Source organism: Hyla sarda, chromosome 5, assembly GCF_029499605.1.
Source record: "Hyla sarda isolate aHylSar1 chromosome 5, aHylSar1.hap1, whole genome shotgun sequence".
Classification (NCBI taxonomy): Eukaryota; Metazoa; Chordata; class Amphibia; order Anura; family Hylidae; genus Hyla; species Hyla sarda.
In genome coordinates this window covers 160,847,544-160,991,722 of record NC_079193.1, presented here as the reverse complement: position 1 = coordinate 160,991,722, position 144,179 = coordinate 160,847,544, and positions in this window count along the sequence as shown.

Sequence of the window (144,179 nt, the reverse complement as noted above, 5' to 3'; positions counted from 1 at the left end):
ATTATTTTTGAGAAGAAAGTCTTTGGGTGGTCCACCTTATAGAGTCTTCTGAAATGTTGGATATGCGCTTATGTTTACACAAAGTTGTAAATTAAAAAAAAAATGTATACAATTTTGTTGATTTTGGGGCAGATTGTGAAGCCCTGTGTGTACTGGTGCATCAGCAAACTCCAGGCTTTGTTCTTCAGGCAATAAATGGGTTCCTGATGCCGCAGAGGTGGGGCCTGGGTCTGGGAATGCAAAATTTTTGAATTGCGGGTGCTACAAAAAAAGATGGACACACCCTAATCCGTTCAGTGGAGCGCGCCTGCGGCCCCAGACATCTGAGGGCATAACACACCTGTTATTGCTCGATCTCAGGAGAAGGGGGTTCATCATCGGGAGAAGAGAGTTGCAGGTTGCCCTTGAGTCAGCAAGGCGGTAGCACGGTTGGCAGTCAGCGTGGTGTGGCAGTAGTGGAAATTCTGGAGCCAAACGTGCCCGGGGAGACCACCTGCTTCGCGGCAGCTTACCTTTTCGGGATTTAGCGGGTTACCAGCACCGGTCGATGAAAGATAGAGACACGCTAATCCATTCAGTGGAGCGCGCCTGCGGCCCCGGAAATCAGAGGGCATAACACACCTGGTATTGCTTGATCTTGCAATTGATCGTGCAAAGGTAGGGGGTTATTAAAGCCTCTTGGGTACTGCTGAGGCCTACTCTTGACTGCTCCTGGTGCAATGTATGGGGTAATTAAACACTCTTGGGTAGTGTTTTTTTTTTTATTTACTGATAATTTTATCAGTAATAAAATTGAATTTTCCAGAATGCTAATCGTTACACAACGGAACGCTTGTTGAGTGTGATTTTTTAATGAAAAAAAATAAAAATACGGACAGGGATTAACTCTGCTTCATCATTTTGGGCGAAAAAAGTCCTTTGGTGATCTGATCTTTTGGAGACAGATGCACTTGCACACATATTGAATTTGTTTTTGTAAAAAAATGTCAAACATTGTGTGGTTTATTATTTTTGAGAAGAATGTCTTTGGGTGGTCCACCGTCCTACATTATAGAGTCTAGTGAACTGTTGGATATGTGCTTGTTCTTACACAAAGGTATTTCTTTAAAAAATTTCTAAAATGTTGTTGTTTTTTGGAGGGGATTGTGAAGCCCATGTGTGCACTGGTGCATCAGCCAACTCCAGGCTGTGTCCTTCAGGCAATATATGGGTTGCTGATGCCGCAGAGGTGGGGCCTGGGTCTTGAAATTTAAAATTTTTGGATAGCGGGTGCTACCAATGAGAAATCTTTGACAAAAATGTCATATATTGTGTTGTTTTTTTTTTTTGGGGGGGGGGGGATTGTGAAGCCCTGGTGTGTTGTGCATCAACCAACTCCAGGCTGTGTCATGCAGGCAATATATGGGTTACTGATGCCACAGGGGTGGGGCCTGGTTTTGGAAAATTCAAATTTTTGGATAGCGGGTGCTACCAATGAGAAATCTTTGACAAACATTTCTCATTGTGTTGATTTTGGAGGGGGGATTGTGAAGCCCTGGTGTGTACTGGTGCATCAGCCAACTCCAGTCTGTGTCCTACAGGCAATATATGGGTTACTGATGCCGCAGAGGTGGGGCCTGGGTCTGGAAATTTCTAACTTTTGGATAGCGGGTGCTACCAATGAGAAATCTTTGTCAAAAGTTTCATATATCGTGTTGTTTTTTTGGGGGGGGATTGTGAAGCCCTAGTGTGTAGTGTACTAGTGCATCAGCCAACTCCACACTGTGCCATTCAGCCACTAAATGGTCTCCTCTTGCCACGCTATGTCCACGCTATGTCATTCTGTCACTATATGGTCTCCTGACACTGATGCCACCACCAGGCTCTGTCATTGTGCTGCTGTGCGGCAGTGATTCTTAGAGCGATGCCGGTAATCTGCTTGCTATTCTGAATAACAGTATTATTTTACTACCCCAGCACACTCCATATGCGTTTTAGGACACAGCAAAGTGTTCTATACCCCTATAGAGGCTGTATGTAGGCTAGAAATAGCCTTTTTTAACATCAATTCTCCGCAAATAAATTCAGATCGAAACAAACTTTTCAGGAAATTTCGGCGAATCGGCTGAATCGAATTTTTGAAAAGTTCGCTCATCTCTATTTGTTACCTGTGGCGTTTGGACTTCCTCTGACAGCGCTCCTTCGAGTCTGAAAGTCCTGCCGTCCCTCTGTTTTGCGGGGGTTGCTGCGTCTGTGTGCATACTACGGGCGTTCGTATGGTGGCGGCGTTCTGCTGCCTAGATCCGTGCGAGCCTTGCTTTTACTTAGCAGTTGCCGTGTATAGCGCGCGTGCGCTCATCTCTCTCTAACTTCCCTGCTCGGGGGGTGGGGCTTGCGATCATTGCATTTCAAATTTCTCTTTATAGAAATAGTTTTCTATATTTTTTCTTACCATTGTGAATTTTATTAATTTAGTATGTTAACCATAATTACTGTTATCTGTTTTATTGTTTTTTCTTGGAAATCCTCACTAATTTCCTGGGGGTGGGATTTAACCTCCTGTTTAAGGCAGTCTTTTTTTGCCTTGCTGTACCTTTTCTCTGCATTGCCTTGCTAATTAAGCCTGTGCCTCTCTGCTTCATGGTGTGTCTCAATTCCCTTCCCCCCATCCTTCCTTCAAATTTTTTTTTTATTTATTAGTACAAATTTTTTTCTTAGATGTCTTCCGGAGAGATTCCAGTGGGGCTCCACGCAAGTCTTTGAAAAAAACTTGGCATCTCTCTTGTAGGAGGTGCCATATTCCTCTTCCTGATGACAACGACTTTACCACCTGCGGAGCATGTTGCCCACCACCTCCTCTGCCTTCCTCGGGTGAACCCAGTATTAGGGACATGTATGTCTGGGTCAAAGATTTTGTCACGGGATCCATTAAGGATCTTAAGGATTCTCTTAGTACTCCTAAGAAGCGCTCACACTATAGTCATCCGTCCCCTGCTCCTATGGAGGTGGATGGTCGTGATGAGAAAGATTCCTGTTCCCGTCACTCTAAAGATGAAGAGGTGGTGGATGTCTCCAGATATTATTTTCCTCAGGAAAAATCCCAGAAGTTGATTAGATTTGTGCAGGCTTAGAGACAGCCAAGTCCTAAACCTGATGCTCCTTCCACGTCTAAAGCACTTGGAGCCTTTCAGATGGATGACATACTCTCCACTTTAATGTTGGCAGAGTGGGAGAGACCGGAAAAAGCTCTGGTTACTTCTAAGAGATATAAAATGATGTTTCCCATTGAGGAGTCTTAATCCAGACCTTTGAACAATCCACCTAGAGTAGATATGGCTATCGCCAAAATGTCTAAACGCACCATTATTCCTTCAAAAGATCATTCTCTAATCTACGTGATCCTATGGATCGTCGGATGGAAATGGCTTTTAACCCCTTAACGACCACGGACGTAAATGTACGTCTGGTTTGGCGGGACTTCCCACACCAGGATGTACATTTACGTCCTGTGCATGACCGCGAGCATCGGAACGCAGCAGGGAACCCGCCGGTAATGGCCGACATCCGCGATCACGCAGATGTCCGCCATTAACCCCTCAGATGCCGTGATCAATACAGATCACGGCATCTGCGGCAGTGCGGTTCTTTGAATGGATGATCGGATCGCCCGCAGCGCTGCCGTGGCGATCCGATCATCCAGCATGGTGGCCAGAGGTCCCCCTCACCTGGCTCCGGCCGTCTCCCGGGGTCTTCTGCTCTGGTCTGAGATCGAGCAGACCAGAGCAGAAGATCACCAATAATACTGATCAGTGCTGTGTCCTATACATAGCACTAAACAGTATTAGCAATCAAAGGATTGCTATAGATAGTCCCCTATGGGGACATAAAAAGTGTAAAATAAAAGTTGAAAAATGTAAAAATAGAAAGTGAAAAAAAAGTGAAAAATCCCCTCCCCCTATAAAAATGAAAATTGTCTGTTTTTCCCATTTTACCCCCAGAAAGCGTAATTTTCTTAATAAACATATTTGTTATCACCGCGTGCGGAAATGTCTGTACTATCAAAATATAATGTTAATTATCCTGTACGATGAATGGCGTAAACGTAAAAAATTAAAAAAGTCTAAAAATTCAGCTTTTTTTGTCACATTTTATTTAAAAAAATTTATAAAAAAATGATCTAAAAGATTTATATATGCAACTGTGGTATCAATAAAAAGTACAGATGATGGTGCAAAAAATTTGCCCTCATACCACCCTATATATGGAAAAATGAAAACGTTATAGTTGGTCAAAATAGGGCGATTTTAGATTACTGATTTTGTACAAAAATATAAAAGTATCTAGCCATGGGTATCATTTTAATCGTATTGACCCACAGAATAAAGAACATATGTAATTTTTACCATAAAGTGTATAGTGTGAAAACAAACCCTCCAAAATGCGCAAAATTGTGGTTTTCATTTAAATTTCCTCCCTAAAAATTTTTGGGGGGGGGTTCGCCATACATTTTATGGTAAAATGAGAGGTTTTATTACAAAGTACAATTGGTCATGCAAAAAACAAGCCCTTATATGGGTCTGTAGATGGAAATATAAAGGAGTTATGGATTTTGGAAGGTGAGAAGGAAAAAATGAAAACGCAAAAATAAAGGTGAAAATGGGCTTGGTCCTTAAGGGGTTAAGCGAACCTATATTTCTGGCTCTAGTCAGAGCTCTGTAGCCATAGCTTCCAGTAACGTGGCCTTGTCCCTGAGAATGTGGTTGATTAAGAGGATATTAGTTCTGGGGTTGCTAGAGAAGATCTTCTGTCTTCCTTTGGGAAGATCAATTTGGCGGTGGATTTCCTATGTGACGCCTCTTCACAGCAGCTAAAATTTGGCGCTAAAACCATGGCCCTATCTACAGCGGGCAGAAGGCCGCTTTGGCTGTGACCCTGGCCGGCTGACAGCTCTTCTAAATTTCACCTTTGGAACATTGGGGATATTTATCAAAGTTGTCTATGTTCCGCATCAATATAGCCCAAACTAGGGTTAGGCTGGACTATTGTGCGCCTAATTTATCAAAAGGCGCAAGGCTCTTGATAAATTCTGATCACAGACTTCGGGATCTATGCTTTAGTCTATATTTAAACCTGCTCCAACGTCGTTTTTGATAAATTCAGCACCAATGCATTTTCCAATGCATTTCAGTCTAAACTAGACTAGCCTGCTCCAAAGTCGTCTTTGATAAATTCAGCACCAATGCATTTTCCAATGCATTTCAGTCTAAACTAGACTAGCATGCATCATGTTCTAAAAATCCTCTAGAGCAAAATTTGCAGAAAAGTCGCACATATTTAGACTGCGACTTTCTGTGTGACAAATTTAGACAGGAAAGACCTGTCTAAATCCTTTGATAAATATCCCCCATTAAGTATTTACCAGGCAAGCTTTTTGGCCCTGAACTGGACTCTCTTATGGAAGAGCTTTCTGACAGGAAGTGTAAATCCTTACCCTTAACTTTGTGCTCATCTAAAAGATATACTTGGAGGAACTCCCCTCCAAGTAGGAGAAATAGACAAAACCGCTACTCTAGTAGTGGCAGGGGTCTAGGACCTCCAGAAGAGGAAATCAAGCTAAAGGTGCTTCTGAACAGAAGAAGCACAGCTTTTGACGGGGTCGATACTCCAGTCGGCGGCCGCCTATCCTTGTTTTTTCATGCATGACCACAGAGGATAAAGGATCCTTGGGTTCTGCAAATAATAGAGAAAGGTTATTCTCTTCACCTTTTTGTTCTTCCTCAAGAAAAATTTCTTGTGCCCACCATTTTGCAGGAACCAAAGCAGGTTTTGTTAGAAAGCTCGATTCTAGAGCTAATTTCTTTGGCCGCGCTGGAGCCTGTTCCCCTATTAGAAGAAGGCAAGGGTGTATACTCTCCTCTTTTCCTTGTACCCAAGCCTTCAGGGAAACATCGCCTTATAATCGACTTAAGGTATTTGAACTGCCACTTTATAAAAAGAAAGTTCAAGATGGAAACTATAAGATCCTGTACTTTCCAAGGGAGAGTTTATGGCATCGCTAGATCTGAAAGACGCATACTTTGACATCCCTATCCATCCAGAACATCGGAGATTTCTGAGAATTGCAGTGAGAATTCGAATGATTCTCTTTTATCTTCAGTTCAAAGTCCTTCCATTCGGGATCACATCAGCTCCCTTTGTGTTCACCAAAGCAGTATCCTCCATGATGGCGGTTCTCAGATTGTCAGGAATAAGAGAGATCCCATATCTGGACAATGGGCTCTTAATAGCCAGCTCAGAGTCGATACTTCTTGACAATGTCAGAATAACTATAGACTTAGTCCAGAGCTTGGGTTGGTTGGTCAACTGGGAGAAATCAGATTTGACCCCCAACAACAACCAATTAATTTCTAGGCTTCATCATCAACTCAACAGAGATGAAGCTGTACCTCTCTGTGGCCAGGAAGGATTGCATCCTAAGAGGATACCGCTTCCTCAGAACAATTCACAAAGTCTCTCTCAGGACCCTGATGATCTTCCTGGGTCTTCTGTCCTCTGCAGCAGAAGCTGTACCTTGGGCCCTATGGCATCTAAGGCCCCTTCAGTAGGAAATCCTGCGCTTCTGGAACCGGTCACTTTCGGACTTGGACTCTCTCCACATTCTCTCATTCAACACAAGACAATCTCTCCGTTGGTGGGCCTAAATACAAGATGGGATGCCTCTAATCGATCTAACCTGGACAATTGTTACTACAGATGCCTCTGGCTCAGGTTGGGGTGCCCACATGTTGTATGTCACGATTTCCGGGTACTGGAGTATGGAGGAACTGACTCTTTCTTCCAACACCAAAGAGTTGAGAGCCATATTTTATGCTTTGAAGCATTTCAAACCTCTCCTCTTGAGGAAGGCAGTCCGGATCAAGTCGGACAACATGGCCTCGGTGTTCTATATCAACAAACAGGGAGGTACCAGATCCAGTTCACTTCTTCAGGAAGTGGGAAAGATCTTCAACTGGGTGGAATCAAGGATAACCAGATTATCTACTGTCCACATCAGAGGAGTTCAGAACACTTTGGTGGATCGCCTGAGCAGACAGCTCACGGTCCCGCAGATTTTTCAGCAGCTTTGTCACCGCTGGGGACTACCAGAGATCGACTTGATGGCCACCAAATACAACACCAAACTAATTCACTTTTGCTCTCTTTACTCAGAGGATCAGCCGTGGACAGTGGATGCAATGTCTATCCCATGGAACTTCAATCTAGCCTACATCTTTCCACCGACTTCAATGATACCGAGGGTATGAATGAAATTCAAACCGGATCAGATATCGGTAATTCCGTTTTGGCCCAAGAGATCCTGGTTCTTTCAGCTCATGATGATGAGCAAGGGTGTGTTCTGGAAACTACCTCTGAGGCAGAACCTGGTGTCCCAGGGAACTCAGCTCTGCCACAACCTGGCATCTCTCAACCTGATGGCTTGGAGGTTGATAGGTTCATACTAAAAGCCAAGGGCTTCTCAGACTGCAGATTAAATACACTATCTCACTCCAGGAGTGAAGCTACCAATAAATCATATGCTAGAGTCAGAAATATCTTCCTCAGTTGGTGTGCTGCAAAGCAGATTGATGCTACTACTTCTACAACTACTCAAATTTTAGAATTTTTACAGGATGGCTTTGACAAACAGCTATCTCTCAATACTCTTAAAGTACAGATTTCTGCAATGTCTGCCTTTCTAGGACAAAGACTGTTCCAAATTCTTGAAGTCAAGAATTTTGTTAAAGCCATCACCAGGCTACGTCCTAAGATTGTCAAGCCTGTTTCTACATGGGATCTAAGCCTAGTTCTTAAACATCTTTGTTTTCCCCCCTTTGAGCCTCTACAGCAGGGGTGGGCAATTATTTTTCCCATGGGGCCACATGAGAAACTAAAAATATTGTGGAGGGCCGGGTAGTTTTCCCCCCAGATTAGGCAGCATAGTTGTCCCCCAGATTAGGAGCATAGTTGTCCCACAGATCAGGCAGCATAGTTGTCCCCCAGATTAGGCAGCATAGTTGTCCCCCAGATTAGGTGCATAGTTGTCCCCCAGATTAGGCAGCATAATTGTTCCCCAGATTAGGCAGCATAGTTGTCACCCAAATTAGGCAGCATAGTTGTCCCCCAGATAAGGCAGCATAATTGTCCCCCAGATTAGGCAGCATAGTTGTCACCCAGATTAGGCAGCATAGTTGTCCCCCAGATTAGGCAGCATAGTTGTCACCCAAATTAGGCAGCATAGTTGTCCCCCAGATAAAGCAGCATAGTTGTCCCCCAGATTAGGAGCATAGTTGTCCCCCAGATTAGGAGCATAGTTGTCCCCCAGATTAGGAGCATAGTTGTCCCCCAGATTAGGAGCATAGTTGTCCCCCAGATTAGGCAGCATAGTTGTCCCCCAGATTAGGAGCATAGTTGGCCCCCTGATTAGGCAGGATAGTTGTCCCCCAGATTAGGAGCATAGTTGTCCCCCAGATTAGGCAGCATAGTTGTCCCCCAGATTAGGAGCATAGTTGTCCCCCAGATTAGGCAGCATAGTTGTCCCCCTGATTAGGATCATAGTTGTCCCCCAGATTAGGCAGCATAGTTGTCCCCCAGATTAGGAGCATAGTTGTCCCCCAGATTAGACAGCATAGTTGTCCCCCAGATTAGGAGAATAGTTGTCCCCCAGACTAGGCAGCATAGTTGTCCCCCAGATTAGGAGCATAGTTGTCCCCCAGATTAGGAGCATAGTTGTCCCCCAGATTAGGAGCATAGTTGTCCCCCAGATTAGGAGCATAGTTGTCCCCCAGATTAGGCAGCATAGTTGTCCCCCAGATTAGGAGCATAGTTGTCCCCCTGATTAGGCAGGATAATTGTCCCCCAGATTAGGAGCATAGTTGTCCCCCAGATTAGGCAGCATAGTTGTCCCCCAGATTAGGAGCATAGTTGTCCCCCAGATTAGGCAGCATAGTTGTCCCCCAGATTAGGAGCATAGTTGTCCCCCAGATTAGGCAGCATAGTTGCCCCCCAGATTAGGAGCATAGTTGTCCCCCAGACTAGGCAGCATAGTTGTCCCCCAGATTAGGAGCATAGTTGTCCCCCAGATTAGGCAGCATAGTTGTCCCCCAGATTAGGAGCATAGTTGTCCCCCAGATTAGGAGCATAGTTGTCCCCCAGATCAGTATAGTTGTTCCCCAGATTAGGAGCATAGTTTTCCACCATATTAGTATAGTTGTCCCCCAGATTAGGAGCATAGTTGTCCCCCAGATTAGTATAGTTGTCCCCCAGATAAAGCAGCATAGTTGTCCCCCAGATTAGTATAGTTGCCCCCCAGATTAGGCAGCATAATTGTTCCCCAGATTAGGCAGCATAGTTGTCACCCAAATTAGGCAGCATAATTGTCCCCCAGATTAGGCAGCATAGTTGTCACCCAAATTAGGCAGCATAGTTGTCCCCCAGATAAAGCAGCATAGTTGTCCCCCAGATTAGGAGCATAGTTGTCCCCCAGATTAGGAGCATAGTTGTCCCCCAGATTAGGAGCATAGTTGTCCCCCAGATTAGGAGCATAGTTGTCCCCCAGATTAGGCAGCATAGTTGTCCCCCAGATTAGGAGCATAGTTGGCCCCCTGATTAGGCAGGATAGTTGTCCCCCAGATTAGGAGCATAGTTGTCCCCCAGATTAGGCAGCATAGTTGTCCCCCAGATTAGGAGCATAGTTGTCCCCCAGATTAGGCAGCATAGTTGTCCCCCTGATTAGGAGCATAGTTGTCCCCCAGATTAGGCAGCATAGTTGTCCCCCAGATTAGGAGCATAGTTGTCCCCCAGATTAGACAGCATAGTTGTCCCCCAGATTAGGAGAATAGTTGTCCCCCAGACTAGGCAGCATAGTTGTCCCCCAGATTAGGAGCATAGTTGTCCCCCAGATTAGGAGCATAGTTGTCCCCCAGATTAGGAGCATAGTTGTCCCCCAGATTAGGAGCATAGTTGTCCCCCAGATTAGGCAGCATAGTTGTCCCCCAGATTAGGAGCATAGTTGTCCCCCTGATTAGGCAGGATAGTTGTCCCCCAGATTAGGAGCATAGATGTCCCCCAGATTAGGCAGCATAGTTGTCCCCCAGATTAGGAGCATAGTTGTCCCCCAGATTAGGCAGCATAGTTGTCCCCCAGATTAGGAGCATAGTTGTCCCCCAGATTAGGAGCATAGTTGTCCCCCAGATCAGTATAGTTGTCCCCCAGATTAGGAGCATAGTTGTCCCCCAGATCAGTATTGTTGTCCCCCATATTAGGAGCATAGTTGTCCCCAGATTAGGAGCATAGTTTTCCATCTGTTTACCTAGGTACATTCCGAATTCTTCGGCTGGAGAAGAAAACCATCTGAATAATCTGGATCTTGTTAGAGCTCTCCAGATCTATATTAACAGAACCAGTTCCTTTAGAAAAGATGGAAATCTATTCATCCTTTATCATGGCTCAAATAGGGGTATGAAATCTTCCAAGCCCACTATAGCACGTTGTGATTGCATCCAGGATGCTTACCATGTGGTCAATTTGGTGCCTCCAGAGTTTACAGCACACTCAACCAGAGCCTTATCCACTTCTAGAGCTGAGCGAGGCTCAGTACCTTTAGATCATATCTGCCAGAGAGCCTCTTGGAGCACTCCATTAACCTTTTTTAAATATTATAAGTTTGATAATGTATCTTCTGATAATTTCTCTTTTGTCAGATCTGTTATTGATTCTGCTAACATGTAATCCCACCCTTTTGTTATGCGATATAAATCCCCATCATTGTGCTGCTGAGCAGATGACAGGGAAGTTGTCCCCCAGATTAGGAGCATAGTTGTCCCCCAGATTAGGAGCATAGTTGTCCCCCAGATTAGGAGCATAGTTGTCCCCCAGATTAGGAGCATAGTTGTCCCCCAGATTAGGCAGCATAGTTGTCCCCCAGATAAGAAGCATAGTTGTCCCCCTGATTAGGCAGGATAGTTGTCCCCCAGATTAGGAGCATAGTTGTCCCCCAGATTAGGCAGCATAGTTGTCCCCCAGATTAGGAGCATAGTTGTCCCCCAGATTAGGCAGCATAGTTGTCCCCCAGATTAGGAGCATAGTTGTCCCCCAGATTAGGCAGCATAGTTGCCCCCCAGATTAGGAGCACAGTTGTCCCCCAGACTAGGCAGCATAGTTGTCCCCCAGATTAGGAGCATAGTTGTCCCCCAGATTAGGCAGCATAGTTGTCCCCCAGATTAGGAGCATAGTTGTCCCCCAGATTAGGAGCATAGTTGTCCCCCAGATCAGTATAGTTGTCCCCCAGATTAGGAGCATAGTTGTCCCCCAGATCAGTATTGTTGTCCCCCATATTAGGAGCATAGTTGTCCCCAGATTAGGAGCATAGTTTTCCACCAGATTAGTATAGTTGTCCCCCAGATTAGGAGCATAGTTGTCCCCCAGATTAGTATAGTTGTCCCCCAGATAAAGCAGCATAGTTGTCCCCCAGATTAGTATAGTTGCCCCCCAGATAAGGCAGCATAATTGTACCCCAGATTAGTATAGTTGCCCCACAGATAAGGCAGCATAGTTGTACCCCAGATTAGTTGTCCCCCACATTAGACAGCTCCCCCCCCCACACACACACACACTGACATAGACACATATAAACACAGACACATACACAGACACATATAAACACAGACACATACACAGACACATATAATCACACACAGACACATATATACACAGACACTCACCCGCCCTGCGCAGAAGAGGGAGACAGGATACACGGCCTCTCCTCCTCTCCCCTCCCTGCTCTGCCTATGGAGGGTTGTAAGACTGCATGGCAGAGAGAAGGCGGGGGAGAGAGGAGACAGGAGGTGCACGCCCCCTCCCCAGCACTGTACAATCTCTTCCTGTCATCGCACGGAGCTCTCCCTGATACAGGCTGGTGGTGTCAGACCTGGGCATTGTACGGCCCGACAGTCAGCGCGGGCCAGTCAGAGCCAATCAAAGGGCTGTATGTGAACCGCGAGCCGTACAATGCCCAGGTCTGCTCTACAGGATGTGGACTTAATATATCTTTCCATAAAAGTGTCTTTTTTTTTGGCGATTACAACATCAAAAAGGGTTGGGGAGCTCCAGGCCTTTGCTTCATCTGAGCCTTACACTATTTTTTGTCAGATAAAGTATCATTAAGATACTTACCTAATTTTCTCCTAAGGTCCCTTCCTTTGCTAACCATAATCAGTTAATCTGTTTACCTAGGTACATTCCAGATTCTTCGGCTGGAGAAGAAAACCATCTGAATAATCTGGATCTTGATAGAGCTCTCCAGATCTATATTAACAGAACCAGTTCCTTTAGAAAAGATGGAAATCTATTCATCCTTTATCATGGCTCAAATAGGGGTATGAAATCTTCCAAGCCCACTATAGCACGTTGGATATGTGATTGCATCCAGGATGCTTACCATGTGGTCAATTTGGTGCCTCCAGAGTTTACAGCACACTCAACCAGAGCCTTATCCACTTCTAGAGCTGAGCGAGGCTCAGTACCTTTAGATCATATATGCCAGAGAGCCTCTTGGAGCACTCCATTAACCTTTTTTTAAATATTATAAGTTTGATAATGCATCTTCTGATAATTTCTCTTTTGTCAGATCTGTTATTGATTCTGCTAACATGTAATCCCACCCTTTTGTTATGCGATATAAATCCCCATCATTGTGCTGCTGAGCAGATGACAGGGAAGTTAAAATGTAAGTAATTAATTTGTTTTCCCTTAGGCTGTCAGCAGCACAATGTTCCCACCCTTTTTATGTAACTAATTTTCTTGCTACATAGAACTCACAGTGCCTCACTCTGAGGGGTGTTTTATGCCCTGTGGGGCCTGTGTTTTGATTTTATTATTAAAAATTTCTAGGTCCTGCAACTCACAGGGGCGGAGATTCACCCCATCATTGTGCTGCTGAGAGACTAAGGGAAAACAAATGAACTACTTAAATATTAACATATATATATATATATATATATATATATATATATATAGATATATGGTGTCCCAGTACCGCATTCTATACGGTACTTGTTTATTTATGGGTCCCCATAGCCAGAGTCCCTAGGACTTAGGGATCCCTCTTAGCCAGTCTACCCCTAGTCGCCTCTATTCTAGTGTATAAATCTCTAATTTATGCATAGGTTAATGTAAATAGGATAGTTTATGTAAATAAATGGTTAATTACTTGTTTCCATGGCGTCGCAGGGCTTTTGGGTCATGTGATGCGTTCCAAGTCTCACTCTGGATTCCAGACCTCACTTTGGTATTTCTAGCCTCGTTTTGGTTTTATTATGTGTATAGGACCTGTATAGGAAGTCAGATGATCACCCAGAGGCCTGTGTGACAGTGAGTGACGGCTGACCTTTGACCTATCAAATTGGGTTCCGCCCCCTGTCCATATGGGGGACGCGGCAGCCATTTTAGCTCTTTTTGTTTCTGGGTTGCCAAGCGAGCAACATCTCTCTATAGAGCCTGCGCTGCTAAAAGCCGTGAGTTAGGCCCAAGCCTCGCAGCAACGGCCAATCCTTAGCAAATGTAGAGTGTATCAATCCCCAAACACTCTGCGGGACCACCGGACCTAATCTACCCCTAAATCCAGACGGATCCACGCACCAATTACCTTGATTCTATTAACCTGCAAAAGATGCAAGGTCTGCAGCAACTGTCAGTCATTGAAGTCTATAGAAGTGTATTGCAGAGACTGTAACTGTGTTCTGAATGTACCGCAAGTTCAAGAGTAAAGTTTACTTCAGTTCAAGTTTAACTCCAGTGTGGACCTTCAGTCATTACCTGCATATGCCTGTCGTTTCTGGGAAGGACGACGATAGGCCGAAGCTATACCTCAGCAATACCAGCCCTCACTCTGGCATCACGAGTGACAGGGTTAATATTAACTCCTCATATACCGATACCATACCACCACCACCATACACCCCCCAAGGGCTACCACAAAGCCTTTTTGGCGTTGCACGAACAGGATTCGGGTGTGTGCCTACTGTTGCCACTAGTGAAAGTGTACTCCCCCCCCAGAAAGCGAACTTTATTCATGTGTTGCTGTGTACAAGAACGGTGCTTGTGGTGCACCATACAAGGGGGCCAAGAGAAAAGTAAGGGGGAGGCGAAGATTTGTCTACAGTTGAAATGTGTAAACTGCGCAACGAATTCATGCTGTGATCCTCTGGTCCGGTCAGCACAGGCGGAGCCGAACTGCTGCCGGAAAAGTACGTGAAGAAAGCCCGTGCTGCGCCACGCCCCGCCCCTGGGCGTGGACGCCAAGTTGCTGTGTCCCAGCCGAAAGGGAACTCAGAGATGCAGGAGTCGTTTCTGGAGGTACCGGAAGTTGGGGCTGCACCGATAATGTCCTTCCTGCCCAGCGCCATTTTAGAGAAGCCTACTATAAAAGACGCCACACAGAGCAACCTCTCCAGTCTGCAGAGAGACCCGGAGAGTACAGACATGGCGGAGAGCAGCGTTCCACGTGGTCAAGTTGGCAAAATGGCGTCGGAAACACGGAAAGTTGTGGCAGTCGCAGCCCAACTTTTTCAAGAACTTGCTGACCGTCTGCAGCAGTTGTCATTAGACAAAGAGGGGGCCTGTAATCTTCCCCCATTGCCTGATGATGACGACGATTGTTCAGAGACACCTCCAGTGAACAGTGCAGGGACACCTGGAGGTGCGTCACCGGTGGGATTGTTTCCTCGCCGTGGGACCTGGGGCTCATGAGCCGAGATCCCGTCGGAGGAGTCTGCTGTGAGTACCCCGCCAGAGGCGGCCTATTCTTCCTCCTCCAGCCCTGAGGTCATTCCTCGATCAAGCTTGCCAAGTGCTCACCAAAATTACCGCAATGGGTGTTCAGAGATGAGCCGGAGCTGATCGAGTACATGCACAGAGTACTTTAACCGTTACCTGGGAAGACACTCCCACCAATCCCAACTGCAGAAAGGGAAAGGGCCCGTCAAGAAGCCGAGCTGGCTGACTTGATGGAAAATTTAAAGGCCCGATACAAAGAACTCTATCATCCAAAGCACGTACATTTGCCTTATGAAGAAAGAGTGCGGTATCAAGAAAACACCAAAGAAATGGAGGCATTGTACATCCGTAAATGGGATCACCCCTGAGAAGGGGAGGAGCCATTGGAAAGGAGAAGAGCAACTGTGGCCAAGCTTTACAAGGTCAGAGGTTAGGGGACACTCCTTGACTGCCACACTGGGCAGACCATCCTCGTAAACCGGCAAGCAGTGCAAAGGCCATATCTCCATAAGAAGTTCAACACCTTGGAGGTGGGTGAAATTGTGGAGTACACCCTTGTCCAGAGCCTTCGTGGAGAATGGGCTGCAGCAGTCACCAGACCAACAGCCCCAACACAGCTTCCTTTCAAATATTTCCCGTCAAAGGATTGGGAGTCCGATCCCTTCAACTTGAGGCCGAAAAGGTCTGCTCCTAAAGCCTCTACCAGCGTACCCAAGGAGGAGGAGCCTAAAGAGTCAAGTTCATCATTTTCTGTGTTCAGCAAAGAGTCAAGTGCATCATCTTCTATGTACAGCGAAGAACCAAGTTCTTCATCTTCTTCATACCGTCGAGAGTCAAGTTCTGCACAGGGTGAAGAAAACAGGCCAAAGTTGCGGCCACACAAGTCGGTACCTAGACCCTCTCGGAGCAGTGAGAGTTTGTCTAACCCTGGGGTACCCACAGATGTACCAAGGCCCTCTCTGAGCAATGAGAGTTTGCCAGTTCCTAAGGTACCAACGAAAGGGTCATGGGTTGCTCCTAATTTGGAGATGGTGCTCAAGCCCCTATTGCCCCACTGTTATCCTGGCTAGTAAGCCTATAACCCCTTCTCAAGCTGCCTTCCATAACTCCATTCTCACCAATGTGGTGTGGCAAAGCTATGTCAAGTCTGATCCTGCCCCTGATGTTGGCAGATATAGGGGAACCAGGAGAGGCACTACAAGAGTAAAGAAGAACATCTTCTAAAGAGACTCTAAAGTAATGTCTTATTGTTTTTTTTCTCTGTCTAACCATCTTGTCTTACAGTAACCAAGTTCAAGAAAAGTGCCTAGCAGGACTGTGCTAAGTTGTTCCAGTTTAAAGTTCAGCAACGTAACCACTAAGCTTGTGCCTGACTATTAAGTCAAGAGACTCCTAGCCCATAGGAGATTCATCAAGGACTGTACCCGGCTGAGTTGTGGTTACTTTTCAATTGAACTCCTAGTGTAGGTGGACTGCTGATCCTTACACGCCAACTTTTTTTTTTTTTCGTAAATAATTTTTTATTAAGTTTTACAAATTTTTACAAACATTTGCATTAGAAGTGAAACATCGGTCTCATACCTCATAAATACACCGCATATTCAATATAGCTTCACATAGCTATCATCCATTGAAAGCAGTGGGTATCCGTCAAACAGTTTAAACCAAACAAACCTACAGTGGTACTAAATTATGAACGATAGACATCTCATTCATTGATGATCTAAATTTACTCATCCACAGTCATTTACTTTGGATATTAATGGTGTACTCAGTGCCATAATGTTATAAGTCATTAGCAATATATTCTGTGTGTTCTGCATATGTGAACGGTGAATAAACTCCTGAAATCAGAAAGCGTCCATGTGTCCTATATGTCTATACACAAGGGTGAGTTCTTCCAAGCTAACCATCTCTTATTAAACTTAGTATAATTATTTAGTCCCAATGCTAAGATTTTCTCGTACGAATACGTGGTATTGATTTTCGCTATCAGCGATTCCGTAGAGGGAATGACATCTGATCTCCAGTGGCTCACTATGGCCGTTTTTGCTATTATACAAACTATACAATAGAAGTCCCGCTGTTTGCTCCGTATTGATGAGATATTTAAAAACAATAAAGCAGATTGCGGAGACCATGGTATTCCCCTACCAATCACTTCTCTTAATAGATGTACACATGCCGTTCAAAGGGGTTGAACCTTAGGACACGTCCAAAGTACGTGGAAGAGCGTGCTCTTCATGCCACATCCACGCCAGCATTTATCAGACACATCAGAATACATATAAGCTAGCTTATCTGGGGTATGATACCAGCGTAGTGCAGTTTTCAAGGCGGATTCCATGTGGGATGAACATTGAAAGGCCTTATGTAGGAAAGGGCCCTCTCCCATGCACTCATAGAAAAGGACATATGCATTTCCCTCTCCCATACCCTTAAGGGGTACGGTTTACTATCAGCTAACCGTTGTTGCAAGGCATTGTAAAACTGTTTAAGCCCCCTTCTAGGAGAGGACAGGAGGCGGAGAGCTGAGCTGTCTAAATGCTCTGAAGAAAGCTGTATGGTCTGTAGAAAATGTCTAACTTGTAAGAGTTTATAAAAATCTTGTTTAGGTAAATGAGATTTATTAGCTAGATCGTCAAATGACATCAACGAACCCGTTACCAACAGATGTCGTACATGAAAAATACCCTTAGAGGTCCATACAGCTAAATCTATATTTGGTATGTTAGCCTGTATAAAGGATAACGGCAGATCATTTATTATAGCTTTAACTGGACTATTAGAGTGTGAGATAAAGTAGTTCCAGGCAATATAGGAAGCCTTTACTAATGGGTTAATAAGAGAGGGAGGGGTAATATTCCAAAAGGGAGCCAATAACACGTCTTTCAGTGTAAAGGGGAGTACAGAGGCGCTTTCTATAGCTAGCCATGGCAGGGATCGTTCGTTGCACCACCAACTCTTTATCATAGATACCAATGTAGAGATATAGTAAATTGTAGATTAGGGGAGCCTAAGCCCCCGCGATTCGTAGATCTAGAAAAGATGCTAGAGGACAGCCTGGGTTTACGACCCTTCCAAACAAAAGTGGATAGTGCTCTGTGGGCCTTGGAAAAGAAGACAGACGGGAGAAGAATAGGCAAAGTGCGGAAAAGATAGAGAAATTTGGGCAACAGGAACATTTTAAAAGTGGCCACCCTCCCCACCCATGATATCTCTGCTACAGCCATACGCTCTATATCAGATGTTATAGTGACCAGTAATTTCTCGTAGTTCTCACAGTACAGTAACTTGGTGGGGTAAGATAGCTGAACGCCTAAATATTGAATGCTCTTAGAGCACCAATCAAACAAATATCTGGTTTTTAAGGATGACAAGAGGATGGGGGAGACATTTATTGGCAAGGCCTGAGTTTTTGCGTAATTCAAGTGATAGTAAGATAAGTTGTCATAATGTTCAATATTATCCATTACCGCTGCCAGTGATATTTCCGGATCCGCTACAGACAAAATAACATCATCTGCATAGAGTGATATGGTGTGAATGTCCTGTCCTATAGATATACCCAGTATCCTATCATCAAGCCTAATTGATTGTGCCAATGGTTCCATTGATAGTATGTATATCAAGGGCGACAGGGGACATCCTTGCCGGGATCCATTAGTAATGGCGAAAGAATCAGACAATACCCCGTTGGCGAGTATCCTGGCCGTGGGTTGGGAATACAGCGACATGATGGCTGTCATAATGCTGCCTGACAGACCCATCTGAGACAGGGCCGAGAAGGCAAACGACCAGCGGAGCTGGTCGAACGCCTTCTCGGCATCCAAGGCAAGAATTACCGCCATCTCAGAAACAGGTTCCAAATGGTAAAAAATGTTCAAGAGTCTTCTGGTGTTATCTGAGCCCTGCCGCCCAGCAACGAACCCAGCCTGATCCGTGTGTACCAAAGACGGTAGAACTACCGATAAGCGGTTAGCTATTAACTTTGCGAAAATTTTCAGGTCTTGGTTCAATAGCGAGATAGGCCGAAAATTTTTCGGCCTATCAGGGGACTTCCCCGGCTTAGGTAAAGTGGTTATAATTGCTTCCAGGTTTTCCTTTGGAAATTGACCTGACTTCATCGCTGTGCGGCAGAACCCCACCAAGTAAGGCACTAATAAGTCACTGAAAGCCTTATAATATGAAGAGGCAAACCCGTCCTGTCCCGGGGCTTTCCCTATTGGCAATGATTTAGCAATAATCTTAGCTACTTCGGCCTCCGTGATGTCCTGGTTAAGAGTTGTAAGTTGAGTGACAGTAAGCGAGGGAAGTTGAAGCCAGGAAAGATAGGAGTGTATAGAGGAAGTGAGATCAGAGGGAGTCGGGATAGTATCCTTCAGGTTGTACAGATGGGAATAAAAAGCCCTAAAGCCATTCGCTATATCAGAGGAAGTGTATAATTTTTCATTTGTGGTAGGGTGAAGCAAAAAGGGAATTCTAGATTTCGCTTGTCTCTGTTTTAGGCGGTTGGCAAGCAGTTTACCCGCTTTGTTATCCTGAGAATAATATCTAGCCCCCAATTTCCTATGCGACTTTTCATAAGACGCCAAAAGAAGACATTTCAAATCGCGTCTCAAAGCAGATACTTTTTCAAGGTTAAGAGGCGAGGGATACTGTTGGTTAGCTAATTCCGCGCATTTTAATTGGCCAAGGATATAATTTACTTTCTGTTCCCTCTGCTTTTTCAATATAGACCCATATTTGATGCAAGAGCCCCTTATAACGCCTTGTGACAGTTCCATAATAGTATGGAATCCGTCAATGAGAGCTTATTCCTCTGGAAGTAGTCTGTGATGCCCTTCCGTAAACAGTCTGCAAATTGCGGATGAGACCACAGATAGGGGTTGTTGCGCCAAGCATAGGACTTAGGGGAGTATACACTATCTTTTATCTGTAATGTAATGGCCGCATGATACGACCATTTTATAGTAGTAATTTCTGAGTGTAGGGAATGCTCAATAAGGTTTCTATCTACAAGGAAGAGGTCAATTCGAGAGTACGTGTTATGCACTCCTGACAAAAAGGTGAATGACCTATCTGTAGCATGGTGAATCCTCCAAATGTCATAAAGATCTTTAGAAGATAGAAAGGAGGAAAGAGAATTTGCAAGAAAATTAAAAGAAGATGTAGAATCTAGAGAGGGGTCTGAGACAGTGTTGAAGTCCCCACAGAGCACTAAAGAACCCCAGGCCATCCTATCAACCACTCCCATCAATCGGTTCAAAAAGCAAAGTTGTCCCTTATTAGGTGCATACAGAGAGACTAAGATTAATTTGGTGGCATTAATGGTGCAAAGAAGAATCACGTACCTTCCGTGTGGATCAGCCACTACATCATGAATTTTTGATCACGATCATTACTCCTCTAGCCTTGGAGCTGTGATGAGAATGAAAAACATGTGAGAAAGCTGAATGGTGCACACGAAAGGCATCTCTGGAGACAGATGCGTCTCCTGAATACACAATATATCACATTTGAGCAATTGTGCTTCCTTCCATGAGGGGCATTTACTAATCTTTTACTATGTAGTCTGGTTTTTACCCTGTTTTTTTCTACTTCATTTTTGACTATGTGCGACAAATTTACTAAATTGTTGCACGGCATTAATAAATTTGGCACACATAGGCAAAAGTGGGAAATTTACTTCATGTAGTAGAAAAAATAGTCTGTTCCTTTTTCCTGCTGTCTGAATAGGTTTGGCTGCTAGGTTTAATTCTGGATCTTTTGTTTTTGATTTTTTTTTTTCGCTTTTTCACCACATCTAAATAATTCAATAACTAACTTGTAGTCATGGCTCAGAATAGTGGTAAACGGCGTTTAGTGTGTGTGTGTTTATTACATTTTTTTAACACAGTTTTTTTCTCCCCAAATGTACTTACACTTTTTTTTTTGTTACTTCTTCTACAGATCCGTGTATCCTGTGGACTCCTTCGGATTTGGTGGACTACATTGACCAGCGTTTTTCTTTGCTTGATGTTAATAAAATGGTCAACGAGGGCTTGTGGGGGAGTGTTTTTTTGTAATAACATTTTTTTTAAATCTGTTGTGTTTTTTTTTTTTTACTTTACTAGACAGGCTTAGTAGTGGAAGCTGTCTTATAGACGGAGTCCATTACGAAGCCGGGTTTAGCGTTAGCCACAAAAACAGCTAGCGCTAACCCCCAATTATTACCCCAGTACCCAACACCACAGGGGTGCCAGGAAGAGCCAGTACCAACAGGCCCGGAGCGTCAAAAATGGCGCTCTTGGGCCTAGGCGGTAACAGGCTGGCGTTATTTAGGTTGGGGAGGGACAGTAACAATGGTCCTCGGCCACCCTGTTAACGTCAGGCTGTTACTGTTTGGTTGGTATTTGGCTGAGAATAAAAATAGGGGGGACCCTATGTGTTTATTTAAAATATTTAATTATTTATTTTAAAAAAAATGCATAGGGTCCCCCCTATTTTCATTCTCAGCCAAATACCAACCAAACAGTAACAGCCTGACGTTACCAGGAAGGGCGAGGACCATTGTTACTGCTCCAGGCCTGTTGGTACCGGCTCTTCCCGGCACCCCTGTGGCGTTGGGTACCGGGGTAATAATAGGGGGTTAGCGCTAGCTGTTTTTGTGGCTAACGCTAAGCCCAGCTTAGTAATGGACTCCGTCTATGAGACAGCTTCCACTACTAAGCCTGTCTAGTAAAGTAAGGAAAAAACACAACAGGTTTTAAAAAAAATTTATTACAAAAAACACTCCCCCACAAGCCCTCGTTAACCATTTTATTAAAATCAAACAAAGAAAAACGCTGGTCATCGAAGTAGTCCACCGAATCCAAAGGAGTCCACAGGATACACAGATCTGAAATGAGACGGAAAAAAAAAATGGGTTAGTACATTTATTATCACCTGCTCACACATCTCCCGCCCCGCACGACTACAACTGCCAGCATGCCCTTACAGTAAGGACATGCTGGGAGTTGTAGTTGTGTGGTCCAGGAGATGTGTGGGCAAGTGACAAGCTTGTCCCCTGCCCCAAGCTGCAGGACTACAACTCCCAGCATGCCCTTACAGTAAAGTGGGGCGGAGGTCGGGCATAGTGTTTCCCAACCTGGGACTTGTAGTTTTGCAACATCTGGAGGCACACTGGTTGGGAAACACTGTTTTAGGCCAGTGTTTCCCAACAAGGGTGCCTCCAGCTGTTGCAAAACTACAACTCCCAGCATGCCTGGACAGCCAAAGGGTGTCCAGGCATGCTGGGAGTTGTAGTCTTGCAACATCTGGAGGCACCCTGGTTGGGAAGCTTGGGCAACTTACCGGCTTCCGTAGGATCCAGCGCTGCACGACACTGCTGCGCGACAGTGCCACCCGACGATCTCCGTCAGCGATTGTCGCTGGAACATCGGAAGGGTAAGTGAACGTCTTCGCCGGTCCCCTTCAGCTGTTTAGTTTTGCAACAGCTGGAGGACTACAGTTTACAGACCACAAACCAGTGGTCTGCAAACTGTGGCCCTCCAGCTGTTGCAAAACTACAACACCCAGCATGCCCTGACAGCCAAAGCCTTTGGCTCTCAGGGCAGGAGCCCGGGCTGAGATTAGAGTGCAGCCGCCCGGGCTCCTCATACGGCCTCCCCGCTACCCCCCCCCCTTGTCTCCCGCCCGCGCCGCTCAGCTCCTGCTGCTACAAGACTACAACTCCCAGCGTGTCCTCACTGTAAGGGCATGCTGGGACTTGTAGTCTTGCAACAGCAGACAGATGGAAGTTGTGTGGTGCTGGCAGGTGAGAGGGGTGGGATGTAAATCACTGTAGTGTCCCGGTAGCGCAGTGAGGGTAGCGGGGAGAAAGTATGTCGGAGCCCGGGCGGCAGTAGCTTTGCCTGCTCCATGTTGGAGCTGGAGTAAATGTTGTCATTTTTTACGGCTGTTGCGACAGTTTATTGCGCAACTGCGACTGTCTCAGTTAATAAATTCCTGACCACTGCAAGTAAAAACTGAAAACTTGCGTAAATTAAGCGGGAAATAAAATTGACTTTCTAGCTCTTGCTAGAGAAAGTCGCACAAAAAATAGGGTAGGCACAATTGCGACAATTTTGCGCCAAAAATAGTCAGAAAAAAATGACTAAACCCCTTAATAAATGCCCCTCCATAAGTATGTACGTCTATGTGGTGCATTTAAACCGTTCACATTTAGACTTGCAATAGTTATAGCCATATTAATAAGTCAATCCAAGATGCAATATACCATAGCAAATAATGAATATCGGGAAGGTGAGGCGCATCTCCCTGCCATCATGCGCCCGCCATAATGACACAGAGTACTTCTAGTAGATCACCTATGATAGTAGCACCACTGTTTAAATAACATGTAACTATAAAACAGTATACTAAGAACATAAGAAAAAACAAATAGGATAGCTTGCCGAAGCCACAGCCATCCGACAGATTGTGGGGGTTAGAGTCCACACTGTAACCGAGCACCCTGATCACAACACAGGAGCCCGCATTCCAACTGGGTTAGTGGACATCACATCAGACCTCAGGTTGTAGACCAGTCCTTCATGCGAGTTGAAGGCTTGGAAGATTTTGGAAAGTCAGACGGGTATACTGGAGCCAGTCCCCAAGATTTTAACAGGTCTTCCCCTTCCGTTAGGCTGCGCACTACATGTAGAGAGTTCTCATGTCTAATTAGCAGGCGCACTGGGAATCCCCATCTATACATAACCTTTGCATTGCGTAGAATAGTGGTCACCGGGAGTAACGCTCTACGGGCTTGTAGGGTTGCTGCAGAAAGATCTGCATAAACAGCAATTTTTTGATAGGGTGTCGGCAGGCCATCATGGCGGCGAGTATATTCCATAAACCGTTCCTTAATATGGAAAAAATGAATTCTCGCCAGGACATCTCTGGGGATGGAATCGTCCAAGTGTCTAGGTCTAGGGACCCTATGAGCCCTATCTATGGTGAGTTCTTGTGCTGTACAATCAGGCAAGACCAACTGCAAAATTGAATGGACATAGTCCGAAATATTAGCTGGTGCAACCGTTTCTGGAATGCCGTGCAATTTCACATTGTTGCGTCGGCTACAATCTACAAGGTCAGCAACTTTAAGTTTAAGCATTGTAACTTCATCTTCTAGCCCATCTCTTAGATCTATGAGGGCATTATGCGAATCCGCAAATTCCCCAAACTTTTGCTCAATGTGATCAACTCTATTCCCAATGTCCAGCACAGAGGTTTTTATTGGGGCAATTAGCCTATGAATATCCTGCTGGAAAGAGGTACGCAGCAGCAGCAGCATATCTTTAAGAGTGGTGTCAGTAAGAGATTGATTATTTACTGGGATTGAGGCCAGGGGATCTGCAATATCTATTTCCCCATGTGTGTCAGTGTCCCAAGCTCCTACCTCTCTCCTTTCGCCTGTTTCCTCCAATCTAGGACGCTGCTTTGCTGGGCTCTGAGAAGGGGAGCTTGCAGGCAGAGAGGCTGGAGATCCCACCGAAGCCCGCCGCTCACCATTTCCAGCTGCGTCATTCCTGCTGGATTCGGCGCGCGGGGAAGGGCCGCACTCCGTTGCCGCCAGCGGTGGAGATAGGGCAGAGGCATGCAGAGCTGAGTCCGAGGTGGATCTCCGGTTCAACAGCGGGGACCCTCCGGTGCCTTGTGCTTGAGAGCGCGAGGATCGTGCAGCCGTCTGTAAGGTGAGCAGGCCGCCGGCGCCATCTTGCTCCGCCGCTGCTCGCGGCACAAAGTGAAATTTGGCCAGATTACCGACCTTGATAGGCTTTCTTCTCCTCGCGGCATGATGAGGAGGAATTAGAGTATCCTTTCAGAGAGGTCCCAGCGGTATTTCGCTGTTTAATAGTCGCTGTGGCTGGCTGTAACACGGAGCTCTCCTAGTATGCGACCATGCGCTTCGGCTGCCAGGCCACGCCCCTACACGCCAACTTGTATATTGTCTTGGACTCCTAGTGTAGGAGGACTGCTGTTCCTTACACGCCTGCTTCATGTATATACCACCAACTTCATAAGAACTCTTATGACAAATGTTGCACTTATCGGGTGAATGCACCTGAAATATGTTGGAGTGTTGGTAAATGTATAGTAAACTGGTATATGGTTCTGTACACAGAAAGATGTCCCTGTGTCTGTGTACATAAATAGTAAGTAAGGTTTGTACATAGAAAATATAGTCAAATGTCTATGTACAAAAAAATAACTCAGAGTTGTATATGGAAAATATCGACGTACAGCACGTGTACACTCAACACTAAAAAATATGTATAAATTTTTGTACATACAAATGTATCATAAATCAAAGGTGTTTAGTAGTAGTAACTCAATAGGGGACACCTCGGCTCCTCCGAGGGTAGTATTATTGCTGTCGCCCATCGCTAGCACCTGTCTCAACCAAAAAGGATAGGGAGGATTTCCATTCAAATAGTACTTGCACATAGTACCCTAGATTACCCACTTAATGTACTACCTCAAAATTTCCCTAGTACATAAATCAAATAAATATCTCACTTCAGAAAACACTTAAGGGATTGAAGCATATTTATACCCAATTCCTGCCACTGTTAGGTACACTTCTTCTCTTCTTATTCATTGCGTGTGTGAGATGCCCTGCCTGGCCAGTAGATGCTCTTGCTAGTTCAAAAATAAACACATAATTCTTAGAATAACCTGGATAGGTTGTTTTGAAAGTGCTCTAGGGGTAAGTAGCGTGTAGTCGATAGACCCTAGTAGCCACCCTTACTGTGACCTAGCTTCCGGCTAGCCAGTATACCTTTCGTGTACTATCTAACAGGTAACTTAATGTTTGGCATATAGAATGTGTGAGATAATACAAATGTCTAGTCAGCTTGATGCAAAAGGTAAATAGAGCTGTACTAATATCTAGTTAGCCTTATGTATAGAAGTATGTGCTAATGTTCAGTTTAGCCTCATCAAAATGTATAGAGAGCTAATAAAAATGTTTTAGGCAGCTATCTAATTGTCTAGAGAGACCTAATTGCCTAGTAAGCCTCAAAATGTATCATAAGTTTCATAGAGTTGTATAGGAAGCTAGAAATTAAAGGATAGATAGCTTTCGTTAAATGTCTAGATAGCATTCAATTGTCTAGATAGTATTCAAATGTCTAGATAGCATTCAAATGTCTAGATAGCATCAAAATGTGTTTAGTCTACTTAGGATGTATAGCAAATGTACAGATCATCCTGTTCTATAGCATCCTGTTCTAGTCCTAGTCCCTCTGTCTCAGGGGACAGACGTCGAGGCCGACTTATCTTTAGTAAGGGAGTTTGTGGTGTCCCAGTACCGCATTCTATACGGTACTTGTTTGTTTATTTATGGGTCCCCATAGGCAGAGTCCCTAGGACTTAGGGATCCCTCTTAGCCAGTCTACCCGTAGTCGCCTCTATTCTAGTGTATAAATCTCTAATTTATGCATAGGTTAATGTAAATAGGATAGTATATGTAAATAAATGGTTAATTACTTGTTTCCATGGCGTCGCAGCACCTTCGGGTCATGTGATGCATTCCAAGCCTCACTCTGGATGCGTTCCAGGCCCTAATTATCCCTTCTTCCCACTTGGTTCTCTGCCTGTGTTCGATGCTTTATGTCCAGAAATAGTACATATGCTGTTCATCTGAAACTGCCCTCAGTGTCATTTGTAATCCAGACACATTTGTTGTGCTTCCAAAGTTATGCTAACTTTTCTTTATAATGACACCATAAACACTAACACAAATAACTATGGCAGATGTTATTTGACCCTCTCCACTACATGTTCTCTTACCTTGTTTTTATACCTTTGTCAATATTTACTCAGATTTTTTATTTTGTCTGTTCGGCAACTTTTCAGTTTTCTGCTATTGATTTTCAATTTGCTTAAAGTACTTTGCCAAAAGCTTGCTACAAAAATAGTAATCGTAATAAATGATCAAGTACCAAAGAAAATTAAAGTATGCATGTTTAATTCTGCAAGGGAGCGATATGAATGTATCAGCATCTGCAGACACAAGTGGCTTATATAAATTACCCACATTACAAACATAAGCCTTAACATATAGGTACTTTGCCAATTTAAAATGAAAAAAAAATTAAGAATGAAAGATGCTGTTTAAAGGTTTTAAATTATTTTATTTTTTATTTTATTTTTTAATTAGATGTTGTATAGCCTTATAATTAACTATAATTAATTGATAGATTTCAAACATCATCAATCCTAAAACCATGTTGTAATTTATTGTGTACTGAGGTCTACACATCTAGCTATGAAACAAATACAAAACTGCAGCAGAACTCTACAGAAATTCACACATTTAGTAGATTTCTTGGCAGTGTAAGTTCTTTAGTTTTTTAAATGTATACAATTGTTCTGTTAGAGAAATATAATTTGAACCTAGCGAGTACACCAGATTCACTTAACATAATAAGGACACATTTTTGCACAAATATTATGGCCATAAATCCCAGTCTGACTATGGGGCTAGTTACCCAAACTGACACTATGATTCAGTCATTAGACCCTTATTGGGCCAAGTATGAATCCAACCCTGGAGTAAGTTCACAAGCAACAGATCTGCTGTAAAAACTTTAAGCTGTAAAACCATAGGGAAATCTGAAATTGTAAATTTACCTCAAATTGTGCAGATAGTGATGCAGATTTGTTGTGGATTTGCCACTGAGATTTTTTCAGCAGATTCTCAAAAAAAGAAAAAAAAAAAGACAATGGGAGTCATTTATTATGGTCTGCATCTAGTACAGGTCAATAAAAAGATGCTAATTTTTGTGCAAGCTAACTGATTTAAGAAAATGTTTGATACTTTTTTACGACAAGCTTGTCAAGTAAGTGGGACCTGTCACAGAGTTGGCTTGGTTTCGTGAGATCATTTGCAAGTGGTTGAGGGGCCAACCCGGAGGGAGGCCATTTTGGATTTGGTATTCACAAATGGTGATTTGGTATATGATGTTATAGGCGAAAGCTTGGGATCTAGTGATCACCAATCAGTGTGGTTTAATATAAGAACAGTGAAGGAGTCACACCACACAAAAACATAAGTTTTAGATTTTAGAAAAACAGACTTTTCAAAAATGAGATTAGTCATGAATGAGTCCCTATCAGACTGGAACAGATGGAGTCCAGGAGAAATGGGACTACTTAAAAGACGAATTATTGAAGGCAACAGAAAATTGCATTAGACTTGTCAGTAAAAGCAGAAAAAGGAGAAGACCACTGTGGTACTCAGCAGAAGTGGCCAAAATCATAAAAAAAAACAAAAAGCTAGCATTTATTAATTATAAAAAAAACAGAGCAATGAAGAAAGGGAAATCTACAAGATTAGGCAGAAAGATGCCAAGCAAGTTATAAGACTAATGAATAATTTGATGCATGTGTCTGAGTGCATCAGTTTACTTCAGGGAGATCATGTCAAACAAATCTTATTTAATTTTTTGACTGGGTGACTAAAATAATAGATAGCATATCTAGATTTTAGTAAGGCTTTTGACACAGTCCCACATAGAAGACTTATCAATAAACTGCAGTCATTAAGCTTGGACTCCCATATTGTTGAGTGACAGACAACAGAGGGTCTTGTTACCAGTGGGATACCTCAGGGATCTGTACTGGGACCAATTTTGTTTAATATCTTCATTAGTGATATTGCAAAAGGTCTCAATGGTAAGGTATGTCTTTTTTCTGATGATACAAAGATATGTAACAGGGTTGATGTTCCTGGAGGGACCCGCCAAATGGAAAAGGATTTAGGCAAACTAGAAGAATGGTCAGAACTCCGGCAACTGAAATTTAATGTGGATAAGTGCAAGATAAGGCACCTGGGACGTGAAAACCCTCAGGCAGAATATAGAATATTGGACACAGTCCTGACCTTCGTATCTGAGGAAAGGGATTTAGGAGTAATTATTTCAGAAGACTTAAAAGTAGGCAGACAATGTAATAGAAGCAACAGGAAATTCTAGCAGAATGCTTGGATGTATAGGGAGAGGTATAAGCAGTAGAAAGAGAGAAGTGCTCATGCCACTGTACAGAACCCTGGTGAGACCTCACTTGAAGTATTGTGCTCAGTACTGGAGGCCGTATCTCCAGAGGGATATAGATACTCTAGAGAGAGTTTGGAGAAGAGCTAGCAAACTAGTACATGGATTGCAGGATAAAACTTACCAGGAAAGGTTAAAGCATGTATAGCTTGGAAGAAAGAAGAGACAGAGGGGATATGATAGAGACCTTTAAATACATAAAGGGAATCAACACGGTAAAGGAGGAGAGCATATTTAAAAGAAGAAAAACTACCACAAGAAGACATTGGTTTAAATTAGAGGGGCAAAGGTTTAAAAATATTTTTAGAAGTATTACTTCACTGAGAGAGTAGTGGATGCCTGGAATAGCCTTCCTGCAGAAGTGGTAGCCACAAATACAGTGGCGTTTAAACATGCATGGGATAGGCATAAGGCTATCCTTCATATAAGATAGGGCAATGACTAGATGGGCCAAATGGTTCTTATCTGCCGACACATTCTATTTTCTATGTTTCCAAGAAATGGTGGCATGGCCACCTTCACGCTTCAAACATACTACCATTTACACCTGTTAGCAGGTGCAAATTGTAATGGAAATCTATGCTAGCTCTGAGCATGAGACAAACTTATATGTTTACACTGGCAAGGGTTTACTTAAAGGGGTACTCCGGTGAGAATTTTTTTTTTTCATTTCAACTGGTGCCAGACAGTTAAACAGATCTGTAATTTTTTTCTATAAAAAAATCTAAATTCTTACAGTACTTATCAGCTGCTACATGCTCCAGATGAAGTTGTGTAGTTCTTTTCTGTCTGACCACAGACAAAGCAGGAGAGGTTTGTTATGGCGATTTGCTTCTGCTCTGGACAGTTCCTGACAGAGGCGTCAGCAGAGAGCACTGTGGTCAGACAGAAAAGAACAACTAAACTTCCTCTGTAGTATACAGCAGCTGATAAGTACTGGGAGGATTAAGATTTTTTAATGGAAGTAATTTATAAATCTGATTAACTTTCTGGAGCCAGTTGATATAAAGAAAATTGTTTTCCACTGGAGTACCCCTTAATGACCACGGATGTAAATGTACGTCCTGGTTGGCGGGACTTCCCACACCAGGACGTACATTTACATCCTGTGTATGACCGCGAGCATCGGAAGGGTGCTCGCGTCATACACGGCAGGTTCCGGCTGCTAGCAGCAGCCGGGGACCCGCCGGTAATGGCCGACATTCGCGATCGCGCGGAAGTCCGCCATTAACCCCTCCGACGCCGTGATCAATACAGATCACGGCATCTGCGGCATTGTGGTACTTTGATTGGATGATCGGATTGCCCGCAGCGCTGCCGCGGGGATCCGATCATCCAGCACGACAGCCGGAGGTCCCCTTACCTAGCTCCGGCTGTCTCCTGGGGTCTTCTGCTCTGGTCTGCGATCGAGCAGACCAGAGCAGAAGATCACGGATAATACTGAGCAGTGCTGTGTCCTATGCATAGCACTGCCCAGTATTAGCAATCAAACGATTGCTATACATAGTCCCCTATGGGGACATAAAAAGTGTAAAAAAAAAGTTGAAAAATTTGGGTTCGGGAAAAAAACAGACAAAACCATACAAGATGCAAAACAAATGCAACCGGATGCATCGTTTTGCATAGGGTTTTCAATGGAGAGTCAATGCATGCGGTTTTCAATACGGTTCCATTCGGTTTTCAAATTGAAAATTGCAAAGACGTGGTGTGAATGCAGCCTTAGCAAAAGCTAGCAAGGTTTAAACAGCATCATGCAGGATAAGTGCAGACATTAAATATTTTTATTATTTTAAATTGCATTACTGCTACATTTACTGAATTTATAAGTTTGATATTATAATACATATATTTATACACAGGTAAAGTGAATAACATTAATTATCAATTGACAATGACATCTGCTAAGGGGTGAAATATATTAAGCAGCAAGTAACTATTCAGTTTACCTAAAGTTGGAGAAAATATAGGCTAAAGTTTCTTTACCAAGTGACTCTAAAAAGGGTCAAATTGTGATGGGTAGACGATGGCAGGTTTAGTGAAGTGTCCCCTTTATGCAGTGAATCGGTCATGGTAGTTAAAGGGGTACTCCACCCCTAGACATCTTATCCCCTATCCAAAGTATAGGGGATAAGATGTCTGATCGCAGGGGTCCCGCCGCTGAGGACCCCCGCAATATAGCACACAGCACCCACCTGTTACTGCTCCGGAAGCGCTGGAGGGTCTGGCTCCCGACCACGGGGATGGAAGATCGTGACGTCACGACTCTGCCCCTGTGTGATGTCATGCCCCGCCCCCTCAATGCAAGTCTATGGGAGGGGGTGTGACAGCTACTGAAGGCTCTGCCACAACTGGGTTCTCTGCATTATGATTTGGCTAAACTGCACTAGATTTGGGGTAAACTGCGATTGTCGCAGGAGGCATTAGCCACATCATTTAAGGAAAACAGGACATTTTAAAACAACTTTTTGTAAATGATGGTGTGCTACTTGACAGGCATACATTTACAGAAGTTTTCCATGGCCTGAGTGTGATGGTTCCATTTTTGAAGGGTCCTTTTTAACCTCTTCAGGACACAGGGCGTATGGATACGCCCTGCATTCCGAGTCCTTAAGGACCGAGGGCGTATCCATCGTTCAGCAGGCATCGCGGCATATCGGCCAGGGGGGTCATTATGTCCTCCCATGTCGGCGATGGCCGCAGATCGCTGGACAATTCAGCCCAGCGATCTGCAGCGATTCCGGGTCAATCGGGTCTCCAGTGACCCGGAATTACTGGCTCTGACGGCCCCGAACAGCCATAGCCAGCAGGGGTTTACCGGCCGACCAATCAGGGCACCTGCTGCGGGTGTTACTCCCGCAACCCGCTACGCCCCTCTTCCGGAGGACGTGAGCGGGTGCGGGAAGAAGACCCCGGGAGCTGGGGACCCCGATCCCCGGCGTCCCTGTTCGGATCGGGGCCCGAGGAACGGTGGCGGCGGGACTGACCTGAAGCGGCGACTTGGAGCTGAGTGACAGCCTCCTGCTGTTGCTTAGAAACAGCTCCCAGCATGCAAAAAGGGCATGCTGGGAGCTGTAGTTATTCAACAGCAGGAGGCAGACAACCACAACTCCCAGCATTCCCTTATGGGCAATAGCTGGAGGCACATTTTCTATGGAAAAGTGTACCTTCAGCTGTTGTATAACTACAACTCCCAGCTTGCACAAACAGCTAAAGTGCATGCTGGGAGTTGTAGTGGTGCATCTGCTGGTTGCATAACTACAACTCCCAGCATGCCCGTTGGCTGTCGGTGACTGCTGAGAGTTGTAGTTTTGCAACAGCTGAAGGCACACTGGTTATGAAACTCAGAGTTTTTTTTTTTACCTAACTCAGTGTTTCACGACCGGTGTGCCTCCAGCTGTTGCAAACGACAACTCTCAGCAGTCAACGTACACCATGCACCGTACATGCTGGGAGTTGTAGTTTTGCAACAGCTGGAGGCAAACTGGTTGTGAAACACTGAATTAGGTCACAAACTCAGTGATACATAACCAGTGTGCCTACAGCTGTTGCAAAACTAAAACTCTCAGCATGTACAGTCTGTCAGCGCATGCTGGGAGTTGTAGCTTTGCAACAGCTGGATGTCCCCCCCCCCCCAATGTGAACGTACAGGGTACACTCACATGGGCGGAGGTTTACAGTAAGTATCCGGCTGCAAGTTTGAGCTGCGGCAAATTTTCTGCCGCAGCTCAAACTGCCAGCGAGAAACTACTGTGAACCCCCGCCCGTGTGACTGTACCCTAAAAACACTACACTACACTAAAACAAAATAAAATAAAAAGTAAAAACCACTACATATACATGTACCCCGACACAGCCCCCCTCCACAATAAAAATGAAAAACGTCTGGTACGCCACTGTTTCCAAAACGGAGCCTCCAGCTGTTGCAAAACAACTACTCCCAGTATAACCAGACAGCCACTGACTGTCCAGGCATGCAGGGAGTTTTACAACAGCTGGAAGCACCCTGTTTGGGAATCACTGGCGTAGAATACCCCTATGTCCACCCCTATGCAAGTCCCTAATTTAGGCCTCAAATGCGCATGGCGCTCTCACTTTGGAGCCCTGTCGTATTTCAACGCAACAGTTTAGGGTCACATATGGGGTAGCGCCATACTCGGGAGAAATTGTGTTACAATTTTGGGGCTATTTTTTGCTTTTACCCTTTTTAAAATGTAAACTTTTGGGAAAACAAGCATTTTAGGTAAAAATTATTATTTTTTTTACATATGCAAAAGTCGTGAAACACCTGTGGGGTATAATGGTTCACTTAACCCCTTGTTACGTTCCCCGAGGGGTCTAGTTTCCAAAATAGTATGCCATGTGGTTTTTTTTTTTGCTGTCCTGGCACCATAGGGGCTTCCTAAATGCGGCATGCCCCCAGAGCAAAATTTGCTTCCAAAAAGCCAAATGTGACTACTCCTCTTCTGAGACCTGTAGTGCGCCAGCAGAGCACTTTTCACCCCCATATGGGGTGTTTTCTGAATCGGGAGAAATTGGGCTTCAAATTTTGGGGGGTATTTTCTGCTATTACCCTTTTTAAAAATGTAAAATTTTTGGGAAAACAAGCATTTTAGGTAAATTTTTTTTTTTTTTTTTAACATTTGCAAAAGTCATGAAACACCTGTGGGGTATTAAGGATCATTTTATCACATGTTACATTCCGCGAGGGGTCTAGTTTCCAAAATGGTATGCCATGTGTTTTTTTTTTTGCTGTTCTGGCACCATAGGGGCTTCCTAAATGCAACATGCCCCCCAAAAACCATTTCAGAAAAATGTTCTTTCCAAAATCCCCTTGTCGCTCCTTCCCTTCTCAGCCCTCTATTGCGCCCGCCGAACACTTTACATATGAAGTATGTGCTTACTCTAGAGAATTTGGGCTACAAATACAAGTAAAATTTTTCTCCTTTTACCACTTGCAAAAATTCAAAAATTGGGTCTACAAGAACATGTGAGTGTAAAAAATGAAGATTTAGAATTTTCTCCTTCACTTTGCTGCTATTCCTGTGAAACACTTAAAGGGTTAAAACACTGACTGAATGTAATTTTGAATACTTTGGGGGATGTAGTTTTTATAATGGGGTAATTTATGGGGTATTTCTAATATGAAGATCCTTCAAATCCACTTCAAAACTGAACTGGTCCCTGAAAAATATCGAGTTTGAAAATTTTGTGAAAAATTGGAAAATTGCTGCTGAACTTTGAAGCCCTCTGGTGTCTTCCAAAAGTAAAAACACGTAAATTTTATGATGCAAACATAAAGTAGACATATTGTATATGTGAATTAAAAAAAAATTATTCGTAATATACATTTTCCTTACAAGCAGAAAGCTTCAAAATTAGAAAAATGCAAAATTTTCAAATTTTTCATCAAATTTACGGATTTTTCACCAAGAAAGGATGCAAGTTACCACAAAAATTTACTACTATGTTAAAGTAGAATATGTCACGAAAAAACTATCTCGGAATCAGAATGATAACTAAAAGCATTCCAGAGTTATTAATGTTTAAAGTGACAGTGGTCAGATGTGCAAAAAACGCTCTGGTCCTTAAGGCCAAAATGGGCTTGGTCCTTAAGGGGTTAAATTCAGCTGTTAAATTTAAGCTTGAAACATAGTATATACAACTTTTTGCTATGGCTCTAAATTTTATAAAGAGGGCTATGTTGTAACACCCAATGGACAAAGCAAGAACATACAATTAGGAAGCGAGTGGTTTCCCTTGTGCATTCTAACCAGTCTTTGATCTAAGCAAAGTTATGTAGACCTCTCCTATATCACTGTGCTTTTATAGAGGTACTCCACTGGACAGCATTCGGAAGTAAATGCTCCAAATGCTTTTTTCGCACTGCAGGAGTCAGCCACTCCCCTCAAGAGATCACGGCTACACCCCCTCAATGCAAGTCTATGGGAGGGGGCGTCACGGCCTAATGCGTGATGGCGAACATCCGATCACTGGTTAGTGGAGTACACCTTTAACTGATACTTCAGCATTCTCAAGAATGATTAGTTATATTAATTGGTCAAAATTTCAAAATATCCACTTGATGCAAATATAACAATAGTCTGAAATAATGAAATGTTGGTGTTTTAAAACGGCTTGATATTCAGAGCTGTACGCTGTTATACTGCTGTTTTATAAATAATTGTACACATTAACTGAGCATGTGTTCAGATTGAATGAAATGTTAATTCTGCACATTTATCTTGTTTATTAACATTATCAGTTCACTATGCAGGGATTAATGCTGCTTAATGGAAAATGTTACTTTTGCAGAGATTTTCCGCCTGACAATTAAAATGAACTCAGTGGTTTCTAAGCAACAGACTACAAACTGCTGCTTTGGTAGTTCAGGGTGTATTAACAAATGGCAGGTCCTGTTGCTAAGGAGCACATTGGAGAATTTTTAAGATCATGTAGGGAACTTTAGAAAAAAGTCAGTTTCCATTCCTTTCATCAAAACTGCTGTAAGGAATTCTCTCTCTGCATAAAATATTTATTCTTTCCTTCCTAGTAATTACTAATGTATATATATATATATATATATATATATATAAATGTATATATATATATATATATATATATATGTCAGGATTCAGCAGGCTGGAGGTGGATCCTCTGTGTCAGAGAGGGATTGGCGTGGACCGTGCCGGCGGACCGGTTCTAAGTTGCTACTGATATTCACCAGAGCCTGCCGCAAAGCGGGATGGTCTTGCAGCGGCGGTAGCAACCAGGTCGTATCCACCTGCAACGGCTCAACCTCTCTGACTGCTGAGATAGGCGCGGTACAAGGGATTAGGCAAGAGCAAGGTCGGACGTAGCAGAAGGTCAGGGCAGGCGGCAAGGATCGTAGTCAGGGGCAACGGCAAGAGGTCTGGAACACTGGCTTGGGATAAACAAGGAACGCTCTCACTGGCACAATGGCAACAAGATCCGGCAAGGAAGTGAAGGGGAAGTGAGGTAATACAGGGAAGTGCACAGGTGAACACACTAATTAAAACCATGCGCCAATCAGTGGCGCACTGGGCCTTTAAATCGCAGAGAGCCGGCGCGCACGCGCCCTAGGGAGCGGGGCCGCGCGCGCCAGGACAGCACAGACGGGGAACGAGTCTGGTAAGCAGACCGGGATGCACACCGCGAGCGGACGCGTCCCGCATCGCGAATCGCATCCCGGCTAGGGACATTATCGCAGCGCTCCCGGTCAGCGGGTCTGACCAGGGCGCTGCGAACAGGAGAACGCTTTGAGCGCTCCGGGGAGGAGCGGGGACCCGGAGCGCTCGGCGTAACAATATATTTCCTGATCGTCCTACGGCGGCACACCATGGGTTAACTTTCCTTCTAACCCCAGAACAGAAGAGTTAGTAAGCAGTATGCTAATACAGAAACAAGGCAATTAGGCATAATTAGTAATTAGACAACTCCTAGCTAGGGTACAAAAGACTCCACAAAACAGGGAACACTCGTATTTAATTTTCTTCTGAAAGAAGACAGAAGAGCCTACAGATGCAAGGCCCCAAACCCTCCCTGGGGTGAATTAAGGTCGCGTACTGGGGGCTCCCCTAGTTCTCTGACTACCTCCCCCCTCCTCCGGTACCTGCCTCCTTGATGGTGACGAATCGGGCCAGCGCTAGTCGTTCCAGGTCCGTTGACTGCCGGTGGGGGTGAGTCTGTGGTCTCCGGTCAGCCGGTGATTCACAAGTAAGTGCCGCCATGCTCACCTGCTGAAAGATCATGCCGGCATCGCGCAGCGCGTCCCACGTGTCTTCCCTGCTAGGTTTCTATGTGGGACGTGCGCGCGCAGGGAGAACTTCCGGCTGCAGTTGCCGAGATGCTGTCAGTGCGCAGCTCACGGCGGCGGTGCGCACTGCGAATGTGCGGTCTCTACAACGCATAAAAGAGCTACCCTGCCACTGAGAAGTTGCGCTTAACCTAAGCAGCAGACTTCTCAGTTGGCAGAGGTAAGGAGACTCCAAAGCTTTCCCCAAAAAGCTCCCTGAGTGCCCTATACATTGTTCTTAAGTCTAATAAAAGTTTTTTTTTTCTCCCTTAGATGTCCCAATCTAGGAGGAAAAGGTCCAGAAAATCCCGGCATAGGGAATGTACAAAGTGCAAACAGCCCTTACCTGATGAGTGGCAGGATGACATCTGTTCATTATGCGCCACAACCCCGTACACTTCAGCCCCAGTGGATCCCAAAGCCTTTCTGGGATGGTTTAGAACAGAGTTGTTCTCCACCTTTTCCGAAGTTAAGGCGTTTATGGGTGTAAAAAAGCACAAAGCATCTCATAAGGAGCCGTCTCCCTCCTCATCCTCATCATCTGACTCCAATGATTCAAGCAGCTCTGAGCTGATAGAAGTCAAGGAGGTTGAGATTCCAGAAGACCTTTACCTGTTGGACAAGAATAAGGTGCACACACTGATAGCGGCGACCAAAGAGGTCCTTGAGAGCTGTGAGGATGTCTCTCAAAAATTACAGAGAGACCAGCTATATTTTTTTCCTCCGTCTAATGATAGGTTGCTACCATCACACCCCATTATTAAAGACTGGTTTCGGAAAGACTGGTCAAAACCAGAAAAATATACTGATCCTGGTTCAAGACTACGCTCCACCTATAGACTCTCTCCAGCGGCTTATGAAGAGTGGGAAAATCCACCCAAAGCTAGCAGCAGCCCGCTTAACAAAGAAAGCCATCTTTCCATCCGAAGAATCGACCTTACTGTCAGATCCAATGGAGAGAAAGGCAGACCTCCTTTGTAAGAAGTCATATGGATCAGCAGCCGCAGCAGCTAAGGTAGCAGCGTCGTCACTACCAGTCGCTAGAGCCCTACGAATCTGGGTGTCAGATCTGGCCTGGGATATTAAGGATGGGGTGTCCCGAAAAGACCTCCTGAAAAGCTTCCCACTGATCAAGTCTGCAACAGAGTTTCTATGTGATGCCCCGCTGGACGTCATGAAGTTTTCTTCTAGGACCTTAGCATTGTCCAACGCGACAAGAAGAGCCCTGTGGATCAAGAACTGGGGGGGGAGATATATCTTCCAAAAACAGCTTTGTGAAGCTCCCTTTTCACCCTTCCTCCTTATTTGGTCCTCAATTAAATAGGGCATATTAAAGTCCCTGAGAAAAGACAAAGGGAAAATATTTTTCATATGAAGATAAAAGATCTGGTAAATATGGTAATTCAGGTAGAAGGAGTCGGTACTCGAGTCCATACAGGAAAAAGGGGAATTTTCGTCAGACCGGTGCAAGACGTCAGTACCCCAAGAAGCAGGAGTCTGCAGCTTCAAAGAAGAAGCCATTTCTGTGGAAAGACAAGGACCAATGACGCCAGGATACAATTGCACCCAGTGGGAGGCAGACTTCAAGCCTTTGCGAATACCTGGTCCCAAACCTCCTCAAATGCCTGGGTGTCAGATACAGTGGAAAACGGATATACCCTAGAACTTCGGTCAATCCCTCCAGACAAGTTTATGGTGAATCGAGCTTCTCCAATAGTCTCGGATTTAATCCATCAATTTCTTCTCAAAAGAGCATTAGAAGAAGTTCCAGTAGCAGAGCAAGGAAAGGGGTTCTACAAATTCTTTGTGAAGAAGCGGTTCAAAATAGAATCGATAAAGTCGGCGGTCCTAGACATCCAGAAAGGGGACTATATGGCATCACTGGACCTCCAGGATGCATATCTGCATATTCCAGTCCGACCATCTCACCGCAGGTTTCTTCGCATAGCAGTGAAGAGTCAAGGTCACATCAGACACCGTCAAATTACCTGTATTCCCTTCGGGATAACGTCAGCACCCAGAGTCTTCACAAAAGTTGTCGTGGTCCTGGTAGCCCATCTAAGGCTATTGGGCATTCATGTGACACCGTACCTGGACGACTGGCTTATCAAAGCCCGGTCGAAACAACTCCTCATCAGCCATCTTCAAGTAGTGATAGAAGTCCTGAACAACCATGGGTTTCTCATAAACTACAACAAGTCACACTTAATACCTACTCAGAGAATTACCTTTCTGGGATGTATAGTGGACTCCAGCCGGATGAGGTTGTTTTTATCGGAAGAGAGGTCAACCAACATCTTTCAGAATCTCCAAGCTCTGTTAGGTCTCCAGACATGCACAATTCGTCATGCCATGAAGATACTGGGACTCTTGACATCATCAATAGAGGCTGTCTTGTGGGCAAAGTCACACATCAGGAGTCTCCAATTACACATCCTGTCCAGGTGGATCAAGTCTCGATCTTCCCTGGATTCTACTATTCATCTTCCGAGGAGACTCAAGAAAGATCTTCTGTGGTGGCTGAATCCTCTCCGTTTCCTCCAGGGCAGAAGTCTGATATGTTCCAACCGATAGTCCTCACTATGGATGCCTCCGCCTACGGTTGGGGTGCCCATGTCAGAAGCCTGTGGGTGCAAAAAGTCTGGAGAAGGGAAGAAGCAGCGAAATCCTCCAATTTCAAGGAGATGAAAGCAGTCTTCCTTGCACTGAAACGCTTCAGAGACACCCTGAAGAACCACCATGTGCAAGTTCAGACAGACAATCTTCCAGCTGTTTTCTATATAAACAAGCAAGGTGGCACCAGGAGCAGAGAACTTCAGAAGTTATGTGCACGAATGATGAGCTGGGCAGAGAAGAATCTGCTCTCCATCTCAGCGGTCCACATAAGAGGTGTACAGAACTCCAGGGCCGATTGGCTAAGCAGGAAGAAGATCTTGCCGGGAGAATGGGGTCTCAACCCGAAGGTCTTCCGAATGTTGGTGAAGAAATGGAGACTGCCGATGATGAATGTCTTCGCCTCTCATGAGAACAAGAAAATGCTGCAGTTCTGCTCTCTCTCCCCAGCGGGTCACCCCTTCACAGTAGACGGCCTGTCGGTAACTTGGAGGGGGATGTTCATCTATGCCTTCCCTCCCCTTCCGTTAATTCCTCGGGTGCTCAGGAAAATCCTCGACGAGCAAGTCCATGCAATAGTGATCATGCCTTTCTGGCCACGACGGGCATGGTTTCAACTCGCCTGGGAAACATCGAAAGGAGACTTCCTCAAGCTCCCTCCGATAGAAGATCTCCTCCTGCAAGGAGGCCTCCTTCACCCAGGCAGCCTAGACCTGACGGCATGGAATTTGAATGCCTAGGGTTAAAAGAACAAGGCTTTGCCTCCAGTGTGATCGATACATTGATGGCTTCCAGGAAACCGTCTACGGTTAAAATCTATGCAAGAATATGGCACCTCTATTCGGGTTGGTGTTCTAGGAAACAACTGAATCCTTCCGAAACAACCACTCTTTTACTCTTCCTTCAAGAAGGATTTGAAAAAGGCCTGAAGCCCAACACCCTAAAGGTGCAGGTTACAGCGATCAATGCGCATCTGAATGGTCTTTTCTCAAGCTCCAGCATCGTCTCCAGATTCTTCAGGGCTCTGAGGAAATTACGACCACCGTATTGTCACCCATTACCATCTTGGGATTTACCGTTGGTCCTAAAAAGACTGTGTAAAGATCCGTTTGAACCACTACATTCCACATCCCTGAAATGACTTTCCCTGAAAACACTCTTTTTGATTGCAATCACCTCAGCCAGGTGGATTGGCGAACTACAAGCCTTATCATGTAAAGAGCCATACTTGAGAGTCCTACCCAATGCGGTAATCCTCAGAACAATGCCAGGTTTTCTTCCCAAAGTTCCATCAGTCCAAAACCTGAACCAGGAGTTGGTCCTACCAGCATTGTTGGAGAAGGATGGTGAAGATCTACACCTCCTAGATGTGAGAAGAGCGGTTCTGATGTACCTAGAAAGGACCTCTTCGTTTAGATCATCCGAAGCCTTCTTCGTCCTATATCAAGGTGAGAAGAAAGGAAGGAAAGCTAGCAAAGCCTCTGTTACGCCGAGCGCTCCGGGTCCCTGCTCCTCCCCGGAGCGCTCACGGCGTCTCTCTCCCTGCAGCACCCCGGTCAGACCCACTGACCGTGAGCGCTGCACTGACATTGCCGGCGGGGATGCGATTCGCATAGCGGGACGCGCCCGCTCGCGAATCGCATCCCAAGTCACTTACCCGTCCCGGTCCCCGGCTGTCATGTGCTGGCGCACGCGGCTCCGCTCTCTAGGGCGCGCGCGTGCCAGCTCTCTGAGACTTAAAGGGCCAGTGCACCAATGATTGGTGCCTGGCCCAATTAGCTTAATTAGCTTCCACCTGCTCCCTGGCTATATCACCTCACTTCCCCTGCACTCCCTCGCCGGATCTTGTTGCCTTGTGCCAGTGAAAGCGTTTAGTATTGTCCAAGCCTGTGTTACCTGATCTCCTGCTATCCATATTGACTACGAACCTTGCCGCCTGCCCGACCTTCTGCTACGTCTGACCTTGCCTCTGCCTAGTCCTTCTGTCCCACGCCTTCTCAGCAGTCAGCGAGGTTGAGCCGTTGCTAGTGGATACGACCTGGTTGCTACCGCCGCAGCAAGACCATCCCGCTTTGCGGCGGGCTCTGGTGAACACCAGTAGCCCCTTAGAACCGGTCCACCGGCACGGTCCACGTCAATCCCTCGCTGACAAAGTGGATCCACAACCTGTAAGCTGAATCGTGACAGTAGATCCGGCCATGGATTCCGCTGAGGTGCCGCTGCAAGGTCTCGCTGACCTTACCACGGTGGTCGCTCAGCAATCGCAGCAAATTGCCCAAAAAGGACAGCAGCTGTCGCAGTTGACCGCCACGTTACAGCAACTTCTGCCTCTGCTACAGCAGCAACCATCTTCTCCGCCAGCTCCTGCACCTCCTCCGCAGCGAGTGGCCGCTCCTAGCCTCCGCTTGTCCCTGCCGGACAAATTTGATGGGGACTCTAGACTCTGCCGTGGATTTTTGTCTCATTGTTCCCTGCATATGGAGATGTTGTCGGACTTGTTTCCTACAGAACGGTCTAAGGTGGCGTTCGTAGTGAGCCTTCTTTCAGGAAAGGCCTTGTCTTGGGCCACACCGCTCTGGGACCGCAATGATCCTGCCACAGCCACAGTCCAGTCCTTCTTCGCTGAAGTCCGTAGCGTCTTCGAGGAACCAGCCCGAGCTTCTTCTGCCGAGACTGCCCTGCTGAACCTGGTCCAGGGTAATTCTTCAGTAGGCGAGTACGCCATCCGATTTCGTACTCTCGCTTCCGAATTATCTTGGAATAACGAGGCTCTCTGCGCGACCTTTAAAAAAGGCCCATCCAGTAACATCAAGGATGTGCTGGCAGCACGAGAGATTCCTGCCAACCTGCAAAAAACTTATCCATTTGGCCACCTGCATTGACATGCGTTTTTCTGAGAGACATCAGGAGCTCCGCCAGGAAAAAGACTTAGATCTCTGGGCACCTCTCCCACAGGATCCTTTGCAATCTACGCCTGGGCCTTCCGCCGAGGAGGCCATGCAAGTGGATCAGTCTCGCCTGACCCAGGAAGAGAGGAATCGCCGGAGGGAAGAAAATCTTTGTCTGTACTGCGCTAGTACCGAGCATTTCTTGGTGGATTGCCCTATTCGTCCTCCCCGTCTAGGAAACGCACACACGCACCCAGCTCACGTGGGTGTGGCGTCTCTTGGTTCGAAGTCTGCTTCTCCACGTCTCACGGTGCCCGTGCGGATTTCTCCTTCTGCCAACTCCTCCCTCTCAGCCGTGGCCTGCTTGGACTCTGGTGCCTCTGGGAATTTTATTCTGGATTCTTTGGTGAATAAATTCTGCATCCCGGTGACCCGTCTCGTCAAGCCGCTCTACATTTCCGCGGTCAACGGAGTTAGATTGGATTGCACCGTGCGTTACCGCACAAAACCCCTCTTAATGTGCATTGGACCCCATCACGAAATGATTGAATTTTTCATCCTTCCCAACTGCACCTCTGAGGTCCTCCTCGGTCTGCCATGGCTCCAGCTTCATTCTCCCACCCTTGACTGGACCACCGGGGAGATCAAGAACTGGGACTCTGCTTGCCACAAGAAATGCCTCTCCCCCCTCCCAGTTCCGTCAGGCAAGCCTCAGTGCCTCCTCCTACACCTGGTCCCCCCAAGGCTTCTCTGGACTGTGCCTTGCCTCCTCATGGCCCCCGTCCTGGTGAAACCCTGTCCCGTGCCATGCTTCACCCCCTGCCCTCCCTCCCCATTCCCACTCCTGCTGTACTGCCTGCTTTTGAGGAAACCCTACATTCACTCCCGGTGTCCTCGTCCCAGGTAAAGCAGTTGCCGGACAAAAAAAGGGGGAGACCTAAGGGGGGGGGGGGTACTGTTACGCCGAGCGCTCCGGGTCCCTGCTCCTCCCCGGAGCGCTCACGGCGTCTCTCTCCCTGCAGCGCCCCGGTCAGACCCGCTGACCGGGAGCGCTGCACTGACATTGCCGGCGGGGATGCGATTCGCATAGCGGGACGCGCCCGCTCGCGAATCGCATCCCAAGTCACTTACCCGTCCCGGTCCCTGGCTGTCATGTGCTGGCGCGCGCGGCTCCGCTCTCTAGGGCGCGCGCGCGCCAGCTCTCTGAGACTTAAAGGGCTAGTGCACCAATGATTGGTGCCTGGCCCAATTAGCTTAATTAGCTTCCACCTGCTCCCTGGCTATATCACCTCACTTCCCCTGCACTCCCTCCTCCCTCGCCGAATCTTGTTGCCTTGTGCCAGTGAAAGCGTTTAGTGTTGTCCAAGCCTGTGTCACCTGATCTCCTGCTATCCATATTGACTACGAACCTTGCCGCCTGCCCCGACCTTCTGCTACGTCTGACCTTGCCTCTGCCTAGTCCTTCTGTCCCACGCCTTCTCAGCAGTCAGCGAGGTTGAGCCATTGCTAGTGGATACGACCTGGTTGCTACCGCCGCAGCAAGACCATCCCGCTTTGCGGCGGGCTCTGGTGAACACCAGTAGCCACTTAGAACCGGTCCACCGGCACGGTCCACGCCAATCCCTCGCTGACACAGTGGATCCACAACCTGTAAGCCGAATCGTGACAGCCTCCTTGACCAGATGGGTCAGAGACACGATTTGGTGTTGCTATGAGTTTGAAGGGTCAACGTCACCTCTTTGTCTAAGAGCTCACTCAACACGCTCAACGGCAACCTCCTGGGCGGAGAAGTTCCACGTTCCCTTAGACCAAATTTGCCGGGCGGCAACCTGGGCGTCACCGACGACCTTCATGAAGCACTATCGGCTGGACATCTCTGCCTCTGAGGGGTCAGCTTTTGGTACAAGTGTGATTCAAGGAGCTGTTATCTTTTTGTTACCTGGACTGCTTTAAAAGTCCCATGGTGTGCAGCCGTAGGACGATCAGGAAGTAGGAAATTTGTTCCTTACCTGAAATTTCCTTTTCCTGGAGTCCATAGGCGGCACAACTTTATCCCTCCCTAAATAAATTTCTTTATTGCTGCATACTATACGAGTGTTCCCTGTTTTGTGGGGTCTTTTGTACCCTAGCTAGGAGTTGTCTGATTACTAATTATGCCTAATTACCTTGTTTCTGTATTAGCATACTGCTTACTTACTCTTCTGTTCTGGGGTTAGAAGGAAAGTTAACCCATGGTGTGCCGCCTATGGACTCCAGGAAAAGGAAATTTCAGGTAAGGAACAAATTTCCTACATGTATATTGTAAGGAACCATACTCGGGGATAACTCTGGGATCGTCCTGGTCACTGCCAAGGGACCGTTTCCTTGCAATAACTCGGCAGGCAACAGCTCAGGATACAAGTCTGGCACCTTGCCAGCTTCATTTACACAGGTTGCAGGCAAAAACAAACATAAAACAGGAACAAAATAAAATCCTACACCATCTTGTCACTGACTACAACTGTCAGCATGCCCTTTCTAGTAACTGGTGACTTACCCTCATCCAGTTAAAACATAGGACACCTGCAATCTGATTACTCACAATTCACACCGTCACTTGGGCCAGTCCCAGCTCCGGCTGTGTGCTTCCAACAGGGCCCATGTCTCCCCTTTACAGTGGCTTGCTGTTTCCTAGGGAGAGCCCAGATCAGACTGAGACTCTTCCTTTTGAAGACCTACCCACTCTGCTGCCTGATTACTTAGGCCCCAGGTGAAGGATTCTCCAGAGTGACTCAAGGAAATGCACCCTTTCCTTGCCACTTTATCACAATATATACATATATATATATATATATATATATATATATATATATTGTATTTTTTTTTTTTAAACTGTGCTTCTCCACTCTATCGGTAAGAAAATTGTATGTTCACATGGGTTTCCTCAGGGGTAAGACATGAAAAAATGGGGTCAACCCACCATTGTGATGAAGAGATCTCCAGGGTAGGTGGAAAGTAGAATGAAAGCCTGGATTAGATGCACCAGAGCTGCCTCTCAGGGTATAAATAACCCAGACCAAAGGGAAAGAATGGTTCTCCAGCTCTCAGATAAAACTATAATGCTTTTTTTTATACAATTAAAAAAGTAGGACAAAAAAGAAATATAAATTAAAAAAACGCTAATAAAACACCTATGTAATTCAATCTATTAATAGATCTTACGCGTGGCCTATCTAACAAGAATGTAGAGCACAAGTTTATATACCTTAGAAAATGAAAGTATATAGTGGTTAAATGGGTTATCCACCATAAGATTATTTTAGTAGTACCTGTCTGCCAGAACTGGGTATTTCCTGTTGAATTTCAGTCTCTATACTACACATCTCATAGTCCCAAAGTTTGTAAGAATGAGGTCACTTTCCTCCCTCCCACACATCAGCCACACCACCCATTGAAACACACCTGTGATCCCTTCAATGCAATAGATCAGAGTTTTCTAACCAGGGTGCCTACAGCTGTTGCAAAATGAACTCTCTCTCCCATCCAGTGGTCGCTCTTTCCATTGAAGCAGGACAGACTCCCTCTGATCACCTGACTAGTGATGTCAGGTCTCTACGCACTGCAACCTGGGAAATCCCGAGACCTGGGTAATTTTGTATGCTGTTAAAAATAAATATTAGGTGAAAATCACAGAAGAATTGTGAGACCACTGACACACACAGGTACAGACACTATATTATGAACTACAGTGATGCCCATTTATATGGATACACCTTAAGAAAATGGGAATGGTTGGTGATATTAACTTCCTGTTTGTGGCACATTAGTATATGTGAGGGGGGAAACTTTTCAAGATGTGTGGTCGGCCATTTTGAATCCAACTTTTGTTTTTTCAATAGGAAGAGGGTCATGTGACACATCAAACTCATTGGGAATTTCACGAGAAAAACAATGATGTGCTTGGTTTATTCTTTCATGAGTTATTTACAAGTTTCTGACCACTTATAAAATGTGTTCAATGTGCTGCCTATTGTGTTGGATTGTCAATGCAACCCTCTTCTCCCACTCTTCACACACTGATAGCAACACCGCAGGAGAAATGCTAGCACAGGCTTCCAGTATCCGTAGTTTCTGGTGCTGCAGAATGGGCAAAACAAAAATTGGAACAGGACCCTCAGTTTACGCAGAAGATTTTGTTCAGTGATGAGGCAAACTTTTATGTGAATGGTGAAGTCAACAAACAAAACCACCGCTATTGGTCTGACACTAACCCACATTGCATAGATCCCTCCAAGACTGTTAGAACACAAAAATTTATGGTATGGTGTGGTTTATGGGGTACACAGATAGTGGTGCCATTCTTCATCAATGAAAACCTCAAGGCCCCTGGATATGCAAAATTGCTGCATGATGATTTGTTTCCCTCTTTATACACTGAAGCTGGCATGTTCAATTAGTTTTTCCAGCAAGATGGTGCACCACCACATTATGGGTGTCAGGTCCGAGCATTCCTAGATGAACAGTTTCCTGGAAAGTGGATTGATCGTTGTGGGCCAGTTGAATGGCCCCCAAGGTCTCCGGATCTGACCCCGTTAGACTTTTATCTTTGGGGTCATCTGAAGGCAGTTGTCTATTCTGTGAAGATACGAGATGTCCAGCACCTGAAACTACGGATACTGGAAGCCTGTGCTAGCATTTCTCCTGCGATGTTGCTATCAGTGTGTGAAGAGTGGGAGAAGAGGGTTGCATTGACAATCCAACACAATGGGCCGGACATTGAATACATTCTATAAGTGGTCAGAAACTTGTAAATAACTCATGAAAGAATAAAGTTACGTTAAAACCAAGCAAATCATTGTTTTTCTTGTGAAATTCACAATAAGTTTGATGTGTCACATGACCCTCTTCCTATTGAAAAAACTAAAGTTGGATTCAAAATGGCCGACTTCAAAATGGCCGCAATGGTCACCACCCATCTTGAAAAGTTTCCCCCTCACATATACTTATATGCCACAAACAGGAAGTTAATATCACCGACCATTCCCATTTTATTAAGGTGTATCCATATAAATGGCCAACCCTGAACACTAACTATACAGCCCATGTAGCATAGTAACATAGTTCATAAGGTTGAAAAGAGACCAGAGTCCAGCAAGTTCAACCTATAACCCTAATAAGTCCCTATTGAGTTGAGTTGATCCAGAGGAAGGCAAAAAACCCTCATACTAGAGGTAAAATTCCTTCCCGACTCCAAATATGGCAGTCAGAATAAATCCCTGGATCAACCTTCTGTCCCTATAAATCTAGTATACATAACCAGTAATGTTATTACTCTCCAAAAATGCATCCAGCCCCTTTTTGAACTCTATTACAGAGTTCACCATGACCACCTCCTCCGGGAGAGAATTCCACAATCTCACTGCTCTTACAGTAAAGAACCCTCGTCTGTGCTGGTGTAGGAACCTTCTTTCCTCTAGACGTAGAGGATGCCCCCTTGTTATTGATACAGTCCTGGGTATAAATAGATCATTGGAGAGATCTCTGTACTGTCCCCTGATATATTTATACATAGTTATTAGGTCTCCCCTAAGCCTTCGTTTTTCTAAACTAAATAACTCTAATTCTGATAATCTTTCTGGGTACAGTAGTCCTCCCATTCCCCGTATTACTCTGGTTGCCCATCTTTGAACCCTCTCCAGCTCCACTATATCTTTGTTGTACACTGGTGCCCAGTACTGTACACAGTATTCTATGTGTGGTCTGACTTGTAATTTGTACAGCGGTAGAATTATTTCCTTGTCATGGGCATCTATGCCCCTATTGATGCACCCCAAGATTTTATTAGCCTTGGCAACAGCTGCCCGACACTGGTCGCTACAGCTAAATTTACTGTTTACTAAGACTCCTAAGTCCTTTTCCATGTCAGTCGTCCCAAGTGTTCTCCCATTTAATACATAATCCCAGCCCTGATTTTTCTTCCCCATGTGCATTACCTTACATTTATCAGTGTTGAACCTCATCTGCTACTTCCCAGCCCAAACCTCCAACCTATCCAGATCGATTTGTAACAGTGCACTGTCCTCTATAGTGGTACCCCACTAGTAACAGTCACCCAATCAGAATAAGTACCATTAATATCCATCCTCTGTTTCCTATCATTGAGCCAGTTACTTACCCACTTGCACACATTCTCCCCCAGCCCAAACCTTCTCATTTTATGCACCAACCTTTTATGTGGAACCGTATCAAATGCTTTGGAAAAATCCAGATATATGACATCCAATGATTGCCCCTGGTCCAGTCTGCAACTCACCTCCTCATAAAAGCTGATCCGGTTAGTTTGACAGGATCGATCCCTCATAAATCCATGCTGATACGGGGTCATACATTTATTTTTATCAAGATATTCCAAAATAGCATCTCTTAGGAAACCCTCAAACAATTTACATACAACCGAGGTTAAACTAACAGGTCTATAATTCCCAGGGTCACCTTTTGACCCCTTCTTAAATATTGGCACCACATTTGCCATGCGCCAGTCCTGGGGAACAGGCCCTGTCACTATAGGGGAGTTTACCTTATCACACTGTATTTCACCCAGGGGCGGATCCAGAGTCGAGTCTCGGGAGGGGCACTATTAGAGTATTTTGTGTTGGCGGACAGAAAATAAGATTACGGAACTTACAATATTATTAAATGTATCATACAGTCCTAACCTTGTTTAAGACTCTTAGGCCGTGCTCATATGTCAGAATAATAATCCAATATACCAATTGCCACAGAATGGGAAAGTGCTAAAGAAATTTTTACCATTTAAAACTACAGCTCCCAGTATAACCTAAGCAGTGGTAAGGGGATGCTGGGAGTTGTTGTTTCACCCATCATAACTGCAGAACTTACAAGTAACTCCAGCTTTGATAGGTCATAGTGAGGAGAATGCAGAATGATATCAGTGATTACAGATGACCTCTTCTCTATAGTGAGGAGAATACACAATGATATCAGTGATTACAGGTGACGTCTCCTCTATAGTGAGGAGAATACACAGTGATATCAGTGACTACAGGTGACGTCTTATCATTGTGTATTCTCCTCACCATAGAGAAGACGTCACCTGTAATCACTGATATCATTGTGTATTCTCACTATAGAGAAGACGTCACCTGTAATCACTGATATCATTGTGTATTCTCCTCACTATAAAGAAGACGTCACCTGTAGTCACTGATAAATATTATTGTGTATTCTCCTCACTATAGAGAAGACGTCACTGATATCATTGTGTATTCTCATCACTATAGAGAAGACATCACCTGTAGTCACTGATATCATTGTGTATTCTCCTCACTATAGAGAAGACGTCACCTGTAGTCACTGATATCATTGTGTATTCTCCTCACTATAGAGATCAGTGATTACAGGTGACATCTTCTCTAAAGTGAGGAGAATACACAATGATATTAGTGATTACAGGTGACGTCTCCTCTATAGTGAGGAGAATACACAGTGATATGTGACTACAGGTGACGTCTTATCATTGTGTATTCTCCTCACTATAGAGAAGACGTCACCTGTAATCACTGATATCATTGTGAATTCTCACTATAGAGAAGACGTCACCTGTAATCACTGATATCATTGTGTATTCTCCTCACTATAGAGAAGACGTCACCTGTAGTCACTGATATCATTGTGTATTCTCCTCACAATAAAGAAGACGTCACCTGTAGTCACAGATAAATATTATTGTGTATTCTCCTCACTATAGAGAAGACGTCACTGATATCATTGTGTATTCTCCTCACTATAGAGAAGACATCACCTGTAGTCACTGATATCATTGTGTATTCTCCTCACTATAGAGAAGACGTCAACTGTAGTCACTGATATCATTGTGTATTCTCCTCACTATAGAGATCAGTGATTACAGGTGACATCTTCTCTATAGTGAGAAGAATACACAATGATATTAGTGATTACAGGTGACGTCTCCTCTATAGTGAGGAGAATACACAGTGATATCAGTGACTACAGGTGACGTCTTATCATTGTGTATTCTCCTCACTATAGAGAAGACATCACCTGTAATCACTGATATCATTGTGTATTCTCCTCACTATAGAGAAGACATCACCTGTAATCACTGATATCATTGTGTATTCTCCTCACTATAGAGATCAGTGATTACAGGTGACGTCTTCTCTATAGTGAGGAGAATACACAATGATATCAGTGACTACAGGTGACGTCTTCTCTATAGTGAGGAGAATACACAATGATATCAGTGATTACAGGTGACATCTTCTCTATAGTTTTTCCTTATCTAATTCAGCTGGTACATACTGCCAGGATTTGTTCCAGCTAAATCTTCTCTCTGCAGAACTTGATGCCCAGAGGTCTCCTCACTATGTCAGCGCATTCTGATCCTCTATATGAAAACAATCATTATTATAATACTGTATTCTTTGAATATAATACTGGCACACACCCTCTGAATATAATTCTGACACGCTGTACCCCCTAAATATACAGCACACTGTACCCTCTGAATATAATACCGCCATACACTGTACCCTCTGAATATAATACTATCACACACTGTGCCCTCTAAATCTAATACTACCACACAGTGCATTCTCTGAATATAACATGCTGTGCAGCAATACCGTATTGTGGCCCCTAAAAAACCTACCACCCCAGAAATTCCTCATAATATACACTATACTTCTGAAAGGCAAAACACTCTGTGCTTTCACATATAATAATAATGCCCCATTTTGTGCCCCTACATATAATAATTATGACCCGTCCTGTTCCCCCCACATAATAATGCCCTCTGTGCTGTGCCCCTCACATATAATGCTCCTGTCATATGCCCCACACATTTAATGCCCCCTGTGCTGTGCCCTTCACATATAATGCCCCCATTCTTTGCCCCTCACATATAATGCCTCCATAATGCGCCCCTCATATATAAAGCCCCCATCATGCGTCCCGCACATATAATGCCCCCATCATGCGTCCCACACATATAATGCCCCCTGTGCTGTGCCCCTCACATATAATGCCCCCATCATGCGCCCCTCACATAAAATGCCCCCTGTGCTGTGCCCTTCACATATAAAGCCCCATGTCCTGTCCCCTCAGGGGGCATTATATGTGAGGGGCACAGCACAGGGGGCATTATATGTTTGGAGCACATGACAGGAACATTATATGTGAGGGGCACAGCACAGGGGGCATTATATGTGAGGGGCGCATGATGGGGGCATTATATGTGAGGGGCGCATGATGGGGGGCATTATATGTGAAGGGCACAGCACAGGGGGCATTATATATGAGGGGCGCATGATGGGGGCATTATATGTGAGGGGCAAAGAATGGGGGCATTATATGTGAGGGGCACATGACAGGAGCATTATATGTGAGGGGCACAGCACAGAGGGCATTATATGTGAGCGGTGCATGATGGGGGCATTATATATGAGGGGCGCATGATGGGGAATTATATGTGAGGGGCACAGCACAGGGGGCATTATATGTGTGGGACACAGCACAGGGGGCAGGGCAATATATGTGAGGGGCACAGTACAGGGGGCATTATAAGTGTGGGGCACAGAACAGGGGGCATTATATCATATAATGCCCCCCTGTGCTGTGCCCCACACATATAATGCCCCCTGTGCTGTGCCCCACACATATAATTTATATATGTGGCAGAGCACAGGGGGCATTATATGTGAGGGGCACAGCACAGGGGGCATTATATGTGAGGGGCACAGGACAGGGGGCCCCCCTGTCATGTGCTCTTCACATATAATGCCCCCTGTGCTTTGCCCTGCAGACCCTCATTAAATATTCCCTTTTCTCTGACCCCCCCTCCTCCTAACAGTGGCGCATATCCGGTTTCCCTAATCCCCTGGGCCCTGAGCATACCCCTACTTACAGTATGCAGGCCGCGGGGACGGGTCCTCCAGGCGCCGGCGCGATGATGTGACGTCATCGCGCTGGCCTTTAGTGGACCTCGTCCCTGCAGCTCACACGCTGTGTACTCACAGCGTGTGTGTAAGGTTAGTGAATGGCGGAACCGGAGCTTACAGCTTCGGCTCCACCATGCTAGGGAGCGGGGGGGGGGGGGCAGCAATCTCGGGGGTGGGGGGGGGGGGGGCAATTGCCCCGTTGCCCCCCCCCCCCCCTGCATCTGCCACTGATTTCACCTGACATTTAATTTTCCTCAGTGAATACAGTGGAGAAGAATTTGTTTAATATATTAGCTTTTTCCTGATCCCCGTTTATAATTTCTTCCTCATCATTTTTTAAAGGGACAACACTTTCATTTTTTACCTTTTTGTTATTTATAAAGTTAAAAAACAGTTTTGGGGTTAGCTTTACTCTCTTTGGTAATGGTCTTTCTGTCTCTATTTTTGCAGCTTCTATCTGTTTTTTACATATTATACATTTTTCTTTATAGCTTTTTAATGCTTCTTCACTGCTGTCCTGTTTTAGTAATTTAAATGCTTTATTTTTGTCATTTATTGTCCCCTTAACATTTTTATTCATCCACATTGGTTTTCTTTTATTTCTGACCCTTTTATTCCCATAAGGTATATACATCTTACAGTGAAAATTTAAGATATTTTTAAAAGTCTCCCATTTAGTGTCAGTATTGTTCTTTTTGAGGACATTATCCCATTTTATATTGTTAAGGGCTTCGCTGAGTTGATCGAACTTTGCCTTCCTAAAGTTCTTTGTTTTTGTGGCCCTTCGAGAGATTCCCTTATTGAAGAACAAGTTATAATGTATTATATTATGATCACAATTTCCTAGGTGTCCATCTACTTTCACATTAATTATTCTGTCAGGTACGTTGGTTAAAGGGGTATTCCAGGCCAAAACGTTTTTTTTATATATATAAACTGGCTCCGGAAAGTTAAACAGATTTGTAAATTACTTCTATTAAAAAATCTTAATCCTTCCAATAGTTATTAGCTTCTGAAGTTGAGTTGTTGTTTTCTGTCTAACTGCTCTCTGATGACTCACGTCCTGGGAGCTGTGCAGTTCCTATGGGGATATTCTCCCATCATGCACAGCTCCCGGGACGTGACATCATCATTGAGCAGTTAGACAGAAAACTTCAGAAGCCAATAACAATTGGAAGGATTAAGATTTTTTAATAGAAGTAATTTACAAACCTGTTTAACTTTCCGGAGCGAGTTGATATAGATAAAAAAAGGTTTTGGATGGAATACCCCTTTAATATTAAGTCTAGTAGGGCATCCCCTCTGGTAGGGCCCTGCACCATTTGGGACAGATAATTGTCTTTAGTTATAGTTAGAAACCTGTTTCCTTTATCAGATTCACAGGTCTCAGTCTCCCAGTTTATATCAGGATAGTTAAAGGGGTATTCCAGGCAAAAACTTTTTTTTATATATCAACTGGCTCCAGAAAGTTAAACAGATTTGTAAGTTACTTCTATTAAAAAATCTCAATCCTTCCAATAGTTATTAGCTTCTGAAGTTTTCTGTCTAACTGCTCAATGATGATGTCACGTCCCGGGAGCTGTGCATGATGGGAAAATATCCCCATAGGAGCTGCACAGCTCCTGGGATGTCAGTCATCAGAAAGCAGTTAGACAGAAAACAGCAACTCAACTTCAGAAGCTAATAACTATTGGAAGGATTAAGATTTTTTAATAGAAGTAATTTACAAATCTGTAAAAAAAAAAAAAAAAAAAAAGGAAAATGTGTGCAGCTCACAAATCAAAAATCCGAGGATATGGTTGGTTATATGCCGAAACCCCAACGGCCGGGAATATAATAATATATAAAGAATATATAACCAATCCTTCTAGGATTTTACCCCTAAAGGGTACACAATGAATTCCAAATTAATATAGAGATGCTTCAATTAATACAAATTTTATTATACATATATAAAACAATTATATAAAATTACTCAAATCCTGGCACAGATATATTAACGGTGAATAATCCACTGGGCCCTAGTGGTATTAATCGCCTATTTATAAAAAAAAAAAAAGGAAGACTTTATATTCTGGCAACCATAAAATATATGATATAAAATAATATTAGGAGTACCAGTCTGGAAAAAGATAATATGTCCTTCTTTGATGCAGCTGATGCGATACGTCTTTGCAGTAAATATATAAGCAGATGAAATATTAGATAGTGTATCCACTGAATGGTTACTTGTTTCAGTCTTTTTGGCTAATACAGGCTTGGACTTATCTGTATTGAGTACTGCTGATACAATGTATCTCACCCGCTCCTGATGCTCGATGTTAACTCCGTTCACCACACGCCGGCTGCGCTGGCACAGGGCTGTCACTTGTGCAGAGTTTTACTTGTGCAGGGGTGCGTTTAGCACAACATCCCCAGTGGCCTCCGTACTGCTCCTGTGATGGTATTACAGGGCGGGCACAGTGCTGGCGTCCCTCGTGGTGGATGGTAATGGAGAATGATGTGATCTCAGGGCGGGTGGAAGATGGATCTTTCCCAGCAGGTTCGGGTTGGTGGCAAATCACGGTAGAAGTCCGGACCAGACTGCAGCTGCGATGGTTATTGCTTCCAATAAATCGTAAGTCTCTATGCCAGGTTCACACCACCAATGTATTGCAAGGTGCGGTAATTAACCTAGATGCGTTTCAGGGTTCTTTCGCTATATTGCATGACCCTTTCTTCAGTAGGAACTAAAATAGACAATATATTGAAGCTTCTCTTATGGATCACTTATATATGGTGGTTCACATTTGGAGCTAATTCATTAAGAGGTCAGAGATAACATCTGTCCTGGATTACACATCTAAATTACATTCAGTATCCATTGATCCAGTTGAGACTGGGTGATAGCGATTTTATGTCCTAATTCCCATGTATGTATATTATATTAAATTAGAGAGCAATTAAACAGCAGCTTGGATTATATTACTACAAACACAGAAATGCAAATGGTTATGAACCTAAATTTTGCAATTATGGGTTTGCATTATATTCTATAACACCGCGTCTAATTGGATGGAAAAACCTACATATTTACAAAGTAACAATATTATCAGTGAATGCATACTATTTAAGAATAAAGAAATAATAATAGAACATATTCATATAATCTTGTACACGTTTTAATAAAAATAAAAAATGAAAAAATGAAAATGAATAAAATAGATATATATAATGATAATGATAATACTAAAAATAAAAATAAAATAAAACAAAAATAAAAATGAAAATAAAAGTAAATAATAAAAATAAATGAGAAAAATGTATAAAAATAAAAATGAAAATAATAATAAGATGAAATAAAATAAATAAATGAAAGAAATAACATAAAATAAAGAAATAATAAAAATGAAAATAAATATGAATATAAAAAATAAATAAAAAAATGTAGATGTAAAAATAAAAATGGAAATAAAAATAAAAATGAAAATAAAAATACAAAATGTAATATAAAAGATATACTATAAAGTGAATAAAAAATAAGTGAAAAATTATAAAAAATAAAAAAATAGAAAGTAGTAAATATTACTACAAAGTAGCAAAGTGGACATTGTATGCCATATTGGGGATGAAGATAACCTTCTTGATGAGGTGAGAGGGGTTGGGTCGTCTCCAGTGGGCGCCTCCGATTAAACATATAGAGGCGCACAATGGTAGTGAAGCAAACCCCCTCAAAGAAAACCAAATAGTTCTAGACTTGAATTAAGACCATTGGGTTCCAAATAGTTTTATTTTTTTTAATATTCATATTTATTTTCATTTTTATTGTTTCTTTATTTTATGTTATTTATTTAATTTATTTATTGTATTTCATCTTATTATTATTTTTATTTTTATACATTTTTCTCATTTATTTTTATTATTTACTTTTATTTTCATTTTCATTTTTATTTTCGTTTTATTTTTATTTTATTTTTAGTATTATCATTATCATTATATATATCTATTTAATTCATTTTCATTTTTCATTTTTTATTTTTATTAAAACGTGTACAAGATTATATGAATATGTTCTATTATTATTTCTTTATTTTTAAATAGTATGCATTCACTGATAATATTGTTACTTTGTAAATATGTAGGTTTTTGCATCCAATTAGATGGATGCGGTGTTATAGAATATTATGCAAACCCATAATTGCAAAATTTAGGTTCATAACCATTTGCATTTCTGTGTTTGTAGTAATATAATCCAAGCTGCTGTTTAACTGCTCTCTAATTTAATATAATATAATATACATGTGAATTAGGACATAAAATCGCTATCACCCAGTCTGAACTGGATCAATGGATACTGGATATAATTTAGATGTGTAATCCAGGACAGATATTATCTCTGACCTCTTAATGAATTAGCTCCAAATGTGAACCACCATATATAAGTGATCCATACGAGAAGCTTCAATATATTGTCTATTTTAGTTCCTACTGAAGAAAGGGTCATGCAATATAGCGAAAGAACCCTGAAACGCGTCTAGGTTAATTACCGCACCTTGCAATACATTGGCGGTGGGAACCTGGCATAGAGACTTACAATTTATTGGAAGCAATAACCATCGCAGCTGCAGTCTGGTCCGGACTTCTACCGTGATTTGCCACCAACCTGAACCTGCTGGGAAAGATCCATCTTCCACCCGCCCTGAGATCACATCATTCTCCATTACCATCCACCACGAGGGACGCCAGCACTGTGCCCGCCCTGTAATACCATCACAGGAGCAGTACGGAGGCCACTGGGGATGTTGTGCCAAACGCACCCCTGCACAAGTAAAACTCTGCACAAGTGACAGCCCTGTGCCAGCGCAGTCGGCGTGTGGTGAACGGAGTTAACATCGAGCGTCAGGAGTGGGTGAGATACATTGTACCAGCAGTACTCAATACAGATAAGTCCAAGCCTCTATTAGCCAAAAAGACTGAAATAAGTGACCATTCAGTGGATACACTATCTAATATATCATCTGCTTATATATTTACTGCAAAGACTTATCGCATCAGCTGCATCAAAGAAGGACATATTATCTTTTTCCAGACTGGTACTCCTAATATTATTTTACATTATATATTTTATGGTTGCCAGAATATAAAGTCTTCCTTTTTTTTTTTTTTATAATTAGGTGATTAATACCACTAGGGCCCAGTGGATTATTCACCGTTAATATATCTGTGCCAGGATTAGGGTAATATTATATAATTGTTTTATATATGTATAATAAAATTTATATTAATTGAAGCATCTCTATATTAATTTGGAATTCATTGTGTACCCTTTAGGGGTAAAATCCTAGAAGGATTGGTTATATATTCTTTATAATATACAAATCTGTTTAACTTTCCGGAGCCAGTTGATATATAAAAAAAAGTTTTGGCCTGGAATACCCCTTTAAAGTCCCCCATTGTTATCACATAATTTTGATTTGCTGCCTTGTTTATTTGCCTCAATAATTGATCTTCTGGCTCTTCCATTATGGTTGGTGGCTTGTAGCAAACTCCAAACTCCACATTATCGTTTCCCAAATATCCTCCAGCAATGCGACCTTCAAATTGGACTTTACATAAAGACAGACTCCTCCTCCTTTCCGTTTTGTCCGATCCTTCCTGAATAGACTATAACCCTGTATGTTGACCGCCCAGTCACAGCTATCGTCCAACCAAGTCTCTGCTATACCGACTATGTCATAATTCTCCTCAGAAATTTTCAACTCCAGTTCGTCAGTTTTATTAGACAGACTTCTGGCATTAGTCAACATGCACTTCAATGGTGTATGTTTTTTTCCTATGATGCCTATCCCTCTTAACTATTCTAACTCCTCCCTCCGCTCCACCCCCCACAATACAGTAAAAGATGTATGGAACAAGTAACAACTTAAAAGGGTACTCCGCCCCTAGACATCTTATCCCCTATCCAAAGGATAGGGGATAAGATAATAACCAAAAAAGAGGGGCACAAAATACTGACCTATGGTCCAACCTTGTCTCTGGCATACAGAGAAAAACAAATAATACCCAAGAAAATTACACAGAGACATAAAATAGTGAAAAAATATATATAGTCTTTATTAGTAGTGACTGATTTTAAAAACAGAATTTAAAAGGAACGACAGTGGACAGACTACTGAGGCGTCTGGTTGAGGGATAGAAACAAAACTGGGCTACAGAACATCAATAAGAAATGGGAGATAATAAAGTGACCCCCATCCGGGTGTATATACATGTAAAAGGTATAGGCTGTACAAAAATATATACTAGCAATTAAATACCAACATATGTAAACATATACACTCAGATTGGCTATATAGATGTAAATCCCGTATTGCACAATGCCCAGAGACAAAAAGTTTTTTGTGACCGCACCATGGAGTAAGAAAATGAATGAATAAAGTATGCAATTATGAGAGTGATAAGAGGGTGAAAGGATAGAGAGTCCCAGGAACCGGGATAAAACATACACCAATGTTCAACAATCACCGGAATCCTGGAAAATATGACTCAAGTATAAATCACCCATCTCACATCACAAGAGCATACAGCGGACATCTTACCCTAAAACAGAACGCCACCCCTACAAATATATATGAGGTGATAAAGGGTACATGTAGATGATAGGATATATTCATCTACATGTACCCTTTATCACCTCATATATATTTTTATAGTGAGCCCTTTGTATTTCACATTAATGTGTTCGCACATATTGTTTAATATTTATTCACATTCGTTTTTCTATGTATCCGCATATTTCACATACATATTTGCACTTGTCACACATCTTTATATCTATATATATATAGGCTTTATTTTTATATATATATCTTCTTATAGATATATTTCTTACATATTTCCATATTGTTATATTTGGTCGTCACTGTAATATATGTATTGCACTTTTGTACAACAATCACGGCATGGCACTTTGGTTTTGCACATCTCACTTTTTGCATGTCACTGCTTTCTCTCACGTTTTCGCACACACCTCACCTCTATTTGCTGTATGCTTTCCTAAGGATGTCTGCAATAATGCTGCCAGCTCCGTTTCCCACATCCAAGATGGCCGTTACGTGCTGTCTCAGCGTGATACGCATGCGCGAGATTTCGCCGCACATCCCACACCTTTTCGTGAGTACGGAGCTGCGCTATGAGTCTTCGGCGTGGTGACGCAGTGGACGCACTGCATCATCATCACGCCGAACATGCGCAGTGATGACTGTAATGGCGTTCGGACGCTGGTTCACATTGGATTCTCCTCTCAGGTGCCCTGATTGCTTTGTATGTGTTTTGTATTCCTATTGGCTACACATGTATATAAATATCTACCTCCCTTTCATACCATATACTCCCTGAGGAAGCTTGTTGCGAAACAACGTTGTAGGGGTGGCGTTCTGTTTTAGGGTAAGATGTCCGCTGTATGCTCTTGTGATGTGAGATGGGTGATTTATACTTGAGTCATATTTTCCAGGATTCCGGTGATTGTTGAACATTGGTGTATGTTTTATCCCGGTTCCTGGGACTCTCTATCCTTTCACCCGCTTATCACTCTCATAATTGCATACTTTATTCATTCATTTTCTTACTCCATGGTGCGGTCACAAAAAACTTTTTGTCTCTGGGCATTGTGCAATACGGGATTTACATCTATATAGCCAATCTGAGTGTATATGTTTACATATGTTGGTATTTAATTGCTAGTATATATTTTTGTACAGCCTATACCTTTTACATGTATATACACCCGGATGGGGGTCACTTTATTATCTCCCATTTCTTATTGATGTTCTGTAGCCCAGTTTTGTTTCTATCCCTCATCCAGACGCCTCAGTAGTCTGTCCACTGTCGTTCCTTTTAAATTCTGTTTTTAAAATCAGTCACTACTAATAAAGACTATATATATTTTTTCACTATTTTATGTCTCTGTGTAATTTTCTTGGGTATTATAGGGGATAAGATGTCAGATCGCCGGGTCCTGCTGCTGCGGACCCCCGGGATCTCTGCTGAGGCACCGCGCTATCATTACTGCACAAAGCGAGTTGGCTCTGTGCGTAATGAGGGGCGATACCGAGGACGGAGCAGTGTGACATCATGGCTCCGCCCCTCGTAACATCATGGCCCACCCCCTTAATGCAAGTCTATGGAAAGTATATGGCCAATCCCCCTCCCATAGATTGAGGGGGCGGGCCGTGACATCACGAGGGGGCAGAGCCTTGAAATCATGATGCTCCGGTCCCTGTATTGTCCATCATTATGCGCAGAGCAAACTCGCTCTGTGCAGTAATGATAGTGGGGTACCGCAGTGGAGATCCCGGGGGCCCCCAGCAGCGGGACCCCGGCGATCTGACATCTTATCCCCTATCCTTTGGATAGGGGAAAAGATGTCTAGGGGCAGAGTACCCCTTTAATAAGTGGATGATAAATCATTATTTTAGATAAGACCTTGTGGATACCGTGTGTTCACCTGCACAATCCAAAGTGTTTCTTGTGTAAAGACTGCACAGGCCCAATCTCTGACTCGCCAGGAGGAATAAACACATTCAACGCCCATAATGCTGAGGCTGGATAGATCACTCCCATGGACAGCAAGGAGATGTTTTCCTTTGTAGGGCATATTATGTATTGCATGTTGCATGTTTTGCACAAAGCTGAATAAATGACATGTGAGGTTTGACAATTAATGAATGATTTTAGTTAAAGGGGTATTCCAGGAATTTTTTTTATTTGACTATGCTACAGGGGCTGTAAAGTTAGTGTAGTTCATAATAGTGTCTGTACCTGTGTTTGACGGTTTTCTTACAATTCTTTTGTGATTATCGCCCCAATATTTATTTTTAAAAGCAAACTTACTCAAGTCCCAGGATTTCCCCGGTTGCATCGAGACCTTACATTACTAGTCAGGTGATCAGAGGGAGCCTATCCTGCTTCAACCTGGCAATAGCTGTAGGCTCCCTGGTTCGCTCCCCTGGTTAGAAAACACTGACCCTCATTTACTAAAGGAGAACCGACGGTTTTTCTCGGTTATTGCGTACAAAATTTGGTCGCATCCCGCATGTGACCAGATCTGTGCCCAATATTTAGGCGCACAACCTACATTTTCAAAAACACTTGGAGAGTTTAATTTATCCTACAAAATGGGCGTGGTTTACTCAAAAATGGGCGTTAACCCGACAAAATGGAAAAATCACTCGGAGTAATTGTGAAATCACTCTGAAAAAAGTGTGATTTCTCAACTCTGAAAAACCGACAGCCCAGGGGTCGAGTGAAAATGGAGAAAGGGACAGCTGACCATTGTGGTTCATGATTAAATTACTTGTTTTATACTTTAAAAGCATTTTTAACCCCTCAACGCTTTTATGATTAAATTATGTAATAGATTTTTTTTCATTTATATATATATATATTTTTTAATATATATATATATTTTTAAACTTTTGGGTTGTTAACCCATTAACAATCATGAATGTAAAGTTACATCCTTGTGCAGAGTAACTTTACTTTATTTATTTGGTTTAATTTTTATTTTTCCAGTTCGACACTTTTTATTCCCGTGCGACAGAATTTAATATCGTGCGACACAAAAAAAAACGACACATGCGACAGATTAGTAAATCACAAGGAAAAAAAAGACGAGAACACTGAAAAAAAAAACGACACTCCAGTCTTTGTAAATGAGGGCCACTGTGTTTCAATGTGTGTGGTGGCTCATGTGTGGAAGAAGGATAGTGACCTCAAACTTTCAAGCATGGAACTGTGGGATGTGTAGTTTAGAGAACAAAATGCAACAGGAAATGCCCAGTTCTGGCAGGTAAGTACTAAAATCACCTCATGGTGGATAACCCCTATACATTGTTTATTGTTTGTAGCAGACTTTCACTCTGCCGTTAGCACATGGCAGTGTGATGGCTGTCGGGAGAACCGGGTAGAGTAGCGGGAGAAAAATCACTGCTTGTGCTGTCTTTTTCTCACGCTATTCCCAACGGTGCCCGGCGGCCACCATAATAGTAAATGGGAGGCGCCGGGACCCGTTGTTGCTCGTTGCTTCCTGTCATGAGAGCTGCTGTTAAAGGGGTATTACAGGAAAAAACTTTATTTTTATATCAACTGGCTCCAGAAAGTTAAACAGATTTGTAAATTACTTCTATTAAAAAATCTTAACCCTTTCAATAATTATCAGCTGCTGAAGTTGAGTTTTTGTTTTGTCTTGGTGTTTGTCTTCCATGAGGATGGGGGCTAGTCTCAGTGAGTGGTTTGCATAAAGACAAGCAGGATTACATTATGGAAGTTCTTTTCTTTTTGAATTTATTTTCTTTCTGATCACAGTGCTCTCTGCTGACACCTCTGTCCATGTCAGGAACTGCCCAGAGCAGGAGAGGTTAGCTGTGGGGAATTTCTCCTGGTCTGGACAGTTCCTGACATGGACAGAGGTGTTAGCAGAGAGCACTGTGCTCAGACAGAAAGGAAATTCTGTGGCACACAGAAGCTTATAAGTACTAGAAGGATTAAGATTTGTTAATAGAAGTCATTTACAAATCTGTCTAACTTTCTGTCATCAGTTAATTAAAAAATAAAAAACACATTTTCCAGTGGAATACCCCTTTAAGAGAAATAAATAGGTTGGTGTGAGGGAAAGGATGGGCTATAGGAATAATGTGGTGGAAATGACACAGGACAGTCAATGGAGGAAGGACCAGGCAGGTGCCCCCCTAAGACCCCACGCGTTCCGTTGCCCATCGGCAACTTCCTCAGGGGTGTCATTTCCACCACATTATTCCTATATGTTACAGGTTATATATGGGCTATGTACTCTGAGATAAATTATGTATTGATGTGGTAGCTTGTATGATTATCATTGTGATGGTAGTTTACATATTGTAATAGGCAGGTGCCCTGGGTGGGGTTCCCCTTGTACAGGGGGCTCCCCCTGTTTGTGTGGATGGCCGTTGTTGGCCTTTTTAAGTGTTTTTAACTGTACTGTCAGCTTTCTTATGTGGAATATATGTGTGTGAATAAAGATTTTTTGATATATGGACATTACGGGTGTGCGTTGTTTTGCGTATTTCTTTCTTTTTGGATAATATTTTATTTTAGACACCAGGATCAACTTTGATCACGGCGTCTAAGGGGTTGATGCCGGGCATCACCACGATCGGGGATGTCCCACATTAGACACGGCTCTCGGCGGCTGACCACCTGGCTATGACTAGTGATGAGCGGCATTGCCCATATTCGAATTCATGATATTTCGCGAATATGTAGACGAATATCCGTCCTCCATTCGCGAATTTTGCGTATTCGTTATATTCGCATATTCGAGGAAGAAAACAGTGAGGGGGTGGGCAACTTTACTATTGGTTGCTAGGAATGTTGTTGATAACCTCTGACAAGTGTATTTGCACAATTTTAAGGAAGGAATATGTGAATATTCACATATGCAAATATTCACATATGCGAATATGAGAATATTCACATATGCGAATATTTATATATGCAAATATGCGCATATGCAAATATGCGCATATGCGAATATGCGCATATACGGAAAAAAGTGAATATTCGTAATTTCGAATATATAGCAAAATGCGAATATTCATGTCCAATACTAGCTATGACGCAAGCTCAGCTACTGGGCACGCATCATACACCAAGGAGAGGGGGTGCAGGACATAGATTTCTACCCTGCATCCTTAAGGTGTTAAGCAAGAAGCTAGTCAGCAAGGACTACAAGTCCCATAATGCTTAGAAGCAACTGCGGTCCATAAAGTATTCTCCAGCAAACTTTGCACTAGATAGTGAAGAGTTCCTGTTTATTCTGCAAATCCCTGTGTTCACATTGCCTCAGTGCTTGGCCCAGGAAGCTACTATCCTTGGAGTGTGGAGGTAACACAACCCTGGCATCACAAACTTTATTCTGGTCACTATGGCAAGTTGATTAAAATGATTCTGACTGCCGATCAATATATATATTAATATTTATATATTTATAAACCATTTCTAATGCTGAAAAAAGATATTTGTTACCTACTCTTAAACTATGTACCATGTTCCTGATGTCATTTTCCTGATCTTGCTATCTGCTTGTGACTAAGATTGAAACCTTGGAAGATGAGACGTTAGAAGACAAAATATTTGAGGAAGATATGGATCTGGGTTTTTCCAGTCTCTGAGTGAACTTTGGCCCAGAGAGAAATAGATGCATAAAATATGCCAATATATACAGAGATAAACCTCAAGTAACCAATCAAAATGTAACATGCTGATTTTGACATCATAACTAAACCTCCTCCTTTGTCAAATGTAAAAACCAAATGTACTTCCTGAATTTAACAGAACTCCTTGGGCGGCTCCTTAGTGAGCATCCTGACAAGGGAGATATTATACCAACATCCTGTCTGGTGTGAATCCCTTGCGCCGGCCCTCAGCATATGCAGCATATTTTAATGCCTCACCTCAGGCCAACCCTGAAAACGACACCCTGTCATTCATCACCCCCAGTTAACCACCACAACTTTTAGCCTGTATAACAGTGTTTAAAAGGGTATTCCAGGATTTTTTTTATTTGATTATGTTACAGGGGCTGTAAAGTTAGTATAGTTCATTATATAGTTCTGTACCTGTCTCTAACGGCTGGTCTCCTATTCTTATGTGATCTTTGTTCTGGATGTTCATTTTTAACAGCATGCGAAATTACTCCTGTCTCGGGTATTTCCCAGGATGCAGTGCAGCCGAGACCAGACATTACTAGTCAGGTGATGACAGGGAGCCTGTCTGCTTCAATGGGTGGAACAGCTGGAGGCACCCTGATTAGTTAACACTGACCTTTTTCATGGAATGTAGCTTGTTTATTGTTCAAAGGTGGGGTGGCTGATTTGTGGGAGGTAGGAAAGTAGAATTCTGGGATTTGTAGCAAAAAAAGAAAACTTTAACAGGAAATACTGAGGTTCTCAAAAATAAAGCCACAGCTTCATGGTAATCTCACCACACAGCCATTTAACTCAAAGACAAGCGCAGATCCTTCCTAAGCATGTCTGTTACTATCTGGCAAGTAGGTGCTAAAATCACCTTATGGTGGATAACCCCTTTAGTGTTGTGTGCCCTCCTATGTCTAAACCTTGGAAACAAAGTTGAGTACACCCCTAAGCAGAAATGTCCATATTGGGCCAAATTAGCCATTTTCCCTCCCCGGTGTCATGTGACTCATTAGTGTTACAAGGTCTCAGGTGTGAATGGGAAGCAGGTATCTTAAATTTCATGTTATCACTCTCAAACTTGCTTGCCACTGGAAGTTCAACATGGCATCTCATTGCAAAGAACTCTTTGTTGATCTAAAAAAGGATTGTTGCTCTAACTAAAAATGGCCTAGGCTATAAGAAGATTGCAAAGACCCTGAAACTGAGCTGCAGCAAGACAATACAGCAGTTTCACAGGAAAGGTTCCACTCAGAACAAGCCTTGCCATGGCAAGACATTTTCTTTGGGAAATAGACATCTTAATGCTGCCAGCATTGCTACAGAGGTTGAAGAGGGGGCAGCTTGTCAGTGCTCAAAGCATACGCCGCACATTGCATCAAATGATTGAATTGATCTGCATGGCTGTCATCCCAGAAGGAAGCCCCTTCTAAAGAATAATGCACCAGAAAACATGCAAACAGTTTGCTTAAGACAAGGACATGGATAACTGGAAAAGCATCCTGTGGTTCAATGAGACCAAAACCTTGTGTGACAGCAACCAGGTGAGGCAAATACAATTGTGTCTTGCCTACAGTCAATGAGACAAAGAGGCCGATCTATCCCTGTATCCTACCCTCTGTGCTGCAGACCGGTAGGGTGGCGTTCCCTTCCACGTGTAGACAGTAGACAATAGAAGACATCCAGCACCCAGAAGGCAGGTAAAATCGTACTTTATTGGAGGTACAGAAAATAACAAAACAGCATACATGGAGCGTAGTGCCTATGCGTTTCGGGCCGGTGTGCCCTTAGTCATGGCATAAAACATAACAACACTGGGACATTAAGGTCACATGATCGTAACTGCAGTGTGTTGGATCCTCTAAAAAATACGGCATGGAGTAAATCACAGGATACTAAAAAACATTTTACATAAGCATGAGTGCTATCCAATATGTTCATACATACATACAAACACCAAGTACAAAAACTCTGAGATATCATATACAATATATATATATATATATATATATATATATATCTGAGATATGAGAATAGGCCATAATAAATAAATTGACATTAATTTTTGACATTAATATTTTGCTATAAAAAGGTCCCAGTGTTGTTATGTTTTATTCCATGACTAAGGGCACACCGGCCCGAAACGCGTAGGCACTACGCTCCATGTATGCTGTTTTGTTATTTTCTGTACCTCCAATAAAGTATGATTTTACCTGCCTTCTGGGTGCTGGACGTCTTCTATTGTCTACTGTCTACACGTGGAAGGGAACGCCACCCTACCGGTCTGCAGCACAGAGGCTAGGATACGGGGATCGAGCGGCATCTTTGTCTCATTGTCTACAAGTTTGGCGGCACCTGCTCTCCCCGGCTAGAGGACTACGCATAACGAATCTCTATGGAACAGCATACTATGGAACAAGCGGACACAGTGGAGGACCTGGAGCAAAATGCTACGATCGGCCCTAAAACAGACTGGGCGGAAAAAATCAGGTCAGTCTTTTCCTCCAATTTGGGAAATATGACTCCCACTGCTATGCAAGATCTTATTATGTTGATACGGCAATTGGAAAATCTACAGATAAAGGAACTTAAGACATGGTGGGACTTTCAAACACTAAGTACATACCATGAAAAACTCATGATACCAAGGGGTCTCAGGTTGAAAAAATGACCTACTACAGTTTTTTCTCAGCAATTTTTGAATAAATGGGATACAGCCTTATCCGAGTGCTCTCAGAAACTAATCTCCTATATTATGGAGGAAGAGGAGCTAGAGTTGAAAGCCATTGAAACTGAGATGCAAGAGGTGAAAAATAAACTATAACTGTACCACAATAATGATAATTATAAGATGCTGGAATTAAAAATTGTACAAAAAACTACAGAATTGGAAACTAAAATTATGGACATTAAAAAGGGTAAATTCAACCGAGACACCTTGTCTCTACAGGGGCTATGCATAAAACATCGGATCACAATTACAATGCACCTAAATGCATTCGGAGAAATGGTAATAAAAAACGCGATTACCGCAGGAGGAATCGTAAAGGAAAATGCAGAGTGAGTTTTTCCGATGTGGACAGCACCCAGGATAAATCTTCATCAAGTGAGAGTTTCCCTACAACGTCTCGGATGTCTAACCCGGCAACACCTGGTAACAGCACACGTGAGCAATTGGGGTTTCGTCACACAAACGTACGCGGAGAGGAGGAAGGAAGTGCAGATGCAAGCGGCTATGCCCTCCGGTCCAGGACACCATACAAAAAGTGAGTGAAACCGTATTGAATCTTTCTGCATCTATCATCACCCCTGCACAACTATCTGCCCTTAGCAAGGGGCTCAACTATGTCCCAACTTGTGACTTCAACCTGTTTGCAACCATTTTGGATGTAAATAGGTGGGCACGCAAATTGACTCTGCGCAAGCACTTTTCTCTTATGCTCACATCCCCTAGAGAGGAATCAGACACGGACAGTCACAATGTGGTTAATCATACTGATGAGGGTTTAAAAAATGATGATACAAATGTGTGTACTGATTTTGTTCATCAAAAAAATATACTTACATTAAGAGCATTGAATTTTGAATCGTCTACATTTTGTGATGAGGGACAGGGTGTCATTACGTCTAATAGGGATTTTTATCCCATAGCGTCCCACCCCCCTGCCTTGGACAGATTTCAGGAACAGGATTTGGTAAAACTACATGAGGAGGTGAAAAAAGGAAAAAACGCCCATGGTTCCAATCTGTCCAAAGCAGAAAAATTAGCAGTACAAGAACTAAAAAACAACAAAAATGTGATTGTTCGTGATTCAGACAAGGGTGGATGCATTGTCGTTCTGGATGTGGGTTTGTACGAGAAACTCAACATGAATATGCTCTCGGACCAATCCACATACAGACGGCTTCAAGGGGATCCTACTAAAAATTGCCAGGTTGCTTTAAAAAGATTGTTGGAGGAGGGACTCCAAATGTGGATCCTTGACAATAAAATAAAGGAATATTTGATGGTCAGGGACCCTGTCACCCTAGTCTTCCACTCTCTCCCCAAGGTCCATAAAGGGGTTTTTCCACCTCCCCTCTGCCCTATTGTGACAGGTATTGGATCTCTTGGGGAGAGACTGGGAGACTGGGTTGACAGTTACCGTATTTATCGGCGTATAACACGCACTTTTTAGGCTAAAATTTTTAGCCTAAAGTCTGTATGCGTGTTATACGCCGATACACCCCCAGGAAAGGCAGGGGGAGAGAGGCCGTCAATGCACGCTTCTCTCCCCCTGCCTTTCCTGGGGTCTAGAGCGCTGCTGTCGGCCCTTCTCACCCCCTGGTTATCGGCGCCGCTGCCCGTTCTGTCCCCCTGACTATCGGTGCCGGCGCCGATAGCCAGGGGGAGAGAAGCAGCGCCGACAGCCAGGGGGAGAGAAGGGGCCGCGGCACCCATTGCCGGCGCCGCTGCCCCGTTGCCTCCCCCCATCCCCGGTGGCATAATTACCTGAGTCGGGTCCGCGCTGCTGCAGGCCTCCGGCGTGCGTCCCGGCGTCGTTGCTATGCGCTGAACGGCGCGGAGCATGACGTCAGTGCGCCGCACCGTGCATAGCAACGACACTGGGGACGCACGACGGAGGCCTGCAGCAGCGCGGACCCGACTCAGGTAATTATGCCACCGGGGATGGGGGGAGGCAACGGAGCAGCGGCGCCGGCAATGGGTGCCGCTGCTCCTTGTCTCCCCCTGGCTGTCGGCGCCGCTTCTCTCCCCCTGGCTATCGGCGCTGGCACCGATAGTCAGGGGGACAGAACGGGCAGCAGCGCCGATAATAAGGGGGTGAAAAGGGCCGACAGCAGCGCTCTAGACCCCAGGAAAGGCAGGGGGAGAGAAGCGGGCAGCGACGGCCTCTCTCCCCCTGCCTTTCCTGGGGGTATATCGGGGTATACACGCGCACACACGCATCCTCATTTTACCATGGATATTTGGGTAAAAAACTTTTTTTACCCAAATATCCTTGGTAAAATGAGGGTGCGTGTTATAGGCCGGTGCGTGGTATACCCCGATAAATACGGTATTTACAGCCCCTTACAAAAATTACACCCAGCTACATCAAGGACACAAAACATGTCCTACATGTGATGGATGGTATCAAATGGGATTCCTCATTTGCGTGGGCTACATGCGATGTGGCTTCCCTTTATCCATCCATCCCTTGGGCAGAGGGCTTACGAGCATTGGCAAGACACATGGATATATATAGTCGGTACTCCCCTGGTTTGAAGGAATTTATTTTAATGGCCACAGAATTTCTGTTAAAAAACTATTATTTTATGTTTAATGGCCAGTTTTTTCTTCAAACCAGGGTAGCCTCGATGGGGGCAAAATATTCCCCGTCTTTTGCAAACATCTATATGAGCCAGTGGGAGGAGGAGGTAATCTTTTCCAGTAACAATCTATACCAACAGCAGATTAAATGGATGGGAAGATTTATAGACGATCTCATTTTTGTGTGGCGAGGATCAGAACTGGAGTTTAAGGATTTTCTCCAATATATCAATCAGAATGACCTAAATCTTTCCTTCACCTTCACTTTTTCACGGGTAAGCATCTCCTTTTTGAATGTATGCTTCTCTGTGGAAAATAATGAGATCATCGTAGCTCCCTACAGAAAAGAAAATGCAGGAAATTCAATTTTACAGGCAACATCGTGTCACCCCCAACACGTTCTCCGCAACATTCCCTATGGGGAATTGTGTAGGTTATGACGCAATCATTCGGGAATCGGATTTACTTTTTGATAGACTGTGTGATAGAGGGTACCACCCAGAGACAATCAATAAGGCTAGAAATAGAGCAGCCAGCTTAAATAGACAGGACCTTATAAGACATAGTACAAGGAACAGGAAACAATATATAAAAAAGGATAGTGCTCATCCCACTTATTTTATTACACAGTACAGCAAACAATTCCATAAAATCGGTAATATTATCAAAAAGAATCTACCTATTGTTACGCCGAGCGCTCCGGGTCCCCGCTCCTCCCCGGAGCGCTCGCTACACCCTCGCTACTGCAGCGCCCCGGTCAGATCCACTGACCGGGTGCGCTGCGATACCGCCTCCAGCCGGGATGCGATTCGCGATGCGGGTGGCGCCCGCTCGCGATGCGCACCCCGGCTCCCGTACCTGACTCGCTCTCCGTCGGTCCTGTCCCGGCGCGTGCGGCCCCGCTCCCTAGGGCGCGCGCGCCGGGTCTCTGCGATTTAAAGGGCCACTGCGCCACTGATTGGTGCAGTGGTTCTAATTAGTGTGTTCACCTGTGCACTCCCTATGTATACCTCACTTCCCCTGCACTCCCTCGCCGGATCTTGTTGCCATAGTGCCAGTGAAAGCGTTCCCTTGTGTGTTCCTAGCCTGTGTTCCAGACCTCCTGCCGTTGCCCCTGACTACGATCCTTGCTGCCTGCCCCGACCTTCTGCTACGTCCGACCTTGCTTTTGTCTACTCCCTTGTACCGCGCCTATCTTCAGCAGTCAGAGAGGTTGAGCCGTTGCTAGTGGATACGACCTGGTTACTACCGCCGCAGCAAGACCATCCCGCTTTGCGGCGGGCTCTGGTGAATACCAGTAGTAACTTAGAACCGGTCCACTAGCACGGTCCACGCCAATCCCTCTCTGGCACAGAGGATCCACCTCCTGCCAGCCGGCATCGTGACAGTAGATCCGGCCATGGATCCCGCTGAAGTTCCTTTGCCAGTTGTCGCCGACCTCACCACGGTGGTCGCCCAGCAGTCACAACAGATAGCGCAACAAGGCCATCAGATGTCTCAACTGACCGTGATGCTACAGCAGCTACTACCACAGCTTCAGCAATCATCTCCTCCGCCAGCTCCTGCACCTCCTCCGCAGCGAATGGCCGCTTCCGGCCTACGACTATCCTTGCCGGATAAATTTGATGGGGACTCTAAGTTTTGCCGTGGCTTTCTTTCACAATGTTCCCTGCACTTGGAGATGATGTCGGACCAGTTTCCTACTGAAAGGTCTAAGGTGGCTTTCGTAGTCAGCCTGCTCTCTGGGAAAGCTCTGTCATGGGCCACACCGCTCTGGGACCGCAATGACCCCGTCACTGCCTCTGTACACTCCTTCTTCTCGGAAATTCGAAGTGTCTTTGAGGAACCTGCCCGAGCCTCTTCTGCTGAGACTGCCCTGCTGAACCTGGTCCAGGGTAATTCTTCCGTTGGCGAGTACGCCATACAATTCCGTACTCTTGCTTCTGAACTATCCTGGAATAATGAGGCCCTCTGCGCGACCTTTAAAAAAGGCCTATCCAGCAACATTAAAGATGTTCTGGCCGCACGAGAAATTCCTGCTAACCTGCATGATCTCATTCATCTAGCCACTCGCATTGACATGCGTTTTTCCGAAAGGCGTCAGGAGCTCCGCCAGGATATGGACTTTATTCGCACTAGGCGTCTTTTCTCCCCGGCTCCTCTCTCCTCTGGTCCTCTGCAATCCGTTCCTGTGCCTTCCGCCGTGGAGGCTATGCAAGTTGACCGGTCTCGCCTGACACCTCAAGAGAGGACACGACGCCGCATGGAGAATCTTTGCCTGTACTGTGCCGGTACCGAACACTTCCTGAAGGATTGTCCTATCCGTCCTCCTCGCCTGGAAAGACGTACGCAGACTCCGCACAAAGGTGAGACAGTCCTTGATGTCAACTCTGCTTCTCCACGTCTTACTGTGCCTGTGCGGATATCTGCCTCTACCTTCTCCTTCTCTACTATGGCCTTCTTGGATTCCGGATCTGCAGGAAATTTTATTTTGGCCTCTCTCACCAACAGGTTCAACATCCCGGTGACCAGTCTCGCCAGACCCCTCTACATCAATTGTGTTAACAATGAAAGATTGGACTGTACCATACGTTATCGCACGGAGCCCCTCCTAATGTGCATCGGACCTCATCATGAAAAAATTGAGTTTTTGGTCCTCCCCAATTGCACTTCCGAAATTCTCCTTGGACTACCGTGGCTTCAACGCCATTCCCCAACCCTTGATTGGTCCACAGGGGAAATCAAGAGCTGGGGTACCTCTTGTTTCAATGACTGCCTTAAACCGGTTCCCAGTACTCCCTGCCGTGACCCTGTGGTTCCTCCTGTAACCGGTCTCCCTAAGGCCTATATGGACTATGCTGACGTATTTTGCAAAAAACAAGCTGAGACTTTACCTCCTCACAGGCCTTATGACTGTCCTATTGACCTCCTCCCGGGCACTACTCCACCCCGGGGCAGAATTTATCCTCTGTCCGCCCCTGAGACTCTTGCTATGTCTGAATACATCCAGGAAAATTTAAAAAAGGGGTTTATCCGCAAATCCTCCTCTCCTGCCGGAGCTGGATTTTTCTTTGTGTCCAAGAAAGATGGCTCCCTACGTCCCTGTATTGACTACCGCTGACTTAATAAAATCACGGTAAAGAACCGCTACCCCCTACCTCTTATCTCTGAACTCTTTGATCGCCTCCAAGGTGCCCACATCTTTACCAAACTGGACTTAAGAGGTGCTTATAATCTCATCCGCATCAGGGAGGGGGACGAATGGAAAACTGCATTTAACACTAGAGATGGACACTTTGAGTATTTGGTCATGCCCTTTGGCCTGTGCAACGCCCCTGCCGTCTTCCAAGACTTTGTTAATGAAATTTTTCGTGACCTCTTATATTCCTGTGTTGTTGTGTATCTGGACGATATTCTGATTTTTTCTGCCAACTTAGAAGAACACCGCCAGCATGTCCGCATGGTTCTTCAGAGACTTCGAGACAATCAACTTTATGCCAAGATGGAGAAATGTCTGTTTGAATGTCAATCTCTTCCTTTCCTAGGATACTTGGTCTCTGGCCAGGGACTACAAATGGACCCAGATAAACTCTCTGCCGTCTTAGATTGGCCACGCCCCTCCGGACTCCGTGCTATCCAACGTTTTTTGGGGTTCGCCAATTATTACAGACAATTTATTCCGCATTTTTCCACCATTGTGGCTCCTATCGTGGCTTTAACCAAGAAGAATGCCAATCCTAAGTCCTGGTCTCCTCAAGCGGAAGACGCTTTTAAACGGCTCAAGTCTGCCTTTTCTTCTGCTCCCGTCCTCTCCAGACCTGACCCATCTAAACCCTTCCTATTGGAGGTTGATGCCTCCTCAGTGGGAGCTGGAGCGGTCCTTCTACAAAAAAACTCTTCCGGGCATGCTGTTACTTGTGGTTTCTTTTCTAGGACCTTCTCTCCGGCGGAGAGGAACTACTCCATCGGGGATCGAGAGCTACTGGCCATTAAATTAGCACTTGAGGAATGGAGGCATCTGCTGGAGGGATCAAAATTTCCAGTTATCATTTACACCGATCACAAGAATCTCTCCTATCTCCAGTCTGCCCAACGGCTGAATCCTCGCCAGGCCAGGTGGTCTCTGTTCTTTGCCCGTTTTAATTTTGAAATTCACTTTCGCCCTGCCGACAAGAACATTAGGGCCGATGCTCTCTCTCGTTCCTCGGATGCCTCGGAAGTAGAGCTCTCTCCGCAACACATCATTCCTCCTGACTGCCTGATCTCCACTTCTCCAGCCTCCATCAGGCAAACTCCTCCAGGGAAGACCTTCGTTTCTCCACGCCAACGCCTCGGAATCCTCAAATGGGGTCACTCCTCCCCCCTCGCAGGCCATGCGGGCATCAAAAAATCCTTGCAACTCATCTCTCGTTTCTATTGGTGGTCGACTCTGGAGACGGATGTTGTTGATTTTGTGCGGGCCTGTACTGTCTGTGCCCGGGATAAGACTCCTCGCCAGAAACCTGCTGGTCTACTTCATCCTCTGCCTGTCCCCGAACAGCCTTGGTCTCTGATTGGTATGGACTTTATTACAGACTTACCCCCATCCCATGGCAACACCGTTGTTTGGGTGGTCATTGATCGATTTTCCAAGATGGCACATTTTATTCCTCTTCCTGGTCTTCCTTCAGCGCCCCAGTTGGCAAAACAATTTTTTGTACACATTTTTCGTCTTCACGGTTTGCCCACGCAGATCGTCTCGGATAGAGGCGTCCAATTCGTGTCAAAATTCTGGAGGGCTCTCTGTAAACAACTCAAGATTAAATTAAACTTCTCTTCTGCTTATCATCCTCAATCCAATGGGCAAGTAGAAAGAATTAACCAGGTCCTGGGTGACTATTTACGGCATTTTGTTTCCTCCCGCCAGGATGACTGGGCAGATCTTCTACCATGGGCCGAATTCTCGTACAACTTCAGAGTCTCTGAATCCTCTTCCAAATCCCCATTTTTCGTGGTGTACGGCCGTCACCCTCTTCCCCCCCTCCCTACTCCCTTGCCCTCTGGTTTGCCCGCTGTGGATGAAATAACTCGTAATCTTTCCACCATATGGAAAGAGACCCAAAATTCTCTCTTACAGGCTTCATCTCGCATGAAAAAATTTGCCGATAAGAAAAGAAGAGCTCCCCCCATTTTTTCTCCCGGAGACAAGGTATGGCTCTCCGCTAAATATGTCCGCTTCCGTGTCCCCAGCTACAAATTGGGACCACGCTATCTTGGTCCTTTCAAAATTTTGTCCCAGATTAATCCTGTCTCTTACAAACTTCTTCTTCCTCCTTCTCTTCGTATTCCTAATGCCTTTCATGTCTCTCTTCTTAAACCACTCATCATCAACCGTTTCTCTCCCAAACTTGTTTCTCCAACTCTTGTTTCCGGCTCTTCGGACATCTTCTCCGTAAAGGAGATACTGGCCTCCAAGAAGGTCAGAGGGAAAACCTTTTTTTTGGTCGATTGGGAGGGCTGTGGTCCCGAAGAGAGATCCTGGGAACCTGAGGACAATATCCTAGACAAAAGTCTGGTCCTCAGGTTCTCAGGCTCCAAGAAGAGGGGGAGACCCAAGGGGGGGGGGGTACTGTTACGCCGAGCGCTCCGGGTCCCCGCTCCTCCCCGGAGCGCTCGCTACACCCTCGCTACTGCAGCGCCCCGGTCAGATCCACTGACCGGGTGCGCTGCGATACCGCCTCCAGCCGGGATGCGATTCGCGATGCGCACCCCGGCTCCCGTACCTGACTCGCTCTCCGTCGGTCCTGTCCCGGCGCGCGCGGCCCCGCTCCCTAGGGCGCGCGCGCGCCGGGTCTCTGCGATTTAAAGGGCCACTGCGCCACTGATTGGTGCAGTGGTTCTAATTAGTGTGTTCACCTGTGCACTCCCTATGTATACCTCACTTCCCCTGCACTCCCTCGCCGGATCTTGTTGCCATCGTGCCAGTGAAAGCGTTCCCTTGTGTGTTCCTAGCCTGTGTTCCAGACCTCCTGCCGTTGCCCCTGACTACGATCCTTGCTGCCTGCCCCGACCTTCTGCTACGTCCGACCTTGCTTTTGTCTACACCCTTGTACCGCGCCTATCTTCAGCAGTCAGAGAGGTTGAGCCGTTGCTAGTGGATACGACCTGGTTACTACCGCCGCAGCAAGACCATCCCGCTTTGCGGCGGGCTCTGGTGAATACCAGTAGTAACTTAGAACCGGTCCACTAGCACGGTCCACGCCAATCCCTCTCTGGCACAGAGGATCCACCTCCTGCCAGCCGGCATCGTGACACCTATACTACATCAAGATACTGTCTTGTATAATCTGTTACAGAATAACTTCAAAATGGTATCTAAGAAGGGTCCCTCATTGGGCTCTATACTTTCCCCCAGTATGTTTCAGAACAGTGACAAAAAATGTAGATGCACAAATTGATTGACATATGCAGGTAACTGGAAATGTGGGCACAATATTTGCATCACCTGCAGTTACATGCATATAAGCAAAAAATTTAAAGGGGTTATCCAGGAAAATACTTTTTTTTTATATATATATATCAACTGGCTCCAGAAAGTTAAACAGATTTGTAAATTACTTCTACTAAAAAATCTTAATCCTTTCAGTACATATGAGCTTCTGAAGTTAAGGTTGTTCTTTTCTGTCTAAGTGCTCTCCGATGACACGTGTCTCGGGAACCGCCCAGTTTAGAAGAGGTTTACTATGGGATTTGCTTCTAAACTGGGGGGTTCCCGAGATGCGTGTCATCAGAGAGCACTTAGACAGAAAAGAACAACCTTAACTTCAGAAGTTCATAAGTACTGAAAGGATTAAGATTTTTAATAGAAGTAATTTACAAATCTGTTTAACTTTCTGGAGCCAGTTGATATATAAAAAAAAAAAGTTTTTTCCTGGATAACCCCTTTAAATCATATTCTAATAATAAAATATTTTTTTTGAAGGACTATGTCAACTGTAACACAAAAAATTTCGTCTATTTAGCATCCTGCATAGCTTGTCAATGTCAATATGTAGGTTGCACCATGAACACCCTGAAGACTCGGATACACAGGCATATATCAGATGCCAAAAATATATTATCATTTAATAGTAATATTTCTGCGTTGTCCAAACACTTCAGGGATGTTCATGGAGGCAACCTAAGCACCTTACGGATTATGGGTATAGAAAAAATTAAAAGACCCATGAGAGGAGGGGACATGAGGAGAATTATTTTGAACAGAGAATCCTTTTGGATGTTCCTGTTGGGCACGAGGGAACCACACGGGTTAAACCTGAGACAAGACCTTATATTAACATACTAAAAATTAATAATTAATGTTAATTTATTTATTATGGTCTATTCTCATATCTCAGCTATATATATTTTTTGTATATGATATCTCATAGTTTTTGTACTTGGTGTTTGTATGTATGAACATATTGGATACCACTCATGCTTATGTAAAACGTTTTTGTTACGCCTAGCGCTCCGGGTCCCCGCTCCTCCCCGGAGCGCTCACGGCGTCTCTCTCCCCGCAGCGCCCCGGTCGGTCCCGCTGACCGGGAGCGCTGCACTGTCATGGCCGTCGGGGATGCGATTCACTCGCGAATCACATCCCAGGTCACTTACCCGTCCCGGTCCCCTGCTGTCATGTGCTGGCGCGCGCGGCTCCGCTCTCTAGGGCGCGCGCGCGCCAGCTCTCTGAGACTTAAAGGGCCAGTGCACCAATGATTGGTGCCTGGCCCAATTAGCTTAATTGGCTCCCACCTGCTCCCAGACTATATCTGATCACTGCCCCTGCACTCCCCTGCCGGATCTTGTTGCCTTGTGCCAGTGAAAGCGTTTAGTGTGTCCAAAGCCTGTGTTACCTGAACCCTTGCTATCCATCTTGACTACGAACCTTGCCGCCTGCCCCCGACCTTCTGCTACGTCTGACCTTGCCTCTGCCTAGTCCTTCTGTCCCACGCCTTCTCAGCAGTCAGCGAGGTAGAGCCGTTGCTAGTGGATACGACCTGGTTGCTACTGCCGCAGCAAGACCATCCCGCTTTGCGGCGGGCTCTGGTGAACACCAGTAGCCTCTTAGAACCGGTCCACTAGCACGGTCCACGCCAATTCCTCGCTGACACAGAGGATCCACTACCTGGAAGCCGAATCGTGACAGTAGATCCGGCCATGGATCCCGCTGAGGTGCCGCTGCCAAGTCTCGCTGACCTTCCCACGGTGGTCGCTCAGCAATCGCAGCAAATTGCCCAACAAGGACAGCAGCTGTCGCAGTTGACCGCCACGTTACAGCAACTTCTGCCTCTGCTACAGCAGCAACCATCTCCTCCGCCAGCTCCTGCACCTCCTCCGCAGCGAGTGGCCGCTCCTAGCCTCCGCTTGTCCCTGCCGGACAAATTTGATGGGGACTCTATACTCTGCCGTGGATTTTTGTCTCAGTGTTCCCTGCATATGGAGATGTTGTCGGACTTGTTTCCTACAGAACGGTCTAAGGTGGCGTTCGTAGTAAGCCTTCTTTCAGGAAAGGCCTTGTCTTGGGCCACACCGCTCTGGGACCGCAATGATCCTGCCACAGCCACAGTCCAGTCCTTCTTCGCTGAAGTCCGGAGTGCCTTCGAGGAGCCAGCCCGAGCTTCTTCTGCCGAGACTGCCCTGTTGAACCTGGTCCAGGGTAATTCTTCAGTGGGCGAGTACGCCATCCAATTTCGTACTCTTGCTTCCGAGTTATCATGGAATAACGAGGCTCTCTGCGCGACCTTTAAAAAAGGCCTATCCAGTCGCATCAAGGATGTGCTGGCCGCACGAGAGATTCCTGCCAACCTGCAAGAACTCATCCATTTGGCTACCCGCATTGACATGCGTTTTTCTGAGCGACACCAAGAGCACCGCCAGGAAAAAGACTTAGATCTCTGGGCACCTCTCCCACAGTATCCGTTGCAATCTACGCCTGGGCCTCCCGCCGAGGAGGCCATGCAAGTGGATCGGTCTCGCCTGACCCAGGAAGAGAGGAATCGCCGTAGGGAAGAAAATCTCTGTCTTTACTGTGCCAGTACCGAGCATTTCTTGGTGGATTGCCCTATCCGTCCTCCACGTCTGGGAAACGCACGCACGCACCCAGCTCACGTGGGTGTGGCGTCTCTTGGTTCTAAGTCTGCTTCTCCATGTCTCACGGTGCCCGTGCGGATTTCTCCTTCAGCCAACTCCTCCCTCTCAGCCGTGGCCTGCTTGGACTCTGGTGCCTCTGGGAATTTTATTTTGGAGTCGTTTGTGAATAAATTCAGCATCCCGGTGACCCGTCTCGTCAAGCCGCTCTACATTTCCGCGGTCAACGGAGTCAGATTGGATTGCACCGTGCGTTACCGCACAGAACCCCTCCTGATGTCTATTGGACCCCACCACGAAAGGATTGAGTTATTCGTCCTTCCCAACTGTACCTCTGAGGTCCTCCTCGGTCTGCCATGGCTCCGGCTTCATTCTCCCACCCTTGATTGGACCACCGGGGAGATCAAGAACTGGGACTCTGCCTGCCATAGGAAGTGCCTCTCCCCCCCTCCCAGTCCCGTCAGGCAAGCCTCAGTGCCTCCTCATGGCCCCCGTCCTGGTGTCACACTGCCCCGTGCCAGGCTTCGCCCTCTGCCCTCCCTCCCCATTCCCACTCCTGCTGTGCTGCCTGCCGTTGAGGAAACCCTCCATTCTTTCCCGGTTTCCTCATCCCAGGGGAGGCAGTTACCGGACAAAGAAAAGGGGAGACCTAAGGGGGGGGTACTGTTACGCCTAGCGCTCCGGGTCCCCGCTCCTCCCCGGAGCGCTCACGGCGTCTCTCTCCCCGCAGCGCCCCGGTCGGTCCCGCTGACCGGGAGCGCTGCACTGTCATGGCCGTCGGGGATGCGATTCACACAGCGGGACGCGCCCGCTCGCGAATCGCATCCCAGGTCACTTACCCGTCCCGGTCCCCTGCTGTCATGTGCTGGCGCGCGCGGCTCCGCTCTCTAGGGCGCGCGCGCGCCAGCTCTCTGAGACTTAAAGGGCCAGTGCACCAATGATTGGTGCCTGGCCCAATTAGCTTAATTGGCTCCCACCTGCTCCCAGACTATATCTGATCACTGCCCCTGCACTCCCCTGCCGGATCTTGTTGCCTTGTGCCAGTGAAAGCGTTTAGTGTGTCCAAAGCCTGTGTTACCTGAACCCTTGCTATCCATCTTGACTACGAACCTTGCCGCCTGCCCCCGACCTTCTGCTATGTCTGACCTTGCCTCTGCCTAGTCCTTCTGTCCCACGCCTTCTCAGCAGTCAGCGAGGTAGAGCCGTTGCTAGTGGATACGACCTGGTTGCTACTGCCGCAGCAAGACCATCCCGCTTTGCGGCGGGCTCTGGTGAACACCAGTAGCCTCTTAGAACCGGTCCACTAGCACGGTCCACGCCAATTCCTCGCTGACACAGAGGATCCACTACCTGGAAGCCGAATCGTGACAGTTTTTTAGTATCCTGTGATTTACTCCATGCAGTATTTTTTAGAGGATCCAACACACTGCAGTTACGATCATGTGACCTTAATGTCCCAGTGTTGTTATGTTTTATGCCATGACTAAGGGCACACCGGCCCGAAACGCATAGGCACTACGCTCCATGTATGCTGTTTTGTTATTTTCTGTACCTCCAATAAAGTACGATTTTACCTGCCTTCTGGGTGCTGGACGTCTTCTATTGTCTACTGTCTTGCCTACAGTCAGCCATGTTGGTGGGCTTGTCATGGTCTGGGCCTGCATGAGTGCGGCTGGCACTGGAAAGCTACAGTTCATTGAGGGAACAATTAATGACAACATATACGCTGACATACTAAAGCAGAGCATGATCCGATCCCTTTGTAGACTGGATTTAGGTCAGTATTTCAAAGTGATAACAAACACAAACATACCTTCAAAATAACCTCTGTCTTGCTAAAGAAGCTGAGGGTAAAGGTGATGGACTGACTGAGCATGTCTGTAAGGAATCCTCAAATGGAAGCTGGGGGAGCGCTTTGTCTCTAGCATCCACCTGCTCCATGATGTTGTCATGGAGAAGTGGAAGAGGACTCCAGTTGCAACCTGTGAAGCTCTGGTAAATACCATGCCCATGAGGTTTAAGGCAATGCTCTAAAATAATAGTGGCCACATACAATATTGACACTTTGGTCCCAGTGTGGACATTTCTAGAGGTATACTCACTTTTATTGCCAAGGTTTAGACATTAATGGTTGTGTGTTGAGTTATTTTGAGGGGACACAACATTAAACACTGTTATACATGCTGTGCCCTCACTACTTTACATTGTGACAGAGTGTAATTTCTTCAGTGTTGTCACTTATTTCACTTATGTGAGATGCTGTACATTTCTTTTTTTGTCCTGCCTTTGTAATATAGTGAATAAAGCATTATAGTTTTATCTGGGAGCTAGAAAGCTGTTATTTCTCTTTCCTCAGGGGTACTTTAGTTTCGTTCCACACTTCAAAACACTGATTGTGAGCCCCAGTGGGCACTGGGACAGATATGAATAATGACAATCTCTGTACAGTACTACAGCACAGTTTAGATGTTTTTCCTGGATTGTGATTCCTATGGGTCCTCTATTTGCCTTCTACACTCTTTTCTGAGTGAAAGATAGCTTATCAAAAACCTCTCCTGATGCTTTGGGTCTGATGGACAAATAATCCCTAATAAATTGTGGATTATTGAGGTAATTTTTTTTGTTCTTTTACCTAAACAGTATCATATAGAATGTTGAGTATTTCATGCCAACTAGCAATACATTAGATAGCTAATTATTTCCATGGCCTCAATACATATGGATTTTGAGGTTATAGACATGAAGATGAAGTGGTTAACATGTTTGAAAAACTGTTGATTCCTAATACCTGTTGGGTTTTACGAAACGTGTAAAACTGTGTCTTTTTCCTGTTTGATGCTGGATACCTGCCGTTGAGGATGTTTTCATAAAGAAGATTTTATGGACTTTTAAAGGGATACTCTTCCCTTAAAAATCGTATCTCCTATCCTCCCGCGATCTCGGCTGTTGCACCCCAGACGTTTGGTGCATGGCGCAAACTTCGCTCCATGCCAGATGACTGGTGATGCGGGACGGAGGCTCATGATGTCACAGTCACACCCCACTCATATGAAGTCACATTACGCCCCCTCCCATAGACATGCATTGAGGGGGCATGGACGTGACGTCACGAGCCTCCGGCGCTGCACCCAACGCTCTAAACGAACGCCCGATGCAGCAGAGAGATCTTTTGGATAGGGGGTAAAATGTCAAGGGGTGGAGTACCCCTTTAAGTGCTGAACTAAACACACCAGTACTAGCAAAGTGTACATGTCGTGATAGCAGTGTGAACAGGTGAGGATCTGGCCATACCTCTTTAGATTTGTTTCTAAACAATACTTTAATAAGTCCTCTTAACAGATTGTATCTCCTCCCTTTTGAAACAGCATTTACGTGCACTTCATTCTGCTACTGCAAACGAATGCACAATAAAAAGATTTACTTTTGGTAATGGGATTTGCATTACAATATGATGCTATATGAAATGATAAAAGTAAAGTGCTGAAATAAATGGCCTTGCATTTTTTCTCCAACTACATTTGCTATTAATAGGCAATCCTTTTACGCGATTGTTTACACAAAGGTATTGCTTTACAACTTGATAATGGATTATCTTTTCAAGTGGGCATAGTATACCTATAACAATTCCTTACTTATTGAGTATTACAACTCTCCAGAGAAAATGATAGTTACTGTTGGATATACATTTAATTGAGAAAATATAAACAGTATGTTTAAAATTAAAAGCAATCCATGAGAAGAATGGAATCTTAAACATCAGGATTTTACATAGCCGATGCTTATTAGTTTTATTTGTTATTATGGATCCATCACAATGTGTTATGTTCTTTTTATAAAACGCTTGATAAACATTTGAGTAATACACATGAGAACAAGATTAACTTATTTCTTATGGCAGGTGGCCAGACAACTGTTCAACCATTCTTGCCAACAGTCTAGTGCTATGGAGAACTTATTATTTTGCCTCAGATGAATAATGATACTTTCCATAAAGTACATATGCATAATGATATTTCCTGTCATATGTATCAAGAAATAAGTAACTGAAAAGTGGGGATGTTTCGCAAGCAGAGAGTTTAATCTTGCACGACATAATAAGGAATTTGTAGCGACTGACAGAGTTTGTCTTGCCAAAAGGAAACAATTCATGGCTTTATCATATACTATGCAACCAGCAAGAGGAATATCAATCAGTATGTTAGCAGATGCACAAGATATTTGTCAGTATAAGTTTGATTGAAGTGTCTCTCGTATAAAGTATTATGTACTTTAAATGCTAGGATTCAAATGAAAGGAAATCCCAGCCACATTTCCTCTTTTATTTTGATATAACAAAAAGAAGTGAACTAAAACTGAATCCAAGAGCATAGTTTTGTGAAATTTGATAGCAAAGCTTGTACAATGCAAATGACAGTTTCCCATTTTCAGTTTAAGTCTTAATACCACCTTTTCAATATATGCTGGCATCCTCTGGCATACAGGCCTCAAGACATTGAACCCTAAAGTTCTAAAAACCCAAACATGAATCACTGTAGAGTCAAAGAGATACAAAAAAAAATGGAAAATAGTGATCACAACATCTAATAGGATAAAGGTCTGGAATTGGAGATATTACTGATTATAGCCATTGTCATTGTAGAGGCTGTGAAAGATCATTATGTTAGGCTCAATTAGGCTGAAAGCTAATATTTTCATATGGAGTGGGACCTCTGACTCTGGAGGTACCTGGAGGTGCTTAAATGGCTGTGTCGTGGTTGCTCCTAGTTTTACGCTTGGGCACTCATATATACAGTGCTTGGCCAATGGTATGATGGAGTACCATTGTTGATATACTTGGTACATGGAACACCAGGAGCAGGAAGAATGAGACAAAAGATGAGTGCAATGCAGTGAGAAACTTTAAAGAGAATCTGACAGCTAATTCACCCGCACTAAACCCAGTATAGGGGTTCCCTCACTGAAATACACTGGTTAGATGCTGCGTTAAGCTTGTAAATAGTTTTATTCTTAATGAGACCTAGCGCGCACTGGAGGCAGGAAGTCGGCTGGCAAAGCTCCCCTGATTCCTCCATGTTCCCCACATGTGCCCTGCCCCTTCATTATTATGCTAATGAAGGCCATGTGATAGCGCTCTAATCTCTGTGCGCTCACCCCTGACCTTCATTAGTATAATAATGAAGGCCCCAGGGCCGATGGGGAATATGGAGGAGACCGTGGAGCTCGGCCAGCTGGTTCCCATCCTCCAATGTGCACTGGGGAGCATCAAGAAGAAAACTATTTACAAGCATAAAGTAGCACCTAACCAACAGATTTTAGTTAGTTACCCCTCATTTCACAGCTGTTCACTTGCACTAAAACCCAGTATACTGGGTTTAGTGTGGGTGAACTAGCTGTCAGATTCTCTTTAATTTTAGAAAATGAATAATGCAAAGACATGGAGGCAGAGTTCTTGAACAACAACAGGTGGTAGATAGTCCTGAGTAACCTGATCTACTTTCTGAGATGACAGAAATCATACTGGTTGGCTCCTGGTAGTATACACGGTTTGAACCTGATAAGAGTGTATCATATTATTATCTCAAACTAGAAGAAGTCTAAGTTTTCGCTAGGTTTTTTGGGCAAAAATTCCCAAACTGCTGACCAGCATTTTATTTTTTTTGCTGCAAAATCACTGATAGGGAATTATTGGCAGTTTTCCTCTCATCTTGGCCATTTTCAGCGATTTTGGGCTCAGAGGCAGTTTTCTAAAATCGCAGCAAAAACGGCAAGTTTCAGCATTTACGGAGGTAATTAATGATGCATAGTATTACAATTCACCTCCGTCAGCCTTACAGTATCCAGCACTGCATAGTGCAGCACTGTATACTGCCCCTGGTACTAGCAATGCTGAGCTGTCCCTACTGCTAGACAGCCACAAGTACAGCTCATTCACATTGTATATCTCCTGCGCAACCATTATATACAGTAAACCAGCGATCTGTATAGAATGCTGGTTTACTTTAACTCCTTGTTGGGCTGAGCACTATGCTATTGGCTGGTGCATTGGGGGTGTATACAGTATACAGCAGCCATCTATACAGTTAGCAGAAGTTCACTTAGCCACCTCGTTCCTGATATGGCCTACTCGGTGTAGTCCTGCCTCTAGTGATAACAGCCTGTCTGGGAATGCTAAGGGTTGTTTTTTGGCAACAATTGGAGGCTTCTTGTTTGGAAAACACTGCATTAAGCCCCATGGGAGGGTACCCAAACTGTAATAAAACATTTATATATTTTTCTTCTTGTTTCAGGTACATATATGTTGTGGACTGTTGGATTTGGTGGACTACGACAATGATGGACATTTAAATATAAAAATAAAACGAAGGCTGTGGGGGTAGTAATATATATATATAGGAAATGGAGCAGCATTCACAGAGGCAAAAAATCTGTGGGTGCAGGCAGTCTCAGGGACCCCAGTGCTGGGTCCAAAAAATCTGCAGAAGAGAAGAAGCGGCTGCAGCACACCGGAGTAGCACAAAATAAAAAAAGTGTTATTCCAGCTAGTTTCTGTGGTTTCACACCACCTTTCTCAAGTCACAGTGCAAGTGAATGGCAGCAGTTTAAATATACATGTGCACATGATACAAGCAATAACATAATTAAGGTATAATATACATAAATACCGTAAAAAAAATCAATAAATAGCAGTGCATTCATAAAAAGTGTTCCAGCAATGTTATATCATGACAGTGCATTACATGTGAAGATAAAAAAAAACACAGTGAAAGTGTTAATAAAAACAGGAATAATTCATAGTTACATCAGCTGACATTATTAAATAATCGCGCCAAAAAAGCTGATCAGCCTGTGTTTGTAAATAGAGAGCCACGCCTTGTCAAAATCGTGGTGTAAGACAAATAGTACTTCCGTGTCTGTGAGGGAGACTGGACCAATGGGAGAACGCGTCCCCAGTTACAGTGCCCAATCACGTGACTCGCGAGTGACATCATCAAGGCAAGTGACCAGGACCAGGAAGCGCATAATCGCTCCCTATATGAAAAAGGCAATAGGATCCTTTTCGAGTGCGGAGTCCTGTCACGTGTCCGACAGACAGCGTCTTCAGGCTACACGACCAGAACTCCGGAGCTCTGGAATGGTACAGAGACCCTGAGTGTGTGTGCGCAAGCGCAATAAAGTGGATGAGGTCTGTGAGGACATATAAAGTGTGGGCAAAAGAATATGAGCGCAACAGTGTGTGTGTGTGTGTGTGTGTGTGTTTAAAAAAAACGGGAAAAAACTGTGTGGTGTCAAACAGGAGACTAGTGTGAATATATCCAGAGTAAAAATAATGTAAGTTAGGTTACACATAAAAGAAAAATTGGATTCTCTATATATAGAAGAGAGAAAAGAAAATAAGAAAGAAAAAAAAGGGGAAAGAAAAAATATAACAAAATAAATGAAATAGAAAAAGAAAAAAAGAGGAGTATAATAGCAAATCAAAAAATATATAAATTTTTTTTTTAGTTTTTTTTGTATATAAAATAGAAGAAAAGGGCACCAATTATTGGTCACCATTTCAATATAGTAATGTTATTAGGTTCAGACCCCGGAACCAAGCAGACACACGCACATTGGTGGCAGTAGGTGTCCTAACCTCCCCCAGGAGCCTAACTCCCAGCCTCCCTAATTTGGTAGCCGGAAAGAAATCCTCCGTGGATGCCCCCCAAGAAAATTATTCCTCCAGGGGCAATCCACTTTTTTTATTTTGTGATACTCCGGTGTGCTGCAGCAGCTTCTTTTCTTCTATATATATGTGTGTGTATATATATGTGTGTGTGTGTGTGTTTGTGTATTTTTACATGATGTTTTTTTTTTTTTACTTTACATGCTTAGTAGTGAAAGCAATCTCATGGACAGAGGCATTTCCTTTGTCGGGGCTTAGTGTTAGCTCCAAAAACACCTAGCACTAACCCCCTTAATATTACCTCAATACCCACTGCCACAGGGGTACCTGGAAAAGCTAGCTAGTGTCAAAAATGGTGCTCCATGGCCTAGTTGGTAACAGGCAGGCCTTATTTAGGCTAGGGAGGCCCATAAACAAGTCCTCACCCACCCTTTTAACATCAGGCTCTTGCTGCTTGGCTGGTATCTGACTGAGAATAAAAATAGGGAAACCCCACCCTTGACAAATAACCAACACACACACATAACTAGCAGAAACTTTTCAGAACTCATTGCCAAAACAATCCTCACAGACATTTCTTTTCCAAGTATAATAAGTCTTGGTTCGAGACAAAGTAGTATGTTGAATTTGCTCATGACAAAATATAAGAGAGGCCAAATTGTATTCACTGAAAGAAGAATCCTTCCTCAGGACTACATTGAATGGATCAACAAAGGAATACAAAACCGTAACCTTTCCTAGAATGGTTGACATATCTTCTATCTTAGCAGTTAAGCAGAAATGAATAAACAAAGAGCAAGAGGATTTCAATATAAACTTTACAAGTGTTTCTAACCTTTGAAGAAAATCCAATGCAATGTAATAACTTCTTAAAAGGTGCTCTTTAAGCTCATGTCTGCAATAGGAAATTGAGCTGGAAAAGAGCCAAACACAGTTTCATGTTCACAATATAGCCTGTAAGAACACAAGGACAAACTACTTTTTTGTGCATTTGTGTGCAAACTAGCCACTTTATGCTTCCTGGAACTCTGCCCACAAGGTATGTATTATATGTACAGAAACAATCTTCTTGAAAAGAAAGTCAGCACTCCCCACTGTTACCACTGGAAAACATTTTCTTTTAAATCAACTGGTGCCAGAAAGTTAAACAGATTTGTTATTACTTCTATTAAAAAATCTTAATCCTTCCAGTACTTATCAGCTTCTTTATGCTCCACAGGAAGTTATTTTCTTTTTGAATTTCCATTCTGTCTGACCACAAGTGCTCTCTGCTGACACCTCTGTCCATGTCAGGAACTGTCATGAGCAGGATAGGCTTGCTATGGGGATTTGTTCCTGCTCTGGTCAGTTCCTAAAATGGACAGAGGTGTAAGCAGAGAGCACTTGGGTCAGGCAGAAAGGAAATTAGAAAAGAAAATAACTTTCTTTAAAAATTGTCAAACACTGAGGTGCAAAAATCACATGGTAAACACTGACCGTATTCGGACTATGGGGAGATATACTGTATCTGTCTTTAGTGCTGTTTTTGTGTGTATATTTGTCTCACAGTTGGTGCTGCGCACCGTTTCAGGCTCTTTTTGAGACTTTTTGTTTACACTTTTTTTTTAAGTCTGTACAGACCAGCTGTTAAAGCAAAAAACACCAAAAAGTCTCAAAAATACACCAGCCCAGACTTAGCTTAGCTTTTTTGTATGTATAGAGTGAAATCTCAGAAAACATGTACCTGCACAAAATGTATCAAATGCCCTGCGAGCATTGAATGAATCTGGTGCTCCTACACATTACCAGCACACAAAATAAGGTGTAGAAAAAGGCTTCACCTGCACCTACAATAATGAATGCCCCCCTATTTCCTTAATCTTCTATAATGATATGTGTATCACTGCCAATTGGTATGTGCATCATGGCTCTACTCTACTGCGTGGAAACTGAACAAAGCATATTAAAGCATGTTTTAGCAGCTTGATATTTGGAATTTATTTGCAATAGAGCAATGTCATGGGTCTGTGATACTTTCACACCCCATGATGTATATTTCACTCCATACCTGGCAGCCTCTGGCTGATTCGAGTAGCCAGGGACCACAGAAATTTTGATAATGGGCATCTAAAGGGCTAATAGCCAGTTAACATTTAAATAGGCATTAGAATGGTTATTGGTGGTGCAGTGGTCCAGATCGCCATGGCAGCCCAAGGAATGACCTAGCCTTCCACTGCTGCTGTTACTCTTCTATTGATAGAAGCGGAAACGTCATAATGATTTAAAAAAATAAACATTATTAATATATACTTATAGAGAGTACCTGCTAATACTGTCCTGAGCTCCTACGTAAGAGACAGGTGAGTATAAGTACCCAGCGGCTCTCAGACCCTGACAGTGCACACATCCACCTCATGAATCCAGCATCCATTTACCAAAGAAAAAGCTAAATTTCCTGATCCAACTTGGCTTTATTGAAAGCAGGTGAGATACACAAGGCAACAATTGTTTTACTATTATAACAGCGTCTTCACAGCCTCCTCATATGACTAATTCCCACCCCTTTACTATACCTAGATACAAAATAACTTTATAAACACTTCACAAATAGACATAGTCCTAATAATTAAAATGTGCCTAGTTTTTTTTTTAATATTAGGATCATGTCTGTAAGTAAAATTATATATAGTGTAAAATTTATAAAATAATATTTTTGTATCTAGGTATAATAAAGGGGTAGGGATTAGTCATATGATGAGGTTGTGAAGAAGCTGATGTAGTAGCGAAACAATTATTGCCTTGTGTGTCTCACCTGCTTTTAATAAAGCCAAGTTGAACCAGGACGTTTCCCATAACAATTATTGATCCCGCACAGTTATTGGCTTACATGAAAAAAAAACTAAGAAACACCAGAATTTTGTTTTTTTGGTCACATCACAATATAAACTAAAGATCACGGCAAAAAAAGGGCCCTCATACAGCCCCTTATGTGGAAATTAAATAGTTATAGAATAGGAATACGCATTTTCTTAACAAAAGTAAAAAAAAATAAAAAATATACTAGGATAATAAAACAAAACCTAAATTGAAAGAATTGTGGATTTTAAAAAGAGAAGAAGAAAATATTTTGATACAAAAATGAAAATTTACTGCATCATTAAATGGACCTGTGATCAGGTTTATGCTGCCATAACGGCATAAAACTGGTACATTCAGTGTGATGATGGGACACTTTGAATTACTCTGATACTATTGGATGTTTCAGAGTAATCATAGTTTAAAAATGACGCTCAATGTTTGTCAGAATAATAAAGAAGATGAATTTTAAATTTGAATTCAATGAAGTGCCAGCTCTGTTCTCAAAAGGATTGCTTCTGTATTTTACTATCCCACTAGTCAGCTGTATTTTGGCCCAAGCACCTCTATTTTACTATTGCCTGTGATCTGAAGTGAGGGGACCATCTGAACAAGTTTGTATTTTTTTATTATACAGTATGTATCATATGTAGCTTACTTATTTATGCTAATTTTTACCGACTCCTCCTTTTTAAATCTGGCATTAAAGGGGTACTCCAGTGGAAAACTTTTTTTTTCTAAATCAACTGGTGCCAGAAAGTTAAACAGATTTGTAAATTACTTCTATAAAAAAAATCTTAATCCTTCCAGTGCTTATCAGCTGCTGTATGCTCCAAAGGAAGTTGTATAGACCTTTTCTGTCTGACCACAGTGCTCTCTGCTGACACCTCTGTTCATGTCAGGAACTGTCCAGAGTAGGAGAAAATCCCCATGGCAAACCTATCCTACTCTGCACAGTTCCTGACATAGACAGAGGTGTCAGCAGAGAGCACCGTGGTCAGACTGAAAAGAAATTAAAAAAGAAAAGGAATTGCTCTGGAGCATACAGAAGCTGATAAGTAATGGAAATACAAGTAATTTACAAATCTGTTTAACTTTCTGGAACCAGTTGCTTAGAAAAAAATATTTTTTTCAGCGGAGTACCCCTTTAATATTTATTGCTGTCACGCTGCCGGCTGGCAGGAGGTGGATCCTCTGTGCCAGAGAGGGATTGGCGTGGACCGTGCTAGTGGACCGGTTCTAAGTCACTACTGGTGTTCACCAGAGCCCGCCGCAAAGCGGGATGGTCTTGCTGCGGCGGTAGTGACCAGGTCGTATCCACTAGCAACGGCTCAACCTCTCTGACTGCTGAAGATAGGCGCGGTACAAGGGAGTAGACAAAAGCAAGGTCGGACGTAGCAGAAGGTCGGGGCAGGCAGCAAGGATCGTAGTCAGGGGCAACGGCAGGAGGTCTGGAACACAGGCTAGGAACACACAAGGGAACGCTTTCACTAGGCACGATGGCAACAAGATCCGGCGAGGGAGTGCAGGGGAAGTGAGGTATACATAGGGAGTGCACAGGTGAACACACTGATTAGAACCACTGCGCCAATCAGCGGCGCAGTGGCCCTTTAAATCGCAGAGACCCGGCGCGCGCGCGCCCTAGGGAGCGGGGCCGCGCGCGCCGGGACAGGACCGACGGAGAGCGAGTCAGGTACGGGAGCCGGGGTGCGCATCGCGAGTGGGCGCCACCCGCATCGCGAATCGCATCCCGGCTGGAGGCGGTATCGCAGCGCACCCGGTCAGTGGATCTGACCGGGGCACTGCGGGAGCGAGAGTGTAGCGAGCGCTCCGGGGAGGAGCGGGGACCCGGAGCGCTCGGCGTAAAAGTACCCCCCCCCCTTGGGTCTCCCCCTCTTCTTGGAGCCTGAGAACCTGAGGACCAGACTTTTATCTAGGATATTGTCCTCAGGTTCCCAGGATCTCTCTTCAGGGCCACAGCCCTCCCAGTCAACCAAAAAGAAGGTTTTTCCTCTGACCTTTTTGGAGGCCAGTATCTCCTTTACAGGAAAGATGTCCGAAGAACCGGAGACAGGAGTGGGAGAGATAAGTTTAGGAGAGAAACGGTTGATGATGAGTGGTTTAAGAAGAGAAACGTGAAAGGCATTAGGAATACGAAGAGAAGGAGGGAGAAGAAGTTTATAAGAGACAGGATTAATCTGGCACAAAATTTTGAAAGGACCAAGATAGCGTGGTCCCAATTTGTAGCTGGGAACACGGAAGCGGACATATTTAGCGGAGAGCCATACCTTGTCTCCGGGAGAAAAAATGGGGGGAGCTCTTCTTTTCTTATCAGCAAACTTCTTCATGCGTGATGAAGCCTGTAAGAGAGAATTTTGAGTCTCTTTCCATATGGTGGAAAGATCACGAGTTATTTCATCCACAGCGGGCAAACCAGAGGGCAAGGGAGTAGGGAGGGGGGGAAGAGGGTGACGGCCGTACACCACGAAAAATGGGGATTTGGAAGAAGATTCAGAGACTCTGAAGTTGTACGAGAATTCGGCCCATGGTAGAAGGTCTGCCCAGTCATCCTGGCGGGAAGAAACAAAATGACGTAAATAATCACCCAGGACTTGGTTAATTCTTTCTACTTGCCCATTGGATTGAGGATGATAAGCAGAAGAAAAGTTCAATTTAATCTTGAGTTGTTTACAGAGAGCCCTCCAGAATTTTGACACGAATTGGACGCCTCTATCCGAGACGATCTGCGTGGGCAACCCGTGAAGACGAAAAATGTGTACAAAAAATTGTTTTGCCAACTGAGGCGCTGAAGGAAGACCAGGAAGAGGAATAAAATGTGCCATCTTGGAAAATCGATCAACGACCACCCAAACAACAGTGTTGCCACGGGATGGGGGTAAGTCTGTAATAAAGTCCATACCAATCAGAGACCAAGGCTGTTCGGGAACAGGCAGAGGATGAAGAAGACCAGCGGGCTTCTGGCGAGGAGTCTTATCCCGGGCACAGACAGTGCAGGCCCGCACAAAATCAACAACATCCGTCTCCAGAGTCGGCCACCAATAGAAACGAGAGATGAGTTGCACGGATTTCTTGATGCCCGCATGGCCTGCGAGATGGGAGGAGTGACCCCATTTGAGGATTCCGAGGCGTTGGCGTGGAGAGACGAAGGTCTTCCCTGGAGGAGTTTGCCTGATGGAGGCTGGAGAAGTGGAGATCAGGCAATCCGGAGGAATAATGTGTTGCGGAGAGAGCTCTACTTCCGAGGCCTCCGAGGAACGAGAGAGAGCATCGGCCCTAATGTTCTTATCGGCAGGGCGAAAGTGAATTTCAAAATTAAACCGGGCAAAGAACAGAGACCACCTGGCCTGGCGAGGATTCAGCCGTTGGGCAGACTGGAGATAGGAGAGATTCTTGTGATCGGTGTAAATAATAATTGGAAATTTTGATCCCTCCAGCAGATGCCTCCATTCCTCAAGTGCTAATTTAATGGCCAGAAGCTCTCGATCCCCGATGGAGTAGTTCCTCTCCGCCGGAGAGAAGGTCCTAGAAAAAAAACCACAAGTAACAGCATGCCCGGAAGAATTTTTTTGTAGAAGGACCGCTCCAGCTCCTACTGAGGAGGCATCAACCTCCAATAGGAAGGGTTTAGATGGGTCAGGTCTGGAGAGCACGGGAGCAGAAGAAAAGGCAGACTTGAGCCGTTTAAATGCGTCTTCCGCTTGAGGAGGCCATGACTTAGGATTGGCATTCTTCTTGGTTAAAGCCACGATAGGAGCCACAATGGTGGAAAAATGTGGAATAAATTGTCTGTAATAATTGGCGAACCCCAAAAAACGTTGGATAGCACGGAGTCCGGAGGGGCGTGGCCAATCTAAGACGGCAGAGAGTTTGTCTGGATCCATTTGTAGTCCCTGGCCAGAGACCAAGTATCCTAGGAAAGGAAGAGATTGACATTCAAACAGACATTTCTCCATTTTGGCATAAAGTTGATTGTCACGAAGTCTCTGAAGAACCATGCGGACATGCTGGCGGTGTTCTTCTAGGTTGGCAGAAAAAATCAGAATATCGTCCAGATACACAACAACACAGGAATATAAGAGATCACGAAAAATTTCATTAACGAAGTCTTGGAAGACGGCAGGGGCGTTGCACAGGCCAAAGGGCATGACCAGATACTCAAAGTGTCCATCTCTAGTGTTAAATGCCGTTTTCCATTCATCCCCCTCCCTGATGCGGATGAGATTATAAGCACCTCTTAAGTCCAGTTTGGTAAAGATGTGGGCACCTTGGAGGCGATCAAAGAGTTCAGAGATAAGAGGTAGGGGGTAGCGGTTCTTTACCGTGATTTTATTAAGACCGCGGTAGTCAATGCAAGGACGTAGGGAGCCATCTTTTTTGGACACAAAGAAAAATCCAGCTCCGGCAGGAGAGGAGGATTTGCGGATAAAGCCTCTTTTTAAATTTTCCTGGATGTACTCAGACATAGCAAGAGTCTCTGGGGCGGACAGAGGATAAATTCTGCCCCGGGGTGGAGTAGTGCCCGGGAGGAGGTCAATAGGACAGTCATAAGGCCTGTGAGGAGGAAGAGTCTCAGCTTGTTTTTTGCAAAACACATCAGCAAAGTCCATATAGGCATTAGGGATGTTACGCCGAGCGCTCCGGGTCCCCGCTCCTCCCCGGAGCGCTCGCTTCACTCTCCCCGCGGCAGCGCTCCGGTCACGTCCTCTGACCCGGGGCGCTGCGATTCCGCTGCCAGCCGGGATGCGATTCGCGATGCGGGTAGCGCCCGCTCGCGATGCGCACCCCGGCTCCCCTACCTGACTCGCTCTCCGTCTGTTCTGTCCCGGCGCGCGCGGCCCCGCTCCCTAGGGCGCGCGCGCGCCGGGTCTCTGCGATTTAAAGGGCCACTGCGCCGCTGATTGGCGCAGTGGTTCCAATTAGTGTGTTCACCTGTGCACTTCCCTATATCACCTCACTTCCCCTGCACTCCCTTGCCGGATCTTGTTGCCTTAGTGCCAGTGAAAGCGTTCCTTGTGTGTTCCTTGCCTGTGTTTCCAGACCTTCTGCCGTTGCCCCTGACTACGATCCTTGCTGCCTGCCCCGACCTTCTGCTACGTCCGACCTTGCTTTTGCCTACTCCCTTGTACCGCGCCTATCTTCAGCAGCCAGAGAGGTGAGCCGTTGCTAGTGGATACGACCTGGTCACTACCGCCGCAGCAAGACCATCCCGCTTTGCGGCGGGCTCTGGTGAAAACCAGTAGTGGCTTAGAACCGGTCCACTAGCACGGTCCACGCCAATCCCTCTCTGGCACAGAGGATCCACTACCTGCCAGCCGGCATCGTGACAGTAGATCCGGCCATGGATCCCGCTGAAGTTCCTCTGCCAGTTGTCGCTGACCTCACCACGGTGGTCGCCCAGCAGTCACAACAGATAGCGCAACAAGGCCAACAGCTGTCTCAACTGACCATTATGCTACAACAGTTACTACCACAGCTTCAGCAGTCATCTCCTCCGCCAGCTCCTGCACCTCCTCCGCAGCGAGTGGCCGCTCCTGGGATACGCTTATCCTTGCCGGATAAATTTGATGGGGACTCTAAGTTTTGCCGTGGCTTTCTTTCCCAATGTTCCCTGCATCTGGAGATGATGTCGGACCTGTTTCCCACTGAAAGGTCTAAGGTGGCTTTCGTAGTCAGCCTTCTGTCCGGAAAAGCCCTGTCATGGGCCACACCGCTCTGGGACCGCAATGACCCCGTCACTGCCTCTGTACACTCCTTCTTCTCGGAAATCCGAAGTGTCTTTGAGGAACCTGCCCGAGCCTCTTCTGCTGAGACTGCCCTGTTGAACCTGGTCCAGGGTAATTCTTCCGTTGGCGAGTATGCCGTACAATTCCGTACTCTTGCTTCAGAATTGTCCTGGAATAATGAGGCCCTCTGCGCGACCTTCAAAAAAGGCCTATCCAGCAACATTAAAGATGTTCTGGCCGCACGAGAAATTCCTGCTAATCTACATGAACTTATTCACCTAGCCACTCGCATTGACATGCGTTTTTCCGAAAGGCGTCAGGAACTCCGCCAAGATATGGACTCTGTTCGCACGAGGCGTTTCTTCTCCTCGGCTCCTCTCTCCTCTGGTCCCCTGCAATCTGTTCCTGTGCCTCCCGCCGTGGAGGCTATGCAGGTCGACCGGTCTCGCCTGACACCTCAAGAGAGGACACGACGCCGTATGGAGAACCTCTGCCTGTACTGTGCTAGTACCGAACACTTCCTGAGAGATTGTCCTATCCGTCCTCCCCGCCTGGAAAGACGTACGCTGACTCCGCACAAAGGTGAGACAGTCCTTGATGTCTACTCTGCTTCTCCACGTCTTACTGTGCCTGTGCGGATGTCTGCCTCTGCCTTCTCCTTCTCTACAGTGGCCTTCTTGGACTCTGGATCTGCAGGAAATTTTATTTTGGCCTCTCTCGTCAACAGGTTCAACATCCCGGTGACCAGTCTCGCCAGACCCCTCTACATCAATTGTGTAAATAATGAAAGATTGGACTGTACCATACGTTTCCGCACGGAGCCCCTTCTTATGAGCATCGGATCTCATCATGAGAGGATTGAACTTTTGGTCCTCCCCAATTGCACCTCGGAAATTCTCCTTGGACTTCCCTGGCTTCAACTTCATTCCCCTACCCTGGATTGGTCCACTGGGGAGATCAAGAGTTGGGGGTCCTCTTGTTCCAAGAACTGTCTAAAACCGGTTCCCAGTAACCCTTGCCGTAACTCTGTGGTTCCTCCAGTAACCGGTCTCCCTAAGGCCTATATGGACTTCGCGGATGTTTTCTGCAAAAAACAAGCTGAGACTCTACCTCCTCACAGGCCTTATGATTGCCCTATCGACCTCCTCCCGGGCACTACTCCACCCCGGGGCAGAATTTATCCTCTCTCTGCCCCAGAGACTCTTGCCATGTCCGAATACGTCCAGGAGAATCTAAAAAAGGGCTTTATCCGTAAATCCTCCTCTCCTGCCGGAGCCGGATTTTTCTTTGTGTCCAAAAAAGATGGCTCCCTACGTCCTTGCATTGACTACCGCGGTCTTAATAAAATCACGGTTAAGAACCGCTACCCCTTACCCCTCATCTCTGAACTCTTTGATCGCCTCCAAGGTGCCCACATCTTCACTAAATTGGACTTAAGAGGCGCCTATAACCTCATCCGCATCAGAGAGGGGGACGAGTGGAAAACGGCATTTAACACCAGAGATGGACACTTTGAGTATCTGGTCATGCCCTTTGGACTGTGCAACGCCCTTGCCGTCTTCCAAGACTTTGTCAATGAAATTTTTCGTGATCTGTTATACTCCTGTGTTGTTGTATATCTGGACGATATCCTAATTTTTTCTGCCAATCTAGAAGAACACCGCCAGCATGTCCGTATGGTTCTTCAGAGACTTCGTGACAACCAACTCTATGCCAAAATTGAGAAATGTCTGTTTGAATGCCAATCTCTTCCTTTTCTAGGATATTTGGTCTCTGGCCAGGGACTACAGATGGATACAGACAAACTCTCTGCCGTCTTAGATTGGCCACGCCCCTCCGGACTCCGTGCTATCCAACGCTTTTTGGGGTTCGCCAATTATTACAGGCAATTTATTCCACATTTTTCTACCATTGTGGCTCCTATCGTGGCTTTAACCAAAAAAAATGCTGATCCCAAGTCCTGGCCTCCTCAAGCAGAAGACGCCTTTAAACGACTCAAGTCTGCCTTTTCTTCGGCTCCCGTCCTCTCCAGACCTGACCCTTCCAAACCCTTCCTATTGGAGGTTGATGCCTCCTCAGTGGGAGCTGGAGCTGTTCTTCTACAAAAAAATTCTTCCGGGCATGCTGTCACTTGTGGTTTTTTCTCTAGGACCTTCTCTCCAGCGGAGAGGAACTACTCCATCGGGGATCGAGAGCTTCTAGCCATTAAATTAGCACTTGAGGAATGGAGGCATCTGCTGGAGGGATCAAGTTCTCCTGTTATTATCTACACCGACCACAAGAACCTCTCCTACCTCCAGTCTGCCCAACGGCTGAATCCTCGCCAGGCCCGGTGGTCTCTGTTCTTTGCCCGATTTAATTTTGAGATTCACTTTCGTCCTGCCGATAAGAACATTAGGGCCGATGCTCTCTCTCGTTCCTCGGATGCCTCAGAAGTTGAACTCTCTCCGCAACACATCATTCCACCTGACTGCCTGATCTCCACTTCTCCTGCCTCCATCAGGCAGACTCCTCCAGGAAAGACCTTTGTTTCTCCTCGCCAACGCCTCGGAATCCTCAAATGGGGTCACTCCTCCCATCTCGCAGGTCATGCGGGTATCAAGAAATCTGTGCAACTCATCTCCCGCTTCTATTGGTGGCCGACTCTGGAGACGGATGTTGTGGACTTTGTGCGAGCCTGCACTATCTGTGCCCGGGATAAGACTCCTCGCCAGAAGCCCGCTGGTTTTCTTCATCCTCTGCCTGTCCCCGAACAGCCTTGGTCTCTGATTGGTATGGATTTTATTACTGATTTACCCCCTTCCCGTGGCAACACTGTTATTTGGGTGGTCGTTGATCGATTCTCCAAAATGGCACATTTCATCCCTCTTCCTGGTCTTCCTTCTGCGCCTCAGTTGGCTAAACAATTTTTTGTACACATTTTTCGTCTTCACGGGTTGCCTACGCAGATTGTCTCGGATAGAGGCGTCCAATTCGTGTCTAAATTCTGGAGGGCTCTCTGTAAACAACTCAAGATTAAATTAAATTTTTCTTCTGCATATCATCCCCAGTCCAATGGACAAGTAGAAAGGATTAACCAGATCTTGGGTGATTATTTGCGACATTTTGTTTCCTCCCGCCAGGATGACTGGGCAGATCTCCTCCCATGGGCCGAATTCTCGTATAACTTCAGGGTCTCTGAGTCTTCCTCCAAATCCCCATTTTTCGTGGTGTACGGCCGTCACCCTCTTCCCCCCCTCCCTACTCCCTTGCCCTCTGGTCTGCCCGCTGTGGATGAAATTTCTCGTGACCTTTCCATCATATGGAGAGAGACCCAAAAATCTCTCTTACAGGCTTCATCACGCATGAAGAAGTTCGCGGATAAGAAAAGAAGAGCCCCCCCCGTTTTTTCCCCTGGAGACAAGGTATGGCTCTCCGCTAAATATGTCCGCTTCCGTGTCCCTAGCTACAAGTTGGGACCACGCTATCTTGGTCCTTTCAAAATTTTGTGTCAAATTAATCCTGTCTCTTATAAACTTCTTCTTCCTCCCTCTCTTCGTATCCCTAATGCCTTTCACGTCTCTCTTCTCAAACCACTCATCCTCAACCGTTTTTCTCCCAAATCTGTTCCTCCCACTCCTGTTTCCGGCTCCTCGGACATCTTCTCGGTCAAAGAAATTTTAGCTGCCAAAAAGGTCAGAGGGAAAAATTTTTTTTTAGTGGACTGGGAGGGTTGTGGTCCTGAAGAGAGATCCTGGGAACCTGAGGACAACATCCTAGACAAAAGTTTGCTCCTCAGGTTCTCAGGCTCTAAGAAGAGGGGGAGACCCAAGGGGGGGGGTACTGTTACGCCGAGCGCTCCGGGTCCCCGCTCCTCCCCGGAGCGCTCGCTTCACTCTCCCCGCGGCAGCGCTCCGGTCACGTCCTCTGACCCGGGGCGCTGCGATTCCGCTGCCAGCCGGGATGCGATTCGCGATGCGGGTAGCGCCCGCTCGCGATGCGCACCCCGGCTCCCCTACCTGACTCGCTCTCCGTCTGTTCTGTCCCGGCGCGCGCGGCCCCGCTCCCTAGGGCGCGCGCGCGCCGGGTCTCTGCGATTTAAAGGGCCACTGCGCCGCTGATTGGCGCAGTGGTTCCAATTAGTGTGTTCACCTGTGCACTTCCCTATATCACCTCACTTCCCCTGCACTCCCTTGCCGGATCTTGTTGCCTTAGTGCCAGTGAAAGCGTTCCTTGTGTGTTCCTTGCCTGTGTTTCCAGACCTTCTGCCGTTGCCCCTGACTACGATCCTTGCTGCCTGCCCCGACCTTCTGCTACGTCCGACCTTGCTTTTGCCTACTCCCTTGTACCGCGCCTATCTTCAGCAGCCAGAGAGGTGAGCCGTTGCTAGTGGATACGACCTGGTCACTACCGCCGCAGCAAGACCATCCCGCTTTGCGGCGGGCTCTGGTGAAAACCAGTAGTGGCTTAGAACCGGTCCACTAGCACGGTCCACGCCAATCCCTCTCTGGCACAGAGGATCCACTACCTGCCAGCCGGCATCGTGACAAGGGAGACCGGTTACAGGGGGAACCACAGGGTCACGGCAGGGAGTACTGGTAACCGGTTTAAGGCAGTCCTTGAAACAAGAGGTACCCCAACTCTTGATCTCCCCTGTGGACCAATCCAGGGTTGGGGAATGGTGTTGAAGCCAGGTAGTCCAAGGAGAATTTCGGAAGTGCAATTGGAGAGGACCAAAAACTCAATTTTTTCGTGATGAGGTCCGATGCACATTAGGAGGGGTTCCGTGCGGTAACGCACGGCACAGTCCAATTTTTCATTGTTAACGCAATTGATGTAGAGAGGTCTGGCGAGACTGGTCACTGGGATGTTGAACCTGTTGATGAGAGAGGCCAAAATAAAGTTTCCTGCAGATCCGGAATCCAAGAAGGCCTTAGTGGAGAAGGAGAAGGTAGAGGCAGATATCCGCACAGGCACAGTAAGACGTGGAGAAGCAGAGTTGACATCAAGGACTGTTTCACCTTTGTGCGGAGTCAGCGTACGTCTTTCCAGGCGGGGAGGACGGATAGGACAATCCTTCAGGAAGTGTTCGGTACCGGCACAGTACAGGCAGAGATTCTCCATGCGGCGTCGTGTCCTCTCTTGAGGTGTCAGGCGAGACCGGTCAACTTGCATAGCCTCCACGGCGGGAGGCACAGGAACGGATTGCAGAGGACCAGAGGAGAGAGGAGCCGGGGAGAAAAAACGCCTCGTGCGAACAAAGTCCATATCCTGGCGGAGCTCCTGACGCCTTTTGGAAAAACGCATGTCAATGCGAGTGGCTAGATGAATGAGTTCATGTAGGTTAGCAGGAATTTCTCGTTCGGCCAGAACATCTTTAATGTTGCTGGATAGGCCTTTTTTAAAGGTCGCGCAGAGGGCCTCATTATTCCAGGAAAGTTCTGAAGCAAGAGTACGGAATTGCACGGCGTACTCGCCAACGGAAGAATTACCCTGGACCAGGTTCAGCAGGGCAGTCTCAGCAGAAGAGGCTCGGGCAGGTTCCTCAAAGACACTTCGAATTTCCGAGAAGAAGGAGTGTACAGAGGCAGTGACGGGGTCATTGCGGTCCCAGAGCGGTGTGGCCCATGACAGAGCTTTTCCAGACAGAAGGCTGACTACGAAAGCCACCTTAGACCTTTCAGTAGGAAACTGGTCCGACATCATCTCCAAGTGCAGGGAACATTGTGAAAGGAAGCCACGGCAAAACTTAGAGTCCCCATCAAATTTATCCGGCAAGGATAGTCGTAGGCCTGAGGCGGCCACTCGCTGCGGAGGAGGTGCAGGAGCTGGCGGAGGAGATGATTGCTGAAGCTGTGGTAGTAGCTGCTGTAGCATCACGGTCAGTTGAGACAGCTGGTGGCCTTGTTGCGCTATCTGTTGTGACTGCTGGGCGACCACCGTGGTGAGGTCGGCGACAACTGGCAGAGGAACTTCAGCGGGATCCATGGCCGGATCTGCTGTCACGCTGCCGGCTTGCAGGAGGTGGATCCTCTGTGCCAGAGAGGGATTGGCGTGGACCGTGCTAGTGGACCGGTTCTAAGTCACTACTGGTGTTCACCAGAGCCCGCCGCAAAGCGGGATGGTCTTGCTGCGGCGGTAGTGACCAGGTCGTATCCACTAGCAACGGCTCAACCTCTCTGACTGCTGAAGATAGGCGCGGTACAAGGGAGTAGACAAAAGCAAGGTCGGACGTAGCAGAAGGTCGGGGCAGGCAGCAAGGATCGTAGTCAGGGGCAACGGCAGGAGGTCTGGAACACAGGCTAGGAACACACAAGGGAACGCTTTCACTAGGCACGATGGCAACAAGATCCGGCGAGGGAGTGCAGGGGAAGTGAGGTATACATAGGGAGTGCACAGGTGAACACACTGATTAGAACCACTGCGCCAATCAGCGGCGCAGTGGCCCTTTAAATCGCAGAGACCCGGCGCGCGCGCGCCCTAGGGAGCGGGGCCGCGCGCGCCGGGACAGGACCGACGGAGAGCGAGTCAGGTACAGGAGCCGGGGTGCGCATCGCGAGCGGGCGCCACCCGCATCGCGAATCGCATCCCGGCTGGAGGCGGTATCGCAGCGCACCCGGTCAGTGGATCTGACCGGGGCGCTGCGGGAGCGAGAGTGTAGCGAGCGCTCCGGGGAGGAGCGGGGACCCGGAGCGCTCGGCGTAACAATTGCTCATTTATTTATTGCTCATTTTCTTTTCTTTACATGATTATGGGAGCAGTCCTCACTTTGCTTTAGCTGGTGTAATAGCAGTTCCTGAGATTTGTTTTATAACAAGCACCTTCACACACAAAAGGTTCCCATACACATGAAAGGAAAGTCGGTGTAACCCACAGATGATTATCTGTACAGTGGTCCCTCAACATACGATGGTAATTCGTTCCAAACAAGCCATCGTTTGTCGAATCCATCGTATGTTGAGGGATTCGTGCAATGTAAAGTATAGGAAGGTGTACTCACCTGTCCCCCCCGCTCCTCACCGCCGCCGCTCCCGATGGTGTCCCCGCCACTCCCGATGGTGACCCCGGGCCTCCGTTGGGCTCTCCTGGTCTTCTCCGGTTTTCCGCTGTCTTCTCCGGTCCTCCACTATCTTCCGCAAGGCCTTACTGGGCCTACGTAGCGACGTCATTACGCCGCTGCGTACGCTGTTCCCATTGGATGACGGGACGGCGTGCGCAGCTTCGTATTGACGTATCAGAGATGGCCGAGAAGACACCGGAGGACCAGCGCTGGACCCGAAGGGCACCCCGCAGCATCGTGGAGGGGTAAGTAATACTCACCGCACCACACGGGGAACATTAAGCTGCTCTCCGGCAGCAGCTTAAGCATTTTGTGCTGCCGGATAGCACTTAATGCGATGGCCCCGACATAAAAAAGCATTGTATGTCGATGCTGACATCGACATGCGATGGCCTCTGAGAGGCCATCGCATGTTGATTTGATCATATGTCGGGGCCATCGTATGTCGGAGGGTCACTGTACAGTGTATGGTAGTGCCCTTACTGTCCTCACTGATAAATGTTTAAGTAAAGAAGGATTGGACATGTTGGATTTCAACAATGGAATCTCCCAGTGGCTTAATACCTTTGCCTGTTCAAAACGTACGTATTTTTAGCCATGTTGAGCATGCATGTGTACATAAGAGTCAGGAAAAATAGCTAACCACAATAAATAACCACCAGAAAGGGGTTCTCAAATACAAAATAGCTAACTAAATAGTCCATGAGCTTTACACTATAAATATATACTAATTTGATACTAGTCAGAAGGATCGGCACTATATTCTACATTATTATTATTAATTATTAGTCATTTTCATTTTTAGGTTGCTGTACTTCCTCAGTAGGACTTGCAACTTAGGTAATATATGAGGTTGAATACTTTATTCTGGTTACCAGAACTGTTTATTGGATTGATAATGATACATTGCATTTAGATTGTGCAAAGGTTCAATTAAAATCTGAAAAAAGAAGACGACATTCCGCTAAAATACACAAGCATTAGCACATTTTTAGTGACTAGTGAAATATTTTATTCAGCAAGGTGTCCTTATATAGGGTAACTCACATACTTCACTGCATTTACAAATGTCAACAGTTTTCAACCTAATAATTTGTTTTGACAGCACAAGGTGTTCTAATGTCGGAAGCTGAAAAGTGCTGTAGCTTGCAAATATTATTGGTATAATTCACGGAACAGCATATGTCAGCATGAGTATGATTATTTGTGTTTGCTGTGGCCGTTTACATCCAAATAAGACAATTGCAATTCATTGACACTCTGTCCTTGACAACTGGTGCTTGCTTTACAAAATTAATACATATTAATACCATTAACAAGAAATGCTACAAAAATGCACAATTAAGTACAATATTCACATAAAATGGTATTGCAATGTAATTGTAACACTATAATCTAATAACCACCGCCAAAGCAGGAATACATTAAACAAATCATTGCTTTTTTCACCTAAAATAAGAACATTTTGCCAAAGTAAGCAACCCCAGGATGTGATTTAATTAGTACTCAGTAGCATTGTGCTGGTATGTAAGCTACTTGGTTTATAAGGGTAAGGACATATGTAGTAGCTGAGGATCTGCAGAGGTGCAGCTGCTGACACATGAGTTTACCTTGGCCAGATGCCAGCCGCTATATCCTTACCATAAGTGGTTTTTGGTAGTAATATATCAAAATGACAGTATGATAATTTAAACCATCAAATTGTTAACTTTAGGATTCATAGTAATTTCAGTATTGATCAATATTTATATATAACTAACGCATATCATCTTCCCCTGTCTTTTAATGTTTAGATAATTGTTGGCAGCCATGTTAGTTGCCGAGTTTTTGTTGTGGTTGCTGTTATATGCAGTAAATCACAGGTGATGTCTTCTTGGAGTCATGTTTTTTCATATTCTTCTTTCAACCATAGCTTGTCACCACAGGATCTGCAAGAAAAACATTCTTATGCTCCGTAGTTTGCCATTAAATTCCCATCTTTTCCCTATCCATAGTGCCCCACATTACGCTGCCTTGCATAGTTTGAGTTAGTAGGTAATAGTGCTGGGGGAAAGGATAGAAAAGTTCCCCCATTAGGTAGATGGCCCCAGTAGGTAGATAGTTTGCCCCCATTAGGTCAATGCCCCCAGTTGGTAATTCACTCCTATGAGGTAGATACCCCATTAGGTACATAATTCCCACTAGGTAAAAAATAAAAACAGTAAGCAAATAACTCTCCCCATTAGATAACTGCCTGCAGTACAAAAATAATTCCCCCCTCTTTTAGGTAGAAGCCTCTAGTACATGGATAATTCCCCCATTATGTTGAATGATAAATAATTTTCCCCATTTGGAAAATGTCCCTTTTGGAAGTTAATTGCCCCCATGAGGTAGAAATACCCAGTAGTTGTATTATTCCTCCCAATAGGTAGAAAACCTCCCCATTAAGTAGATGCCCTCAGTATTTAGGTAACCCATCCTTTGAGTATATGCACTCGGTGTGTAGGTAATCACCACTTTTAAATAGGAGCCTCCAGTATGTAGGTAATCCCCACCATTACGTATATACCCCCAGTATGTAGGTAATCTTCCCTATTAAATAGATGCCCCCAGTGTGTAGGTAATCCCCCCATTACGTATTTATCCCAGTGTATAGGTTATCCCCATTAAGTAGATACCCCTTAATATATAGGTAATCCCCCATTAACCCAAGACCAAGCCCATTTTGACCTTAACCCCTTAAGGACCCAGCCAATTTTCACTGTAGGACACGGCCATTTTTTGCACATCTGACCACTGTCACTTTAAACATTAATAACTCTGGGATGCTTTTACCTTTCATTCTGATTCCGAGATGTTTTTTCGTGACATATTCTACTTTATGTTAGTGGTAAAATTTTGTTGATACTTGCATAATTTCTTGGTGAAAAATTCCAAAATGTTATGAAAAAATTGAAAATTTCGCTTTTTTTTTACTTTGAAGCTCTCTGCTTATAAGGAAAATGAATATTCCAAATAAATGATATATTGATTCACATATAAAATATGTCTAATTTATGTTTACATCATAAAGTTGACATGTTTTTACTTTTGGAAGACATCAGAGGGCTTCAAAGTATAGCAGCAATTTTCCGATTTTTCACAAAATTTTCAAAATCGAAATTTTTCAGGGACCAGTTCTGCTTTGAAGTAGATTTGAAGGGCCTTCTTATTAGAAATACCCCACAAATGACCCCATTATAAAAACTTTCAAACGGTTTGTTAACCCTTTCAAAAGGTTTGTTAACCCTTTAGGTGTTTCACAGAAATAGCAGCAAATTGAAGGAGAAAATTCAAAATCTTCACTTTTTACACTCGCATATTCTTGTAGACCCAGTTATTGAATGGGGTAAAAGGATAGAAATCTTCCTAAAATGTGTAACCCATTTTCTCTCGAGTAAGAAAATACCTCATATGTGTATGTCAAGTGTTCGGCGGGCGCAGTAGAGGGCTCAAAAGGGAAGGAGCGACAGTGGGATTTTGGAGAGTGAGTTTTTCTGAAATGGTTTTTGGGGGTCATGTCACATTTAGGAAGCCCCTATGGTGCCAGAACAACAAAAAAAAAAAAAACACATGGCATACTATTTTGGAAACTACACCCCTCAAGGCACGTAACAAGGGGTCCAGTGAACCTTAACACCCCACAGGTGTTTGACGACTTTTCGTTACAGTTGAATGTGAAAATGATTTTTTTTTTCACTAAAATGCTATTTTTCCCTCAAATTTAGATTTTTTACAAGGGATAATAGGACAAAATGACCCCCAACATTTGTAACCCCATCTCTTCTGAGTATGGAAATACCCCATGTTAGGATGTAAAATGCTTTGCGGGCAAACTACAATACTCAGAAGAGAAGGAGTCACATTTTAGCTTTTGAAAAGCAAAATTTGCTGAAATGGTTTTTGGGGGGCATGTCACATTTAGGAAGCCCCTATGGTGCCAGGACAGCAAAAAAAAAAAAAAACATGGCATACTATTTTGGAAACTACACCCCTCAAGGCACGTAACAAGGGGTCCACTGAGCCTTAACACCCCTCAGGTGTTTGACGACTTTTCGTGAAAGTTGGATGTGTAAATGATCTTTTTTCCCCACTAAAATGCTAGTTTTCCCTCAAATTTTCTATTTTTACAAGGGGTAATAGGACAAAATGCCACCCAAAATTTGAAACCCCATTTCTTCTGAGTATGGAAATACCCCATGTGTGGACAACCTAGTGCTCTGTGATGGCGCACTACAATGCTCAGAAGAGAAGGAGCGCCATTGAGCTTTTGGGAAAAAAATTGTTTGGAATGGAAGTCAGGGGCCATGTGCGTTTACAAAGCCCCCCGTGGTGCCAGAACAGTGGACCCCCCACATGTGACCCTATTTTGGAAACTACACCCCTCACAGAATTTAATAAGGGGTGCAGTGAGCATTTACACCCCACTGGCGTTTGACAGATCTTTGGAACAGTGGGCTGTGCAAATGAAAAATGACATTTTTCATTTTCACATACCACTGTTCCAAAAATCTGTCAGACACCTGTTGGGCGTAAATGCTCACTGTACCCCTTATTAAATTCCGTGAGGGGTGTAGTTTCCAAAATGGGGTCACATGTGGGTATTTATTTTTTTGCGTTTATGTCAGAACCGCTGTAAAATCGTCCACCCCTGTGCAAATCACCAATTTAGGCCTCAAATGTACATGGTGCGCTCTCACTCCTGAGCCTTGTTGTGCGCCCCCAGAGCATTTTACGACCACATATGGGGTATTTCCGTACCCAGGAGAAATTGCGTTACAAATTTTGGGGGTCTTTTTTTCCTTCTAACGCTTGTGAAAATAAAAAGTATGGGGCAACACGAGCACTTTAATGTAAATTTTTTTATTTTTTTACACTAACAAGCTGGTGTAGCCCCCAACTTTTCCTTTTCATAAGGGGTAAAAGGAGAAAAAGCCCCCCAAAATTTGTAGTGCAATTTCTACCGAGTACGGAGATACCCCATATGTGGCCCTAACCTGTTTTCTTGAAATACGACAGGGCTCTGAAGTGAGAGCGCCATGCGCATTTGAGGACTAAATTAGGGATTGCATAGGGGTGGACATAGGGGTATTCTACACCAGTGATTCCCAAACAGGGTGCCTCCAGCTGTTGCTAAACTCCCAGCATGCCTGGACAGTCAGTGGCTGTCCAGAAATGCTGGGAGTTGTTGTTTTGCAACAGCTGGAGGCTCCGTTTTGGAAACACTGCCGTACAATAAGTTTTTAATTTTTATTGGGGGGACAGTGTAAGGGGGTGTATATGTAGTTTTTTACTCTTTATTATGTGTTAGTGTAGCGTAGTGTAGTGTTTTTAGGGTACATTCGCACTGGCGGAGGTTTACAGTGAGTTTACCGCCAGGAGTTTGCGCTGCGCAAAAAATTTGCAGCAGCCCAAACTTGAAGCAAGAAACTTACTGTAAACCTGCCCATGTGAATGTACCCTGTACGTTCACCTGGGGGGGAAAACCTCCAGCTGTTTCAAAACTACAACTTCCAGCATGTACTGACAGACAGTGCATGCTGGGAGTTGTAGTTTTGCAACAGCTAGAGGCACACTGGTTGGAAAACCTTCAGTTAGGTTCTGTCATCTAACTCAGTATTTTCCAACCAGTGTGCCTCCAGCTGTTGCAAAACTACAACTCCCAGCATGTACTGATCACCAAAGAACATGCTGGGAGATGTAGTTATGCAACAGCTGTAGGTACGCAACTACAACTCCCAGCATGCCGAGAAAGCTGTTTGGGCATTCCAGGATTTGCAGTTTTGCAACATCTGAAGGGCTACAGTTTTAGAGACCACTGCAAAGTGATCTCCAAACTGTGGTCCTCCAGCTGTTGCAAAACTACAAATCCCAGCATGCTCGGACAGCAAACAGCTGTTTGGGCATGCTGGAGCTATAGTTTTGCAAGATCTGGAGGGCTACAGTTTAGGGACCACTATATAGTGGTCTCAAACTGTAGCCCTCCAGCTGTTGCAAAACTACATATTCCAGCATGCCCAAACAGCTGTCTGGGCATGCTAGGAGTTGTAGTTTTGCAACATCTGGACGGCTACAGTTAGAGACCACTATCTAGTGGTCTCAGACTGTACCCTCCAGATGTCGCTAGGCAACTCACCACCTTCCGTAGGATCCAGCCGCACGATGTTGCCGCCCGCCGATCTCCGTCGCCGCCCGCCGATCTCCGTCGCCCGCAGCCTCCGGATCGGTGAGTGGATCTTCGGCGCCGGTCCCTGTCGGGTTTCCCCGTCCTGCCCCGCCTATTGTGGATGGGCAGGACGGGGAAAACGAAAGTAAACCCCCCCCCGCCCTCGATCTGCTATTGGTGGTCGCGTCTAGACCACCAATAGCAGGGATAGGAGGGGTGGCACCCCTGCCACCTCACTCCTATCTCTTCAGGGGGGTTGTGGGTGAATTCACTTGCGATTTGCTGCGATCGCCGACATGGGGGGTCTGATTCAACAGGATGCCTGCTGAATGATTTCAGCAGGCATCCCGGTTCGATCCCCACCCGGTGCGCGGCGGGGGCCGGAATTGTCCATGACATACGCGTACGTCATGGGTCCTTAAGTACCAGGGTGTCATGACGTACTTGTACGTCAAGGGTCCTTAAGGGGTTAAAGGGGTTATCCAGGAAAACATTTTTTATATATATATATATATATATATATATATCAACTGGCTCCAGAAAGTTAAACAGATTTGTAAGATACTTCTATTAAAAAATCTTCATTCTTTCAGTACTTATGACCTGCTGAAGTTGAGTTGTTCTTTTCTGTCTAAGTGCTCTCTGATGATACCTGTCTCGGGAACCGCCCAGTTTAGAAGCAAATCCCCATAGCAAAACACTTCTACTCTGTGCAGTTCCCGAGACAAGCAGAGATGTCAGCAGAGAGCTCTGTTGCCAGACATAAAACAACAACTCAGCTTCAGCAGCTGATAATTATTGAAAGGATTAAGATTTTTTAATGGAAGTAATTTACAAATCTGTTTAACTTTCTGGAGCCAGTTGACATTAAAAAAAAAGTTTTTTTTCCTGGAATACCCCTTTAACCCCTTAAGGACGCAGCCCATTCGGGCCTTAAGGACGCAGACAATTACATTTTTACGTTTTTGTTTTTTCCTCCTCGCCTTCAAAAAATTATAACTCTTTTATATTTTCATCCACAGACTAGTGTGAGGGCTTGTTTTTTGCGCGACCAGTTGTCCGTTGTAATGGCATCCCTCACTTTACCATAAAATGTATGGCGCAACCAAAAAAATACTATTTGTGTGGTGAAATTAAAAAGAAAACCGCAATTTTGCAAATTTTTGAAGGTTTTGTTTTTACACTGTACAATTTACGGTAAAAATGACATGTGTTTTTTATTCTTTGGGTCAATACGATTAAAATGATACCATGATAACATACTTTTCTATTACTGTTGCGCTTAAAAAAAATCGCAAACTTTTTAACCAAATTAGTACGTGTCACTACCTGCGCTCTGGCCACGCATGGTGGCCGCGAGCGCACAGTCTCTGCTCCCGGTGGGGCCGGGATCCGCATCGCGGGATGCATGCGAGTCCCGGCCCGTCACTTACCTCGCTCCTCTGCTGCCCCCTGCTCTGTGTCTCAGGTCCAGCGAGCATGTCCCTGTCACCTAGGGCGTGCGCTAGTGCTCTGAGATTTAAAGGGCCAGTACGCCCATAATTAGTATGCACCTGAACAGCACATTATAACGTGCACCTCCCACACCCCCTGCCGGATCTCCAGTGCCATTTGCCTCAGAGAAAGTGTACCCAATTGCCTGTTTGCCATACCCGTGTACCCAGACCTTTCCACTACGTTTACTGACTACAATCCTTTGCCGCCTGCCTTGATCTTGCCCAGTTACCTGTGTGGTCGAGCCATATTGGGGGTAGCGACCTGGGTGTCCCCTGCCGCAAAAAAATCCATCCTGCTTTGTGGCGGGCTCTGGTGAAGACTAGAAGACGGTCCTAACCATAAGCCACACAGGTGGAGGATCCACATCCTGTTCAGCATCCAGGTGCGTGACAGCAAGATCCGGCCATGGATCCAACTGTCAGTCGTGGTGCTTCAGTCCCAGCAGTTGGCTCAGAAGGCACAGGAGCTCAACCAGCTTTCCGCCATGATGCAGCAGCTGCTCTCTGCCCAGCAGAATCTGCCACAGCCTTCTCCAGCTCCAGTACAGCCTCCCGCTGCCGCAGTCACCTTCGGTTCTAAACTCCATCTGTCGCTTCCTGAGAAGTTTGAGTGGGATCCCAAGACTTGTCGGGGTTTCGTGACGCAGTGCTCCATGCACTTGGAACTCATGGCGGACCAGTTCTCCACAGAGCGAGCAAAGGTGGCCTTCGTCATCAGTCTCCTGTCTGGTAGGGCCTTGGCCTGGGCTACTCCCCTATGGGATTGCAGTGATGCTATCACTAATAACCTCCAGGCGTTCCTGAAGGAATGTCACACAGTTTTTGAAGAGCCTGCCTGAGCTTTCTCCACTGAGACGGCCTTGCTGAGTCTTTCCCAGGGCAACTCCACTGTGGTTCTGAACCCTGGCCTCGGAGTTGTCTTGGAATAATGAAGCTCTCTGCGCTACTTTATCTAGCCAAATAAAGGATGTCCTCGCAGCCCGGTAGTTGTCATCTAATCTGAATTAACTTATACAATTGGCATCCCGGATTGATATCCGTTTCTCTGAGAGACGTGAGGAACAATGTCAAGAAAGGGAATCCGCACGACCTCGGCGCTTTCCTCGCTTGGCACCAGTCTTCCAGCAACAACCGCAACCTTCTACTTTGCCTCCCGAAGTGGAGGCTATGCAGGTGGATCGGTCTCACCTGACTCTGCAAGAAAGAACTCGCCGCCGAGCTGAGAATCTGCGTCTCTACTGCGCCAGTGCCGATCATTTCCTCAAAGATTGTCCTTTACGTCCACAGCCACAGGGAAACGCTCGCACCTAAGGTTTGTTCTCCTCTCCACGTTTAAATTTGACAGTCCATCTCCTTCTTCCTTCCAAAGAGATCATCTCCGTTCTGGCCTTCCTAGACACAGGCTCTGCAGGAAACTTTATTGATGCCTCCCTTGTGCACAAATATCGTTTGCCTGTGTCCCGCCGAAAGCACTGTACATCTCAACGGTCAATGGAGAAAGACTGGACTGTACCGTGCTATACCGCACAGAACACCTGTCTATGCAGGTCGGAGTCTCTCATATGGAGAACTTGTCCTTCTACATACTCCCACACTGTACTTCTCCTCTCCTGCTTAGTATACCTTGGTTACAGCTCCATGCCCCTGAGCTAGATTGGAAAACTGGAGAAGTTCTACGTTGGGGTCCACATTATAACAGTCACTGTATCCGTGTACGTGTTACTAAATTGAAACCAACTTCTAGACCTCTGCCTGGTCTGCCTACTTTTCTTCAGGACTTTGCGGATGTTTTCTGTAAAAGCAAGCTGAAGTATTGCCACCACACCGCCCCTACGATTGCCCTATAGACTTACTGCCCGGCACCACTCCTCCCAAAGGCAGAATTTACTCCTTGTCTGTTCCAGAAACCCAGGCCATGGCAGACTACATGCGCAGAGTAGAATAGGTTTGCTATGTGGATTTGCTTTTAAACTGGGCGGTTCCTGAGACACGTGTCATCAGAGAAAACTTAGGCAGAAAAGAACAACTCAACTTCAGAAGCACATAAGTACTGAAAGGATGAAGATTTTTAATAGAAGTCATTTACAAATCTGTTTAACTTTCTGGAGCCAGTTGGTATATAAAAACAAGTTTTACCCTGGATAACCCCTTTAACTTTTATTAAAATGCTTAGGATAAAATATATGGACCCAAATATTTTTTTAATCAAACAAAAGGAAAGGTGTGCAAAAAACACCATGTGCCACCTACAGCACCAAGCATTGATGTGATGCAAAGACCTCTAAAATGTGGAAGGGAATAACGTATGGTCCAATGTAACCAGTGGGGGTAAAAACTTCCCCTGTAAGGCCCTACTCTCGCATTATTAATTCCCTTTTTGTCAAGTGTTACTCGCACTAAAAAGGACGTCCCCACACAGGAATCTCTCCCTATTCCCACCTAAGAACACATCCATTTCCCAGGGTTTTTCAGTGGAAACAGGGATTGGTTCCTGTGTGGGGCAGCTCATTTTGAGAAACACTTTCCTCGAAAAGGTGGAAGGGAACAACGTATTGTCCATTGTAGTAGGCCCTACTCTCGCCCTATTAATTCCCTTCTTGGCAAGTGTTACTCACCCTAAAATGGGCGGCCCCACACAGGAAACTCTCCCTATTCTGACCTAAAAACCCTGGGAAATGGGGGGAAATAGAGAGAGGTTCCTGTGTGGGGCGACACTTTTTAGGACGAGTAACACTTGTCAAGAAGGGAATTAATAATGCGAGAGTAGGGCATTACAGGTGAGGTTTTTACCCCCTATGCTTACAATGGACCATACGTTGTTCCTTTCCACCTTTTAGAGGTCTTTGCATCACATCAATACTTTGGGGTGTACATGGTGTTTTTTGCACACCTTTCCTTTTGTTTGATTAAAAAAAAAATGGGGTGCATATATTTTATCCTAAGAATATTATTAAAAGTAACGTTTTCTGTAATGCATAGCCCCAATACTTACTTGTGGTCTGATGCAGAGGAATGTCTGTAACTGAGGAGCAGCGCCTTAAATCTGTTTGGCACTATCCATATTTGTGAAGCGTTGGTGTGGCACCATGGTCAATCTACTCTGATGCATCAGGCATTGGTGGGTCGAAATCCTGGCTGATCCATGCAACTGTGCATGCAGTGTGCCATTTATTCAAGTGACTCGGAGAGACTCCCTGCCTCCATCTCCACTGCATACTGCCACGGTGTGTCTGGGTCCTCTGTCTCGCCTTTCTCATAACCTCTAGCTACCCTAGCTGTTCCTGCTCCTCCTCTCCTGTCAGATGACTACAAAAACTGTCCATCTCATGAAACCTAAACTGTGCTCCACTGTGCCCCTACTCCTCCAGTTCTGCACCACAGGGCTCATGTGGCCATGAGATGTAGGCGCCATGTCTCCAGTGCCCCGACCAACCATTGTTTCCAACACGTGTTGTTGTAGATGAAGCAGTGGAATTACGTTTTTCATCCCATAATCCTGGAGACTGACTAATAATGTTGCTTCCTCAAAGGGCCTCAGCAAACAGCAGGTGTCACGTATGAGCTGTGTCACGATTCGGCTGGCTGGAGGTGGATCCTCTGTGCCAGAGAGGGATTGGCGTGGACCGTGTCGGTGGACCGGTTCTAAGTTGCTACTGGTATTCACCAGAGCCCGCCGCAAAGCGGGATGGTCTTGCAGCGGCGGTAGCAACCAGGTCGTATCCACCGGCAACGGCTCAACCTCTCTGACTGCTGAGATAAGCGCGGTAGAAGGGAGTAGACAAGAGCAAGGTCGGACATAGCAGAAGGTCAGGGCAGGCAGCAAGGATCGTAGTCAGGGGCAACGGCAGGAGGTCTGGAGCACAGGCTAGGAACACACAAGGAAACGCTTTCACTGGCACAATGGCAACAAGATCCGGCGAGGGAGTGCAGGGGAAGTGAGGTATAAGTAGGGAGTGCACAGGTGAAGATACTGATTAGGCCTGCTGCGCCAATCAGTGGTGCAGTGGCCTTTTAAATCGCAGAGACCCGGCGCGCGCGTGCCCTAAGGAGCGGGGCCGCGCGCGCCGGGACAACACAGACGGGGAACGGGTCAGGTACGGGGGCCGGGATGCGCATCGCGAGCGGGCGTGTCCCGCGTCGCGAATCGCATCCCACCTGGGAGTAATATCGCAGCGCACCCGGTCAGCAGGTCTGACCGGGGCGCTGCGAATGAGAGGACGCTGCGAGCGCTCCGGGGAGGAGCGGGGACCCGGAGCACTCGGCGTAACAGTACCCCCCCCTTGGGTCTCCCCCTCTTTTGTCTAGGATGTTGTCCTCAGGTTCCCAAGATCTCTCCTCTGGGCCACAATTCTCCCAGTCAACCAAGAAGAAGGTCAGGTACGGGAGCCGGGATGCGCATCGCGAGCGGGCGCGTCCCGCGTCGCGAATCGCATCCCGGCTGGGAGTAATATCGCAGCGCACCCGGTCAGCAGGTCTGACCGGGGCGCTGCGAATGAGAGCACGCTGCGAGCGCTCCGGGGAGGAGCGGGGACCCGGAGCGCTCGGCGTAACAAGCTGCCACTGGTTCACATTGAAGTTACACAGGGGAGTCCCCCTATCTGCTTGGATCATCAACAAATCAGTGATGGCTTTTCTCTGTTCATATAGTCGGTCTTAAATATGGAGGGTGAAATTCAAATGTGTGGAAATGTTGCAAATCAGACAATGTTGGGGGATGCCGTTCTGACACTCCAGCTCAAGAAGAGTGTGATGTGTGGTGTATGAGTGGCTGAAGTGCATGCAAAGTTTCCTTCCCATTGTAAGGATGTCTTACAGATGGGGGAACACCTTAGGAATCACATAACAACCAGATTGAACACTTGTGCCATGCAGGGCACATGTTTCAGGATTCCTTGTCGCAGTGAAGACAAGATGTTCTTCCCGTTGTCGGTCACCATGGTTAACATTTCTAGTTTTTCGTGGAGTAAGCCATGATGCAATTTCTTATGAATGAATTTTAGCAGTTCTTCCCCTGTTAGACTCCGTTCGCCGAGGCAAACAATGTGAAGAACAGCATGACACCGCCATGCCCTGCACACATGGTATGCTGGAGGGGCACTGAGCCTTGTCCATGCAGTGGAGGCAGAGGACACAGTGGAGGATGAGGAGGCGGAGTCTCACACTGTTGCAGGACCAGGCGTGTCCTGTCCAAGTTGCTGTTGTGGCTTAGCAGGAAACACATTCATCCAGTGGACATGTATTGTCCATGATCGTAGTTACAGCTCCACACGTCGGCGCCGCCGTGCACTTTGGTACACACCGACAGGCTCGAGGACTGGCTCACCTTCTGTTCCACAAAATTGTGCAGGGCTGGTACTGCCTTCTTCACAAAGAAATGACGGCTTGGGACTCTCCACCTCGGCTTGGCACAAGCCATCAGTTCTCTGAGAGGTGCAGAGTCCACCACTTGAAAAGGCAGGGACTGCAGTACCAGCAACTTGGACAGGAGCACATGCAGCTCCTGCGCCGTTAAATGAGTGGACGCATACTGTTGTCTCTTGGACATGGCTGACTCGAAGTAGGAGGAGCAGGAACATCTGGAGCGACAGAAGATGGGTATGACACACAGCTCCCTTCGGCTGAGGGGATGTAGCCTTGGCTGGCTGAAACAGGGAGCGGCGTGCCACTGGGTGATGCAGCAGGCTTGACCACCACATCGAAGCCACAGTTCTCCCAGGCCAATTTATGGTGGCACTGCATATGTTGATGCAGGGCCGTGGTGTCAACATTGGGACCCTGGCCACGCTTCTACTTCTGCCCACACATCTTGCATGCGGCCATGTTAATATCCTCCGGATGCTTGATGAAAAACTGCCACACTGTCGGGTAGTTGATTTTTCCACCAACAGTCCGCACTGATTGACTGCTGCTGCCGCCGACTTCAGCAATCCCTGTTTCACTGCCTCCCGGGAAGGTAGGCTGCCACGAAGCAGGTGGTCTAACCCGGGCACATTTGGCTCCAGATTTTCCACTTCTTCCACTATGCTGACTGCCAACCATGCTACCACCTTGCTGCTCAGCTGCTATCTCATGGCAACCTGCAACCCTCTTCTCCTGATGATGATGAAGCCACTTCTGCACCTGGTTCCCCAGTGTGATCGGTTTCATCATCATCGAGTTGTGTCTGCATGTCAGTGATGTGATATTGCACCTAATGTGGGGGAACATACTGCAAGCCTAATGTGGGGACTATACTGCACCTAATGTGGGGGAACTATACTGCCAGCCTAATGTGGGAGACTATATTGCACCTAATGTGGGGAACTATACTGCCAGCCTAATGTGGGGGACTATATTGCACCTAATGTGGGGGAACTATACTGCCAGCCTAATGTGGGGGACTATATTGCACCTAATGTGGGGGAACATACTGCCAACGTAATGTGGGGGACTATATTGCACCTAACGTGGGGGACTATATTGCACCTAATGTGGGGGACTATATTGCACTTAATGTGGGGGGACATACTGCCAACGTAATGTGGGGGACTATATTGCACCTAATGTGGGGGGACTATATTGCACCTAATGTGGGGGAACATACTGCAAGCCTAATGTGGGGGACTATATTGCACCTAATGTGGGGGAACTATACTGCACCTAATGTGGGGGAACTATACTGCACCTAATGTGGGGAACTATACTGCACCTAATGTGGGGGAGAACTACAACCTAATGTGGGTGAACTATACTGCACCTAATGTGGGGGGGAACTACAACCTAATGTAGGGGAACTACTACCTAATGTGGGGGAACTATACTGCCAACCTAATATGGGGGAAGTATACTGCACCTAATGTGGGGGAATTGTACTGCACCTAATGTGGGGGAATTGTACTGCTCCTAATGTGGGGGAACTGTACTGCCAACCCTAATGTGGGGGAACTGTACTGCCAACCCTAATGTGGGGAACTGTACTGCCAACCCTAATGTGGGGGAACTACAACCCAATGTGGGGGATCTATATTGCCAACCTAATGTGGGGGGAACTGTGCTGTGTACTTAAAGTGGTAGTCCACTAATAAGATATATGTGTTAATAGGAATTTATTCATGTTTCGTTATCTATAGTCTGTCCTTCCAACGGTCTAAGGGACCGTGAACTGGCCCCCCGTTTAAAAAGTTTGAGGACCCCTGATTTAGGCCCTTAAGACTTTAACAGGAACAAAATGGTGCACCACTTAGATGTACGCACAGGTTACACTTAATAGAGGACAATATGCTTTTAGTGCTCTGCTCACTCTAACTTGTTGGCTACTATTAGCTTTTCAGTTGTTGTACACACCAGTGCTGCAGCACACAGTCGCTGTGTACTACACCCAAAATTGCACTTTCTCTCTCAATCTCACTCCCTTCCCTATCAGTGCTTCTAGGCTGGATTTGGGCTTGAGGTGAATCGCTGCTGTAAAAATGCTTTTCTGTTCAACACACTGCTCTCTGTCCCTTTCTGCAATAGAATGTTGATGTGACTGGGAGGTGAATCGCTGCTGAAAAAAGGCTTTCTATGCAACACACACTGCTCTCTGTCCCTCTCTCTCTCTGCAATAGAACGCTGATGTGACTGGGAGGTGAATCACTGCTGAAAAAATGCTTTTCTATGCAACACACACTGTTCTCTGTCCCTCTCTCTCTGCAACAGAACGCTGATGTGATTTTCAGTTGTTGTACACATCAGTGCTGCAGCACACAGTCGCTGTGTACTACACCCAAAATTGCACTTTCTCTCTCAATCTCACTCCCTTCCCTATCAGTGCTTCTAGGCTGGATTTGGGCTTGAGGTGAATCGCTGCTGTAAAAATGCTTTTCTGTTCAACACATTGCTCTCTGTCCCTTTCTGCAATAGAACGTTGATGTGACTGGGAGGTGAATCGCTGCTGAAAAAAGGCTTTCCATGCAACACACACTGCTCTCTGTCCCTCTCTCTCTCTCTCTGCAATAGAACGCTGATGTGACTGGGAGGTGAATCGCTGCTGTAAAAATGCTTTTCTGTACAACACACACTGCTGTGTGTCCCTCTCTTGCTCTCTGCAATAAAAGGTTAAAGTAACTGGCCACAAGATGGCTGCCGATTATATAGGGCTGTGACATCACAGGGGTGGCTGGCTGCTGATAGGCTGCATGCTGCATGTGATTAAGGGTCATTCCACCTAGCTGCCTTCCCAGGATTCCTTTCCTCATGCCCTCACATGTTGATCCACCATTTTAGATGCCCTGGAGCCTGGACGGCAATATTTGCCTTCATTGCGAATCGAATTTTCCTGAAATTCCTAACTAATTTGGATTTGTCAGATTCAATTCGCTCATCCCTACTTCTGACATTTTATTCATGTTTGTGTGAATTTCGACTGCTGATTTTACTGTTCTGTCATACTATACTCATGAGGGAGTAAGACCTCATGCCCAGAATTTTTTACAGAAAGGAATCCGAAACCTATCTCGGGTGAGGTAAGACTTTGTGCCATCAAATATTTACTGTACAGCACATATCCTTTATTTTTTATTTTTTTATTTTTCATATAAAGTCTAATTATTTTATTTTCTGGACATCTAATTCTTGATGAATACTTTAATTGTTAGGATATATAGTAGTAACTTCTTACCTAATAATGAATCACACTAGGCATTTTTTGTACCTTACACTTGACCCTCTGGTGCAATTGTTCATCGTATATTGTGTATTTTATTTAGTTTTCCCCACCTGGCCAATCAAGGAAATTCACAGAGTTGTCCCTAAGCCACTCCTGTATTGTTTTGGCTGGGTGCTCATTCATTGTCTTGTTGGCAGGTAAATCTTTGGCCCAATCTGAAATCCAGAGCACTTTGGATCAGGCTTTCATTAAGAATATCTCTGTACTTGGCTTCATACAGCTTTACCTTAAAGGGGTTATCCACCATAAGGTGATTTTAGTACGTACCTGGCAGGCAGTAATGGACATGCTTAGGAAGGATCTGCGCTTGTCTTGGGGCTAAATGGCTATGTTGTGAGATTACCATAACACTGTGGCTAGCTTTTTGTGAACTAGTATTTCCTGTTTGACTTTTCTTTTTTTGACTACAAATCCCACAATTCCATTTTCATCCCTCCCATGCATCAGCCACCCCACCCATTGAAGCATAAATAAGCTGCATCCATCAAAAGACCTGTGGTTTTCAATCAGGGTGCTTCAAGCTGTTGCATTAGTTGCAAATTGATTTCTCTCCCACCAAGCGATCCCTCCACCCATTGAAGCAGACAGGCTCCCTGTCATCAGCTGACAAGTGAGTCAGGTCTCGGCCGCATTGCAACCTGGGAAAAATCTGAGATAACAGTCATTTTGTATGCTGATGAAAAAAAAAATTGGAGTGAAAATCACAGAAGAATTGTGAGAAAACCGTCACACACAGGTACAGACACTATATTATGAACTACACTAATTTTACAGCCCCTGTAACATAGTCAAATAGAAAAAAATTCCTGGAATACCCCTTTAACCCTGAACTGTATCCGTGTCCCAAACACTCAAACCACCCCACAGCATGATGCTGTCATCACCATGCTTTACCGTAAGGATAATATTGGGCAGGTGTAAACAGTGTCTGGTTTCCTTAAAATTAAAGCCAGTTCAATAAGACCAGAAAAACTTTTTTCTCACGGTCTGAGTCCTTTAGATGCTTTTTTGCAAACTCCAGACAGGCTTTTATGTGCCTTATACTAAGGAAAGGCTTCTTTCTGGGCACTCTGCCATAAAGCCCAGTTTTTGGAGTGCTAAAATGATTGTTGGCCTACAAAAATTCTGCACACAGGATTACGGGAACTCAGCTATTGGGCTCTTTGTCACCTCTCTTACCAAGGCCCTTCCCCCCCCCCCCCCCCCCCCCCGATTACTTATTTTGGTTAGTGGCCAGCTTAAAGAAGAGTGTTGGTTGTTCTAAACCTTTCCATTTAAGAATTATGAAAGCCAATGTGCTTTTGGAGCAGATGTTTTTGTACTCTGCTCAAGATCAGTGGATCCAAAAAATCCTGTCTCTGAGCTCTACAGGCAGTGCTTTGTCCCTCATGGCTTGATTTTTGCTGTGATATGCATTGTCAGCTGTGAGACAGGGGTGTGGTTTTAATGATCATGTCCAATCAACTGAATTTACCACAGGTGACTCCAAGGTGTAAAAACATCTTAGAGATGATCAAGAGAAATCAAAAAAAGTAAAGGGTCCGAATACCTACGTCCATGTGAAATTTTAGTTTGTTATTTTTTTAATAAACTTCTTTATTTTAAAAGATGTGTTCATTTTGTCATTATTAGGTATTAAGTGCAGAATGATTGGTGACATTTTTTATTGTTTTAGCACAAATTTGCACAATAACAAAATGTAAAAAAAATAAATAAAAAGAATAAAAATCTGAATGCTTTGTATTTATGCTTCTAGGCAGAAAACAAAGTGTAAATACAATCTTACAGATATGGATTTCCTTCTGTTTCCACAGTGAAAAATATTTGCAATGTGTGAACATGGCTTAATTATGCAATACTTTAGCTATATCTTCATAGAAACATAGAATTTGCCAGCAAATAAGAACCATTTGGCCCATCTAGTCTGCACATCAAATTACAATTCTACAAAGTAAATTTTAAGTTTAGTTCTATTCAGTCAAGCCTGCAGTCAGTATGGTGCAAATATATACATTGTCCAATGAATGAGAAACAAATGTGGACATGTTGTTGTGTTTTGGTTCTCTTCATAGGCAAGGTCTGTCTGGTGGCAAAGTTTAAATAGGGAGAACAAGTCTGTGTGCCTACTGTATGTTTTACCCTGAAAATAAATACTTCTTTATTTTCAAGTAATACTGTTATAAAACAACTTTTTTTTTTGCTTCTCACATAATATCCTACAATGCATATCCTATTTGTAAAACACAGAATTAACAGATTTCCTCCTTTTTGAACACCACACAAGTTGCCTCTAGACCATTCCAATGTGCGTATTTCATGTGGACAGTGTACACAACAGAATAGATGCTCTGTATATTATATGGCAGAAGGCGTTTGTAAGTAGAGGTCATGCAAGTTACACCAGCACACTAGGTGATTTAGTTTCAGTAAAGCTTCTCTTTCACAGATGTGTTTAAAACGTCAGTGCTGGTTTTTATTGGATTTAGGACTTTAGGTACCTGCCAAGGTCAATATGATTTTCAGACAAATATTCTCTATCCTAAGAATACTATATGGAGTGAGTAAAAGGGCAAGTAGAGTGTCAAACCGTGAATAGGGGATATGTGGGCACGCAGCTAGGAAGGTTGTCCTGCCAGAAGACTGACTAGCATGTGCAGTGCAAACATAAACCTCAGTTCATATTCTCATTTCACACATTGAACTCCAAGTGACCCAATTCATACTCTCTGCTGTGTCAATGACAGACAAAGTGGGCTGTGTTAAGAACTTGAGGTTTGAGGTATGTTCCAGTGCAACACACAGGTTTTATTGGACAGAGAAAAAAAACTTCAATTTGCTATCCAAAGTCACGATAAAGAGATTTTTGCCTTAGTTTAAAGTCCTCTTTTAAATTTAAATGGTTATGTTCCAACAGGTAAAACATTCCATGAATGAGCAACTACAAGATTTTCATTAACATAAAAAATTGTAGTTCTCCCTTCCGTATATAAAATCTAAAATATAATATTTTGTAAAATCAATTCCTGTTTGCACTTGCTCACTTTCTTATACTTATGCTCCAAACTACTGCATCAAAAAGACATGGTGGTCTTTCCGATCTGTAATAAGTAGACCTGGTCAAGACAGGTCTACTCAGCATAAATTTTATATTATATAAACACACAGGATGCACAGGGGCGTAGCTATGGGGGGTGCAGAGGTAGCAGTCGCATGTGGGCCCTGGTGCCCATTTTTCCTCAGGGCCTAAAAGCTACAAGTTACACTTCTGAAAGATGCATATAACTATGAATGAAGTAGCAAGAACTTTGGAGAATGCCTTTATCTTTCTAAAAACACAAAGACAGCATGTTTTGAATAGTCATTATTCAGACTTAAACTTTAAGGATAAAGAAGTTTTGGATAAAGAAGTATAGTTAGTTAGACTTATCTATCATCATTCAACCACATTTTACCCATAAGACAAATTCCTTCCAAGAACATCATTATAAATACTGAATTTAATAAACAGAGCCCAAATTTGGAGGCACACACAAAAATTGGAATAGTATTCTTTGAAATTTTTGGTGAAAGCAGAAGACAATCCGATTTGGTGTTTACCTCGCAATAAGTTACCATTCGGGTATATAACTATGGATAAACAATCTGTTAGTTTAATTAACTTTGCTGATAAGCCTTAGATCACTGTGTATGTTGTAGATGTGCGACCATGTCTGTTTTTCGTTTCTCTATTTGAATTCACATTGTGTTTTCTATCCCTCTCCTTTTTTTTTTTTTTTGGTCAGCACTCTGCCCCTTCCTCTCAGCACAGGCCTATATAAATTAGCATGAAGCTGCAAAGGGCCCTATTCTTTTTGGCAGATGGTAAGTGACCTTTGTCACCTGTTCACACTAGTGCTGTGTGTGCGGCATCCATTCCTGCCGCAATGCCCTGCCTGTGGGGAGGTGCCGCCAAGGCTCTGGTTGAGAAGCATTGGGTCTGCTCTGTCAGTGGGTCATTCCCTCTGTGGGTAGTGGTGTTGCGGTGGTGGTGGTCTCTGCTCAGTGCAGCGCCATTTTATCCTAGGGATGTTAGGGACCTGCTACTTATGCAGATGGCTGTGACGTGGCTAGTGGGCTTGCACTTCATGATCATCAAGTATACTAATGATCTAAAGAGGAAAGGAAATCCAGCCTCCGCAGGTGCAGGTGTGATAAAACATAACGTTTACTTCATTCCATTAAAATAAAAAAAAACATGGTGGAAAGGGAGTTGTGACATGTCACTCTAAAATCAGAGTGAAACGCTGACACGTTTTGAGCATAAGCTCTTAGTCATGTCTCAGTAATGAATAAGAGCTTATGCTCGAAACGCATCGACATTTCACTCCGATTTTAGAGTGACATGTCACAACTCCCTTTCCACCATGTTTTTTGATTTTAATGGAATGAAGTAAACATTAAGATTTATCACACCTGCACCTGCGGAGTCTGGATTTCCTTTCCTCTTTTTGTCTGCATGCTACAGGGACGGGCGGGTCCCTGCATCCATGCTTCCCCACCGTTGCCTATTCGTGTCTGGAGTCTATGCATTTGAGCAGTGAGCTGGTCTATTTTTCCTTTATTTATAGCTACCATACTAATGGTCTGTTAGTTTAATAAACTTTGCTTTAATCACTGTGCATGTTGTAGATGTGTGACCATGTCTGTTTTTCTTTTTCTATTTAAATTAACTATGGATTCATGTGCAGGTAACCTATTAGACCTTATTGATGATATACTGTATGATGTGTGTGCAATGATAACAACAAAATGACAATAGAATTAAAGTGGATATGCACATGATCTGTATAAATTAGATGGAGGCTAGGGGAATCATTTAGAGTATACATCAGGTGCAGCTGTAAAGGGTCCATTACCCTAGTACAGTCAGAAGAGCGCCAGTCGGAGCTTACACTTTGAAAAAAGTGGTTTTAATATACACATATGTACATTAGATATGTGTTTTCTTTGTACATTTAAAGAAAAAATTAAGAAAAAAAGAAAAAAACTACATTTTGCAAATACATAAATATTTAGAGCCTTTTGAGCCAGTTGAGTCAGATCCCTGACACTATGGGCCTCATGTACTACGTTTCCCCTTTTTCCCCCCTTTATTTTTATAGTGAACTAGCGGTACCTGGCGTGCGTTGCTGCGCCCAAGAAAACACGCACAAATTTTACGTCAACTGTGAATTACATTTTCTTTATTTTGAAAATGTTCTTGAATTTATTGTTATGCTAAATAATACTCAATATTTTTGGTGGTTTTATTTGGTGTATAAATGCATGCGGTTTTTGGTATGCCAACTCTCGAGCAAGCAGCATACAACTGGCCATGTGAAATCCAGCAATAGTTAATAATTGCCCTTGTGCTTTGATGCTCTGACGTGATTTTGTTCAAGCCGAGATTCGCGTTGTTCCTCTGTTTCAGCAGCTCTCGGCGTTGATGCTTTGTCGCGGTCTTGTTCAAGTCAAGATTCACGTTGTTCCTTCGTTTCAGCGGCTCTCGACGTTGATGCTCGGTTGCAGTTTTGTTCAAGCCAAGATTCGTGTTGTTCCTCCGTTTCAGCAGCTCTTGGCGTTGATGGTCAGTAGCAGTTTTGTTTAAGCCAAGATTCACATTCTTCCTCCGTTTCAGCGGCTCTTGACATTGATGCTTTGTTGTGGTTTTGTTCAAGCCAAAATTTGCATTGTTCCTCAATTTCATCAGCTCTTTTTTCCCTCATTCTCATTGCTTTGGATGTTTTTTGCCCAATTGATGCTTTTTTCGGTGGCAATGTTGAGTATATTGTGACTTCAACCAAACACTGTCTGTCTCACTCACACAGCATGTATGGCTCAAAATGTCATCAAAATCGGTCTAGTAGTTGTTCTCTTATATGACCGGTGTCACGCCCCCTCAAACTTCACAGAAACAATTCTCAGACTATACTATAGTTTCCCTGAAAATTTTATAAAAATCGGTTGAGCGGTTTTGAAGTCCATAGGGAACATATGTGGTGACCCCCGGTGATGGCAAAACCACGGGGTGTAGCAGTGTAGGTGGAGGGGGCAAGATAGTATTTACCCCAGGGGCAAGGTGCTGTTAAACCCTAATGTTCATGATGCCAGAGTGGTTTTTGGGTACCGGAACCACACAAACGGTATCTCCGCTATTCCAATGGCTAGGCAGGGAAAGGAGAGTCCACAACCAAGTTATGGTTTAACGGAGGCTTTACTGAGTTAAGACAGGTGTTATTATCTTTACAGCTAGGCCAGAATCCCAGAGAGTTTACCAGTAACACGGAAAGGGCCCTGCATCTTGCTGGGACTTGTAGTTATTGTAATAGACTTTAGTTCAGCCACGCAGACTAAAATAGAATTGATCAATGTCTTGACTTTAGTAGAGATAGCAGACATAGATGAGATGATTTACTGACAAATGTGGCTGGTGTGCAGGCTTTATGGCCTCCGGGTGTACTGGACACAGGATCTGTGATGTCTGTGCTATGCTGTCCTCAGCATAAAGAGAAAGAATTGTAATGGCTGCCCCCTCGTATAGAGGGAGGCTGAGCCAAAGCCCATTGGTCAAGCTGCGGGTCATGTGTTAACCTGGTAACATCATGTGATAACATAACATAACATGTGATATTCCACAGGTCCTTCAGACATCTCACAGGTCCTTTAGACTAACTATTCATTAATACACTGACTATAATCCTATGACAATGAATCCCACTTATAACAGCAGCGGAGACACTGCAGGAGAGCCCTCAGGACACTGAGGGACTCAACCTAACAGGGCCTAAGTATAGTGCAGGACCATGTTCTCTACTGGGACATTACAAACCCACCTACTTAACATTAGTCGCATATGCGAAAATTCGTGCACCAGTCTCACACAGTAGTATTAGAGCCTTCTTTACACCACACAAGATGGAAGCAGAGAGGGGTGATCACTGTGATGTGTACTGTGAAAAGAAAAAAAAAAAGAAAATAAACGAATATTCGTAATTACGAATATATAGTGCTATATTCGCGAATATTCGCGAATTCACGAATATGCGATATTCGCGAATAAAATTCGCATTGTGATTATTCGCGAGCAACACTACTGGTGTCACGATGCCGGCTGGCAGGTAGTGGATCCTCTGTGCCAGAGAGGGATTGGCGTGGACCGTGCTAGTGGACCGGTTCTAAGCCACTACTGGTTTTCACCAGAGCCCGCCGCAAAGCGGGATGGTCTTGCTGCGGCGGTAGTGACCAGGTCGTATCCACTAGCAACGGCTCACCTCTCTGGCTGCTGAAGATAGGCGCGGTACAAGGGAGTAGGCAAAAGCAAGGTCGGACGTAGCAGAAGGTCGGGGCAGGCAGCAAGGATCGTAGTCAGGGGCAACGGCAGAAGGTCTGGAAACACAGGCAAGGAACACACAAGGAACGCTTTCACTGGCACTAAGGCAACAAGATCCGGCGAGGGAGTGAAGGGGAAGTGAGGTGATATAGGGAAGTGCACAGGTGTAAACACTAATTGGAACCACTGCGCCAATCAGCGGCGCAGTGGCCCTTTAAATCGCAGAGACCCGGCGCGCGCGCGCCCTAGGGAGCGGGGCCGCGCGCGCCGGGACAGAACAGACGGAGAGCGAGTCAGGTAGGGGAGCCGGGGTGCGCATCGCGAGCGGGCGCTACCCGCATCGCGAATCGCATCCCGGCTGGCAGCGGAATCGCAGCGCCCCGGGTCAGAGGACGTGACCGGAGCGCTGCCGCGGGGAGAGTGAAGCGAGCGCTCCGGGGAGGAGCGGGGACCCGGAGCGCTCGGCGTAACAGTACCCCCCCCCCTTGGGTCTCCCCCTCTTCTTAGAGCCTGAGAACCTGAGGAGCAGACTTTTGTCTAGGATGTTGTCCTCAGGTTCCCAGGATCTCTCTTCAGGACCACAACCCTCCCAGTCCACTAAAAAAAAATTTTTCCCTCTGACCTTTTTGGCAGCTAAAATTTCTTTGACCGAGAAGATGTCCGAGGAGCCGGAAACAGGAGTGGGAGGAACAGACTTGGGAGAAAAACGGTTGAGGATGAGTGGTTTGAGAAGAGAGACGTGAAAGGCATTAGGGATACGAAGAGAGGGAGGAAGAAGAAGTTTATAAGAGACAGGATTAATTTGACACAAAATTTTGAAAGGACCAAGATAGCGTGGTCCCAACTTGTAGCTAGGGACACGGAAGCGGACATATTTAGCGGAGAGCCATACCTTGTCTCCAGGGGAAAAAACGGGGGGAGCTCTTCTTTTCTTATCCGCGAACTTCTTCATGCGTGATGAAGCCTGTAAGAGAGAATTTTGGGTCTCTCTCCATATGATGGAAAGGTCACGAGAAATTTCATCCACAGCGGGCAGACCAGAGGGCAAGGGAGTAGGGAGGGGAGGAAGAGGGTGACGGCCGTACACCACGAAAAATGGGGATTTGGAGGAAGACTCAGAGACCCTGAAGTTATACGAGAATTCGGCCCATGGGAGGAGATCTGCCCAGTCATCCTGGCGGGAGGAAACAAAATGTCGCAAATAATCACCCAAGATCTGGTTAATCCTTTCTACTTGTCCATTGGACTGGGGATGATATGCAGAAGAAAAATTTAATTTAATCTTGAGTTGTTTACAGAGAGCCCTCCAGAATTTAGACACGAATTGGACGCCTCTATCCGAGACAATCTGCGTAGGCAATCCGTGAAGACGAAAAATGTGTACAAAAAATTGTTTAGCCAACTGAGGCGCAGAAGGAAGACCAGGAAGAGGGATGAAATGTGCCATTTTGGAGAATCGATCAACGACCACCCAAATAACAGTGTTGCCACGGGAAGGGGGTAAATCAGTAATAAAATCCATACCAATCAGAGACCAAGGCTGTTCGGGGACAGGCAGAGGATGAAGAAAACCAGCGGGCTTCTGGCGAGGAGTCTTATCCCGGGCACAGATAGTGCAGGCACGCACAAAGTCCACAACATCCGTCTCCAGAGTCGGCCACCAATAGAAGCGGGAGATGAGTTGCACAGATTTCTTGATACCCGCATGACCTGCGAGATGGGAGGAGTGACCCCATTTGAGGATTCCGAGGCGTTGGCGAGGAGAAACAAAGGTCTTTCCTGGAGGAGTCTGCCTGATGGAGGCAGGAGAAGTGGAGATCAGGCAGTCAGGTGGAATGATGTGTTGCGGAGAGAGTTCAACTTCTGAGGCATCCGAGGAACGAGAGAGAGCATCGGCCCTAATGTTCTTATCGGCAGGACGAAAGTGAATCTCAAAATTAAATCGGGCAAAGAACAGAGACCACCGGGCCTGGCGAGGATTCAGCCGTTGGGCAGACTGGAGGTAGGAGAGGTTCTTGTGGTCGGTGTAGATAATAACAGGAGAACTTGATCCCTCCAGCAGATGTCGCCATTCCTCAAGTGCTAATTTAATGGCTAGAAGCTCTCGATCCCCGATGGAGTAGTTCCTCTCCGCTGGAGAGAAGGTCCTAGAGAAAAAACCACAAGTGACAGCATGCCCGGAAGAATTTTTTTGTAGAAGAACAGCTCCAGCTCCCACTGAGGAGGCATCAACCTCCAATAGGAAGGGTTTGGAAGGGTCAGGTCTGGAGAGGACGGGAGCCGAAGAAAAGGCAGACTTGAGTCGTTTAAAGGCGTCTTCTGCTTGAGGAGGCCAGGACTTGGGATCAGCATTTTTTTTGGTTAAAGCCACGATAGGAGCCACAATGGTAGAAAAATGTGGAATAAATTGCCTGTAATAATTGGCGAACCCCAAAAAGCGTTGGATAGCACGGAGTCCGGAGGGGCGTGGCCAATCTAAGACGGCAGAGAGTTTGTCTGGATCCATCTGTAGTCCCTGGCCAGAGACCAAATATCCTAGAAAAGGAAGAGATTGGCATTCAAACAGACATTTCTCAATTTTGGCATAGAGTTGGTTGTCACGAAGTCTCTGAAGAACATACGGACATGCTGGCGGTGTTCTTCTAGATTGGCAGAAAAAATTAGGATATCGTCCAGATATACAACAACACAGGAGTATAACAGATCACGAAAAATTTCATTGACAAAGTCTTGGAAGACGGCAGGGGCGTTGCACAGTCCAAAGGGCATGACCAGATACTCAAAGTGTCCATCTCTGGTGTTAAATGCCGTTTTCCACTCGTCCCCCTCTCTGATGCGGATGAGGTTATAGGCGCCTCTTAAGTCCAATTTAGTGAAGATGTGGGCACCTTGGAGGCGATCAAAGAGTTCAGAGATGAGGGGTAAGGGGTAGCGGTTCTTAACCGTGATTTTATTAAGACCGCGGTAGTCAATGCAAGGACGTAGGGAGCCATCCTTTTTGGACACAAAGAAAAATCCGGCTCCGGCAGGAGAGGAGGATTTACGGATAAAGCCCTTTTTTAGATTCTCCTGGACGTATTCGGACATGGCAAGAGTCTCTGGGGCAGAGAGAGGATAAATTCTGCCCCGGGGTGGAGTAGTACCCGGGAGGAGGTCGATAGGGCAATCATAAGGCCTGTGAGGAGGTAGAGTCTCAGCTTGTTTTTTGCAGAAAACATCCGCGAAGTCCATATAGGCCTTAGGGAGACCGGTTACTGGAGGAACCACAGAGTTACGGCAAGGGTTACTGGGAACCGGTTTTAGACAGTTCTTGGAACAAGAGGACCCCCAACTCTTGATCTCCCCAGTGGACCAATCCAGGGTAGGGGAATGAAGTTGAAGCCAGGGAAGTCCAAGGAGAATTTCCGAGGTGCAATTGGGGAGGACCAAAAGTTCAATCCTCTCATGATGAGATCCGATGCTCATAAGAAGGGGCTCCGTGCGGAAACGTATGGTACAGTCCAATCTTTCATTATTTACACAATTGATGTAGAGGGGTCTGGCGAGACTGGTCACCGGGATGTTGAACCTGTTGACGAGAGAGGCCAAAATAAAATTTCCTGCAGATCCAGAGTCCAAGAAGGCCACTGTAGAGAAGGAGAAGGCAGACATCCGCACAGGCACAGTAAGACGTGGAGAAGCTGAGTAGACATCAAGGACTGTCTCACCTTTGTGCGGAGTCAGCGTACGTCTTTCCAGGCGGGGAGGACGGATAGGACAATCTCTCAGGAAGTGTTCGGTACTAGCACAGTACAGGCAGAGGTTCTCCATACGGCGTCGTGTCCTCTCTTGAGGTGTCAGGCGAGACCGGTCGACCTGCATAGCCTCCACGGCGGGAGGCACAGGAACAGATTGCAGGGGACCAGAGGAGAGAGGAGCCGAGGAGAAGAAACGCCTCGTGCGAACAGAGTCCATATCTTGGCGGAGTTCCTGACGCCTTTCGGAAAAACGCATGTCAATGCGAGTGGCTAGGTGAATAAGTTCATGTAGATTAGCAGGAATTTCTCGTGCGGCCAGAACATCTTTAATGTTGCTGGATAGGCCTTTTTTGAAGGTCGCGCAGAGGGCCTCATTATTCCAGGACAATTCTGAAGCAAGAGTACGGAATTGTACGGCATACTCGCCAACGGAAGAATTACCCTGGACCAGGTTCAACAGGGCAGTCTCAGCAGAAGAGGCTCGGGCAGGTTCCTCAAAGACACTTCGGATTTCCGAGAAGAAGGAGTGTACAGAGGCAGTGACGGGGTCATTGCGGTCCCAGAGCGGTGTGGCCCATGACAGGGCTTTTCCGGACAGAAGGCTGACTACGAAAGCCACCTTAGACCTTTCAGTGGGAAACAGGTCCGACATCATCTCCAGATGCAGGGAACATTGGGAAAGAAAGCCACGGCAAAACTTAGAGTCCCCATCAAATTTATCCGGCAAGGATAAGCGTATCCCAGGAGCGGCCACTCGCTGCGGAGGAGGTGCAGGAGCTGGCGGAGGAGATGACTGCTGAAGCTGTGGTAGTAACTGTTGTAGCATAACGGTCAGTTGAGACAGCTGTTGGCCTTGTTGCGCTATCTGTTGTGACTGCTGGGCGACCACCGTGGTGAGGTCAGCGACAACTGGCAGAGGAACTTCAGCGGGATCCATGGCCGGATCTACTGTCACGATGCCGGCTGGCAGGTAGTGGATCCTCTGTGCCAGAGAGGGATTGGCGTGGACCGTGCTAGTGGACCGGTTCTAAGCCACTACTGGTTTTCACCAGAGCCCGCCGCAAAGCGGGATGGTCTTGCTGCGGCGGTAGTGACCAGGTCGTATCCACTAGCAACGGCTCACCTCTCTGGCTGCTGAAGATAGGCGCGGTACAAGGGAGTAGGCAAAAGCAAGGTCGGACGTAGCAGAAGGTCGGGGCAGGCAGCAAGGATCGTAGTCAGGGGCAACGGCAGAAGGTCTGGAAACACAGGCAAGGAACACACAAGGAACGCTTTCACTGGCACTAAGGCAACAAGATCCGGCGAGGGAGTGAAGGGGAAGTGAGGTGATATAGGGAAGTGCACAGGTGTAAACACTAATTGGAACCACTGCGCCAATCAGCGGCGCAGTGGCCCTTTAAATCGCAGAGACCCGGCGCGCGCGCGCCCTAGGGAGCGGGGCCGCGCGCGCCGGGACAGAACAGACGGAGAGCGAGTCAGGTAGGGGAGCCGGGGTGCGCATCGCGAGCGGGCGCTACCCGCATCGCGAATCGCATCCTGGCTGGCAGCGGAATCGCAGCGCCCCGGGTCAGAGGACGTGACCGGAGCGCTGCCGCGGGGAGAGTGAAGCGAGCGCTCCGGGGAGGAGCGGGGACCCGGAGCGCTCGGCGTAACAACTGGTTATGTGTCACAGTATGTTATATACAGTATGTACAAGATGCTGGTGATGGGGTGATATGTGCTTCTCCCGAGTAGATCAGGACAACCCCTGTAAAAGACAACAAGTCATCAGAAAAGACTGTACATGGTGACTTTTTGTGCACAATGGCTTATATATTTTATTGGACCTGGACAAACACACTATAGGACCATAACATTAGGACCACGACATTTCAATATACCTCCGTAACCATTTTACTGAATCGGAAATATATTACTCTGAGTATTTACACAACAGTTCATGTACTGCTCAGTAGTCCATGTACATAAGGAGTTCTTGGTTCAGTCAACTCAGGGTCCCGGTTCTGAGGAGACTTGTATGCAGCTATATAGAATCTCCTACCCCAAGGAGTCTCGGCCGAAGCCGGGCACATGACAATATTTTTGGTTGCAACAAAGAACAAATTAACTTTTCTTGGCTTAGTCTGTCAGGCACAAATCTTGAATGTTGCAGGAATAACAAAGAGGTGCTACTGCAAAACAGTCAGTCTTGCAACCAAGTCTAGTTATTTTCTGTACACAGAAATCGTTTAGACAGCTTTCTTTCTTTCCCAGTCTCGCCTACCAGGTGGGGTTCTAGGCTGTGAGATAAACCTAGGGTTGCGAGACTGGGCCCCTTGCATGGGGTCAACGTGGGTATCTCAGGAAACGTGGGACAATCTGGAATTGGTGATGGTGGGGCTGACAGTAGCCACCACCTGCACTGCAGCGGCTTGCGCCACAGAGGGATTACTAGTTGGTGCCTGTTCTTCTGGCCAAACCTCCGCCACTGCAGGAGTAGGCCCAGGCACTTTCGTGGGTACCCTCTGGTTAGGCCACACCTCCTTTACAGCTGGAGCAGCCTGGGTACATTAGTTGGTGCCCAATGGTCAGGCCAAACCTCCTTGCTCATAGGAGTAGGCCTGGGCACATCTGTACTGGAAGGTTGAGGAAGGTACTTAGGATCCATTGCTGGTGGATCAGGATACTCCTCCTGGACGACTGCTCCTTTGGGACTTGGAGGAAGTAGACCGAAGGGATCTGTGTCCCAATCTTCAGAGGGGAAATAGGCAAATGGGATCTGAGTAGGATTCTTGGGTCTGGTGACAGCAGCTGCCCATTCCCCTTGCAAGTTTTTCACTGGAGTGTATTCAACAATCTCCCCATTCTTTAGAGAATGCTTTTCTGGTTGGAGATAGTCCCTCTGTACAGCTGACAGTCCATGAGGGTGCCGAATCTCCGTACATGGTCAAACTTTACTACTGGGGCACGTCGGCACTCCAGGGGTGGCTCACCCTCTTGTGGATGCTCTAGTTGGCGGATATACAGGACCTCTAGCTACTTAGTGTCCTGTTGCTGTTTTACTTCAAAGGGCAGTTGTTTAGGTCCATATCGCTGTAACCTTTGGGCCCTCAGTTCCTCCATGATGGTGGCCACCTCTGTGTCTCTCTTAGCCCTTTCAGACTGGGCCAGAGGAACTGGGGGTAAAGGCTTCCCGGGAAAGGGAAGTAGGTACTCCTGCATGTACCGGATGAGACTCGGCTTGTCGCTGAACAGCTACTTAGGGTGCGGTGGTGACTGGGGACATGCTGAAGGCTGTGGTGACTGAGGACATACTGAGGGCTGTGGGGTCTGGGGTGCTGGCTTAGGGCTGAAGGTGGGGGAAGGAATAGAGAAATTTGTACTCACATCAGAAACAGTACTCACATCAGACTCCTCCATCGGGATCTCAGCCCAGGAACCGCAGTTGCGGTGGTGAGGCAACAATCTCACGGGCGACTGCCCTCTGGAATCTACCGGTGTCTTCTCCACTGGAGTTGCAGCCCACTCGCCATCATCCTCGGGTAGCGGCACCTTCATGCAGGCATCGTCGGCCCTGAGGGACAATTGATGCAGATGCTATAATAACTCGTGGAACATCTTCGCCGCCACTGCAGCAATCATCCGAGCCTCCGGCTTCATCTTGGGACTCCTGATGCACGTGGATCGCTGTGACTTGGCCATGTTACTGCTCACTGCCAGCACTTTCTGTAGACTGAAGAGGCTGAACTCCACATCGCCTTGTATAGTGGTCTCCGACAAGATGGCTGCCGGCCGGAAGTACATCATCAGCCGGGCCTGGGACCAGAAACAAGTCAGCAGTGCATCCTCTTCATCTGCCCCCCCTGACAACAAGGGGCGGACCTTTCAAGTTCCATTTTGGGCTGGACACCACAACATTATTTCCACGCCCGGGGGCGGAATGCTGGCTCTGGCAGGAACCTTTGGCGCGCTTCCCGACAAGCAAGTTAACCCTTGAAGGTACTGTAGACATTTTGGCGTGCAACATGGCCTCGGGCCTAACTTTGCACATTGCAACTCCAACTTTTGCAGATTTCTTTACCATCAACGATACTGTAATTTTCACCCCCCCCCCCCTCTGCATTTTCAGCTCCAGCACGGAAACATATTGCAATGGCACAATCCTGTACATTTTGCTGGCGCACACTTTTTCACAACGGCATGCGATTTTGACTTGGACACAGTTCAGACTTGGGGGGGAGGACTTGCGGCAACTGCATATGGCACACAACCGCATACTGTTAATGGGTGGCCTGGTGGTGTAGTGGTTAAGGCACACACCCGTATTCCTGTTGCGGGTGGCCTGGTAATTGAGTTGTTAAGGCACACTCCCGTATGCTGTTCCTGACGCCAAGATTGTGGTGACCCCCCGGTGATGGGGGGACCATGGGGTGTAGCGGTGCAGGTGGAGGGGGCAAGATGGTATTAACCCCTTGGGCAAGGTGTTGTTAACCCCTAATGTTCATTGGGTAGTGGATCCACACGAACGGTATCTCCACTATTCCAATGGTTAGGCAGTGAAAGGAGAGTCCATAACAAAGTTATAGTTTAACGGAGGCTTTACTGAGTTAAGACAGGTGTTATTATCTTCACAGCGAGGCCAGAATCCCAGAGAGTTCACCAGTAACACAGAAACGGCCCTGCAGCTTGCTGGGACTTGTAGTTATTGTAATAGACTTTAGTTCAGCCATGCAGACTAGAATAGACTTCATCAGTGTCTTGACTTTAGTAGAGACAGCAGACATAGATGAGATGACTTACTGACAATGTGGCTGGTGTGCAGGCTTTATGGCCTCCAGGTGTACTGGACACAGGATCTGTGATGTCTGTGCTTTGCTTTGCAGAAAGAGAGAGAATTTTAATGGCCACCCCTTATATAGAGAGGGGCTGAGCCAAAGCCCATTGGTCAAACTGCAGGTCATGTGTTAACCTGGTGCCCTCTGGGTAACATCATGTGACAACATAACATGTGACATTCTACAGGTCCTTCAGACATCTCACAGGTCTTTTAGACTAGCTATACATTAATACACTGACTATAATCCTATGACAATGAATGACACTAATAAAAACAGCAGGGGAGAGACTGCAGGAGAACTTCCAGGACACCGTGGGACTCAACTTGACAGGGTCTAAGTATAGTGCAGGACCATGTTCTGTACTGGGATATTACACATACATACATACATTTTTATATAGACTCACATCACTAACTTCCCCTGTAATTTTTGTTGCTAATAGTCACCTATCACAGCTCAGCTTTCATTTCTCAAACTGCTGAGATAAAATAAAAGCTGCGCTGTGATTGGTTGCTATTTCTTATACTGCTAAGGTAAAATAAAAGATGCAAAATTGTAGAAACAAAGAACGATGACAGCGCAGCACTCACCCTTGATAGTGGTTTATTCAGATCAAACGATACACAGGAAAGTGGAGATCCGCAGTACAGTGGGGTCCGGGGGGGAGAACAGGAATGAGGACTCAATGGAGTCCCTGCAGCAACGTTTCGTGGCAAAAAATGCTTGGTCACGCCTTACATACCAGTGTGCACATCCATGTAATATCCTCTTACCTGGCCATGTCAGAACTATGCCGCGGTAAATGACACTGGTGCGCACCAATGGAATACGAATGATGCGCTAATGACTGTCCAACACATCTACGAGTGGAGCGAACGGGTGTCACTGTGGGCACAATGTATGTAACTCCAGCTGTTCGTAATGTGAAAACTTGATGGGTGCACGACGCGGCCCGGAATTGGGCTATGACATAGCGGATCCGCTGTATGTCGCAACAGTGAGCGGGGGAAACCTGATGCCATAGTGGGCATAAGTATGTAACCCTCCAGCTGTTTCAAGCATGACGTGCAGCGCTCATCTGAAGAAGGACAGTTAGTGTTGCTGACAGGATTAGCAGGTAAGGAAACACGTAACACAAAATAGATACATGTTTCCCCAGAACATACTCTCCTGTATGGAGACTGCCTAGAAGATACATATTAACCAATTGAAAACAGTATATACAAACATTGCTATACAATGGTAACTTCTGTGTGGATCCTGTCCTGTAAGACAAAAAGGGGGGAAGGGAAGACAAGGGAGGCATATGGCAGAAATACGCTTAAAGTTATTAATGTAATCAAAAATGAAGGACCGGGTCAGCAGAAAATATTAAGTTCATTTCTTTCATTGAATCCTGCTGGGCTGATTGCGTTCAGTTTGGAGATCCACTTGGCTTCTTTTTTTAATAAAATAGTTTTTTTATTTTGTCCAGAACGAGCTGATTCCACAGTATCTAGTCCGAAGAAAGATAGAACCGACGGGTCACCTCCTTGCAGGTCCCTTACATGTTCGGAGATCCTTGGCACACCAGTGCCCAACCTGGTAAGTCTAAAATGTTCTCTGAAACGCACGAACATAGATCTTGTGGTAGATCCTATATAGTACATTTGACAAGGACATTTAATGCAGTAGACAACATGGTTTGTCCTACAAGTGATGAAGTCCGTGACGTAGACCTGATTGCCCCCTATTTGGTAATTTTTGCCTGGGAGAAGAAATTTACAAAAAGAACAACTTCCGCATCTGTAGTTCCCAATGGGACTAGACTCATTCAGCCAAGTTCTTTTGGGTTCTTGACTACCTACTAGGACATTTTTAATAGTTGTTGTTCTGCGGTATGCCACCACTGGTTTATTTTCGGCAATTTATTTTAGGCCAGGGTCCTCTTCAATTAAATGCCAATGCCTGTGGATTGCCTGTATGATCTCATTGGCCATAGGGCTGTATTTGAAGAAAAGGCAAATTTTTTATCTTCATCCTGGGCTCTGGATTTTATTTTGTTAAGCAGGGAATTCCTGTCAACCTTTTTGGCATTTTCCAAAGCCACATCCAGGGCCTTTTTAGGGTAGCCTCTTGTAATTAAATGTGTGACTTAAGCATGTCTGTTTGGGATAAGAAGTCCTCATCCCTGCTGTTAATTCTCCGCAGACGGAGAAACTGACTGCATGGAACTGCTTCTTTTGTGTGCGGCGGATGGAAGGAGTCATGATGTAAGTAGAGCAGTGGTGCTGATGGATTCCTATAGCCTTTCGTGGAAACTGAGCCATCTTGTAGGGACACCACTACGTCTAGGAAGGGGAGTTCTGTCTCGCTATATGCTGCAGTGAAAGACATGTTCATTTGGTTATGTTCCTTTGGATAGACCACAAATTGTTGAAACTCTGCCTCAGACCCGTGCCAGATTATAAAGACATCATCTACATATCTTTTGTACATTTTCAAGTGTCTTAGCTAAGGGTTACTTTCGGTGTAGACCATTCTGGCTTTGAGGAATGCTAGAAAGATGTTGGCGAAAGTGCACGAGACCGCTGTCCCCATTGCTGTCCCAGTGCACTGTTTGTACCATACCCCATCAAATTGGAAATAATTGTTTTTGAGGATGAAACTGAGAGCCTCTGTGATGAAACCAGTGACTTGTTCTGTCTTACCGGAGGCTAGTAGAAACTAGTTTCTGTGCCCAAGTCTTGAGGGATCCGAGTGTATAGTGACTCTACATCGATGGAAGCTATCTTATCGACAGACGGACAGTCAGTAGTGCATCATTCGCATTGAATTGGTGCGCACCAGTGTCAATCACCGCGGCGTAGTTCTCACACGGCCAGGTAAGAGGATATTACCTGGCTGTGTACACTGGTCTGTAAGGCGTGACCAAGGGGTTTTTGCTGCAAAACGTTGCTGCAAGGACACTATTGAGTCCTCATTCCTGTTCTCCCCCTCCCCCCCCCCCCCCGGACCCCACTGTACTGCGGATCTCCACTTTCCTGTGTATCGTTTGATCTGAATAAACCACTATCAAGGTTGAGTGCTGCGCTGTCATCATTCTTTGTTTCTAATCAATTTTGCATCTCGGTCTATTGCTGCTTTGCACCGCCCAGTGTACAGTACAGGCCCCCGACCATCAAGCACAAATCTATTAGCAGAACCCCAGTGCCGAGTGCTTGTACTCTATTTTCCACTAAAACAAAAGATGCACTGCCATTTCTTATACTGTTGAGGTAAACTGAAAGTTGTGCTGCGATTGGTTGTCATTTCTTATACCATAGAGGTAAAATGAAAGCTGCGCTGCGATTGGTTGCCATTTCTCATACCGTTGAGGTAAAATGAAAGCTGCGCTGCAATTGACTGCCATTTCTTATACTGCTGATGTAAAATGAAAGCTGGGTTGTGATTTGTTGCTATTTGTTATACTGCTGTGGTAAAATGAAAGCTGTGTTGTGATTGGTTGCTATGAACAACACATCATTTCTTTTGGACAGCTTATATGACAAATTTGGTTTTACTCTTATATGAGCGCCGTCATTCCCACTCATCCGATCGCAACCAAACTTCACAGAAACAATCTTCAGACTATACTATAGTTTCCCTGAAACTTTGAAAAAAAATATTTTTTTAATTCATTTTGATCTCATATGCATGAATGAGTTTATACATGTTGTAAAACTTTATTTATTTAACCATTTAAGGACCCTTGACGTACGCGTATGTCATGACACCCTGGTATTTAAGGACCCATGACGTACGCGTACGTCATGGAGAATTCTGGCCCCCGCCACACACCGGGTGGGGATCGGACTGGGATGCCTGCTGAAATCAATCAGCAGGCATCCCGTGCAAAGGCCCAGGGGGGTCATCAGACCCCCCCATGTCGGCGATCGCGGCAAATCGCAAGTGAATTCACACTTGCGATTTGTACGATTCCGGGTCATCACGGGTCCATGGGGACCCGGTGACCCGGAATAGAAGGGGGATCGCGGGTGTCCATGACACCCATAATCCCACTGAAGGCATAGGAGTGAGGTGGCAGGGCTGCCACCCCTCCCATCCCTGCTATTTGTGGTCTAGACGCGACCACCAATAGCAGATCGGGGGCGGGGGGTTAACTTTCGTTTTCCCCATCCTGCCCACCCACAATAGGCGGGGCAGGACGGGGAAACCCGACAGGGAGCGGCGCCGAAGATCCACTTACCGATCCAGAGGCGGCGGGTGACGGAGATCGGCGGACGGCGACGTCGTGCGGCTGGATCCTACGGAAGCTGATGAGTTGCCTAGCGACATCTGGAGGGTACAGTCTGAGACCACTAGATAGTGGTCTCTAACTGTAGCCCTCCAGATGTTGCAAAACTACAACTCCCAGCATGCCCAGATAGCTGTTTGGGCATGCTGGAATATGTAGTTTTGCAACAGCTGGAGGGCTACAGTTTGAGACCACTATCTAGTGGTCTCTAAACTGTATCCCTCCAGATCTTGCAAAACTACAACTCCTAGCATGCCCAAACAGCTGTTTGCTGTCCGGGCATGCTGGGATTTGTAGTTTTGCAACAGCTGGAGGACCACAGTTTGTAGCCCTCCAGATGTTGCAAAACTGCAAATCCCAGCATGCTAAAACAGCTGTCTCGGCATGCTGGGAGTTGTAGTTGCGTACCTCCAGCTGTTGCATAACTACATCTCCCAGCATGCCCTTTGGTGATCAGTACATGCTGGGAGTTGTAGTTTTGCAACAGCTGGAGGCACACTGGTTGGAAAATACTGAGTTAGATAACAGAACCTAACTGAAGGTTTTCCAACCAGTGTGCCTCCAGCTGTTGCAAAACTACAACTCCCAGCATGCACAGTCTGTCAGTACATGCTGGGAGCTGTAGTTTTGAAACAGCTGGAGGTTTGCCCCCCCCAGGTAAACGTACAGGGTACATTCACACGGGCAGGTTTACAGTAAGTTTCTTGCTTCAAGTTTGGGCTGTGGCAAATTTTTTGCCGCAGCGCAAACTCCTAGCGGGAAACTCACCGTAACACGCCAGTGCGAATGTACCCTAAAAACACTACATTACACTAACACAAAATAAAGGGTAAAGCACTACATATACACCCCTTACACTGTCCCCCCCGCCAATAAAAATTAAAAACGTATTGTACGGCAGTGTTTCCAAAACGGAGCCTCCAGCTGTTGCAAAACAACAACTCCCAGCATTTCTGGACAGCCACTGACTGTTCAGGCATGCTGGGAGTTTAGCAACAGCTGGAGGCACCCTGTTTGGGAATCATTGGCATAGAATAGCCCTATGTCCACCCCTATGCAATCCCTAATTTAGTCCTCAAATGCGCATGGCGCTCTCTCACTTCGGAGCCCTGACGTATTTCAAGGAGACAGTTTAGGGCCACATATGGGGTATCTCCGTACTCGGGAGAAATTGCACTTCAAATTTTGGGGGGCTTTTTCTCCTTTTACCCCTTATGAAAAGGAAAAGTTGGGGGCTACACCAGCTTGTTAGTGTAAAAAAATAAAAAAATTTACACTAACATGCTGGTGTTGCCCCATACTTTTTATTTTCACAAGTGTTAAATGGAAAAAAAGACGCACAACAAGGCTCAGGAGTGAGAGCGCACCATGTACTATTTGAGGCCTAAATTGGTGATTTGCACAGGGGTGGCCAATTTACAGTGGTTCTGACATAAACGCAAAAAAATTAATACCCACATGTGACCCCATTTTGGAAACTACACCTCTCACGGAATGTAATAAGGGGTACAGTGAGCAATTACGCCCCATAGGTGTCTGACAGATTTTTGGAATAGTGGTAGGTGAAAATGAAAAATGTAATTTTTCATTTGCACAGCCCACTGTTCCAAAGATCTATCAAACGCCAGTGGGGTGTAAATACTCACTGCATGGTGCACCCCTTATTAAATTCTGTGAGGGGTGTAGTTTCCAAAATAGGGTCACATGTGGGGGGGGGGGGGGGTCCACTGTTCTGGCACCACGGCGGGCTTTGTAAACGCACATGGCCCCCGACTTCCATTCCAAACTATTTTTTTCCCCAAAAGCTCAATGGCGCTCCTTCTCTTCTGAGCATTGTAGTGCGCCAGCAGAGCATTTGATGTCCACACGTGGGGTATTTCCATACTCAGAAGAGATGGGGTTTCAAATTTTGGGGGGGATTTTGTCCTATTACCCCTTGTAAAAAAAAATTATTTGAGGGAAAACTAGCATTTTAGTGGGAAAAAAAAACATTTACACATCATACTTTCACGAAAAGTTGTCAAACACCTGTGGGGTGTTAAGGCTCACTGGACCCCTTGTTACGTGCCTTGAGGGGTGTAGTTTCCAAAATAGTATGCCATGTGTTTTTTTTTTGGCTGTCCTGGCACCATAGAGGCTTCCTAAATGCGACATGCCCCCCAAAAACCATTTCAGCAAATTTTGCTTTTCAAAAGCTAAATGTGACTCCTTCTCTTCTGAGCATTGTAGTTTGCCCGCAAAGCATTTTACGTCCTAACATGGGGTATTTCCATACTCAGAAGAGATGGGGTTACACATTTTGGGGGTCATTTTGTCCTATTATCCCTTGTAAAACAAAAATTATTTGAGGGAAAACTAGCATTTTAGTGAAAAAAAAAGTCATTTTCACATCCAACTTTAACGAAAAGTCGTCAAACAACTGTGGGGTGTTAAGGCTCACTGGACCCCTTGTTACATGCCTTAAGGGGTGTAGTTTGCTGTTCTGGCACCATAGGGGCTTCCTAAATGTGACATGCCCCCAAAAACCATTTCAGAAAAACTCACTCTCCAAAATCCCACTGTCGCTCCTTCCCTTTTGAGCCCTCTACTGCGCCCGCCGAACACTTGACATACACATATGAGGTATTTTTGAGAGAAATTGGGTTACACATTTAGGGAAGATTTCTCTCCTTTTACCCTTTGTAAAAATTCAATAACTGGGTCTACAAGAACATGCGAGTGTATAAAGTGAAGATTTTGAATTTTCTCCTTCAATTTGCTGCTATTCCTGTGAAACACCTAAAGGGTTAACAAACCTTTTGAATGTCATTTTGAATACTTTGAGGGGTGCAGTTTTTATAATGGGGTCATTTGTGGGGTATTTCTAATAAGAAGGCCCTTCAAATCCACTTCAAAACAGAACTGGTCCCTGAAAAATGTCGATTTTGAAAATTTGGTGAAAAATCGGAAAGTTGCTGCTATACTTTGAAGCCCTCTGATGTCTTCCAAAAGTAAAAACATGTCAACTTTATGATAGAAACATAAAGTAGATATATTGTATATGTGAATCAATATATAATTTATTTGGAATATTCATTTTCCTTATAAGCAGAGAGCTTCGAAGTTAAAAAAAAATGCTAAATTTTCCATTTTTTCATAAAATTTTTGAATTTTTCACCAAGAAATGATGCAAGTATCGACATCATTTTACCACTATGTCACGAAAAAACAATCTCGGAATCAGAATGAAAGGTAAAAGCATCCCAGAGTTATTAATGCTTAAAGTGACAGTGGTCTGATGTGCAAAAAATGGCCATGTCCTACAGTGAAAATTGGCTGGGTCCTTAAGGGGTTAAACACTCTGTTAAAAGTAAAAAAAAAAATGTGAAAGAGTTTGCACCTATGTCCTTGGATCAGATATGCAGAGCTGCAGTCTAATCAAGACCGGAAACTTTTGTTATTAACACTAACACCTCAAGGTTAAAGGAGTACTCTGCCCCTAGACATCTTATCCCCTATCCACGGGGACCTCCGTGATCTCGGCTGTGGCACCCCAGACATCTGAAGTTCGCTCCGTGCCGGATGACTGGCGATGCGGGACAGCGACTCGTGACGTCACGGTAACGCCCTGTTCGTGACATCACGAACACGCCCCTCATTGCAAGTCATTGACGCTGCACCTTATGCTCTAAACGAATGCTGGGTGCAACAGGGAGAACGCGGGGGTACCACCGCTGAATAGGGGATAAGATGTCTAGGGGCAGAACACCCCTTTAATACCTCAGGGGGTCTGGCCTTTGGAAAAGAAGTGCTAAAAAAGCTGCTTTGTTGTCATCTAACCCTCAATTGTTTCTTTACCAATCCCTTCTGTGCTGCTTGAGAGTTAACAGAAAAATAAAAATGTAATCACAGAAAAAATTTCTTTCCAGTAGTCTGAAGGCAGCACATCATATACTCCCAAATCTGCAACCGCAATAAATTATTTGTTAAATAAATAAAAAAAATACACATAGGATTATTGTGTCATGGTATTTTTTGTAAGGAATCTGACAGGTAATTACTATTGCGATCATTATCTTCTGCCCAATGGGGGTTTAAGGAAATTCAGTGCTACCTTTGGACTAAAGGAAATCTTATATGGAAATCTTATTATAGAAATCCTAAATGGTGCACTGTTTTTGAGCACAGTAGTACACATTTGTTTGGCATTATAAATTGTTTGAGAACAGTATAGAGTATCAATTGAGAACTGTATACTGCATCCTTTGGGTTCAATCATATATATAATTTAGTTACAGTATAGTCATTTATTTAGACACTCTTTATTGATTTATCTGGGATGGAAAAAATAGATATAGTATACTGACTGTTTGGTAGTAGTCTGATCTGCTGGCAGTCTGTGGTTTGTGGTGGTCATTCACATTTTTCTCAAAGACACACAGGTTGGCAGACATCTTATGAAGACATTTATGTTTGAGAGTGCAGATAGTTATATGGGTAGTCTATAAAACATTGTTTTTCCATGTACAAAGAAATGTGTTACCTCTACACATGGTGTTTTTTTCCCATTATATTGTATTTTATTTATTTTGGATTATGTTAATGCACGGTTCAGAGAAGCCCATTTTTTTAAATAAATTAGCCGTGTCCTGCTGACCCAACAGTTATTATAATGACAAAACCTTTATGCAGTAGACAAAAGTTACTGTTAATTTACTAAATGGCACAAGACTGTATGGCATATAGAGGCCATTTATTTTCCATATTTGGCTTTAAAAGTCTAAAAGTCTGGCAGACTATTTAATCACAAGTATTTTTCCATCTAAAGCTTATAATTAAAAGTTGCTTTAACTAATCTCTGCAGACAGTCCTAGCAACTGAAACAGAATCTGCCAAGATTTCCAATTTCCAGCAAACAGAATCAAATAGCAGAAAACAAATTCTTTTCTAACACCATAAAAATTAGTCTTTGGAAAGTAAAATTTAGAAGGAATAAAAAAGAAAATGCTTCTATCCCTGTGACATTGTTTCCTTAACAGCCCATGTCATATTGATGTTACATCCAGAAATAAGTTATAGTGTGGACTCTGCAGTGTTTTGAAAGCTATTAGGCATAAATCGAGATGAAAACAGCCACTGAAGAAGAAATAGTGGCATTACTAGCTAACATTCAATACTAACTTAATTAATTCAGAAGCAAAGCTGATAATGACCCTAATTTTGTGTACCTTGCTTGAAACATAATGGCTTGCAAATATGTTTGGAGATGTTCCAGAGCTAAATAGAAGCAAATTGTTTCACTTTTTCCTCCGAGTGCTTTTGATCAATATTCAGAGATAATGGATTCCGTCATAGACATAGGTGACAAAATCAAACTTGGGCTCGATCAATATAAACTCATTACTGGTGACCAGGGAGAACAAGCAAGTTTTTTTCTCATTTTCTTTGTACTTTACTGATAAACATTTTCTTTATTCACAAAATCCTAGGGAGCTTTATTTTTCCTCTTAGGTGTATAATACCCCATAGAAATTTAAACTGCCATGGACTGGAAAGATAATTCTTAAGAATCAATGTGTCACAGGAGGTGCCTACAAGATTTATAT